Source organism: Theropithecus gelada, chromosome 2, assembly GCF_003255815.1.
Source record: "Theropithecus gelada isolate Dixy chromosome 2, Tgel_1.0, whole genome shotgun sequence".
NCBI lineage: Eukaryota > Metazoa > Chordata > Mammalia > Primates > Cercopithecidae > Theropithecus > Theropithecus gelada.
Genome location: NC_037669.1, coordinates 55,264,183 through 55,408,027, shown reverse-complemented (window position 1 = coordinate 55,408,027; position 143,845 = coordinate 55,264,183). Strand labels below are relative to the sequence as shown.

The following is a 143,845-nucleotide window of genomic DNA, read 5'->3' as shown; positions in this document are numbered from 1 at the left end:
TTTAGACAGAAAAAAAAAAACAATTACTAGTCATTTTGAGTCTTTTAATTCTAAGTTGAGTTATAAATTTTATGCTCAGAATTACTAGTTTAAAATTCCTCCAGTGATCCAGGTGGGAGCCGTAAGAATTAGAAAAAAAATATCATTTGGATTTTTAATCCCAGTGTCAAGAGCAGCTTCCCTACTGAAGACTTAATTGTAAATCAGGGTTTCTCAGTCTTGACACTGCTGACAGTTTGGACCAAATCTGTGTTGTGGAAGGGACTGTTCTGTGCTTTCAAGATGTGAACAGAATCCCTGGTGTCTACCCACTAGATGCCAGTAACACTCATACACTCAGTTGAGATTATCAAAAATGTCTTCAGATATTACCAAATGTCACCTGGGTGCAAAATTTCCCTCAATTGAGAACCACTGCTCTAAACCCAGCTGAGGTAGAGTCTGTAATGCCTTGAAGGATGGGACAGCAGAGTAAACACACAGTGAGATTAGTAAACAATGGCAAATACTGTGACAGAGGCTTCCAGAATACAGTACACTTACCAAGTCATAAGTTTAATGATTGCTACTTAAAGCTGGGAATATTGTTTGAACACTGCCAATCCCCCAGTCTGTAAGCTCCGTTAAGCCTAAGGTTTTGCACTATTCTTTTGCATAACTGCTACTGATGTCAAGCAGGTAATACTCTGATTGTCAGTATGTTGGCCTTACGTGTTTCTTTAGATCCCTCTGTTTATTTTTCAGTCTTTTGGACTCTAGTAAGAAATGTGGAAATAATAGTGTTGATTTTTTTTTTCTTCCATACTCCTGTTCCTTGCAGAAAGGATAGTAGACAATAATCAGTCAGCAACAGTGATGCAAAAGTGGCAAAAGAAAGTGTGATGATAAGCATCCGTGTTTTCTGTGCCATTCATGGAAAGTATATTTAATTTTGTTGTGCCTGTTTGCAAGTTTAATGTGGACATGGATTTTCAAGTAGCTTTGGTACTACAGTGTCTTTTCCTTCTAATCATCACTAGCATGATATCATTACTGTCAGTGTTTGTTTTGTTTTCTGATGGCACTTAAGTCTTGAACACCATGGAGGAGAGCATGTATTGGGCTTAAGCTTTGTCTTTGTAGCTCAGGCACTGTCTGCCTAGGAAGCTGTTCCTGAGTTGTAATCTTTTCTCAATACTGTCACCATAGAGGGCAATGGTTTTCCTAGAGGAGTATAGCAAAGTACCTCTTAGACATTTTCTGTATTCTCCCTACCTACTCCTCTCCCCTCACTTCACCTCTTCAGATTATTTAGAATGTGGTAATTTAAAATGTTGAAAATAGGGTGTTAGAAAGATATACTCAAATAATAACTTTTTATATGGGCAGTAAGATTATGATTGGATTGATGAGATTGACTGATTAAGGTCACATGTAGGTTTAGAAAGAACATGAATTATGAAAATAATAAGTGACACAAAAACATTCATTCTCCTGGAGAATAGTCAAAAAACCAGTTTGGGCTAACACCAACACAGAGTGAGTATGAAAAATTTAAGCAGTGGTAAATGTGAGGTCTCTACTGTTCATTTTTATGAAGATTTTCTTATGAACTTGATGTCAGTCTTTTGGTAAGAAAATTGATTTTTATGACTTTAAAATGGTCATAAAATCACAGTGATGGGGTAAAACTATGATTCCAATTAATTTCTTACTTTATAAATGGAGAAACTGAGCTTCCCCGTTTAAAGAAGTCGTTCAAGGTCTCACCTCTCATTGGTAACAAAAGCATGATAGAAACCAGATCCTCTGACTCCCAGTCCATTACTCTTTTATGCCACATCAGTTGCCAAGTGATAGATTTTCTCTGGAACCCCAACTTGTCCCACCCCCATTCCCAACCCCCTATTTATGCATGGACTTTACTAACCTCCCTGAATTTGTTTTCTACAGAATTCTCCCTCTGAAGCACAGAATTTAGATGAGAATACAACTGAGGGCTGGGAAAATCGGATAAGACTATGGACTGACCAGTATGAAGAAGCTTTCACTAATCAGTACAGTGCAGATGTACAGAACGCCCTTGAACAACACCTACATTCTAGCAAGGAATTTGTGGGCAAACCTACTATTTTAGACACTATTAATAAGACTGAATTGGCCTGTAATAACACAGTTATTGGTTCCCAAATGCAGGTAAGCACCAAAGGGTTGAAGACTCTCTTAAGTATCTGAAATTTTAAGAACCCAGAAAGAGGGTAATGGATTGGAATTACTGTTCCTTCCAAATGTACAAGGCCATAGAATAACAGATTAGACAGGTGTTGATCATATGTAACCAAAAGTAAGTTATATTAACTGGAAACTATCTGGATACATATTTTTAAACTACCTTTATTTATAAAAAATAGATGAATTGAGGCTGTGTGCAGTGGCTCACTCCTAGAATACAACACTTTGGCAAGAAGCCAAGGTGGGAGGATTGCTTGAGGCCAGCAGTTCAAGACCAGCCTGTACAACATAGTGAGACCCTCTCTTTACAAAAAAAATTAAAAGTTAGCCATTGTGATGGTACACACCTGTAAGTCCCAGCTACTGGGGAGGCTGAGGTGGAAGGATCACTTGAATGAATTTGAGGTTATAGTAAGTTATGATTGTTGCACCACTGCACTCCAGCCTGGGTGACAAAGTGAGACCCTGTCTCTTTAAAAAAAAAAAAAAAAAAAGATGACTTAGTATGGGAAATTTTGTATAACCTAGGTAGGAATTATCTAAGATTTATAGGAAGTTAAGCATGTTCTTTCCCAACTTTATTAGAGATAGAGTCACTGAAATTTTAATCATGGTTTTTTGTGTTTTTGTGTTGTTTTGTTTTTGTTTGTTTTTTGGGTTTTTTTATGTTGCCTTTTCTGGGGAGGCAGTTTCACTAGATGTAGCATGTCTCTTAGAAAAATTGAGCTTTTGTCACATTTTAAAATTTCTCATCATTGATCTAAATAACATACAGATAAAACCTGAAAATGTTAGCATGTTTTCCTTAATTATGAAATAATTTGAGTGTCTACTAAGGTGTTCTTGCTGTTGTTTAATGTTACTGCTCTGGTTTTATTCAGTTACAGCTGGGAAGAGTCACTCGTGTTCAAAAGCACCGGAAGATCCTGAGGGCTGCAAGAGATTTGGCTTTGGACACTCTTATAATAGAGTATCGTGGGAAAGTCATGTTACGACAGCAATTTGAGGTCAATGGGCATTTCTTCAAAAAGTAAGAACATCATTCATTGAGCAGTGAGGGCTAAGGTAGACCTGGTTGACCAGTGTTGTAAAAATCATTCTGTTTGATAGGATGCTCTTGGGAGAAAAAAAATCACAACTCAGATAAGCTCACGCCTGTCTGCTATTTGTAGAGAAGTACAAGTAAATCTGCAAATTGTTTAATGTATAAAGTGACAACTTCTTTCCAAGCCAAGCATTCCTTGCTTTGTGCTTGTTCTTTAATCAAAAGCAGACAAGCATGTGATGTTTTCCAAGTTTAGGCATTGTAAAAGACTGCTGCTGCTTCTCTCAGCATATGCTTCATATTTGGAGTCATGGGGTGGCCTTCTTTTTTGTGTTGAGAATTACAGGAATTTTAATTATATCCCTAGACCATACCCCTTTGTGCTCTTCTACTCAAAATTCAATGGTGTAGAGATGTGTGTGGATGCCCGTACTTTCGGTAATGATGCTCGGTTCATCAGAAGATCATGTACGCCAAATGCAGAGGTAAGATATCTGTAGCAACTTCCCTTTGACTGGAACCATCAAATGACAAGCTTACTGAAGAAACAGTGTGAAAACTTCACTCAGATAAAGGTCTGTAGATAATAGTCGTGATATTTCATTGTGAGAGGTGAAAAACAAAAGTAATGGTGCTTTTATACTGAGAAAATGGGAGCAAGGAAAGAATTTTCTTTAGAGAAGGCAGAAATAGAAAAGAGCAAGTTAGCATTTGCTAAGGAGAAAGCTAGACTGAATAAGAAAATCAAGTGTAGTTGTATTAAAGAAATTGCCATACGGTGTAAGTAGATGTCATCAGGCCTAACTAAGTTATTTGGTTGTAGCTTCTTTAGATTTTAGTAAGTAGTGTTCTATGAGAGGATCTAGGCATTTCTAGAATTCATTACTCAGAGCAGCCACATCAAATAAAGCAAGAAAATCCACAGAGCTTTACTTACTGGCTAAGGAATTTTAATTCTCTGGTGGAGCTAGAAACAGCTATAAGATGTGAAAGCGGCTGGGCGCGGTGGCTCATGCCTGTAATCCCAGCACTTTGGAAGGCTGAGGCGGGCAGATCACAAGGTCAGGAGTTCGAGACCAGCCTGGCCAACATGGTGAAACCCCGTCTCTACTAAAAAAATATATATATATAAAAATCAACTGGGCATGGTGGCATGTGCCTGTATTCCCAGCTACTCAAGACGCTGACACAGGAGAATTGCTTGAACCCGGGAGGCAGAGGTTGAGGTGAGCCAAGATCGTGCCTCTCCACTCCAGCCTGAGCAATAGAGCAAGACTTCATCTCCAAAAAAAAAAAAAAAAGATGTGAAAGTAGAGATTTTTACCCTGATTTCTAACATCTCAAGGTTTCTCCACGTATTTCAAGAAGTATCATAAATTTTCAAGCCAGTACAGTATAATAGTTTCAGATAAAAAGATTGAGTTAAATAAAGATTACCATAACTCTAAAATGGAGAGAAAGTATGGTTTTTTTCTGTTACGGAAAGTTCATGGTCTTTGTGAAAAATCCAACCAGATGCCTTTTCACACAGGTGCGACACATGATTGCAGATGGGATGATTCACCTGTGCATCTATGCTGTGTCTGCCATCACCAAGGATGCTGAGGTCACCATAGCATTTGATTATGAGTATAGTAACTGGTAAGATCTCAAAAACCTTTCCTAACATGAATGTCCTTGTCTTATATATTAAGCTGTTCACTCTAGTCTGCTTTGTTTCTTGCCTTTTCCTTTGTTTACTTAATCTTTCCATGACTAATGAGTTTTCTGCCTAGAAATTGTAAAGGAAAAGACAAGATTTTTTTTTTTTAGAGATATGGATACCTTACATGATACTGCTCACAAGTTTCCTGACAAAAGTGTTTTCACTTATGCCTTTTTAGCAAGAATAGCAAAATGGATATATATGTATGAGACACTCCTGGAAATTATAATAGCATCCTGTTGTTATGCACTGAGTACTTATGTCAGAGACCATATAAAGTGGGAATTTAGGCCAGGCACAGCGGCTCATGCCTGTAATCCCAGCACTTTGGAAGGCTGAGGTGGGCGGATCACGAGGTCAGGAGATCAAGACCTTCCTGGCCAACAGTGAAACCTTGTCTCTACTAAAACTACAAAAATTAGCCAGGCGTGGTAGCACGTGCCTGTAGTCCCAGCCACTCGAGAGGCTGAGGCAGGAGAATCACTTGAACCTGGGAGACAGAGGCTGTAGTGAGCCAAGATCGCGCCACTGCACTCCAACCTGGCAACAGAGGGAGAGTCCATTTAAAAAAAAATACAGAATTTAATGTGTTATCTCTACTTTAAATTTGTCAATTATACCCTTATAAAGCTAGGAGTGGGATTTAAAGATCCACCCTATCCACAGAAACCATGTTATCTAGCTGTATATGACAGTGCAGAAAACCATAAATGGCAATTCATACATGAATATGTGGTGGATTTTATAAAGTATATGCTTTTTGTTCCTTGGTCATTTGGGGCAAAATAGAGGTTATGTGGTAATGTGATGTTTGGCCCAGGTATAAGAAAAAAGATGTTCTGCTTAATTCATCAAGGAAAATGAAAAGAAAAGGTTTTAAGAAGTAGGGAATTAGTAGGTAAAAGTGAGGACATGTAATGGTGGGCACAAGATGAGTATGGCCACATCAGCCTTTATCCTTGATTCATTGCCTACTAAATAGCTAATAAACCACTGGGGGGATTGGATTTAGGGAGGGTTTTCTTTTTTTTCCCACTGACCATGGAGTAGAATTGGGGTTACACAGAGAAAGACAGAATATTGAAAGTGTTACATCAGGCGCGGTGACTTACACCTGTAATGCCAGCACTTTGGGAGGCTAAGGCTCAAGGATCACTTGAGCCCAGGAGTTCGAGACCAGCCTCGACAAAAAGGCAAAACCCCATCTCTGCCAAAAATAAAAAAAATTAGCTGGGCACGTAGTTCCAGCTACTCGGGAGGCTGAGGTAATAGGATCACTTGAGCCCAGGAAGCAGAGGTTACAGTGAGCTGTGATGCACCACTGCACTCCAGCCTGGATGACAAAGTGAGACTCCATCTTCGATAAAAAGAAAAACAAAAGTATAGGACTCTCTAATTTCTCTGTTTAACTTATTCAGAGATCGTATCAGAGGAAATTACTGTGCTGATATTTTGAGAGGGTAAATGGATAATGTAACTGAATTTCAAGGGTACTGAGACAGGCATTTTGGTTGTTTCTTTGGAGCAGTAATTATAAAGTGGACTGTGCCTGTCACAAGGGAAACCGGAATTGTCCTATACAAAAAAGGAATCCTAATGCTACAGAACTGCCACTCCCACCACCTCCTCCAAGCCTACCCACCATTGGAGCAGAGACTAGACGTAGAAAAGCACGACGGAAAGAGCTAGAGATGGAGCAGCAGAATGAGGCTCCAGAGGAGAATAATGACCAGCAATCACAAGAAGTTCCAGAAAAAGTAACTGTATCCAGTGATCATGAGGTAATCGCCCCTGGTCAAATGATGATGCTATGTCATCAATCCTCTGAAGGAAGAGGAACCTGAGTTGCCACATGGTTTAAGTAGGGGAGCTATAGTAACACTTAATGCCCTTTATATCAATGTGGGTGTATTGTGTTCATTCATTTCTTTCTGTTTTACAAAGTCAAAAACATCCTTTGCTGGTTTTGTACCAGAGAATAGGGGTTATCATTTATGTTTACTATGTGGCCTCACATGAGTTAACACTTGAAAGCATTAGAGATTGTTATAGAGAGTTTTAAGCTACCAGAATAAAACAGACTGATTTTTTCTCAGAGCTTGAGTACAGCTGAATATTGCCTCTATCTTAAAGGAAGTAGACAATCCAGAAGAAAAACCAGAAGAAGAGAAAGAAGAGGTTATAGATGACCAGGAGAACCTAGCTCATAGCAGGAGGGTGAGTACTGTGACATTCCTTTGCTCCTTCTTATTCCTGCTACCTCCATCATGTTCTTCTGTTCTCTTACCTTTGTATCATCTCATTGATTTGACCTGGAGGTTATAATTTGGGCTTTTTCATAATAAAGATTTTATTATAATTCTTTGATTTATTTTTCTTTATACACACAGTAGTTTTCTAGTGATTATTATCTAGTGATGGTTTTAAGAGGTTTTTTTTATAACAGTCTGGTTTCCGAAAAATTGGCTAGTCAGAATCAAAATGTATTATAGTTGGTTTGCTCTGAATTAGGAGTTTTCTAGGTTTGTGTGAGTTTTGAATTTTTTTTAAACCCTTTTAGTCGTATGAACTAAAATTTTCTGCTTTTATGCTGAAACCAATCCTGTGTGTTTATGACCCTGATTTGATGAGTTTTTTGTTTTGTTTTGTTTTTTAAGACCGAGTCTTGCTTTTTCACCAGGCTGGAGTGCAGTGGCGCAATCTCAGCTCACCGCAACCCCTGCCTCCCAGGTTCAAGCGATTCCCTTGCCTCAGCCTCCCAAGTAGCTGGGATTGCAGGCATGTGCCACCGTACCTGGCTAATTTTTTGTATTGTAGTGGAGATGGAGTTTCACCATGTTGGCCAAGACGGTCTCAATCTCCTGACCTCGTGATCTTCCCACCTCGGGATTATAGACATGAGCCACCGCACCCATCCCAAAGTACTGGGATTATAGACATGAGCCACCGCACCCATCCTGTTTTCATAGTAAAAAGTTTCAAAATAATTGACCCTTTTTGAAAAGTTTATGTTTGACTTTGCCTTTATTTACAACTGTTCCCCACATTTAACATGAAATATTTTATTTTTAGTTTTTTCTTGTGTTTTCCAAGTTATATGTGTCATCTTACTGGTAGTTAAATGAATTTCTGTAAATTTCCGTTAAAAATACTTTTATAAAGGCTGTCCCCTCGTCCTCATTTGAAGCTTTCTTCTACACCAATACTATTTCTTTCTAGACCAGGGAAGATAGAAAAGTAGAAGCCATCATGCATGCTTTTGAAAACTTAGAGAAAAGAAAGAAGCGGCGAGATCAGCCTTTGGAACAGAGCAACTCTGATGTAGAGATTAATACAACCACTTCAGAGACTCCTGTTGGTGAAGAAACAAAAACTGAAGCCCCTGAATCTGAAGTTAGCAACTCTGCTTCAAATGTTACCATCCCAAGCACCCCCCAGAGTGTTGGTGTGAATACCCGGAGGTCTTCCCAAGCAGGGGTAAGAGTTGAAAAGACTTCAGAGCTTAGACATCCTTACCTTTGCTAATGTCAATTACCTAATTTTTGGAATTTTTAAAATCAGTTTTTTCACCTTCGCTCTATCACAATAAATAAGGCCATTAACTGTGTAACTGGAACCATTTCATTGGCCTATTTTATAAATGCTTATTAGAAATAGAAATAACCCAAACGTTTGTCCCTAGCCTCTTTAGCTCATTTAAGTGTATACATTTTTGCATTTAAGAATTACTTTCTTTTTTTTTTTTTTTTTTTTTTTTTTTTTGAGATGGAGTCTCGCACTGTCACCCAGGCTGGAGTGCAGTGGTGCGATCTCGGCTCACTGCAAGCTCCGCCTCCTGGGTTGACACCATTCTCCTGCCTCAGCCTCCCGAGTAGCTGGGACTACAGGCGCTCACCAGTATGCTTAGCTAATTTTTTTGTATTTTTAGTAGAGACGGAGTTTCACCGTGTTAGCCAGGATGGTCTCGATCTCCTGACCTTGTGATCCACCCGTCTCAGCCTCCCAAAGTGCTGGGATTACAGGCGTGAGCCACAGCGCCTGGCCAAGAATTACATTTTAAATTAGTGTTTCTAATCCTTATAGTTTTCATCAGTAGACATTCTGAATGCTTAACGTGAATAGGAAACTAGACTGTTTGCTGATAAAACATTTTTGGTAAACATCTGACCCTACTATTGCTACAGGATATTGCTGCAGAAAAACCAGTCCCCAAGCCACCTCCAGCAAAGCCTTCTAGGCCCCGGCCGAAGAGTCGAATTTCTCGGTACAGGACCAGTTCAGCCCAAAGACTAAAGCGTCAGAAACAGGCCAATGCACAGCAGGCAGAATTGTCACAAGCTGCCTTAGAAGAGGGAGGAAGTAACAGTTTAGTAACTCCTACTGAAGCTGGAAGTATAGACAGTTCAGGAGAAAACAGGCCATTAACAGGGTCTGACCCAACTGTGGTGTCAATTACTGGATCCCATGTCAACCGTGCTGCATCTAAATACCCCAAAACCAAAAAGGTGAGTCACAAATACATCTTTTATAAGTCCAGTCTGGCAAGGGCTGTCTTAGTGAAATGAGAGGACCTATAATCCCCAGAAGAAACTAATCTCAATATTATTAGATTGAAAGTTCTAAAATGCTTTGACACAAAGGCTGGAGCCATCCTGCTACCTGTTTCCTTATTTTTAGTCAGCTTAAATCATTGATAGGTGAAATTATTCCTCTCTTAGTGGACGTGGAGAGGGTGAAGGAAGATATCCTTGTGTTCTGGTTGCCCAATTCATACTGTAGCTGCTGCATCTCCCTCTGTCCTAGTTTCTAGATGACATTTGTCTTTATGAACTACACTGCTACCTGTTGATTTATAAATTAATGATCTCTTTTTTACGTTAGTATCTAGTTACAGAATGGTTGAATGACAAAGCAGAGAAGCAAGAGTGCCCTGTTGAGTGCCCTTTACGTATCACGACGGATCCAACTGTACTGGCAACGACCCTAAACATGTTACCAGGTCTTATCCATTCCCCATTAATTTGCACCACCCCCAAACACTACATTCGCTTTGGCTCACCCTTTATCCCTGAGAGACGTCGAAGGCCCCTTCTGCCTGATGGCACATTCAGCTCCTGTAAGAAGGTATGTCTGTGTTTTTGTGTGTGTGTTGTGTTTGTGTGTGTGCGCTTTTTTTTTTAAGCCTAAGATTCCTGTCATCATGACATAAATAACATGTTCTGTAATAGCCACTCTGCCCATGTGAGTTTATAATGAATTAGTTGTTCAGCCATAAATACTGATTCTTCAAGAGTCTGTGAGACTATGGTGGAATGAATATGCTGCATTTTTGGTGCTCAGATTTGTGACTGGTCACTGATGTCTCTTCTGAGAACCTTTGAGGTTCCTGAGGGAGAGCACACAGCAGTGGATGACTGGGTAGGGACGGATGTATTTTGTGTGTGCTCTTGTAGTATGGGTTAACATGTCCATTTATGATGATTGTGTAAGATTAGGCCCTGGGTCCTCTAGAACACTGTTGCATAAATGAAAAGTAATTAAATTGTGTTTTGAATCAATTGAACCACTATTATCCACTATCATCACTTGAAGTAAATTAGAGGAAAAATCCTATTGTAATTGGCATAATTCCTGTTCCTTGATCAAATGACAAGTCGGACTGTTTATTCCCAGAGAATATGGAATCTACCCTAAAAGACTGTCTCTCCCTCTCTGTTTCTGCCTCTTTCTCCTCTTTCTAGTTACTTACTGTTTTTGGATCTAGTGGCAGTAGCATTTGGTGGTGTTTTGGAATGCTCTTTCTTAATTCCCAGAAGCCCTGCATATTTTCCAAAGGTGTCTCTTAGGAATAGATCACTCCCTCAGATCTATGATGTTGTTTTCCGTGTTTCTAGAAGTATAGGACACCCTTTCATTTGGTCTTCCTTTGAGGTAGAGTCTGTTCCCTGGAACACCCTTTTCTCTTATCCTCAGATCTGGATTCAGGCTGCCTTCCTCAGTGTCTGCCATTGCCCTCCTCCACTGGCATCACGTACATGAGGATGCTGCATATAGATTATTTGATGTGATGAAGTCTCCAACTCCAGGCAGGTCTTCCCTGACTCCTCCAAACTTAAAGCTTTTCTCTTTCCCCAAAGAACAGAAATTATTTCTCGGGGGGAGAGGGGCATGAAAGATGAGCCAAAGTGGTGTGGGATATGGAGGGGAGGAGGGCAATAGGAATCTGCAAAAAGGAAGGACGCTACTGCTGAATGAGCAGCACATTGCAGAAAGTCTTTTCCTAACTGCACATCTTACCTAAGTATTGGAATCACTCATTGGTTTGTTCGGGGAAACCCTAGTAGAAGAATTCCTAAAGAGAAATTTGACCATTTCTAAGGATGTTAACTGTTGAAGCGCCTTACCAAGCCAGGTCATACAGTCTCCTATTTTAGTCCTTTTAGGAGTGTAGGTGATTATTTAGTACAGATTAGTAATGAAATCTGAGCTGCAAATAATATGAACTAGGCTCTTGAATTGAAATTCCTTCTTGATAATTCTAATGCTGGGTTGCAGTCTTTCTGTTTCCATCTTTTCCAACTAGCAGAGACTTATAAAAACCAAAAACATGTGTCTAGGACCGTAACTTCAAATCTGGTAGAAAATGCATTTCTTTAAGCTTTTTTAACCTGGTTCTGCTTTTATACTTCTATCTATAGCACATCCTTAAATTTCTACAGACAACAGATAGAAATTCCATTTAACACAAATCTGTGTTATATTCTCCAAATGTATCTGACTATCCTTAATCTCATTTATATAGGCTCTACTCAAGCACTTTTATCTATGTGTCATGGTTAGATAAGGTTCCTAAACTCTTTAGGAAGAGTTTAGGCTGCGTACACAGGATTATCATAACAAGACTATTTAAATAGGGTCTTTAAAAACTGTTTAAGTTTAAATCATTGCTTTATTGTGTGCTGTTCACATATAAAGAGTCTATTTTTTTAAATACAGCTTTTTATGAGGCAAAATACAATGAAATTGAATGTCTTAGCTAGAATTGAACTTGGCTTTATGGCAGTGAAGAAGAGTTCTTAGATTGGTTAAAGAGGTCTTATCTAATGCAGAACCTAAGAACATTTTCATTATTCAACAAAATTGTAATAAAATTCAGAAAATCCCTCAGAATATAAGTTAATCAGATAGGGGAGAAAAACAGCCCTCCATGGGATTATTTAGAACAATGTATATTTCTAGGGCCGGGCGCGGTGGCTCAAGCCTGTAATCCCAGCACTTTGGGAGGCCGAGACGGGCGGATCACAAGGTCAGGAGATCGAGACCATCCTGGCTAACCCGGTGAAACCCCGTCTCTACTAAAAAATACAAAAAACTAGCCGGGCGAGGTGGCGGGCGCCTGTAGTCCCAGCTACTCGGGAGGCTGAGGCAGGAGAATGGCGTGAACCCGGGAGGCGGAGCTTGCAGTGAGCTGAGATCCGGCCACTGCACTCCAGCCTGGGCGACAGCGAGACTCCGTCTCAAAAAAAAAAAAAAAAAAAAAAAAAAAAAAAAAAAAAAAAAAAAGAACAATGTATATTTCTAATAGGGTCATAGGCTCACTGTTTCATATCTCACTAAAGAGGTAAGGGCCTGGCCTCGTAAGTTAAAAACTTACCAGTGTAGGACAAATTAAAGTTGTATCTGTATAGTTGTACTCAGATTCTTATACTGTTTATTTTTATTTTTATCATTATTATTTTGCTACTTCTGAAAAGAGGAGGAATTCAAGTATTTGACAGACCATTTTATGATATCCCTGGAGTTTCTAAATTGAATCATAGTTTTTAAAAAGCATTTTATAGTATATCATTTTTTAGATCCTCAGCTGTTATTTTAAAAACATTTATAAGTGGCCAACAAGGCTTTCGGTAGTGTTTTACCTTGTTCTCTCTAAACTCCTCTTCTAAACACAATGTGTATAGGGCATTTGGTCTCCAGACTTCTTAGAAAAACCATTCTGACTGATAATGAAACACTGCTTTACATTCATATTAATATTTCATTTTATACACTGGAGCATTATCTGTAAATCTCCAAACATAACATTGAAATTTAGTTGAACCAGGACTCGTTGAAAACCTGCTGAGTGTTCAGTACTGTACTATAAGCTTTCTTCACGTATATTGTCTCACTTACTATTCATGAAATTGGAATCATTTTCCTAAATTTATATATCCAGAAGCTTTGTCTCAGAAATGTTTGGTAACTTGCCCAAAGTGAGGCAGCTAGTGACAAGAGCCAAATTTCTTTTGGTGGGGGGTAGTGAGGGCTCACAGGGTCTCACTGTTGTCCAGGCTGGAGTGCAGTAGCATCATCACAGACTCACTGCAGCCTTGACCTCCTGGGCTCAAGTGGTCCTCCTACTTCAGCCTCCCGTGTAGCTGGGACCACAGGCACACCCCTATGCCTGGCTAATATTCATATTTTTTGGAGCGACAGGGTTTTGCTATGTTGCCTAAGCTGGTCTCAAACTCTTGAGCTCAAGGAGTCTGCCCACCTTGTTCTCCCATTCTGCTGGGATTACAGATATGAGTCATTGAGCCCAGCCTTACAGCCAAGTGTCAAGCCAGGGCTTTCGGACTCCAAAACCTGTATTACTTCCGTGTTCTTTCCCCATAATAATGAGACTTTTAAAACATTTATCCATCTTTGAGCCTTCCAGAAAACTCTTTTGCAATATACTTTAATACAGAGTTTCAGAGAAGGGAGAAATGTTCTTTTGATTTTAACAACTTGCTGAGTAGCTGCATTTAAAATTAACTTATTATCCATGAGGTTAATTGTATCTTGTTAGATACAAACAAATGTCCATGTTCCTTTTTTATATAAGTCCTGAAATATTGTAAAATTATACAACAGAACCTGGAGAAGTAGGTTTGATCGTATTTGCTGTGTCTCATAGCTAACCATGGTAGCATCTTTCTTCTAGAATACTCCTGGTTTTATGTTCCCTTTTTGTAGTCATCAGATCCAGAATGTAAATTCTTTTATGAGTACATCTACTAGACCCTGAAATATTAAAAAATTAGTCATATAGGAAAGCTCAGTGACCCCAAATGAGTCTGTTTTCTGCTTTGAAAAGAAAAACTTAAAGGTGGCTATAACAAAAGATTTTTCACTCCTGAGCCTAATTTTTCCATTTATAAAATGAGTGCTTTGGACAAGATGACTTCTAAGTTCTCTTCTAAGCTTTAAGGCTTATATGTGTGGTTCTGACAATTCATCTTTACATCAATATTCTGTATCTAAGAGAGTTCGTTCTTGGGGGTTTTTGATTTTGTTTTTGTGTTTGCTTTTCAGAGACCTGGTTGTATCCTAAAATGTTTATGTGATGAATTCAAATTACCATTGAGAGCTCTTTTTTATACACTTGTTCATTCTTCCTTCCAAATGTTTACAGTATTAGTTTTGCTTTCATTTGGCCAGCCACAATGACATTTGTATGGCGTAAGTTTTTTGTTTTTTGGTTTTTTTTTTGGTAAAATTTTTGTGGATTATTTCCTAGGTTTCTAAGAGGGAAAATCTATAAGAATTGCTCTCTTTGGTGAAGAGAATATTTACTTACCTGTAATACATGTTCTCTAAAGGTATAAATTATAATAATTCACCTTTGCTCTTCCTGTTGGGGGAGGGTCTTACTCAGAAATTGATGTTTATCAAAATTCGATCTGTCTTATGTCAGGGCAGGAGAGCCACAGAGTGGTGAGCAACCTACAACTGTATATCTTAAGAGAACACAATTACAGGTAAGAAATTTTCTGTCTTCCACAGGATGCATAATCTTACTATCCTAATCTTTGCAGGCTTACTATCTCGCCTAAATTTATTTCTCGTCAATTTATTATTCTAATCTTTACTACCAAAAACTTGTGACTGATAGGTCTTCTTTTTGACTTTCTCCCTTTTTTTTATGTCTACAGAAGTTCATTTTGTGATTTGCATTACTCATGCATAATTTAACCAAACTACTTGTTGGAGGGGAGATCCCATAGGTTATTTCATTTGAGATAAACCTTTTGGTACCTGTAGTGAAGAGCTGTTAATTCTCATCCAAAGTCTTCCTATGAATCTTTTTTATTACCTCTTCACTTGTCTCCAGCACAGGGCAGACAACTTTTAAGAGATCTTTATCTTCCTTCTAGGCACTTATTTTATGTGTTAGTTTTATTCTATACGATCAGAGTCTCTCCTAAATAAATGTTAAGATTTCTTCCTAAGTCTTGCCGTTTTACACCATCCCAAACAGTATGAAAAGATGTAATCATTTTTTATTGGTTTTTGTCTTTTGATGGGATCTCATTATATGTAATCCAGTTTTCCTCAATTCTGTCAGTTAAAAGGAATTGATAGGACAATGTTCCAATATGCTGAGACACAAGACAATAAAATGCTTGACTGTGTAACTGAATTAGTGTGTTGAATTGTATCACTCACCAGTTGATGTACATTTAAAACAGGTTTACTAAATGGTTTTAAATAATTATTGATAATTCTCTGGTTCTTTTCCAATTATAGCGCTGGATAAAACAAGCCTTAGAAGAAGGAATGACTCAAACATCATCTGTACCCCAAGAGACTAGAACTCAGCACCTATACCAAAGTAATGAGAATAGTAGCTCTTCCAGTATCTGCAAAGACAACGCAGGTACGTATATAAAACCTTTCTGAATATATGACCAATGATTGTTTCAGGTCTGCATAAAAAATTTCAGTATGAGTACTTCTGATAACAAAAAGAAATGGCGTGTTTTCTAAATAGTTACTTTACATCTGTCTTTACAGAGGAAGAGAGAGATCTCAAGTCAGGGATCAGTTTTCCCAGGACGACAAAGAAGGACTAGACAGTGTACAGATAACAGCAGAAATGGTTATAAAAAAGGTTAGATACATTTAAAGTAGTAAGTTTAGGAAATTTATATTCATATTTATAAGATGGGGAAAGGGCAAGAAAGTGGTGGAACACTAATGTTCAGGAAAGAATTAAAATTCTAAGTGATTAAGTTGGGTGGGACATGGTTGAGGGAGCAGGGGATGAATGAAATAATTGAGAAATTATTATCAATTGATTGTTTTCAAAGGGGCTTATATAATTAGCATACAATTTTTAAAAGAACAGCTGGGCGCTGTGGCTCGCACCTGTAATCCCAGCACTTTGGGAGGCCAAGATGGGAGGCTCCCTTGAGGTCAGCAGTTTGAGACCAACCTGGCCAACATGGTGAAACCCCGTCTCTACCAAAAATACAAAAATTAGCTGGGTGTGGTGGCAGGTGCCTGTAATCCCTCCCTAAAGCTACTCGGGAGGCTGAGGCAGTGGAGAATTGCTTGAACCCAGGAGGTGGAGGTTACAGTGAGCCGATATCATGCCACTGCACTCCACCCTGGGCGACTAGAACAAAACTCCGTCTCAAAAACAAAAAAAATTTCAGACAGCTTTAAATCTAAAGTCCTTGTGCATTTTTAAACTAGATGTCAATGAAAAATCATCTGGTCCATTGGTTTTCACAGTGACTTGCAAAGGATCTAATTGAAAGCACTTGTGATATCTTAATGTATTTTGTGACAATCTTTTTACCACAGTTTCTCCTGCAACTATCAGCTTAATTGAAAAGTTCTTTGTGATTTTCATAACTTTGTCTCTAAATCAGTTTTTTAAATATTAGACAGTCAAAATACCAAAGTAAATTAGATGCTAAAGCAACCTTTCAGGTTGCAACAAACAGAATATTTCAGATTTTCATAAAAAAACCACCTCATTGTTCCTGTTTACCAACATGCTGAATAAATGTAATGAACTTGAATTTAATTAGATAATTTTTTAATAGCAGATATTGCAACTAAAATCAGAACTTTTATTAAAGTTCTTATTTCATTTGGATTTTACTTCTTTTTAGGTTTTATTTCGGAAAATGTGAATTGCCTTTTTTTTTTTTTTTTTTTTTTTGAGATGGAGAATCAAGCAATTCTCCCTGCCTCAGCCTCCCAAGTAACTGGGATTACAGGCACCCGCCTGCTCACCCGGCAAATTTTTGTATTTTGAGTAGGGACGGGTTTCACCATGTTGGCCAGGCTAGTCTTGAACTCCTGACGTCAGGTGATCCGCCCACCTCGGCTTCCCAAAGTGCTGGGATTACAGGCATGAGCCACCACGCCCGGCTGTGAATTGCCGGTTTTTAAATTATGGATTTGGTTTATTCTTCTGTCTCTAGATTAGATTATACCTCATAAGTTACCACCTGTGTATCAGGATAATAAAATTCCATTTATCTGAAAGATAAATTATACTGTTTATTTAAAATATTTTCTTCTGGTATTCACCAAAGATTAGGGAGATTTAGTCAAATAAGATACTATAAAGAAATCTTGGTACCAGATTTCCATTTATATTATTTCTTTTTTAACAGCTTTTAAGGTGTAGTAAGAGTATAACTTAGCTGAAATAGACTATCATATTTGTGTATCTTTATGGTGTGTATGTTAATGCATGTGTATAGTTAAGGAGATTGTATAGCAGTTCACATCCTGACTAGCAAAGGATTATAGGAAAAGTGTCTTTGTTATTACATGTCCTGGATAGAAGGAAATGAGGATTCCTAGTCACCAGCCTTTTTTGTTGTTGTTGAGCTTCTGCCCTAGTCTAACAGTGAGAAACATTCACAGGACACACCTTGCCCTTAAAGAGCAACATAGGAAAATATTTGATTTTAAAAATCAAGCAGCTGTCAAATGCGCAAGTTACATTGCTACAAAATTAGCATAAATTCTGAGGAATTATTTTTATTTGTTGGCTCTTTTTTTTTTTTTTTTTCAAGAATACCAAAGAGATATTAAGAAAGGAGAAAGGATTTCTATAATAGAGAGAATCAAACAGACCTTTATTTGAAAACCAGCTGTTCCCTTTACTAACTATATCATGTTACTAAAAGTCTCTGAGGCCAGGCGTGGTGGCTTACATCTGTAATCCTAGCACTTTGGGAGGCCAAAGCAGGCGGATCATCTGAGGTCAGGAGTTCGAGAGCAGCCTGGCCAACATGGTAAAACTCTGTTTCTACTAAAAATACAAAAATTAGCTGGGCCTGGTCACGCACCTGTAATCCCAGCTATTCGGGAGGCTGAGGCAGGAGAATTGCTTGAACCCAGGAGGCAGAGGTTGCAGTGAGACGAGATTGCGCCACTGCACTCCAGCCTGGGCGACAGAGGGAGATTCTGTCTTTAGAAAAAAAAAAAAGTCTCTGAGCCTCATCTGTAAAATGGGAATAGCGATACCTGCTTTATAGGACTAACATTAGAATGAATAATGTATATAAAGTTCTCAGTTTAGTATCAGGCCCGTAAGAATAATTATTATACGGTCATTATTCTAAACAGAATACTCTCTCGTAGAGTATTTGTGTATTAATAAATACATTAAAGATTCTGGCCGGGCATGGAGGCTCACGCCTGTAATCCCAGCACTTTGGGAGGCTGAGGCAGGCAGATCACGAGGTCAAAAAATTGAGACCATCCTGGCCAACATGGTGAAACCTCGTATCTACTAAAAATACAAAAAAATTAGCTGGGTGTGGTGGCGTGCACCTGCAGTCCCAGCTACTCAGGAGATTGAGGCAGGAGTATCGCTTGAACCTGGGAGGCAGAAGTTGCAGTGAGCCAAGATCATGCCACTGCACTCCAGCCTGGCAGTAGAGTGAGACTCCATCTCAAAAATAAATAAATAAATAAATACATTAAAGATTCTAAGTTCCTAAAAGCTGAAACTTTATAGAAATAAAAGTTATTATCAAAGTAGGGCAGGGGCATGATGTTCGTTATTTGTAAATGATGTGGGTGTATTCCTAGAAGAGCCTAAATAATCATCTGAAAAACTTAGAATTAATAGTAAGAGTTTAGGCCAGGCGTGGTGGCTCACACCTGTAATCCCAGCACTTTGGGAGGCCGAGACGGGTGGATCACGAGGTCAGGAGATCAAGACCATCCTGGCTAACACGGTGAAACCCCGTCTCTACTAAAAATACAAAAAATTAGCTCTGCGTGGTAGCGGGTACCTGTAGTCCCAGCTACTCGAGAGGCTGAGGCAGGAGAATAGTGTGAACCCAGGAGGTGGAGGTTGCAGTGAGCCGAGATCATGCCACTGCACTTCCGCTTGGGTGACAGAGCAAGACTCTGTCTCAAAAAAAAAAAAATTTATAATAATGAGTTTATTAATATTACTGGATAGAAGAGTAAATGTATAAATGTATTTTTTAAAATCATTTATATACTAAGAAAGTAAATGAATACCAATTTTTTTGTTACCAAATTTAACAAAACTAAGAAACTGCCTAGGAATAACCTTAGTTGGATATATGGAGTAAATTGTTACTGAGAAATATTTTTAAAGTCTGAGGAAATTGAAATTTCTTTTTTACTTTTTCTTTTTTTCATGAAACATATGTGAACCTTTGATAAATTTCATGTTCATTATGGAAAGATTATATATTTGTGTATATATATATTTCTTTCTCTCTCTCTCTTAGTTCCCATGAAACAGCCTTGTTTTTGGAGTTTGATTAAAAGATTCTGAAGTCTACCTTTTAAAAAATAAGAAAAAATTGAAAAAATAATAATGAAGTACTTTCTCTTGAGGTGTAAGACTAGCTTCTAGTATGAAGCTAATAGTTAAATTTAGTATAATATTGATGCAAGAATGGATGTATATATGGAACAAAATAGTCAGAACAGGCCTAAATATAAATGTAAAAGTTGGTAAGTTGTCATGGAATTTTTACTTAGGAGATTGAAAAAGAATTAGATTCTAGCTAGACTGTCAGTGGCACATGCCTATGACTCTCAACTACTTTGGAGACTGAGGTAGGAGGATCACTCAAGCCCAGGAGTCAGGTTAGGCCTGGGCCACACAGCAGGACCCTGTCTTTAAAAGAACAAGGTCCTTTGCCAAAGAAAGTTCTAGGCACATTCAAATATATATATATATATATATTTTTTTTTTTTTTTTTTTTTTTTTTTTGAGACTGAGTCTGGCTCTGTCGCCCAGGCTGGAGTGCGGTGGCCGGATCTCAGCTCACTGCAAGCTCCGCCTCCCGGGTTCACGCCATTCTCCTGCTTCAGCCTCCCGAGTAGCTGGGACCACAGGCGCCCGCCACTTCGCCCGGCTAGTTTTTGTATTTTTTAGTAGAGACGGGGTTTCACCGTGTTAGCCAGGATGGTCTCGATCTCCTGACCTCGTGATCCGCCCGTCTCGGCCTCCCAAAGTGCTGGGATTACAGGCTTGAGCCACCGCGCCCGGCCATATATATATATTTTTTAATTCAAACTTGGGCCTGGCATGGTGACTCTCACCTGCAATTTCCAGCTGTTTGGGATGCCTAGACACAAGGTTCACTTGAAACCAGGAATTTGAGACCAGCCTGGGCAACAGAGAGAGACCCACATCTCTACAAAAAATAAAAATTAGCCAGGCATGATGGTGTGTTGCCTGTAGCCTTAGAGAGGCTGAGGTAGGAGGGTGGCTTGAGCCCAGGAATTTGAGGCTGCAGTGAGGTTGATAATGCCACTGCATTCCAGCCTGAATGACAGCAAGACATCTATCTCTAAAAATAATAAATAATTCAATCTGTATTAACCATGTTTTTGTGTCTGTCCTGCCTCTGAATTAATAGAGGCTTAATACATTGGGGAAAGGATTTGCAGTAAAACTGACAGGAGAGCCCTGCTAGCAATTTGATAAGATTTATCGTGTACATTAAAAATATTCATAATCCTTAACCTAGTAGTCATTCATTTGTTCTGCTTGGTATGTTTCCTACAGAAATAGACACAGAAACCAAAATTTATATATAAGGTTGGTGCAAAAGTAATTGCGGTTTTGGACTATTAATTTTAAATCACTTTAACTAGGCTCAGGCACATCTTTATTAATCAAAATAGGAACCACTGCAATCAACACATTTTTGCCAATGAGAAATAAGTTTGTTTATTCCTGTAGCATAAAAATCCATGCTTAAGGATTCGACAAACTCTTGGAAAATATTTTCTGCATCCTGCTGGTTGTGGAAACACCTGCGCTGCAAAAAATTGTCAGATGCTTGAAGTGGTACTTAGTTGGCGAGAGGTCAGGTGAACCTGGTGGGTGAGACAAAACTTTGTAGTCAGATTTGTTCAACAGCTTCAAAAGTTGAATGAATTGGTTGTTAGAATAACTAATTCTTAGTTATTAACAATTGCAAAAGCTATAGGTTAAAAATAATCTGAATTCCAACCCCAGGAATGGTAGAATTTGTAATTTTATCTGCTTGTGCACATACGTGTAATGGAGTATCATATAGTATTTATTGAAATTTTTATTTTTGATTCATTTTATCAAATTAACTCCCTCTGCCCTCCAAAACAGCATAGTACCACTTTTGAATTAGATTTGTGATCTTAACTAGCACCTTGAATTTGTAAGAATATTAAAAGAATAATATATGATAACTAAGGTCCTTCTAGGAATGTAAGGATAAGTTAATATTTGAAAATTTAATGACATTCATTTGTTAGCAGGTCAAATGAGGGAGGAGAAGTCATAACACAGTGACTGTTACCAATTTAATGATAAAATAACATACTTACGATTTTTTAACATGTAGCTGAAAAAGTTGCCAGTTGTCATGCATCATGAAAACTAAACATCAAAATAGGCTATCAAATTATCCCACTATTACCATTATTATTTAATATAGTCTGTAATTGTTAGCCAAAGTAATTATACCTCCCTCCCCCCGCAAAAAAAAAAAAATCAACATAAGAGATGTAAGTACTGGTAAAGAGTACTAATGTGTTATCATGTAGAAATACTATTATCTACCTAGAGAATTAATTGAAAAACTGGTAGAGATTAATATGGTAACTGGATAAAAAATAAGTATGTAAACTTTTTAAATGTTAATAACATTTAGATAACAAAGGGGGAGATATGTTTTTTTCATAGTAGTAAAAAAAAAAACTAAAGAATGCTGAAGAGTAGACTTAATTAGACATGTGGTACATCTAGATGAAGAGGGACGTAAATCAATATGTGAATAACAAAGATTGTGCCATGTTCCTGAGTAAGAATGCTTCTCAGATTACTCCTGAATTTCATGTAACACCAATCAGAATCCTAACCTTTTAAAAATAGTATGAGTATGGTCATTGAATGACTTCTATAGTTAGTTCATTGCTAAAATAGCTAAAACATTTTGGAGAACTAGAATAGAATAACTGGAATTGCCCAAACAATTTTAATAAAAAGTATGCTGGTGTTGAAGATAAACCCAGCATATGTAAGAATCTAATAAGATAAATATGATATTTCAAATTAATGGGAAAATTATAGTTATTCTACAATTACAGAAGATTTTGGAAGAAGGTGCTAGCTATTTGCTATAGGAAGAGAACAGATTAATTGCTACCGCATACTTAAGTATGTTCTTTTTTCCTTTTTTTTTTTAATGGCAGTTTGTCAGTGTGAAATAAAATATGTTCTTTTTAAATTAAGATCTAAATTAAAAATTAAACATGGAGATAAAAGGAAAATAGGCTGGCATTTTTACAATGTCAGGGTGGGTTAGCAAAGATGTGATATCAGAAGCAGAAAATAAAGTGGTCCATTTGACTAATATAAATAAATAGAAATAAAACATATAGCAGAGACTTGTAAATAAAATTGAAAAGCAATCAGTAAACTGGGAAAATACATTTGTAATTTTATTGACAAGGGGTCAACATTCTTACTATTTAAAGAGCCCTTACAGATGAAGAAGAAGACCCCAACACCCCAGTAGAATGCAGGCTAAAGAACAGGAGCCAGCAGTTCTCACAGGACTAAAAATAAAGTTACTGCACATGTGTAGATATTTTTTTGATTTAATAATCCTACATGTAGCCATTTGTTCTTATAGCAAAAAATGAAAAATACTTGAATTGGTTAAATTTTGATAATACTAATGTTGTGCAGCCATTAAACCTGAACTGTAGATTTCTATTCATTATCATAAAAAAAATGTTGACCATGTATTTCTGAGTGAAAATAGTTATTGAGAGTGTAGGTAAGGCAAGAGTCAGTGAAGCAGTGTCTGGATAAAAATTTACCAGGATATTAGCATGCGTTTATTTGTGGATATGATTTTCAGGTTGTGTGTGTGTTTATATAACCTTGGTAATTTTTTGAGTAAAGGTTAAAAAATAAATAAAAGATGGATAGATTTGACCATATAAAATTTGAAAACTATGTATGCAGGAAAAAGAGAAAAAGTAGGCAAATTATTTGGCCTTCTTTGGCCTGTAAACTTCTTTTTTTTTTTTTTTTTTTTTTTTTTTTTTTTTTTTTTTTTTTTTTTGAGACGGAGTCTCGCGCTGTGTCACCCAGGCTGGAGTGCAGTGGCGCGATCTCGGCTCACTGCAAGCTCCGCCTCCCAGGTTCACGCCATTCTCCTGCCTCAGCCTCCGAGTAGCTGGGACTACAGGCGCCCGCCACCACGCCCGGCTAGTTTTTTGTATTTTTAGTAGAGACGGGGTTTCACCATGTTAGCCAGGATGGTCTCGATCTCCTGACCTCGTGATCCACCCGCCTCGGCCTCCCAAAGTGCTGGGATTACAGGCTTGAGCCACCGCGCCCGGCCGGCCTGTAAACTTCTTAAGGGCAGACATCAGGTCTCCTGTTGAATACAGTATCATAATAAGTACTCAGTAAATATATGTTGAATGAATGCCATGTACGTTGATTTGCACATGGCAGATTTCACCTGTATCTTCTAACTTTTTTCTACAACTAACTTCATCACTTAACATAATTGACTTTAGTAGTTATAGGGTTGGACCTAGCAGTACAGAGATCTTCTGAAAGATTCCGTTGTTTAAGACCCTTGAAATATTAAATATGTAAAAGTTATTCCGAATATAAGCCATGAATTACATGTTTGTTTCTGTTTTATACCTAGGCACTTTTTAAAAGAAGGAAAGAAAATTTAGTGTCTGGAACAAAAGGAAAATGTGAATATACTTCCAGTCTAGGAATATTAAAAATTCTGAGATACCAGAAAGGAAAAATATGCATCTTCAATAATTTTTTGCATTTATTTTTCCCTCTTCATCTAAACATCTCCTACCCTGGTTTAGTGCCTCATAACTCTTTGCTAACTACTGTATTAACTCCAGATGATTTCCCAGTTACTAGTCTCATACTGACCATTGCTTCCAGATAATCTTCCTGACCCAAAAATTTTCCTTGAAGGCCTGGAATAAATGTCACTCCTTCCATCCACCAAGCCTTGGGGATATACTTTATTGATTAAGAATATAGAAAGATGGGGCCAGGCGTGGTGGCTCATGCCTGTAATCCCAACACTTTGGGAGGCTCAGGTGGGTGTATCACTTGAGGTCAGGAATTCCAGACCAGCCTGGCCAACATGGCAAAATCCCGTCTCTACTAAAAATACAAAAATTAAGAATGTAGATAGATGGGAGCAAGAATACCTGTTTTGTCTCTCTCCACACATCAAGTTTCTCACCTTTAATATGGGGATGTTAATAATAGTGCTTGTTAAAGAGTTGTTAAAATTAGATATTTCACAATAAAGCACATGGCATAGTCCGTAGTATATAATAATCATTTAGAATACAGCTTTTTTTTTTTTTTAAACTAATGCATAGCAATATGATCACCTTTCTTGATCTTACTAATATGTTCTCTTTTTGTTTTTTGCTTTTGGTTTTTTTGTTTTGTTTTGTCTTTTTGAGACAGTCTCCTCGCTCTGTCACCCAGGCTAGAGTACAGTGGTGCAGTCTCAACTCACTGCAACCTCTGCCTCCTGGGTTCAGGTGATTCTTGTGCCTCCACCTCCTGAGTAACTGGGGCTACAGGAGTCCACCACCACATCTGCCTAATCTTTTTTGTGTATTTAGTAGAAACAGGGTTTTGCTATATTGGCCAGGCTGGTCTCAAACTCCTGGTTTCAAGTGATCTGCCTGCCTCAGCCTCCCAAAATGCTGGGATTATAGGCGTGAGTCACCACACCTGGCCTTCCTTCTATTTCTTACAAATTTTAAGCCTCTTGAAAATAGACTGTATGATGACCATTTTTCCCTCCATACCTAGTTCAGTAATCTGTAGGTATTAAATAAATACATATCTTTTTAACTATAAATGAATAAAACTGTATTTTTATTCCGAGAATCAAGTGAGAAAGGTGCTTTGGCCTAAATGGTTACTAAAATATTTAAGTGTGGTAACTTGCTTTTTAAGTGGATCTAAGAAATATAGAAAACAGGATTATTCTAGTCAAAAAAAAAACGAATATAAACCTAATTTTTTAATGGTTGAGAGAAGTTTCTGTAGAAATCATTTCACGCTTTTTAGGTAGAAAAGGGGCTAGACATGGATCAGGAAATCATATAAGAACATTATAGAAAGAGCTTCTGAAAAGGGACACAATATATGAGAGATGGTGAAAGGAATTTGGATTTAGCATCCCAGTACCTTTAGTTGGTGATATAGCAGTTTAGTAGAGGGTAACTTTAACACAGTAACAAAGACTTTTCAGAAACTCAATGTAAAAGAAAGAAATTTAGCAGTGGCTCAGGCCTGTAATCCTAACACTTGGGGAGTCCAAGGCGGGCAGATACCTGAAGTCAGGAGTTCAAGACCAGCCTGGCAAACATGGTGAAACCCCATCTCTACTAAAAATACAAAAATTAGCCGGGTGTGGTGGTGCGTGCCTGTAATCCCAGCTACTCAGGAGGCTGAGGCAGTGAATTGCTTGAACCCGGAAGATGGAGGTTGCAGTGAGCCAAGATAACGCCATTGCACTGCAGCCTTAGCAACACAGCAAGACTCCGTCTCATAAATACATACATAAATGAATAAATGAAATAATTTTATATTTTGCACTGGTAGAAATTAAATTAGAGATCAGTCACATTCGATTTACCGGGAGTTTGGGAGATAGAATGTTTTCAGAATTATTTTAAGTGTGGTAATTAAAGAGTTTCTTTGGGATTTTGGCTTGATTGGAGGAGATAACTTAATGGGATGAGGCAGAAGACAGTTAAGAGCCATTGTAGATTACAGATTAATGGCTTTACTGTAGAGCCTTAAATTAATCTGTGATTTCAAACTCTCATCCAAGCTTTGTGTTTCACAGACTTGTTGAGCCCGTTAAAGAAATGGAAGTCTCGCTATCTGATGGAGCAGAATGTCACCAAGTTACTTCGGCCTCTGTCTCCAGTCACACCACCCCCTCCCAATTCAGGCTCAAAGAGCCCCCAGCTGGCCACGCCTGGCTCATCTCACCCAGGAGAAGAGGAGTGTCGAAATGGATACAGCCTCATGTTTTCACCAGTCACATCTCTTACTACTGCTAGTCGCTGCAACACTCCTCTGCAGTTTGAGGTGATTTGGGTTTGGTTGCCGGGAGTTCTGGATATGAAAATCACCATTTGTACCTTCTCATTTCAAATATAATACCATTCCAAATATTTCTTTACTATCTTCCTTCCCCATCTCAGTAAGAGAATGGGAAACCTCAGGGTCATTGTGGCCTATTACCTGGTCACCTCTCATCTTGGCAGCCCCTATACTTCCCAAAATAAGCATAGTGCTACCACAGATCCCATTCGTGTATCTTTTGCATGCAGTCCATCAGTCTCCATATGTTTAGGTAGTAAGCATGCTAGATCTCCATTGTTATCTTTACTGTAAACTTTGGTCAAAATAGGCCTCTAGCTGCCTGTAGTATCTGTTAGTAACACCAGCCTGAGAGCACAGATGATATTGATTGATTGTGTCTTCGTTTCTAGGCCTTTAAATAAGTGAAGTGTCTTTCCCAGGTTGTTTGGTATTTTCATTGTGGCCTTAGTGAACAGAGATTTAGAAAACACTGGGGTATGGCTTATGGCGAATGCAGGTTTCTTCCACTCCAGGTTACTTTCCCTCTTTGTTATAATGTCTTAGGAATGAGAATAGACAGGAGACTAGCAACATGTATTCATGAGACAAATTTATTACCTTCACTGTGGGATTAAGTTAGAAATGTCTGCCTCAGCTGTTTCAAAAAGTGATTTTGAATCACTTTAGTGTTCAGGTTCGGGTGACAGCAGGTTTCAATAGAATCCATGTATACTTTTTTAAAACACTTCATCTATTGCATGTTACTTTGATTTGTAATTAAAATGGACACTGTCTCTTCCTTCCTTCTCAGAAAAATTTGTTCTGACCACTAAACACACTCTGCTGCTCTGCCCTGTTGCTTGCACTTCTCCAGATGTGTTTTTTGAGAAAGGTGAACGTCCTAACCAATCTTACGTTTCCTATTCAGCTTTTCCAAGTATGAGGATTCAGAATACTTGGATTTTTATATGAGTAACTAAGAGGTAGCTAGCAACATTGAAAGTAGAACTATATTATGTCTTACCCTAGATCTCTACTTTTGGAGCAGACCTCTTTCTGGGTGAGGGAAAAAACCTCCTGGTTACATATGAGTTACCTAGGGAAATTACTCTTTACCAGATTCTTTATGGAATTCTTTCAGCCAGATAATACAGCAGCTGATTCAAGCCTTTCTAACTTTGTCTACTTGCAGTTGACTTTGCAGTTGGCACCTAGAGCTTTACAGTAAGGCATCATGAGAGGAATTCTCCCGGGAGGGCCTAGGATTATAGGAATAGAGTTTCATACTTTATCAATACAGACTTTATTATAAATGTGGGATTATGAAAATTAGAAGGAGGCCGGGCATGGTGGCTCATGCCTGTAATCCCAGCACTTTGGGAGGCTGAGGCGGGCAGATCACGGGGTCAGGAGATCAAGACCATCCTGACTAACACAGTGAAACCCCATCTCTACTAATAATACAAAAAATTAGCCAGGTGTGGTGGCAAGCACCTGTAGTCCAGCTACTTGGGAGGCTGAGGCAGGAGAATGGCGTGAACCTGGGAAGTGGAGGTTGCAGTGAGCCGAGATCGTGCCATTGCACTCCAGCCTGGGCAACAGAGCAAGGCTCCGTCTCATTAAAAAAAAAAAAAAGAAAATTGGAAGGTAAGTCACTTTCCAAAACAAGCAGGTTCAGCACACAGCGTGTTCCTTATCCCTTGTAGCATTTGGGATAACTATTAAACACTGCAAATATAAAGTGGTTTTGGTTTTCTTTTTTTTTAATTGCTGGTCATTTTAATAATACAGTCCAACCTTAATGTTAGAATACCAGGAGGGAAGGAAAATACTAAATAGTAAAAGGTCCAAGGCATGGTTTCACTTGCAATTTAAGGAAAATTTACCTTTCTCATCAATAATAGAACAGATTTCACCACCCTGAACCATTCTAATCACCATTTTAATAGCCATACTCTTTGCTGTGTTCTAGTACAGAGAGGTGGGGAGGCTTTTTTGTATCAAAGGCTGTGACACATTGTGAAATATCAAAAAGGTTTCGCATGTAAAGACCAGCTTAGGCTGGGCATGGTGGCTCACAGCTGTAATCTCAGTGCTTTGGGAGGCTGAGGCAGGAGGATTGCTTGAGGCCAGGAGTTTGAGACCAGCCTGGATAACATAGTGAGACCACATTTCTCCAAAAATAAAATACAAAACTTAGCCAGGTGTGGTGGCACACACCTATAGTCCCAGCTACTTGGGAGGCTGAAGCAGGAAGATCACTTAAGACCAAGAGTTTAAGGCTGCAGTGAGCTGTTATTGTGCCACTACATGCCAACCTGGGCAGCAGTGAGATCCCATCTCTAAAAATAATTAATTAAAAGACCAGCTTAGGCCAGGTACAGTGGCACACACCTATAATCCCAGCTACTCGAGGGGCTAAGGCACAGGAATTGCTTGAGCCTGAGAGGTTGCAGTGAGCCAAGATTGTGCCATTGCATTCCAGCCTGGGCAACAGAAGGAGACTCTGTCTCATAATTTAAAAAAAAAAAAAAAAAACACTTTAGCATATTAGTTTGGGGACAGATATTTTTGAAAAGGAAAAAAGCATTCAGGAAAATGGTGAGAAGCCTTAAGTGCTAAGGGAAGAAGGTAAGAAGATAAACAGTAGAAGAGAACAGAACAAGATTTTCAGGAGGGGAAAGCATCTAGAAAAAACAGTGGAAGCAACATTGGGAGGGCAAGCTTAGTTAGCCTCTCCTTTCTACCAGAATAAGCCTCCCCTCCTTTTCTTGCCCTAAAAGCCATATTCCAGTCACCATTTCACACATAGATGTATACCACCCACTCACTCTCCATGCCAAGTAAAATTCACAGCCAAAACCCTGCTTTGCTGAAGCAGCCTCATTTCCCCTACCTCAGCATATGCCTGCCACCTAGGCCACAGTTATTCAGAGTCTACATTAGGCACCCTCTCCTTACCTCAGCCCTAGCACCCCTGAATTACTATCACACTACTACCATCACTCTCTTCACGTGTTCCCATTTACATCTTTCCATTAAGCACTCACTGCTCAGTCTCTGTTTGTTATGAGAGTGCTGCCTCACCTGAAAGTCCCAAGGTGAAATCCTACCCTCTATAGGAGGCAGGGACTTAAGTATACACATACATGCTTTTTCTGCTCTGTTGCCAAAAGTACAATGGATTTTACAAAATAACATTAATAGGGGTGGCTCAGGTCTAATTAGATTATGCTTAGAACCACCTCTAGCCTGTGAGCTAGAGATTCCATCAGTCACATTTCCTGTAACTCATTCAAGAAGAACTGGCAATCTCCCTAACCAGGTCAGCCCCCAGAACACTAACGTCTCCCCCTGGCTAGCAGTGGGAGGACCTGAGGCATATAAGAGAATAAAGAAATGTGACAAGCAGAAGAGGCATTGGGTGAAGGAACAAGGTCCATCTAAGGAAGAATAAGGGGTAGGATGCCCCTCAGTAACAAATACTATAGGTTGCTAAACTCTCATCTAAAATACAAAGACGTATAACACTAAAATTTCACCAGTCTAACTCTTTCCTTATATGTGCTTGAGATGTTTACTTACAGCATGAAACATTATAACCAATTTATCCTTAAATGCTTTCAAAGATACCAGGAAGCATTTTAACAAGTCATTCTGTCCATCGAGATGAGTTCTGCAGTAAAATATTTCCCCTATGCATTCTTATTCAATTTCTCCGCCCCCCAAAAAAGTTGTGGCTAACATCTATGCTTGCTTTTATTTTTTGTTTGTTTTGTTTTGCTTCTTGACTTCGAGTAGATGAATAATAACAAGATGCTTTTCCCTCCTCTAGAACATATCCTCCCCTGAGAGTTCCCCTGCGCATAGGCCCGAGTCCCTGTCACCCGAGGTAGTTATCACACCATCTCAATCACACTTGGAGGCTGAGAGTGAGTGTTCATGAATGTGTTCCTGAGTGTGTGGGGAGGGCTGGGGATCTGAGTGAGTGGGGTGATGGGCTGGAGGGCGGCCACTCAGTCACAGTAAGTTAAAGGAGCCTTCCTGTGTGACTGTGACTACACAGGCCTGTCAGTGTAGATGGAGGAAAATGAAGTAGGGGTATGTGTGAGTGTGTGGTGTGTGTATGTTTGGTGGGGTTGGTTTTTGTTGTTTGGGGGAGGGGGTGGCTGGAGTTCTATTAAAGAATAGAATCTAGAAGTCAAGATGCTGATATGTGGTAGGAGCCTTGTTAAAGAAAGGCTAATAAATAAGGAAAATTGAGTCAAAAGTTGGTAAGAGCTGTTTTTTGAGTTGGGTGGTGACTTATGCTTTGTTCTAGGGTTAATCTAACAGCTCTGTAAACCAGATGTTTTGGCCTTTGGTTGATAGATTGAGCAGTTTCTTCAGGAAGGGAAAGTCATTCTGTCTTTCAGCTTTCCTACATTTTCTCTGTAGCTCCTTACTGGGTGCACAAGGAAACCAAGTGAGTCCCTGGCTTTGTGTCATAGGCCACCATTCTGCAATGGTTAGGATATGGTTGCTATACAAGTGTTATCTCTTAGGATATGAGTAGAGTGGTTTTCTCACAAACCCTTCTGCTGTGGATATGTCAAACTCAGATTTTAGTGCTAGAGTTTCTATTATAAGCTTTCAGATGTAATAACAATGAACTCTGAATCTGTTAATACATGGGACCTTTTTTCTCTTGAAGAGAAAGTTAGAGTCTCTCAGAAATATTCAACTGAACTTTAACCCCACCCCCTTCCAATAAAAAATTAGGGCATAATTCAGTGACAGTCTAGTAAGTTCTGAATCAGTAGTAGTTGATAGGTTAATGTGAAACTGAAAAAGGTTGTATTCCACTAGTATATTAGAGATTTTCTTGGTGTTTTGACTCTAGCTTGTTAGGAAAGTAAAGCTCTCTCTCCTCAGTTGTTAAAAGGTTCTAAGATAGCATAATTTGAAGACTGATATGGTATGGTATCTGGTTTTCTGGTACCATTCTTCGTAGGTGGTTAGCTGTAGTTGACCTAGTGTTGGAAGTTTGGAGGTTATGATAACCAAATAGTAGGTGGGGTTTATTTTTGGTACATTTCAGCATTTCAGAATCTGCAGTGATGAGCATTAGTGGTCTTGTGGTATGTTGACATACATTAGAGGATAAAGAAAGAAGAACTGAGTGGCCAGAAAGTTGTATGAGAAACACACCTTCTTTAACAGTGAAAGTGAGTGAAGAACTGGTTGGTTGATGTCTTTAATGCCATCCTCCTTTACTGAACCAGTAACTTAAATACTTGCCTTTCCGTCTACTTTCTTCTTCCTCCACCTTTTTCCCTCCCCCCCACCTTGCATCACTATTAATTTAGAAATTGATAACCCCAGAAGCCAGTTATCTTAAGACACCAGTCTCACCTTTGTAGTGTGCATGGGGCTAAGGTAAATTCCTTATTATACCACTTGTCCCTTAGTGTAGTACAAGGTGACTCAGCAACCTGATGAAAGGCTAAGCAGGCAAAATAGTCACATTTAGCCAATTACCTAACTTTCCCAGTATTTCCCATCCAGAAAGACTTGAAAGCAATTTGGGAAAGGCCGGGATTCTTTAGTACTCTGGCCTATATACACTGTTGCTACGTGGGACTTTTACAGAATATAATGGCTTTATCTGCTCTACTTCCATCCCTCTTATCTTTCCCTGTTCACCTGTGTCCCTCTCCCCTCCTTTCTGCCCTTTGACTTTTTCCTTTCTCCCCTACCCCATGTCTCCGTTGATTTTTATTCTTTCAGCTTTGTCACCGAAAAGACCTGGATTTGGCAAAAGTAGGATACCTTGACTCCAACACTAACAGCTGTGCTGATAGACCTTCCCTACTCAACTCTGGTCATTCTGACCTGGCTCCTCATCCCTCCATCGGACCCACTTCTGAGACTGGTTTCCCAAGCAGAAGTGGAGATGGACATCAGACCCTCGTGAGAAACTCAGACCAGGCATTTCGGACAGAGTTCAACTTGATGTATGCCTACTCCCCTTTGAACGCTATGCCTCGAGCAGATGGACTGTATCGAGGTTCTCCTCTAGTGGGGGATAGGAAGCCTTTACATTTGGATGGGGGATATTGTTCGCCTGCAGAAGGATTTTCCAGCAGATATGAACATGGCTTAATGAAAGACCTCTCTCGTGGATCCTTGTCACCTGGTGGGGAAAGGGCCTGTGAAGGAGTCCCATCTGCCCCCCAGAACCCACCACAGAGGAAAAAAGTAAGTGTTTCATGTTATATCGGTGAACTTTTCAAGAATGTTAACCAAGTAATTCAGTAGATATTCGTAAGTTTCTGCTATGTGTTCTGCACTACTCTCAAACAAGTGAGACATAGTCTCTGCCATATCCAGTGAAAGACAGGCTGTTTTAATACAACTTGGTGAGTGTTGTAAATATTCAGCAAATGTAAATGCCTGTATGTGCCATACACTTGCTAGACAATTGAGAGGTTAGAACAGTGAAAAAGAAATTTTACCTATTATTTAGTGTGTCCCAAGTTCTAGCACTGTTAAGCTCTTTAAATGTGTTTTATCCTTACAGTAAGCCTGTAAGATAGGCAGTTTTCCATTTTGCACACGAGGAAACTAAGGCAAGTTGAGTGACTTTCCCATGGTCACACAGCTAGTAAATGGAAGGACCAGGATACTGCCCAGTTTCAGAGATAAGGCTAGAGAGAGAGGTGGCAGGTTACTGATTTAGCTGAATCTCAAACAATAAGTAGGAGTCAGCCAACCAACAAATGAGGGTGAGGCATGTTACAGTAGAGGGAGTAGAACAGGTAATTACGTGGCACTCCATTGGGCGGGCAGCAGGCATGCAGTGTGGTGCAAACAGTTGGATGTTGTTGTATCAGGTGGAAGGCTGGGAGAGCCAGGAGGAAAGTGCAGAGAGTGCTGGGCTGGGCCAGGCCATAGAGAGCTTGCTAATGGGTGGGGACTCCACTTCTAAGTAATGCCTGATCTAGAAGTCACAAAGCCAAAAATGTGCTTTTGTATAAATGGTTCTCAACTAGGGGTGTTTGGGAATGTGTTGGAGTGTTTTGAATTGTCCCAGTGACTTGCATTTATTGAGCAGGGCCAGGGATGCTGAATGTCCTGTGTAGGGGACAGTACCACGTAATGGCCAAACATCTGTAGTATCCTCATTGAAATGAAACTTAGTGGTTTTTTTATATTTTCGTGATGATAATATTCATTACCAGAATTTATTAACTTCTTTCCAAAATTGTATATAGAAAATGCATATGCAAAACTGTCTATATTTGTTACATTTGCACAGAAAAATGAGAACCCTAAGGGGATAGAAGGAGGAGGAAACATTGGCAGATAATTTGGATTAGGATAGTAATTGATTTCAAAGATTGTTGCATGAACAGCATTGACTACCAGAAACAAAGATGAAAACAATCTTTAGATTTCTGGTTTTATAATATTTACTATGTGCAAAAGTCATAGAAATCATAATATGTTATTTCAGAAACACTTCTGAAATTTATTGGGCACATTTAAGCATAAATTTAAGCATATTCAAATTCTGTGCTGGATGTTTAAGATAAAAAGCCCTCCTAGAACTTAGAGTTTAGTCAGGGAGCAATCAAGACACGGTAGAAAGTTCTACGGCCTGTGTAAGTAGTGTGCCAGAACAACAAAGAGGAGGTGTACTAGGCAGGGCAGGGATTATGGTCAGCAGGGTGGGGTGGGGGGTCTGCTGTCAGAAAAGAATGAGCAAGTGTTAGAGAGATGAAGGGGAAGTTGGGGAGAAGTTACCAAGTTGTTTTCTAGAGCTAGCTTGCTAAAAGTATAAACTGGAAATAATAATTTCCTCTCTTTTTACATTAATTACATCTATGTCTAACAAACAATAATAAATTCCTATTTATTTCTTGAAAAATTGAGCATATTTAAGTACTCTGGAGCATTGGTTTTTTCTTTTTTTTTTTTTTCCTTCCCTCTCTCTCTCTTTCTCTCCCTCCCTGTCGTCCATCTCCTTCTTCTCTTCTCCCTGCTTCTGTCTCTCTCTCATGCTCTCAAACAGCTAATTCTAGGGGCTTCCAAGGAGTGCAGAAGAGCCATCAGAGTCACCTGGGAGGCTTTTTAAACTATACAAGCTTCCAATTCTCCCTTCTCTGGGTACTCCCATTGTTGCAAATAACTATGATAGCACACTTCTGTTACTGTGTAACGGTAACCTCACAAGTTTTTCTGAAGACAGAAAAAAGCATGGTGGTCTAATTGGCAAACATTCTTTAGAAACTTACCTCCTAGTTTATTATCTTCCTCTTACCAATTTCCAGCTGTCTTAAATATGTAGCTGTGCTCAGATCTCTTTCACACCCCCCAAAAAAAGTTGTCAGGGTTGGTATCTGCTTTGTTGGCGTGGCTTGGCTAGTGGTTTACTACGGTACCATCTTTCCTTCTTTCCCTGTTGCTAGTGATCCACTAATGATATCCAGCTAGAGTACCGTTTTTTGTTTGTTTGTTTGTTTTTTCCTTTCTAGGTATCCCTGCTGGAGTACCGAAAACGGAAACAAGAAGCTAAGGAAAATTCTGCTGGTGGGGGAGGTGACTCTGCCCAGAGCAAAAGCAAGTCTGCAGGAGCTGGGCAAGGCAGCAGTAACTCCGTTTCTGACACTGGTGCCCATGGTGTGCAGGGATCCTCAGCCCGAACCCCATCTTCCCCTCACAAAAAATTCTCCCCATCTCATTCCTCTATGTCCCATTTGGAGGCGGTAAGCCCATCAGATTCCAGAGGCACTTCTTCATCTCACTGCAGACCTCAAGAGAATATCAGCAGTAGGTGGTAAGTTTATATCTGATGTTTTATAGTTAAATTGGGGATGGGGGGAGTATATATCTAGGATCATTCCCAGTTTTACCTAAAATCTATGGGAACACTTGATGGGAACATCTGAGACAGCCAGCCAACAGTACCATCTGTCCTGTTCAGCTGATTTAATAGTGTCAGCTGCAACCCCCCAGCTTTGCAGAATTAAGAATTACCAACATGCCTGTGGAGCAGCGCTTTGGATGACATGTAGTTATGGATGCAGATGAGCTCTTTTATTTGGTGGGCACTAACACTGCCTCTTCTATTTCTCATTTCACATGAAAGGTGAGTCAAGAATCCAGCCAAGTTCCACATGAATTAACAACAAATGTCTCTCTTCCACACAGTTAGCATATACAGAGCAAAAAGACATTCTGAAAGGACTTGTCTGGTTTAGGGGAGACCGCAAATTTAAAAATGAATAATACTGGTGGCAAATACTGAGGATCAAATGTGTGAAATAGAGAATGAAGCACAGGAGTTCAGGGATCTTGAACTGAAAAAATAAGTCCGAGAAAGAAGAGTCCTGGCTCATATGTTTAATGTTCATTAATCTATGAAACCTTTATTAAACCACTACTATGTATCAGGCACATGATTTCCCAAAGGAGAAATTTTAACATTTTTAAATGGGGGTTCGGGGAAGTTGACATCTTTAATCCACTTTTTCCTTGATTTCTTTTTCTTTAAAAGTGATTGTTGTTGTTGTTGTTGTTAAAAGTGGTTGTTGTGGTGGTGGTTGTTGTTAAAAGTGGTGGTGGTGGTTGTTGTTGTGGTGGTTGTTGATGATGATGATGATGATGTTTCTCTTTTGTGCCTGACATAGTTGGAGGCAGAGGAAATACCTTGTTTTAAATTGGTTCTGAAGAAAGTGTTGTTTAAGAGGATGTTTTAAGAAAATACACTGTGCACCTTGGTTAGGGCTTCATTTGTTTTGGTTAAGTCCTGTGGCTTGAACTTGCACCCTGTTGCCTTTACAGGATGGTTCCCACATCAGTAGAACGACTTCGAGAAGGAGGAAGCATCCCCAAAGTCCTCCGAAGCAGTGTGAGGGTGGCCCAAAAGGGAGAGCCCTCTCCCACGTGGGAGAGTAACATCACAGAGAAAGACTCAGGTGAGCCCATGGCCTTCTACTGCCACCACATTCAGGGACACATGAGCCAAGTCCTGTACAGTTCATGCCGAGTTCTGAGTTGAGGTGAGTCAGTTTCTGAAGCAGTTGGGCTCTGCCGTATGCTAGGTTCTAGCCCACTTGTGCTCATTTTGGCTACAACATTTGTAAGATCTAGCGTTGCTTGCTCTCTGTCTGCTCTTTTTTCCCCAAGGAATACCTTTCTGTAACTCTCATCTCTCCAAAGTCCTGGAAATCTACCTCGATGAAGGATGAAGAGAAAGAAGGAGACGGGAATCAGATCAGGCATTTAGAACATAGCCCATAATTAACCACTCCTTTTGCCCTTCTGGCATGCTGCACTCACCCAATTTGTCACAAAGAGAGCAGCATGGGTTGGTGATGGCATTGGTGATTTGAATGAACAATGGCTGTTTCTTACTTATTCTAAGAAGCCAAGTTGATTTTTTTTTATGTGTTACCTTCCAGACCCTGCAGATGGAGAAGGTCCAGAGACATTGAGCTCAGCACTCTCTAAAGGAGCAACTGTTTACAGCCCTTCCAGATACAGCTACCAGGTGAGATGAGAAATTGTTGATATCTAGATATAGGAGTGTGTTCTGGGTTCCAAATTGTCCTGGCCATCCTTTGCCATTGAGATGCTGTCTTTGCATATAGTGTCAGCAACTTTGGAAATAAGTCATCATCTGCTTGCCCTCAGGTAATAAATTATGCCAGAAAATGAATAAGGTGATCAAAGACAGACATTTTACTGCCTTTGGTTTCCTAAAAAGAATACATGGTTAAAAGATGAAGAAAAAAAAACATAGGGTATTATAAATGTTTACCATTTGTATTAAAAGTCAGCCATTTAAGGGACTTGTTCACCTCCTTATTCTTTTCCTCCCAACTTTGCTAGCTCCTGCAGTGTGATAGTCCTCGGACAGAATCACAAAGCCTCCTTCAGCAGAGTTCCTCCCCCTTCAGAGGACATCCTACACAATCTCCAGGATACAGTTATCGAACTACTGCACTGAGACCTGGAAACCCGCCCTCTCACGGTTCTTCAGAATCATCCCTCTCTTCTACGTCCTATTCCAGCCCCGCCCACCCTGCGTCCACAGACTCGTTGGCCCCATTTACGGGGACACCAGGGTATTTTAGCAGCCAGCCACATTCTGGAAACAGCACTGGCAGCAATCTTCCAAGGAGGAGCTGCCCTTCTAGTGCTGCTAGCCCTACCCTGCAGGGACCCTCAGACTCGCCAACCTCAGACTCGGTTTCTCAGTCCAGCACAGGAACTCTGAGTTCCACCTCCTTTCCTCAGAACTCTAGGTCATCATTGCCATCAGACTTACGGACTATCAGTCTGCCCAGTGCTGGGCAGTCAGCTGTCTACCAGGCCTCCAGGGTATCTGCGGTTTCCAATTCACAGCACTACCCACACCGTGGGAGTGGGGGTGTGCACCAGTACCGACTCCAGCCACTGCAAGGGTCAGGAGTCAAGACTCAGACAGGACTTTCCTAGGGCTTCTGGATTTGGGCAAACAGAACTGAATGAGCCCATAGCTGCTTCCTTCCAGCTGCCTCTGGAACCTAGGCCGAGCATATTGCTGGGGAAGGGGGGGTACAAGGTGCCAGAGGATTGGGTCTGGTGGACAAGAAACAAGACTTGTGGTCACAATTGGCCTCTGGCCTTGGAGAAAGATGTAAATCTTGTCTGAAGCAGAGACTATAAAGAAGTTTCTCCCTGCTGTCAAGGGTACATTGTTGACAAGCAAATGGTGTTTCAGTTAGTAACGGTTCTAAGTGCAATGAGTTGTGTTGAAGCCTCCGTCTCCCATCCTTGCCTGTAGCCTGTAGTCACTTGTGCAGTGAGGACATCTTTTTAAATTTAAAAAAAAAAAAAAAAAAAAAAAAGTTTTCAAAGGAAAAAAAGTGAAAAGAGCCAATCTCAAAAGCCCCAAGCCATCTGAGTACTGTTAGGGTTTTATGCACTTAAGAAAAAAGGTAGGTATATGAATGTTCATCCTAAGACAACCATTCCAAAAGCAGGTATCTGGCCAATGTGTGTCCACCAAGAATACTGCCTATCTTTGTCTTAAGATCACCAAGAAATAGGCAAGGATAGTAAAGCTTGGAACCTGCACCGACTGGAGGGTGCCTGGCTCTTTGAAGAAACGCTCATGGTCAGCTCTTGATTATTCGGGAGCAGATTATCTGAGTAGATTGAGCCTCCAACTGTTGCTATCCTACTCCCCCTTCCCAAGCTATTTCACAGCTCAGTAACCCATGAAGTAAGTAGACAAGGAAAAGAGGAATGAGACAGGATATAGGCCAATTGCATTGCTACTTACCAGCTTTTGGCAATAAATTTGATTAGGAAGGATACCGAGTGGTTTGGGAATGCTTCGAATTTTATTTTTTCTACTCCCAATTAATCAGGAGTTGATGATCCCACGAGCAGGACCGCCTCCATGATTGGGGAGCATGCACTTGTGACTGCAGGGTAAGAGTGGGAAGATAGGTTTGTGGAGTGGCACCGACAGGACTGTGATTGTGTGTGGGCCTGCCCCACATTTCTTTGGGGGATGCTTATGTGAGAGTGGGCCCAGTGAAAGAGTTACCAAGCCACCCACACCCCTAACACTGTTCTGGATGAGAGATGAGAGCAGACCGGCTTCTCCCCATCAGTGCATTGTGCCTGTTGTACACCCCTGGAGGAGCCCTGGAGCCAGCCCAGGTGGGGTACACAATCTTTTTAAATTCCATATGGTTGCCAGCTTATTTCTTTCACTTGTTTACTGTAATATCTGGCGTGTTTTTATTTATCTAATTTTGTATTCAGTTATAACCATGGTAGGGGTAGTGAATATATGACAGGTGTAATCCCTGGTGCTGCAGTGGACCTTCTTTTCTTTTGGACAAGATAATACTGTGAGTTTCCCTCCTTCCTTCCCTCTAATTTGTTTTCCTTTTCTCCCCCAGCCTCTTGCATCCCCTTCTTTTCTACCCTGTCCTACAACTATCATATGCACAGTCTTCTCTCTTTGTGTGTGACTGTTACAAAATTTCACTTTTCAAAATCGAAATCAGGTGTTTGCTCAAATGAGGGGAGATTTTTTGTTTTTGTTTTTGTTTTTTTTTTAAATGCTGAGACCTCAGCAGAGTACTTTTCTTTTTGTTGTTTCCCCCACAAACCCATCAGTCTGGGAGAGCATTGGGAGTGGAAATCATGTTGCCTGGGATGCTGGTTTCTTTGTATATTATATAAAACGTATGTAAATGTCTCTCCATTTGGGCTGGGGTTTGCATTCTCCCCTTGGCTATTAACCGAGGGGAGAGGCCAGCGGGCAGGCGGCCCTCACCCTGCCTGGCACGTGCAGAGACCCCAGCCACTCTGTGTGGGCAGGGTGCTGTCAAGACCAGACCTCTTGGGGGGGGGGGGGGGGGGGGGGGGGGGGAACTCTTGGAAGGGAAGAAGTATCACTTCTTTCTCAAGTGGAGTGTTTACACCTTGCTGTAACATTTGAACTTTCACAAGAGATGTAATAATTTTGATAATAAAATTCTTAACCATAATAATCAAAAAGTTGAGAACTTCTTTGTCCAATTTTGTGGCCCTGCCTTACCTAGTTAATGCCATTTTTATCTGAGGAGAATGTGCTGTTGGTGGAGTTGTTTGCCCCATCATAATGGGGCCAGGAATACTGTCTGACCTTCCTTTGCTTTTTATGATTGCAGTCAGGACAGTGTGAAGGCAGACCCTGCAACAGGGCAAGTGAGCATTAAAAACTGCCTTGAACTTGAGTGGTGTTCCTCATCTTGGAGCAACTATTCATTGGTCTTTTTCTTTTTCATTCAAAAACAATGCCAGACATTGTTTTTGGTGCTGGGCTTATGGTGATTAGAATGCTGGTTGAGGGTGGGCAAAGTAAGGTCTCTTCTTTCATGGAGTTTACATTCTAATGGAGGAGAGACCTAAACTAGTATATAATTTTAAATAGTCATTGCCATGTTAACAGTTAATTGTTTCATAGCAGATATGAAGGAGCCACTCTAGATTGGTTGGTCAAGAAAAGTCTTTGAGGAGTTGACATTTAAACTGAGACTTCAGTGACAAGGAGGCAGTCCTGGGACGATGTGAGTGAAGTTTGTTCTTGAACATTGCAGACTCTGTGGTAGAAAAAGCTTGGTTAAGATGTAGTAAATGGGTGTGGCCGGGCAAGAGGATAGAATATTCTGTAAGAGGGAGATAGGGGTCATATCATGTAGAGCAGTGGTCGGCAAACTCACTCTATAAAGGACCGGATAGTAAATATTTAGACTTTGCAAGCCATATATGGTGTCTGTCATAACTATTCAGCCCTTTGGCTGGGTGCAAATCATGCCTGTAATCCCAACACTGGGAGGCCGAGGCGGGCAGATCACTGGAGGTCAGAAGTTCAAGACCAGCCTGGCCAACATGGCAAAACCCTGTCTCTACTAAAAATACAAAAATTAACCAGGCGTGGTGGTGCCATCTGTAATCCCAGCTACTCAGGAGGCTGAAGCAGGAAAATTGTTTGAACCTGGGAGGTGGAGGTTACAGTGAACGGAGGTCACACCACAGCACTCCAGCCTGGGTGATGGAGCAAGACTGTCTCAAAAAAAAAAACAAAAAAAAAAACTATTCAGCTGTTCCATTGGAGTGCAAAAGTAGGCATAGACAATATGTGGCTATGTTCCAATAAAACTTTATTTACAGGAAACAAGTGGCAAGTTGGACTTGGTTTGCAGGCTGTAGTTTGCTGGTCTCTAATGTAGAACCTTGTAGGTATAATTTAAATAAACTGCATTCAGTAAGTACAGTGGAGGAGTCATTGCAGTATTTTAAGGAGAGAAGTGACATTGTCTAATTTATATTTGGTTGATTTTTTAAAATTACTCTGATTGTTTTGATCCTGTTGGTAAAGAGATGAATAGGAGCTGAGAAACTGGTTTGGAAGGTAGAGCGGTTGTTCAGGCAAGCAACAATACGATGGTGGCTTCTATTAAGACGGTAATGATGGGGACAAAAAGTGATTGGAATCAGGATATGTTTTGCAAGTACACAGCAGAACTTGCCAATGGATTGAATTGGCAGTATTGTGTTCTAACATTTGTTTGACAAATGTTTACTGAGTAACTAAGGTAGACTGCATTTTGCGAAGCACGTAAGGATTTCAAAGATGAAGATGCTATTTATTAGTTGAAGGAGGTTAGAAAATAATTGGAAGACTGGATGCAGTGGCTCACACCTGTAATCCCAGTACTTTGGGAGGCCAAGGCAGGCAGATCACGAGGTCAGGAGTTCGAGACCAGCCTGACTAACATGGTGAAACCCGATCTCTACTAAAAATACAAAAATTAGCCAGGCGTGGTAGCGCATGCCTGTAATCCCAGCTCCTTGGGAGGCTGGGGCAGGAGATCGCTTGAACCCAGGAGGCAGAGGTTGCACCACTACACTCCAGCCTGGGCGACAGTGAGACTCCATCTCAAAAAAAAAAGGAATTAAGTGGAAACATAACAAAACTGCTTATTTTCTTAGAAGACCCCTCCAAAATGACCTAGGAGTACCTAGGCGACCTATCACTAACCACAACCTAATTCCGCCTGGGGTAGGATGAGAATAGTGTGCATGGTCTTTAGAAAGTGTTTCCATATACAGTGTCTTACTTCGACTCATAATTGTGTGAAGAAAGCAAGCCAAATGCCAGAAGTTAAAGATGAGAAATTGAGACCTAGTACAGTGTTTCAGCTATACCACAGGGCTTCTGATAATGAATAAAACTAACTGATTTCTGCCATAATTGGAAGATTCTGTTCCATGACCATTGGCGGAACACCTACTATGTGCTAGGCTATATCTGAGGTGCTGAGAATATCAAGGTAAGACAGTCAACTGCCCATTGAGAGTTAACCTATTTGCTATTCTTTTCAAGTACCTACTGTATTGCTAGGTACTTTGCTTTTGATATGGTGTAAATCAGAGGTGTCCAATCTTTTTGGCTTCCCGAGGCCACACTGGAAGAATTATTCAACACATAAAATACACTAACAATAGCTAATGAGAAGAAAAAAAAAACAATATTTTAAGGAAGTTTATGATTGTGTGAGGCCGAATTCAAAGCCATCCTGGGCCACGTGCAGCCCGTGACCTGTGAGTTGGACAAGCTTGCTGTAAATAGAAGCTAGACAATATTAATTAAAGAAGTAAGCCAGTGCAACAGTGGCACCTTCTATGTCACTTTACATTTTCCTGGACTCTTAAGTCATCAGCTACCTCATTTACATGTAACAATGTGTAAGGTAGGTATAAGTTCAGAAGATACAACTTACCCAAGATTTCTCTCTTTTAAGTGGCAGACCTAAACCAACAGTTTTGGAAATTTTGCAGTTAACCCAGAAAACAAATAGAAACAGCTAGAGATACTGTGACACTATGACCAGAAACCACTTACCTAACTGAAAAAGTATATGATACCCTTTACTATCTTAAAAACAGCAGTCTGGCCCTTTTGCCCCCCAGGCATCAGTTTGACAGTGTAGGGTTCTCTCTTTAGCAGAGGTTACCCTGAAGGAAAAAAAAAAAAAATGCAGTTGTCCAAATGAAGCAGGCCCTTTGCTTTTAAACTGCACTGATGACAACCTCCATATTCTGCTGTGAATCTCAGAGAGAAAGTTTACTGAGGGTTCGTTCTTTTTTTCTTTTAAGAGACAGGGTCTCACTCTGTCACCCAGGCCGGAACGCAGTGGCATAATCGTAGCTCAGTGCAACCTTAACCCTCCTGGGCTCAAGCAATTCTCCTGCACCATCACGCCCAGCTAATTATTTTTTTGTAAAGACAGGCTCTTGCCATATTGCCCAGGCTGGTCTCAACCTCCTGGGCTCAACGATCCTCCTGCCTCAGCCTCCTGAAGTGCTGGGATTACAGACATGAGCCGCCATACCCGGCCTGCCTAGGGTTCTAGGTCTAAAGATAAATGATGGAAACAGTTTGGAGAAAAGCATACTCATTGAAGGAGATGGTGCTCTTGTAACTTTTACCTGCTCCTGCATTAAAAAATTAACTGGCAGGGATTCTGAAATTATAGTTTTTACTATTTCTGAAATTACCCATTAAAGCACCACAAAGCAGTCATGATAGGAAACCTGGAAACCTTGGACAACTTGACAGCAAAACTAGGTATCCCCAGAAACCCCCAAACAAAAAACAGGTAGAGAGAAACCACTAATAGCCACAAGACCGGCATGGTATCACTATCTGTTCTAGTGGAAGCAATGGCACTTCTGATGAATCTCAGAACTTCAAAATAACAAGTACTCACTTGACGCCGGGAGCGGTGACTCACGCCTGTAATCCCAGCGCTTTGGGCGGCCGAGGCAGGCAGATCACAAGGTCAGGAGATTGAGACCATCCTGGCTAACATGGTGAAACCCCATCTCTACTAAAAATACAAAAAATTAGCCGGGCGTGGTGGCGGGTGCCTGTAGTCCCAGCTACTCAGGAGGCTAAGGCAGGAGAATGGCGTGAACTCAGGAGGTGGAGCTTGCACTGAGCTGAGATCGAGCCACCGCACTCCAGCCTGGGTGACAGCGAGACTCCATCTAAAAAAAAAGTACTCACTTGAAAGCTCACCAAGCCAATTTGAGAACAGCAGCTGAAACTAGGTGGCATTTCCAGTGAGTACAAAGGATGCTTGATTAGGCCTGAAAGGACTGGAATGGTCTGGACCTAAGAAACTTAATTCAAAGCCCTTACAGGACAATGCCCCACACCAAAATTCCTTGTTAGAATCCAAACTGAACAGGACATGCAAAACAATGGGAGGGGGTGTAGAGCGATTAAATTCATTAGATTAAATGAAGTATTTTGAAAAATAAAATTATGATTATCCCATAAAATTCAGAATGTACTATCCTTACAGAAATAATACAAGGATATTAAATAACTTGTTCTTTTAACTCCTGAGAGAAACAATTGTTCATAAAGTTGCAAGCATATTGTGTTGAATTGTTGATTTAAATAGCTATGGTTCACACAGTCCATATTTCAATATTTCACATACACACCAAAAATGAGAATACAGCCATGAAATGAAAAACTATCATAAGTCATACCTGCTTTTTAAAAGTGCGGAATCACTAATTCCATATAAAAATTGATTAAAAAAAAACTCAAGTCTTAAAAACCTACAGGTAAAAATGAGCAGAATAACATCTATAGAGACAATAAAAGTATGCCAAAGACATGCAGATAAAACATTAAAAAGTAACAAATGGCAGGGCATGGTGGCTCACACCCATAATCCCAGCACTTTGGGAGGCCAAGGTGGTTGGATCATTTGAGGTCAGTAGTTTGAGACCAGCTTGGCCAACATGGTGAAACCCCATCTCTACTAAAAATACAAAAATTAGCCCGGCGTGGTATCAGCCAGGCATGGTGGTGCACGCCTGTAATCGCACCTTTTCGGGAGGCTGGGGCATGAACATCGTTTGAACCTGGGGAGTAGAGGTTGCAGACCCATCTCAAAAAAAAAAAAAAAAATTCTTAATTTTAAAAAGTGACAAATATCTCAGGAAACCAGAAGTAGAGTGGAACTTACTCAATTTAATGAGAACATTTACAAAAACCTAGATGCTTTCTTGATAAGGTCAGGAACAAGACAAGGATGTCCCCTCTTACCGCTCCTTTTTCATATTGTACTGGAAGTCCTAACCAGTGCAACAGGACAAGAAAAGGAACTAAAAGGGCTATATATTGAGAAGGAAGAAATAAAACTTCATATTCACAGATGACGTGATTGTTGATGTAGAAAATCCAGAAGAATCCTAAATAGCCCTCCAAGACCTCTGGAACTAATTAAGCAATTATAGTAAGACTATAGGATACAAGATTGTTGTGCAGAAGTTAATCACATTTCTGTATATTTGCAATGAAAAATGGAATCTGAAATTTAAAACAAAGCCAGGCATGGGAGTGCACACCTGTAGTCCCAGCTACTTGGAAGGCTGAGGCGGGAGGATCATTTGAGCCCAGGAGTTCAAGGCTGCAGTAAGCCATGATCATACCACTGCATTCCAGCCTGGATGACAGAGTAAGATTCTGATACTAAAAAATAAACACAATAGGCCGGGCGCGGTGGCTCACGCCTGTAATCCCAGCACTTTGGGAGGCCGAGGCGGGCGGATCACAAGGTCAGGAGATCGAGACCACAGTGAAACCCCGTCTCTACTAAAAATACAAAAAATTAGCCGGGCGCGGTGGTGGGCGCCTGTAGTCCCAGCTACTCAGGAGGCTGAGGCAGGAGAATGGCGTGAACCCGGGAGGCGGAGCTTGCAGTGAGCCGAGATCGCGCCACTGCACTCCAGCCTGGGCGACAGCGCGAGACTCCGTCTCAAAAAAAAAAAAAAATAAAATAAAAAAAATAAACACAATACCATTTAAATTAGTGCCCAAAGGCCGGGCGTGGTGGCTTATGCCTGTAATCCCAGCACTTTGAGAGGCTGAGGCGGGCAGATCACCTGAGGTCAGAAGTTCGAGACCAGCCTGGCCAACATGGTGAAACTCTGTACTAAAAATACAAAAATTAGCCGGGCATGGTGGAGGGCGCCTGTAATCCTAACTACTCGGGAGGCCGAGGCAGGAGAATTGCTTGAACCCAGGAGGCAGAGATTGCAGTGAGCTGAGATCACACCAGTACACTCCAGCCTGGGCAACAGAGCAAGACTCCGTCTCAAAAATAAATAAATAAATAAAATTAAAATAAATTAGTACCCAAAAATGAAATACTTAGGTGTAATTCCAACAAGATACATATAAGACCTGCATGACGAAAACTATAATGAAAATAATCAAAGAACTGAATAAATTGAGAGATGTTCATGAATAGGAAGACTAATATTGTGAAGATATCAGTTCTTCTAAACCTGATCTATAAATTCAATGCAATCCCAACCAAAATACCAGCTAGTTATTTTGTAGATATCAACAAGCTGATTCTAAAGGGGGTTTGTCTGTTTTGTTTTTTAAGGCAGGGTCTTGTTCTGTTGCATAGGCTGGAGTGCAGTGGCATGATCTTAGCTCACTGCAACCTCTACCTCCCAGGTTCAAGTGATTCTCCTGCCTCAGCCTTCTGAGTAGCTGGGATTACAGGTGTGCACCCCTATGCCCAGCTAATTTTTGTATTTTTAGTAGGGGCGGTCTCACCACGTTGACTAGGCTGGTCTCAAACTCCTGACCTCAAGTGATCTGCCCGACTCAGCCTCCCAAAGTGCTGGAATTACAGGCATGAGCCCACCGTGCCTGGCTGATTTTAAAGTTTTAAACTAACACTACCTCACTTACTGTAAAGCTGCAGTAATCAAGACAGTGTGATATTAGCAAAAGATAAGGCAAATAGATTACTGGAACACAATAAACAGTCCAGAAGTAGACCCACACAAATAGAATCATCTGATCTTTGGCAAAGAAGCAAAAGCAAAACAATAGAGTCTGCAATAGATGGTGCTGGAACATCCACGTGCTATATGTGTGTGTGTCTATATATTATATATGTGTATATGAATCTATACACAGATCTTACATCCTTCATAAAAATTAAAATAGAACGTAGACCTACATGTGTAACTCTTAAATTCCTAAAATAATGAACATTGGAGAAAATCCAGATAACCTTGGATTTGACTGACTTTAGGTACAGCACCAAAAGGATCCATGAAAAAAGCAATTGGTAAGCTGGGCTTCGTTAAAGTTAAAACATCTGCTCAGCAAAAGACACTGTCAAGAGATTGAGAAGACAAGCCACAGAGTAGGAGAAAATATTTGCAAAAAACATATCTGATAAAGGACTGTTCAATACAAAGAACTCTGAAAACTCAACAAAAGAAAAATAAAAACCCAATTTAAAAATGGGCAAAATATCTAAACAGACACCTCATATATAGATGACAAGTAATCATAAGATTCCCAACATCATAAATCATTTAGTAATTGCAGATTAGTACTACAATGAGATACCACCATACACCTACTAGAATGGTCAAATCTAAAACACTAACAAAACCAAATGCTGACAAGGATGTGTGACAGGTACTCTTCATTTGTTGTTGGTGGGAATGCAACATGGTACAGTCACTTTGGAATACACTTTAGCAGTTTCTTTAAAAAGTAAACGTACAATTTGGCTGTTGCACTCTTGGGTATTTCCCCAGAATTGAAAACAGATCCACATAAAAACCTGCATGTGAACATTTATTGCAGCTTTATTCATAATTGCAAAAACTTGGAAGCAACCGAGATGTCCTTCAGTAAGTGAATGGCTAAGTAAACGGTGATACGTCCAATGAATATTATTCAGTGTTAAAAAGAAATGGGCTATCTTATACTATAATGGTGTATAAATCACTTAATATAAACTCTAGTATGAAGGTTAAAAGACAAATATTTATACTACAATGATCTGTTAACAGATATACAGTATAAAAATATATGTCATTACTTCAAAGATATAAATGGGAGAAAGTAAAAGTATACAGTTTTTGTATGGAAGTGAAGTTATTAGCTTAAAATAGATGACTGTTATAAGATGTTTTATGTAAGCCTCATGGTAACCACAGGGCAGAAGTCTATACTAGATACACAAAGGGTAAGGAATCAAACCATTCCACTGTAAAAAATCATCACATCACAAAGGAACACAGCAAAAGGGGAAGAAAGGAACAAAAAATTTACAAAAACAGAAAACACTCAACAAAATGACAGTAGTAAGTCCTTGCCTATCAATAATTACCTTGAATGTAAACGGACTGAATTCTCCAATCAGAGGACAGAGCAGCTAAATGGATAAAAAACAAATCCCAGCCGGGCTAGGTGGCTCACGCCTGTAATCCCAGCACTTTGGGAGGCGGAGGCGGGCGGATCACGAGGTCAGGAGATCGAGACCATCCTGGCTAACGTGGTGAAACCCTGTCTCTACTAAAAATACAGAAAAATAGCTGGGTGTGGTGGCGGGCACCTGTAGTACCAGCTACTCGGGAGACTGAGGCAGGAGAATGGCGTGAACCCGAGAGGCAGAGCTTGCAGTGAGCCGAGACAGCGCCACTGCATTCCAGCCTGGGCAACAGTGCATGACACCGTCTCAAAAAAAGAAAAAAAAAAAAAAATCCCAACTATAGGCTATCTCACTATCTCAATGAGCCATCTACCATTTTCATTGCAGTATTATTCACAGTAGTCAAGATATGAAAACAACCTGACTGTCCCTCAATGGATGAATGGATAAAGAAAATGTTGGAGGCCGGGCGCGGTGGCTCAAGCCTGTAATCCCAGCACTTTGGGAGGCCGAGGCGGGTGGATCACGAGGTCAGGAGATCGAGACCATCCCTGGCTAACATGGTGAAACCCCGTCTCTACTAAAAATACAAAAAACTAGCCGGGCGTGGTGGCGGGCGCCTGTAGTCCCAGCTACTCGGAGGCTGAGGCAGGAGAATGGCGTGAACCCAGGAGGCGGAGCTTGCAGTGAGCCGAGATTGCGCCACTGCACCCCAGCCTGGGCGACACAGCGAGACTCCGTCTCAAAAAAAAAAAAAAAAAAAAGAAAAGAAAATGTTGGAGATGCAGTATATATACAAAAATGTAAAGGTGCTCACCATCACTATCACTAATTATCAGGGAATGCAAGCCAAAAACCACAATGAGATATCACCTCATACCTGTTAGATATGTGTGTGCATATCTATCTATATATAGATATAGATGTGCCCACACATAGTACAATATTACTATATTCCACTGCATATATATATAGAGAGAGAGAGAGAGATGCACAACAGTAAAATATTATTTGGCCTTTAAAGAGGAAATCGTGCCATTTGCAACAACAACATGGATGAGCCTGAAGGACATTATGCTAAGTGAAACAAGCCAGACAGCGAAAGACAAATACTGCATCTCACTTATATGTGGAACCTAAAAAAGTCAGACTCATAGAAACAGCGTGGAAGAGTGATTACCATGGGTCAAGGAATGGGGATAAACAGGGATATGTTGGTCAAATGGTACAAGCTTACAGTTACGGGTGCATTCTGGAGAACCGATGTGCAGTATGGTAATTGTAGTTAATAAAATATGTTGTATACTTGAAATTTGCTAAGAGAATAGATCTTAAGTGTTCTCGGCTGACCATGATGGCTCACACCTGTAATCCCAGCATTCTGGGAGGCCAAAGTGGGCAGATCACTTGAGCTCAGGAGTTCAAGACCAGCATGGGCAACATGGCAAAATCCCCTCTACAAAAAATACGAAACAATTAGCTGGGCATGGTGGTATGTGCCTGTAGTCCCAGCTACTTGGGGGATTGAGGCGGGAGGATTTCTTGAGCCAGAGAGGTGAGGCTGCAGTGAGCTGTGATCATGCCACTGCACTCCAGCCTGTACAACAGAGCAAGAGCCTGTCTCAAAAAATTAAAAAATAAAAAGCATTCTCACCAGAAAAGAAGAAGGTAACAGTGTTAGGTGACGAATATGTAAACTTAACTGTAATCATTTCACAACTGTAATCGTTTCACAATGTGTGTGTGTATATATATATATCAAACCATCATACTGTACACCTTGATGATATACCATTTTTTGTTGTCAACTGTACCTCAAAGCTGGAGTGGGGTGGAGAAATGAGCTATCAAGCCGTGAAAAAAAAACATGGAGGAACCTAACATGCATATACTATGTGAAAGAAGCCAATCTGAAAAGGCTACATACCATATGATTTCAACTATATGATATTATGGAAAAGGCAAAAATAAGGATGCAGCAAAAAGATCAGTGTTTGCCTGATGTTAGGGGAGAGGGAAGGATGAACAGGTAGAGCACCAATGCATTTTAGGGCAGTGAAACTATTCGGTATGGTACTATAATGGTGGCTAAACATGCCATTATACATTTGTCAAAACATAGAATGTACACCAAGAGTGAACCCTAATGTAAATTATGGACTTTGAGTGATAATGATGTGCTAATGCAGGTTCATCAGTTGTAAAAATGTACCACTCTGGTGGGGAATGTTGATAGCGGGGAGGCTGTGGGTGTGTGAGAGGAAAGAGAGATATTGGGACTCTGTACTTTCCACTAAATTTTGCTGTTAACTTAAAACTGTTCTTGGACGGGAGCCGTGGCTCACACCTGTAGTCCCAGCACTTTGGGAGGCCAAGGCGGGTAGATCACCTGAGGTCTCCTGACCTTAGGTTCGAGACCAGACTGACCAACATAGTGAAACCCTGCCTCTACTAAAAATACAAAATTACCGGTGTGTGGTGGTGCATGCCTGTAATCGCAGCTACTTGGGAGGCTGAGGCAGGAGAATCACTTGAACCCAAGAGGCGGAGGTTGCAGTGAACCAAGATGGCACCATTGCACTCCAGCCTGGGTGACAGAACAACGAGACTTCGTCTCAAAAAAAAAAAAAAAAAAAAAAAAAACTTCTGAAAACTAAAGTCTATTTAAGGCCAGGTGCAGTGGTTCACACCTGTAATCTCAAAACTTTGAAAGGCCAAGGCGGGAGGATCACTTGAGACCAAGAGTTCAAGACCAGCCTAGGCAACATGAGACCCTGTCTCTATTTTTTAAATTTTTAATTTAATGTTTTAAAAAGAAGGAAAAGTAAAGTCTAAAAAAAAGGGACAAACACAGAAGACAGGCAAAGAAGAGGCACCATATGTATAATAGGAGTTCCCAAAAAAGTAAAAGTAAGGTAACAGAACAAATATCAAAAGCTATAATTTGGCCAGGTGCAGTGGCTCATACCTGTAATCCCAGCACTTTGGAAGGCCAAGGCAGATATGGATCACTTGAGATCAGGAGTTCAAGACCAGCCTAGCCAACATGGTTGAACCCCATCTCTACCAAAAAATACAAAAATTAGTTAGGTGTAGTGGTGTGCACCTGTAGTCCCAGTCACTCGGGAGGCTGAAGTGGGAGAATCTATTGAACCCAGGAGGTGGAGGTTGCAGTGAGCCAAGTTTGCACCACTGCAGCCTGGGCAACAGAGCAAGACCCTGTCTCAAAGTAAAAATAAAAGCTATAATTTAAGGAAAGTTTCCTGAAATATATATATATATATATATATTTTTTTTTGAGATGGAGTCTTGCTCAGTCACCCAGGCTGGAGTGCGGTGGCGCGATCTCGGCTCACTGCAAGCTCCGCCTCCCGGGTTCTCGCCATTCTCCTGCCTCAGCCTCCCGAGTAGCTGGGACTACAGGCGCCCGCCACTAGGCCCGGCTAGTTTTTTGTAGTTTTAGTAGAGACGGGGTTTCACCGTGTTAGACAGGATGGTCTCGATCTCCCGACCTCGTGATCTGCCCGTCTCGGCCTCCCAAAGTGCTGGGATTACAGGCTTGAGCCACCGCGCCCGGCCTGAAATATTTTAAACTACAAATTGAAAAAGCATATTGCATACCTAGTAAATTCAATCCAGAATGATAAATAATGAGATATTAAAGTTGTTAGATTTTAAAAACAAAAAATCGTAGGCAAATACACACACACATACTTACACACACACACAAATCATGTCAATAGGAATACATTCTGGAAAATACATCTCTAGGTGATTTCATTGTTATATGAACATCATAGAGTGCACTTACACAAATCTTGATGGTGTAGCCTACTACACACCTAGGCTGTATGGCATAGCCTATTGCTCCCAGGCTACAAACCTGTACAGCATGTTACTGTACTGAATACTGTAGGCAATTGTAACACAATATAAGTATTTGTGTTTCTAAACATATCAAAACATGGAAGAGGTACAGTAAAAATACTGCATCTAATCTTATGGGACCACTATGCGGTCCATCGTGGAGAGAAGCATGCAGTACATGACGTGTGTGTGTGCACATGCGCACACGTGCGCATATTTACTTATAAGGGAAATAAAATTAGACTATATCAGACTTTTTGACAGCAACACTTAAATAGCAAAAGAGGCCAGGCGCAGTGGCTCACGCCTGTAATCCCAGCACTTTGGGAGGACGAGGTGGGTGGATCACGAGGCCAGGAGTTCAAGACCAGCCTGGCCAAGATGGTGAAACCCTGTCTCTACTAAAAATATAAAAAATTAGCCAGGCGCAGTGGCAAGCACCTGTAATCCCAACTACTCAGGAGGCTGAGGCAGGATAATCGCTTGAACCTGGAGGGCAGAGGTTGCAGTGAGCTGAGTTCACGCCACTGCACTCCAGCGTGGGCAACAGAGTGAGATTCTGTCTCAAAGAGGAAAAAAAAAAAAAAAGGCAAAAGCTAATGGGATAATTCAAGATAAGGAAAGAGACAAGCCAAGAATTTTGTACCAACTGAACTTACTTTCCAGGGTAGTAGCCACAAACTCATCATCATCATGCAAAAACTTTGGGAATTTTATTTTCATTAATTCTTCTTTAGGGATCTATTGGAAACTGAGTTTCAAGGCCGGGCACGGTGGCTCACTCCTGTAATCCCAGCACTTTGGGAGGCCGAGGCAGGTGGATCACGAGGTCAGGAGTTCAAGACCAGCCTGGCCAAGATGGTGAAACCCCATCTCTACTCAAAATTTAAAAATTAGAGAGCGTGGAGGCAGGCACCTGTAATTCCAGCTACTCGGGAGGCTGAGGCAGAGAATTGCTTGAACCTGGGAGACGGAGGTTGCCATGAGCCGAGATCACGCCACTACACTCCAGCCTGGGCGACAGAGCAAGAAGACTCCGTCTCAAAAAAAAAAAAAAAAAAAAAAAAAGGAAGAAAAACGAAACTGAGCTTCAAACAACAAAAAACCTGATAGTATTATTTGTATATACTTACATGCAGAATAGACTGAATGAGAGATATGAGAGTATATAGTATAAAATGGTTTATGTGACCTGCACAATGTAGATAGAGTACAACTTTAAATAAATAAATAAGCAGGAAAGAATGTTTTAAATAGTCATTCTGGCAGTAGTCTATCTGAGTGCTTTAACGTGTGATAAAATAAATGAATACAGTGTCCTTCAGAACCAATATTTCCCAGTGCTGGGGAAAAGGAGGTATAGCTGTTAAACTTGAAGAGTGAAGAGATTTAGCCAAAACCCTAAGTATTAATATTAACTCATGAGGCATTTTACCATAGGTACAAAGAGATCCCATATGTCTGTCTGTCTATCTCTGTCTCTATCTATCATCTGTCTCTCTATGTATTTATGTATGTATGTATGTATGTATCTATCTATCTATCTATGTATCATCTATCATATGTGTATCTTTGCCCTGCCAACTGGAAAGACAGGGCTTCTTAGAGAAATGACTGACTCCAGGTTTGGGGGAAGAAATGTATAAGATTAGCCTGGAACATCTTGTCATACCAGTCATCAAGAATACTATCAAAGATAATTAGGGTTAGCTTTAAAGAGAATTGTGTTGCGACTTAAAGAGAATTGTACCACTGAGTTGTACCACTGAGTAACTACATAGCAAATGATGGTAAGTTTCTGTTTATAGAAGTATTTCCACAAGTAAATAAAGAATGATAGAATTGGAGCATCACTATTTTGCGACTCCTAAAGAATTAAAGATGTAAGCATTGAGGATTAACAGCAACTAGCAACACAAAAAAACAACTCGATGTTAAGTGTCTCTTGACAAAAAAAAAAAAAAAAGTTATTAAAATGTGAGAACATACGCTCCTGAATCTGGTTAAGTATCTAGATCGAATTATCAATTTGCTGAAAATACAGAGAATAGAAGAACTTACTGAACTACCCCACAAGAATGAAGCCAGCAAAATTCCAACAGTGGAACACTACATAACAAATGGTCTGGTTTCTTCAGCAGTAAATTGCAAAGAAGAAAAAGAGATGAAGTGGGGAAAGCCATTAAGAAAAAAAAGTGGCAGCCCAGTGCAGTGGCATGAACCTGTAGTCCCAGCTTCTTGGGAGGCTGAGGCCAAAAGTTTGAGGTCAGCCTGCCTGGGCAACATAGCAAGACCTCACCTCTAAAAAAAAATACCTAGCCAGGCGCGGTGGCTCACGTCTGTAATCCAGCACTTTGGGAGGCTGAGGGGGGTGGATCACTTGAGGTCAGGAGTTAAGAGACCACCCTGGCTAACATGGTAAAAACCCAACTCTACTAAAAGAAAAAAAATAGCTGGGTGTGGTAGTGCATCCCTGTAATCCCAGCTACTTAGGAGGCTGAGGCAGGAGAATCACTTGAACCTGGGAGGTGGAGGTTGCAGTGAGCTGAGATCATGCCACTGCACTCCACCCTAAGGAGAAAGAGCAAGGCTCTGCCTCAAAAAAAAAAAAAAAATTAAAGTTAAACTATATTGTTTAGAGATGCTCACTTGGGTGAAAAAATATAAATAAAAGTTGGGGAATTACTACAGTTAAAAGATCATGGTTACTCTTAGGAGGGAGGGAGGAGATGGAGTTTATAGGAGTCGTGAAGAGCTCTGGAGTGGCTGGCAGGGTCCCATCTCCTTGGTAGCAGTTAGAAGGGTATGCTATAATTAAGCTGTACATTTGTTTTATTCTCTGTGTGTGTTATGTTTAAGAAAACAAATAGAATCTTATCTGGCCAATATAAACTGGCGAACAGCTCTGCTACTAAGAGGTAATTTGTTAAGCTCATGTCTGATTTATTTCTATATGTCTAGAGCCTAACAGTACCTGACCAGGGTAGGTATTCAATAAATGTTTTGTGGGGTGAGTACATGAGTTTGAAGAAGCCTCCAACCCACTCCCACACCCGTTTTGGCACCTCACGGAGCTTTCCAGTGCCGCTGGATGGATCTGTGTGGGCACCCCCAGCCTTTTGCTCTGCCTAAGTGGACTGGAAGGGAGTTTCAAACTAGGGCTCTGTTTGGAAGTGCGTCTGGTAAACTCCAGCAACCTCACCCTCTGTCCCCCATCCCTTTCAACAAGAGCATGTTCTGTGTCCTCTGGCCTCCTGACACTCTACTCCTACAAAGCAGTTCTGTTCTCCCTGTCCATGTTTCTCTCCCAAGCTCTCTGCTGTGTATTCGGGACACCTTCGTGTTTCCTTGGTAGAAAACACTACTTCCCTCCATCAAATCTCTTGGCCCTTGCTGAATTGTGGCCTTCCCTTAGGACACCGCCTACCATGCAACCCACTGAAGTGAAGGCTGCTGGATCTTTTATATCTTGTTGCACAGAGGTTCTCCCTACATTTGTCCAGACACATACATCTTGTCCCTCAGATTAAAAACTCCCCTACCAATGCTCCCAGCATCAGTGATTATATCTTTTTTTTTTTTTTTTTTTGAGATGGAGTCTCGCTCTGTTGCCCAGGCTGGAGTGCAATGGCACAATGTCACAACTTCTGCCTCCTGGGTTCCAGCAATTCTTCTGCCTCAGCCTCCTGAGTAGCTAGGATTACAGGCGTATGCCACCACGCCCAGCTAATTTTTATATTTTTAGTAGAGATGTGGTTGCCCCATTTGGCCAGGCTGGCCTTGAACCCCTGACCCCAAGTTATCCACCCACCTCAGCCTCCCAAAGTGCTGGGATTACAGGCGTGAGCCACCGCGTCCAGCCTATACCTCTTCATTGCTGTTGTCTTTTAATCTTCCAACCCCTCTCTGATTCTTAGATAACTTTGACTAGTCTGCCCCCTACCCTAATTTCTGACATTTTCCCCACTATTTGGGTGGACATCCTAACCAGGGTTCCTGTCATCTCAAAGTCTTCTTCAAGATCTCCTTGGAATATTCAAGTCAAACACTCAGCTCTCTACCCACAATCTCCTGTCCTCCCAGCTCTTTCACAGAAACTTCGGTCCCTTTGTCCTGATACATTCTCCACTTATTGACTCCATCCAGGGCTCCCCATGTTCAACACGCAGCCTAGATTTCATGGTGGATCTCAAACACTCAGGACACTCAACTCACCTTCCACCTATTTTCTACAGTCTACCTTCTCTGTGTGCACCCTTCTGTCTTCTGGTGCCACGACAGATTCATAATCATCTGTCATTCCTTTTATATAGCCTTAGCTCCTTTAGCAGCAGTTCCGAGCTTTCACCACTCTTCTCGAAATCCCTCTTGTTTTTTTTTTTTTTTTGGTTTTTTTTTTTTTTTTTTTTTTTGAGATGGAGTCTTGTTCTGTCACCCAGGCTGGAGCACAATGGTGTGATCTTGGCTCACTGCAGCCTCTGCCTCCCGGGCTCAAGCGATTCTCCTCCCTCAGCCTCCCAAGTAGCTGGGATTACAGGCACACGCCACCAGGCCCGGCTAATTTTTGTATTTTTTGTAGAGTTTCACCATGTTGGCCAGGCTGGTCCCAAACTCCTGACCTCAAGTGATCGGCCCGCTTCAGCCTCCCTGAGTGCTGAGATTACAGGCATGAGCCACTGCGCCTGGCCGAACCCCCTTTTCTCTTTCAGTAAGCAACCTTGTTTCCTGCTTCACTGAGAAGATGGGTGCTATCGGGTAAGAATGCATTGAACTTTGCCCTGCCCTCTACCCCTAAAGACACCTACGTCTTTTCATTCCCTCATCTCTTCTCCAGTGTTTCTGAATAGGATATCTCTTTTATCTTGAAGACCAACCTCTATACCCTGAGCTGCCTTGCATTCACCTCTCTGGGGACCCTGTTCCTTTAGTCATCCTCTCTTCTTTATCATTATCCTTTTACTTGCCATGACCAGTGAGCATTGGGAATGCCCCGTAATCAAAGAGAGATTCCACACCCACTCCAGGTAACGCTGCTCCTTGCCCACTGCTGGTTCATGGAGTGTAATTGTTCCTGCCTGAATGAATTCCAATCACTCATTTCCCCTTCTTATCCACACGTCTCCAAATAGTAATCTTCAACCCGTCACCTCCCACTCCCTCCCTGAACAGACCTCAGTTTGGCTCTCCCTGCACTCCTGAATGTGCTCTTATCAAGTTTCAGGGGTGGCCTCCTTGTTCCCAAATCCAGTGGACACCTTTTTCAGTCTCTTATACAGGGCCTCTCTGCTCTACCTGACCAGTTGACTTTCCCCTTGAACTCTACATCCTTGGTTTCTATAAAGCCACACTCATGATTCTCCTCTTGACCCTGACTCTTCCATTGTCCTCTCCTTTGCGGACATCTGTTCTTCTGACAGTGCTTTATCTAGCAGTGCTCTCCAGCATTCCAGAGCTCCGTGCTCACTCCACACCACACAGTCACCCAGAGCAGGCAGGCTCCTCTATGCTTCCAATTTCCACCACTACCTGGATACTGATGCTTCTGACCCAGATTTTTATCTTGAGCTTCCAAATCCATATGTCAGCTGACTGCTGGACAACTCCACTAAGGCATCTCACATGCATCTTTTTTTTTTTTTTTTTTTTTTTTTGAGACGGAGTCTCGCTCTGTCGCCCAGGCTGGAGTGCAGTGGCGCGATCTCCGCTCACTGCAAGCTCCGCCTCCCGGGTTCATGCCATTCTCCTGCCTCAGCCTACCGAGTAGCTGGGACTACAGGCGCCCGCCACCACACCCGGCTAATTTTTTTTTGTATTTTTAGTAGAGACGGGGTTTCACCGTGTTAGCCAGTATGGTCTCGATCTCCTGACCTCGTGATCCGCCCACCTCCACCTCCCAAAGTGCTGGGATTACAGGCCTGAGCCACCGCGCCTGGCCTGCATCTTAAACTTAGCACATCTCAGACTGAACTGATCATCTTGCTCCCCTGCCATACTGGCAGATCTTTCTAGTCCCCAAGCAAAAACTTTAACCCTCTTTTTGCCAGCCTGTACGTTATTCCCACAGTCAGTCGGTTCCCTTTTACTTCCTGAAGATGGAACTTCTTACTTCTCTTAGACCCACTGTGACCTCCTTGTTTCAGGCCAGGCTTCTGATTTCTCTTTCACTGAAGTGGTCTCTGATATGGTTTGGCTGTTTGTCCCCGCCGAACCTTATGTTGAAATGTCATCCCCAGTGTTGGAGGTGGGGCCTGTGGGAGGTGATTGGATCATGGGGGTGGATCCCTCATGAATGGTTTAGCGTCATCCCCTTGGTGATGAGTGAGTTCTTGCACAGTTAATTCACACACATGAGATCGGGCTGTTTAAGAGCCTGGGACTGCCCTCTTCTCTCTGTCTTGCTCCTGCCCTTGCTGTGTGACACACTGGCTTACCTTAACCTTGCACCATGATCGTAAGCTTCCTGAGGCCTCACTACAAGCAAATGCCAGCAACATGCTTCCGTACAGCTTGCAGGGTCATGCGCCAAAATAAGTCTCTTTTCTTTATAAATTGCCCAATTTGGCCAGGTGCAGTGGCTCATGCCTGCAATCCCAGCACTTTGGGAGGCTTGAGACAGGAGGATCACTTGAGCCCGGAGGATCGCTTGAGCCCAGGAGTTTGAGACCAGCCTGGGTAACATAGCGAGACCCCGTTTCTATAAAAAATAATAATAATAAGGCCAGGAGTGGTGGCTCACGCCTATAATCCCAGCACTTTGGGAGGTCAAGGCGGGTGGATCACTAGGTCAAGGGATGGAGACCATTTTGGCCAACATGGCAAAACCCCATATCTACTAAAAATACAAAAATTAGCTGGACGTGGTGGCGCAGCCTGTAGTCCCAGCTACTTGGGAGACTGAGGCAGGAGAATTGCTTGAACCCGGGAGACAAAGGTTGCAGTGAGCCGAGATCATGCCACCCACTGCACTCCAGCCTGGCAACAGAGTGAGACTCCATCTAAAAAAAAAAAAAAAAAAAAAAAGATAGCCAGGCATGGTGGTGCCTATGGTCCCAGCTGCCTGGGAGGATGAGGTGGGAGGATTGCTTGAGCCTGGGAGTTGAGGCTACAGTGAACTGTGATCTCACCACTGCACTCCAGCCTGGGTGGCAGAGCAAGACCCTGTCTCAAAAAAATAAAAATAAATTATGCAGGCCGGGTGCAGTGGTTCATGCCTGTAATCCCAGCACTTTGGGAGGCTGAGGCAGGTGGATCACTTGAGACCAGGAGTTTGAGACCAGCCTGGCCAACATGGTGAAATCCCGTCTCTACTAAAAATACAAAAATTAGGCCGGGCGCAGTGGCTCAAGCCTGTAATCCCAGCACTTTGGGAGGCCGAGACGGGCAGATCACGAGGTCAGGAGATGGAGACCATCCTGGCTAACACGGTGAAACCCCGTCTCTACTAAAAAATACAAAAAACTAGCCGGGCAAGGTGGCGGGTGCCTGTAGTCCCAGCTACTCGGGACGCTGAGGCAGAATGGCATGAACTCGGGAGGCGGAGCTTGCAGTGAGCCGAGATCGCGCCACTGCACTCCAGCCTGGGCGACAGAGCGGGACTCCGTCTCAAAACAAACAAACAAACAAAATACAAAAATTAGCCGGGTGTGGTGGTGCACGCCTGTAATCTCAGCTACTCAGGAGGCTGAGGCAGGAGAATCCTTTGAACCAGGGAGGCAGAGGTTGCAGTGAGCCAAGATTGCGCCACTGCACTGCAGCCTGGGTGACAGAGGGAGACTCCATTTCAAAATAAATAAATAAATAAAATAAATTATGCAGTCTCAGGTATGGCTTTATAACAATGCAAAAATGGGCTAACAGTCTACCCCTAATCCAGCCCCCTAATGCTACCACCAGAGTGCTCTTTCTAAAATGCAAATTGAGTCATTTTTCCTTCTGCTTTCAATCCTTCAGTGGTTCCCCATTGCTCTTAAGTCCAAACTCCTGTCCATGGCCCCCAAGCTTTCTCATGGTCTGGCCCTGGCCTGTCTCTCTAGACTCATCTCTGACTCCTCCCTGCCTCATACTTCACGCTTCAAACTAAGTTGCTTTCCGTCCTCCATACACAGTTCTGCTGCCTACCTCAGTCTTTTTCCTCAAGCTGCCTTCTCTTTGAATGGCCTTCCTGACCCCTCCTGCCTAACTTCTCGTACTACAGCAAGACCTACTCCTACACTGCCCACGTCACCAAAAGCCATTTAAGGTGTCCCTGCCTAGGACACCCACAATACCCTGCACGTAGCAAGTCATGTGTTATTTTCACATGTTCATCTCCCCAGCCAGAATTATGCTTAAGACAGCATCTCTGTTTTGCTCATTTTTTTTTCTAGCTTAAGTGCTTAGCATACACTAAGTGCTTAAAATGTGTTGAAAGAGGACTCCATCTCCAAGTCTTCAATGTAGCTACCTGGTACTGGGCACATTACAGCATGCCAGACACTCTGCAGAGCGATGTACACACATTCCCTGGTGTGTTGCTTACAGCTTCCCTTGCGGGGAGTCACTATTGTTCTCTCTATTCAGTGGGGCTTTAGAGAGAGGCAAAGTGACTGGACTGAGCACTCTGGCTAGAGCAAACGAGGCTCCACTCTTTTCTGCCTGTGTGGACTTGGACAAGTCAAACCTGTGCTGTCAGAAGTGTGCAGAGATGACTGTATCACTCCCTCTATTCACTTCTTTCTCCTTGGTAACAGAACCGTATTTTTTTCTTTTTTTTTTTTGAGATGGAGTCTTGCTCTGTTGCCCAGGCTGGAGTGCAATGGCACCATCCCACCTCACTGCAACCTCCGCCTCCAGGATTCAAACAATTCCACCTCAGCCTCCCGAGTATCTGGGATTACAGGCACGCACCACCATGCCTGGCTAATTTTTGTATTTTTAGTAGAGACGGGGTTTTGCCATGTTGACCAGGCTGGTCTCAAACTCCTGACCTCAGGTGATCCACCCACCTCAGCCTCCGAAAATGCTGGGATTACAGGCATGAGCCACCGTGCCTAGCCAAGAACCCCTGTTTTATTTGGGCTGGCAATGTGCCGAGATAACAGACCACATGTTTTCAGCCTCCTTTACAGTTAATGTGGCCCGTGTGACACAGTCCTATGGAATTTCCAGAAGTCTTCAGATGAAACGTGGCCCAGGTGACTGGAGCTCCAGCAGCCACGCTAGGCCATGAGGTGTTCTTGAGGATGTAGCCAGGATTGAAAATGGCAGTGCAGGCTGGGCGCGGTGGCTCAAGCCTGTAATCCCCGCAATTCGGGAGGCCGAGGCGGGCGGATCACAAGGTCAGGAAATCGAGAGACCATCCTGGCCAACATGATGAAACCCCTTCTCTACTAAAAATACAAAAACTTAGCGGGGCTTGGTGGCAGGTGCCTGTAGTCACAGCTACTCAGGGGAGGCTGAGGCAGGAGAATGGCATGAACCGGGGAGGCGGAGCTTGCAGTGAGCTGAGATTGCTCCACTGCACTCCAGCCTGGGTGACAGGGCAAGACTCCATCTCAAAAAAAAAAAAAAAAAAAAAGAAAATGGCAGTGCAGAAAGATAGGAGCCTAAGTTCTGGATAACACTGAAAGCCATATCAGCCATGATCTACCCACCTCCAGGCCTTTTTTTTTTTTTTTTTTTTTTTTAATGTGTTGGTAAAATAAACTATCTTGTTAAGCCACAGTAGTAGGGCTCTGTTAATACCAGCCAAACCTGATCCACGGGGTCGGAATCTTACCCCTCTTGATCCCAGTGACTCAGAGAAGTGGCAGCCAGCATGGGTGATAGAAAGTGTTTCTTTATTTGAATGTCATTCCACCTGCACTGAAGCTCAAACCCAGCAGCAGCAGAAGGGGTCAGGACCAAAATAAATGTTACCAAATTAGACAATGAACAGCGAGGACACACTCAGACAGAACTTACTAATGGGGTGTAGACAACACCAAGCTATCCTAACAGCACACAGCACAGGCCCTCGGAGGCCTGCCTGTCAGAGCTCTGCGGAAGGCTCCCTTGTTCCCTGTTCAGGAAACTCCAGTCCCACCCAAAGGTTAGCCGTGAGCCAGGCAGGGGCCTGCAGAAGTTTCTGGTGCTGGGAAGATCCCAGCTTCTCCAAAGGCAGGATTTCCCTTTCTCAGTTCACACTGGAAGCTGGAGAAGGGTTATTCCCCGCATGCCCAAGCAGGACGCTCAAAAGGCCAGGGACTCTCCCCACAGCCTTATCTAAAAGTTCTCATCATCTTGGCTATCGCAGGCCTTGAAAAGGATCTTGATTCTTTGGTCCTCACCCCCTCAGGAACGTTTTCCTCCATGGGTACCCTGTCCTCAAAGCCAAAAATTTTCATAGCCCCAGTTCCCAGAAGGACTCAGCTGACCAGCGCTGTGGGCCAGGGACTGAACCACCCCTAGGCTGTGGCTGCCGTGGCCTCTCCTGAGTCCCCAGATCAGGCAGAGAAAATCGGGCAGTGGTAGACCCCTGATCCAGTCACAGTTAGGGGGGGTACTTCTCTTGGGAGCTGAAGCCAGAAGGCTCTAGGTTGGAGCCCAAAAAGGCCCTCCTGGGGTCAGAAACAGGCACTGATCTCCTCTGCTTATCTCCTCCTGAAGGCTAAGGCCAGATTGCCTGACGATAGCAGAGGCAAACCACAAAGCCCCCTTCCCATGATGTCTTTATTGCCCCAGGAGAGCCATCAGGGCCTCACCTGGGACCCCCCACTGGAGCACCTGCCACCCACCCCATCCACACCTCTGCAGAACCCAGGGCCCCGGTCTATGGTTTGGTCCCCACTCTGACTTCTACCCCTTGCCTGTGTCACCCTGGGGTTCCCGCAGACTTCAGCCCACACAACTCTGCCTTCCTGACCCCAGACTCCCTGGTGCATCTCCCCCTGGCTCTGCCAAGATGGCAGCTGGCCAGGTGCGGTGGCATGGGAATGTTGCCAGGCTACCCCACCAGGGAACTGGCCTCCCTCTTCTCCACCCAGCGCTGACCCCCTCCTAAGTCAGCTGGACCCCCTCTGCCCTCTGAAGTGGCTTCCCTCACTCCAGGCCTCCCCAAAAGGATGTGGCCTTGGCTGCCTGTGCCCCGGGCCTCCAGCCTCTGAGGGGTCAGTTCTAACCCCCTCACCAGGGCACAGGTTTGCTGGGTGTCCTTGGGGAACAAGGTGTAGCAAGGACACCTGGTAGCAGGCGTCCTTGAGGGAATAAGATCTCCCCTCACCCAGTGCCCAGACAGAAACACCCTCCTCACTGCCCCACATCCTGACTCCTTCATCCTCCTCTCCCTCCTCTGCATCCCATTCTTGCCCCCTAACCCACATCTCCATTTACCTCTTCCCCGCTCCTGAGTCCTTTTTCCGCCTTTCTGTCCATTTCCCCTCCCCGACCCCAAGCTCTCCCGCAGCCTCTCAGCTGGTCTCTCATCTCTCTGCCTCTGCCCCTGTCTCTCTCGATCTCTTCTCCTCGAGCTATCTCTCTCTGTGCCTCTCCGTCCCCCTCGCTCCTTCTCCAATCGTCTCTCATCTCCCTGTCTCTGCACCCCTCCTCTCCGCACCCCAGTGTCTTCCCCCATTCCCAGTTGCTTGCTTGGCCCCTCCCCTCACTCTCTCCTAGCTCTGCTCTTCCCCTCCAATGCTGGGCTTTGGTTTGCATATTTGAGGGACTCCCTCCTACCCCCACTCCTTCCCACGGGGCTCCCACACCTTCCCGCATTTAACCCGGACCCTCTGTCCCGCAGCACCCCTATCCCAGGCCGACTGGACTGCCCAGGAAGGCTCTGCGGGGGAAGGGGAGCCCAGCGCTGGGACCAGAGCGCTGCGGGGAGGCGTTTGCCCAGGAGGAGTAAGTGGAGGAGTGGGTTTGGGACTTGGTACGTTACACGTGGCAGGAACCCCCCAGGCCCCAGCATCTGATTCCAGCTGGGTCCAGAGTGGGGAGGCAGGGAACTTCTAGGGTCTTTCTTGGAAACCCTCTCAGGTCCAAGTCTTGTGGAAATGAACACAAGGTTGGCAAACACATGGCGCTCAAGCGACCTTCTCCCCTCCTCCGAGGTCCAAGGCAGCTTCCCCCAGCATCCTGCAGGGCACTGCCCCTTCCCTGCGGTTCCAGGCCACGAGGAGGGGGCGCTGGACGAAGCTAGTCTGCACCAGCAACTAGTGCTGAGGGGAGCTGTCCAGGCCCCAGGGCAGGGAGGCTCCCCGGGCGAGATGGTTCTGCTGCCAGACCCATAGGGGAATGAGGGGTGTTCAAAACATACCAGGAGTCTCCCTCACCTGCTCCCTGCCAAGGGGAAGGGAGTCGCTCCCACAGTGGGAGGAGGGGGGATAAACTTCTCACCTGCCCCCCTAACACACACACACTCTCACACGCGCACACACGCACACACATTTCACTCATACACATACACTCATGCCTCGGCTCCAAGCACTGCCCACAGGTGCAGACCCTGGGCATATCGCAAGGCGAGAGGTGGGCCAGGAGGACAAAGAGGCTGGGACAGGATAACAAGGCCTAGGAGAGGGGACAGGGGTACCCTGTTCAGAGATGACCTGCAAGTTCAAGTTATGCAGAAAAGTATCAAAGAGACAAGACAGTCTCTGCCCTTGGTAGATGCCTGGGGTGTGGAGGGCATGAGAAGGGGCAGAAGGGGTAATGCATCCCCCAACTCCCCACCTCTGGGGTTCCCTCCATACCCCCCAACCCTGACAACAGGGCCAAGAAGTCTGTGCTGTACAAAACAGGCCAGGGTCAAGGGTCCAGTCATTGGTGAGACATCCCAGCAGAGAGGAGGCCTGGGCAAAACAGGCCAAGGCCAAGGGCTCAGTCGTCGGTGAGATGTTCCAGCAGAAAGGAAGAGGAGGCCAGGCCAGCCCGGGCTGAGCAGCTTCTAAGTTCCAACTGCCGAGGCCACTTGCCCCCTCCAGCTGCCTCCAGAGCCTGAAGGTCTTTTCTGACTCTGGGCTGATCAGGGAACCGGTCTGCAGCTGACAGCAAGGCCCTGTGCGGTCCCTCGGTGCAGCTCTCCCTCTTCGTGAGCTGGAAGCAGGCTGGAATGGGGCAGAGGAGGTCCCAGGGGAGACTGGTGGCACCTGGAGCTTTGTGGCAGATGTGGTGGAACCAACATCAGCCAAAAAAAAAAAAAAAGTAGGAAAGAGTCCAGCCCACCCTGGGGCAGTATCTAGAATAAATTTCTTGAGGAGGCAGGGACCAGAAGAGGTGTGGATACAGCCAGGCAGCAGCCCTCCAGACTGAGGGGGTCTGGGGAGCTGGAACTATAGCTCTGCTCTCCCTGGGGATCTGCAGGGACCTCCAGGCCAGTCTAGAGAGGAGAGGAGAAGCCCAAGGGCCTGGGTGGATGCAGGCTCCCTTAGGTCAAATTTAGGGAGGAGCAAGAATTAGACCCTCCCAAGGTCTGGAGGGCCTCTCCTCTCCCCCAGGCCACATCCAGGCTTTCCTCTCCTCAAAGCCTGGAGCTCGCAGGGTAGTCGGTGAGAAGTGAGTCTGAGATCAGGGTCTTCCCTCAGAGCTTGAATGGAGTGACGAGAGGGCAGGAGGCAGGACAAGCTGAGGTCAGGCCAATTCCTGGACTGTGATCCTGGCCTTTCAGGGTCCCTGTGAGTGAGCCACGGGGCAGGGAAGGACTCCCCATCCAGAGACATCACCCCCGGGCCGCAACACGGAGCTTACTGTAGAGCCCACAAAATCTAAGAGAGAGAGAGAGGGAGAGAGAATTAGAGAAATCAGAGGCTGCCTGGGCATTCGGGCTTTCCTGACACATTCCCCAGGGCAAAAGTGAGCAGAGGGGCCGGGCGCAGTGGTTCACGCCTGTAATCCCAGCACTTTGGGAGGCTGAGGTGGGTGGATCACTTGAGGTCAGGAGTTCAAGACCAGCCTGATCAACACGCAAAACCCTGTCTCTACCAAAAATAGAAAAAATTAGCCGGGCATAGTGGTGCATGCCTGTAATTCCAGCTACTAGGGAGGCTGAGGCAGGAGAATCGCTTGAACCCAGGAGGCAGAGATTGCAGTGAGCCAAAATTGCACCACTGCACTCCAGCTTGGGCAGAAAGTGTGAAACTCCATCTCAAAAACAAACAAACAAACAAACTAAAAAATGTCAGAGGGGCCAACTGTACAAGGGCTGAAATCCCAGCCTCACCTGACCAGCAGGATGGCCATGAGCAAGCCATTTAATGTCTCTGAGCCCCCATTTTCTCATCTGCAAAATGAGGATCATAGCTCACAGGGTAATTCCGAAGGGTCAAAAAGAGACAAATAATGACAGCCAAGGACTTGGCAGTGTTTGGTCATAGAATATGCTGGAAATGGAAGCTATTTATTTATTTATTTTTTCTTTGGTTCCAGAGGTCTTCTTTTAAAAAAAAAATTATATATTTCCTTTTAATAGAAACTGGGTTTTGTTACATCGCCCAGGCTGGGCTTGAACTTGTGGGCTCAAGCGATCCTCCTGCCTCAGCCTGTAGCTGGGAACACAGGTACGCGCCATGGCTCTTGGCTCGGAGGTCTTTGGGTTAAAACTAAAGTGGGAGGCTCACTCATCTTGAACTCCCAGTGAGGGATGGAGGTTCCCTGGACACTGAAGGGAGGAAAACTGGGGCTCCTTTACATCCATTTTTAACACTAAGTTGTTAAGGGGCTTTGGGAAGGGAGGAGAGGGACATTGAGGGGGCCCACTTCACGTCAGTCACATCCTCACACCCCTTCCTGATAAAGGCCAGATCTCAGTCTTAGTCTTGCATTTCTAGAAGCTGCCGCCAGAGGGCAGGCCTTGACTTCACACCAAGACCACAGAAATCCCGGGGTCTGAGGGACTACGTCAGTTATTTAGAACCTGCCTCTGAGTACAGGTTAGCAGGTCAGCTTCCCAGGAGAGCTCCCAAAGCCATGCAGGAAATCTCTGGCCTCACCAGGTTGAGACAGACAGCGTGACAAGGGGGAGAAGCTTGGGCTTTGGACTTGGACTTGGGTTCAGATTCTGCCTTCACCACTTAAGTGACTTTGGGCAAGTTACTGGAGCTCTGGAGTTCTCTAAACGTGGCCTTTTTTCTTTATTGTATTTTAATGCCACTTGATGTATATGAAAGTTTATATGCAATACACTAATTATAAAGCATACAATGTGCCAGGTAAGGTGGCTCACACCTGTAATCTCAGCACTTTGGGAGGCCAAGGCGGAAGGATTGCTTGAAGCCAGGAGTTCAAGACCAGCCTGGGCAACATGGGGAAACCTCGTCTCTACAAAAAATACAAAAATTAGTCAGGCGTGATGGCGCATGCCTGTAGTCCCAGCCACTCAGGAGGCTGAGGCAGGAGAATTGCTTAAGCCCAGGAGTTTGAGGCTACAGTGAACTATGATTACACCACTGCACTCCAGCCTGAGCAACAAAGTGAGACCCCCCTCCCCCAATCTCTTAAAAAAAATACAATAGTAAGCACTGATGAGCTCACCATTCAATAACTATAACTCAGCCAGGTGTGGTGGCTCATGCCTATAATCTCAACACTTTGGGAGGCTGAGGCAGGCAGATCACTTGAGGCCAGGAGTTCGAGACCAGCCTGGCCAACATGGTGAAACCCCATCTCTACTAAAAATACAACAGTTAGCCAGGTATGGTGGCACATGCCTGTAATCCCAGGTACTCAAGAGCAAGAGGCTGAGGCACGAGGATCACTTGAACCCGGGAGCTGGAGGTTGTAGCGAGCCCAAGACTCTGTCTCAAGACAAAAAAAAAAAAAAAAAAGAAAAAAAAAGGACTCTAACTCTACCAGTAATATGCATATACCTCCATGCTCCATCTCATATACTTCACTTCCTCCCCTTCCATCATAACCACAGATGACCGTCATCCTACCTTTCATATTTATTATTTCTTTGCTTTTTTAAGAAAAATACTGCCACAGCCGGGCGCGGTGGCTCACTCCTGTAATCCCAGCATTTTGCGAGGCTGAAGTGGGCAGATCATGAGGTCAGAAGATGGAGACCACCCTGGCTAACACGATGAAACCCCATCTCTACTAAAAATACAGAAAATTAGCCGGCCATGGTGGTGGGCGCCTGTAGTCCCAGCTACTCGGGAGGCTGAGGCAGGAGAATGGCGTGAACCTGGGAGGCAGAGCTTGCAGTGAGCTGAGATCGTGCCACTGCACTCCAGCCTGGGTGACAGAGTGAGACTTCGTCTCAAAAAAAAAAAAAAAAATACTGCCACAAGTACATGTGTGTTTAAACAATACATTGCTTAGTTTTGCTTAGTTTCGAGCTCAATAAATATATCACTCTGTCATCTTCTGGGACTTGTTTTTATTTCCCCTCTCTCAATATTATATTGCTGAGATACGTCCACTGTGGTACATATAACTGAAGTGTGACATTTTCACAGCTGTGAGCTGCTCTGTGATGTGAACATGCCACATGTATTTATCCGGCCTCCTGTCCATGGCCATTCGACTGTTTATAGTTGTTTGCTACAGTGAAGCTGCAGCCACCAGTGCCTTTGCATGCTTCTCATGGGTTTGTACCTGAGGTGGGTTTGCTGGGTCATAGGCAAATGATCAGATCTGAGGGAGAACATCAAATCATTTTAAAGGTGGTTGTACTGTCAGTCGGGTTTCTTTTTTTCTTTTCTTTCTTTCTTTCTTTTCTTTCTTTTTTTTTTTTTTCCGAGATAGCCTCTCTCCCTGTCATCCAGGCTGGAGTGCAGTGGCACAATCACAGCTCACTGCAGCCTCAACCTTCTCAGGCTCAGGTCATCCTCCCATCTCAGCCTCCTGAGTAGCTGGGACCACAGGTGCTCGCCACCACACCCAGCTAGTGTTTTGTATTTTTTTAGGGAGGGGATTTCACCATGTTGGCCAGGCTGCTCTTGAACTCCTGGGCTCAAGCGATCTACCTGCCTTGGCTTCCCGAAGTGCTGGGATTACAGGCGTGAGCCACCACGCCCAGCCAGGGTTTCCAATTCATGCAACCCTTTTACTCCTTTTATTTGAAATTATCCTGCCTCCCAGGAGCAGGCCTGGCTCCTGCCACTGCCCCCCAGCCCACAGCACACTTGCCTTTGTTCTCTGGCTTGAGCTCCTCCTGCAGCAGGTCTGTTTGCCGGTTGCCCAGCACAAAGGCGAGGAAGGAGAGGATGAGGGCGTTGAGGATGCCGATGATGGCCAGGATGTACGCCCAGCGCACTGAACAGTCCCCCAGGGAGTACTTCCCTGTCTTGGCCCCGCACATGTCCCGGATGGTCTCGGCGTCCCAGCCATCAGGAAAGATCATGCAGCCCAGGACGAGGCACAGAGCTGAGGGGCAGAGCACCGGGCCCACCACCACGGTCAGGAAGGAAGAGAAAAGATCATTACTCCCTAGTGTCCGCAGTCCGGGCCCCACCCTATTGCAGGCAAGTCAATCCAACCACGTGCTTGTTACCCACTTTCAGAGAGGGAGGAGGGCAGGGGCAGGGAAAAGAGAGAGAGAGAAAGAGGTCTAGGACGGGTAGCAGAAACTTTCTGGAACCTGCAACGCCCTCTCCCTGCCCCATCAGATCAACTCCAGGAAGCCTTCTGGGAATATGAGAACATAGCCACCCACAGCCACCTCCTTCAACTTCCCCTAGCATCGGGACCAACTCCCTCTCCCATCTCTCCCATCCTCATTATTATTTATTTATTTATTTTTTGAGGCGGAGTCTCGCTCTGTTGCCCAGGCTAGAGTGCAATGGCGCGATCTCTGCTTACTGTAACCTCCACCTCCCAGCTCAAGCAATTCTGCCTCAGCCTCCTAAGTAGCTGAAACTACAGGTGCCTCCCACCATGCCCGGCTCATTTTTATATTTTTAGTAGAGATGAGGTTTCACCATGTTGGCCAGTCTGGTCTCGAACTCCTGACCTCAAGTGATCTGCCACCTCAGCCTCCCAACGTGTTGGGATTATAGGAGTGAGCCACCATGCCCGCCCTCATTGTTATTTTTAAAATTCTTGTCCTTCACTCATCAAATGTTTATTGGGCACCGTTTTCCTTTTATTCACGATGCTGGAATACACTTTCATTCACGCAGTTGAGCACTTTGCTAAGAGCACAGACTATGAAGTGCCAATGATAGGACTTAGCCTAGTTCTTCCCCTAGCTTGGCTGTATGACCTTAGGGGATGCCACTGAACCTAGAACAGGCCTGTGTCAGTCAATACCACTGTACTTACCTCACAGGGTGATTAGGAGGATTAAATGAAGTAATGCATGTAAGACACTTAGCACAGTGCCAGGCACTCAGGTAGCATTTATCCAGGGCCTGCCATATGCCAGGCACTAGACCAGGCCTAGGGGGTAGGGAGACTTGGACTTTAGCTTCATGGAGCTTGCAACGTAGTGTGGGGAGAGGTACGTAATAGCAAAGCGATTAAGAAGGCTGGGTCTCAAATCCTGGCTCAGCTATTTTCTAGATGTGCCACATTGAGCAAGTTCCTTCACCTTTAAGCCTCAGTTTCCTCATATGTACAATGGGAATAATGATGGCACCCTCAAATGGTTGTAAAGATTATGAAAGGCAGCAAAATGTAAAGTATCTGGCACAGTAAGTTCTGGGTAAATCTTGGCTGTTATCAAAACCAGCTATGACGCCCAAAGTAATAATTACACAAATAAGAAAGTAATGTGGAGAGTTGGTTTCAGGTGAGGGGGACAAAGGCAAAGAGGAAGAGAAGGGGCAGGCTCAGAAGGGCCTTGGCAATGGTTCCCTAGCTAGCATCCACCTGCTTTGGATTTAGCAACCCACCTGTCCCAGTCCCAGCCCGGGTGGGCCCTTGGCCAGCACTTAGCCTAGTGGATGAGACCCACGCCTGAGCTAATGAGCACATTGAGTTCCTCTGTTAACACTGACTGGCTTGGAGAGTGGCAGCTGCTGCGTCACAGGGCAGTCAGAACCCCCGGATTCAGCAGGCCACTGTGAAGATGGGGTCTTCCCCTCCACCAGCTTTGTGTCACCAGCTTGATGGGGCCCTCGTACTGCCAGTCCTGCCAGCATTTGGGTTACTGTGTCTGAGACCCAAAGGTTCCATAGAGCTCTGTTTGGAACCGTGGGGACCCTGAGCCTGCACCAGGCCCACGGAATGCTTAGCCTGGGTTTTAGATGACAGCGATGCAAAGTGGGGGTAATGGTCAGCTCTGCCCACTGTCCACCTGGCCCATATAGTCCCCAGGGTGGGAAGGGGCCCTTGGCTGTGCCAGCTCCCTCCCACATCTGCTGTGGAGGGAATGCTCCCAGGCTCCAGCCTCTTCTGGCTTCCAACGGAGTGGGCCCTCCTCCCCATCGTGGCACTGCCAGATTCCAGCCAATCCTCCCCCTCTCCCCAACACGAGCTCCTCTTCCAAATGCAGGCTCCCCCCACAATACTGTGGTCGAACAGGCACTGCAGCAGGGCTCCTCCCCACACCAGTGCTCCTCCTCCAAATCAATTATCCAGTCCAGTGGAACTCATCACCTAAGGGCTGGGAAAAGAGTTCCAGCCAAGGGGAATGGCAAAAGCAAAGCCCTGTGATGGGAACAAGTTGGATGAGTTAACCAACTAGCAACTTTGAACAGGCCAGAGTTCAGGAGAAAGCCAGGGCTGGACATGCAAATTTGGGAACTGTGGGCACTTGTAGGTACTTAAATCCCGAGGACTGGACATGGTGGAAACCGAACAGAAGGCTTAGGACTGAGCCCTGGTGCTCCAGCATTAACAGGGCAGGAGGAGGAAGAGGGGCCTGTGGAGAAGGCCTGGCCATCATCTCTCCACATAGCGCTGCACTTTGCCAGACCCTCCGGGACCCTATCTGAAAGGAAAGGAGGGTCAAACACCAAGGAAGGGAATGGGGCAGGGCGAGGAGTGGTCTCAGCCCCAGTCCTTCCCCCGCCCTCGGAGTCCCCAGGGCCCTTTCCCAGGCTGGTGCGCTCCTGCCTCCCTATTCCCGGGCTCTAAATCGCCAGCAAGAGGCAGGAGTGGGAAAGAGTCAGAAGAGGTGGCAAACCCACACCGTCCCTTCGCCTCCTCTCTGACCGTCCACTCCCAAGGTGCCAGAGGCGCGGGTCCCGCAGCACTCGGTGGCTCCCGCCGGGAGCATCCTCGTCTCCATGGAAACCGCGTCTGCATCCTGGCGCTTCCAGCCGCGCCGCGCAGGCTCCTGCGGGCGGTCTTCCTCCCCTCCGCAACCTGAGCACTGAGGCCTCGGAGAGGTTTTCTTCCTTTTGCTTTGCGCCTGCACCTTCTTTCTGCCTGTCTCTCTCTTTCGTTCTGTGTCTCCATTCCTTTCTCTTCTCCGCCCTTTTCATCTTTCTTCGCATCTCTCTCTCTCTCTCTCTCTCTCTCTCTCTCTCTCTCTCTCTCTCTCTCTCTTTTCNTCTCTCTCTCTCTCTCTCTCTCTCTCTCTCTCTCTCTCTCTCTCTCTGGCTTGTCTGCTTTGAGCTCAAGTCTCAGTCTGGAGCCCCGCCCCGCCCGCTTTCCCCTTTATTTAGATCTCTCAGCATTTAACATTCATTGAACTCCCTCCTCCTCTCTATTTCTTTTCTCCCTTTTCTCCGTTCTCTATATCTATCCCCTCACCTTATCCTCTCTTTTTGCCTCTCGCCTCATAGATCCCACAAACACATTCCTGCATGCCCACTATGTGCCAAGCACTGTGCAGTGTGCCGGGGACAGCAGGCTTGGTGTCTGTCTTTAGGGTGGAGGCATGTGGGGAGGAATACAGCCAACAAGTCAACACACAAAAAGAAAAGTTACACATGTCAAGGTGTGCTTCAAAGGAAAAAGACTAGCAGCTGCCACCCACAATAACAGGGGTACTCAGAGATGGCTGGGGCACTCACACTGCAGGGTTTCAGATGGTGACTGTGGGGCCCCAGAGGCCACTCTGGGAATGCGAATATCAGCAGTCAAACAAATGAAAAGCCAATTAGATGGGTTTCCTTGCACCTGGGGGAAAGATAGAAAGGGACCAGTAGAGATAGCCTAGGCCAGAAAAGTGCCCAAGAAGGCCAACCATCAGGAGATAGAATGACTGCAGATAAGGCAGGGTTCAGCATTCCCATTTGCTGGATGAGGAAACTGAGGCCGAGGCTTTTGGATTCTAAGCTTAAGTCTCTTTTGGAATAATGAGCTGGCTGAAGAGCCAGCTGCTGCTAGGCACATACACAGGTGTAGGATGGCACAAGGTTTCTCAGCCTCAATACTTTTGACATTCAAGCTAGATGATTCTTCACGGTAGGGGCCAACCAACGCATTGTGGGATGCTTAGCTTCGTCCCTGGCCTCTGCCCACCAGATGCCAGGGGTACCACCAACCCCAGTCATACTGATTAAAAAATGTCAGTTGGGCATGGGTGGCTCATGCCTGTAGTCCAGCACTTTGGGGCAACATGGTGAAAATCTTTATCTACAAAAAAATACAAAAGTTAGCTGGGCATGGTGGCATGCACTTGTAGTCCCAACTCCTCAGGAGGCTGAGGTGGGAGCCGGAAGATCAAGGCTGCAGTGAGCCAAGATTGCACCACTGCACTACAGCCTAGGTAACAGAGTGAGACACGGTTTAAAAAAAAAAAAGTCCCCAGTGTAGGGGATTATCCCTGGCTCAAAACCACTGGTGTAGGGGCAGAGGCTCTAGGATGGGGTATCTCTATCCAGCTACCCCACAGTCCTACTGACTTTCTCTGCTCTGAGCAGCCAGGAGGTGTTATGACAAAATTAAGATGAACAATATTAATATTTGTAATATTGTGATAATATTGTTAAAAATAGTGTTGAGTGACCGGGCGTGATGGCTCATGCCTGTAATCCCAGCACTCTGGGAGGCCAAGGCAGGTAGATCACCTGAGGTCAGGAGTTCGAGACCAGCCTGGTCAACATGGTGAAACCCCATCTCTACTAAAAATACAAAAATTAGCTGGATGTGGTGGCGCATGCCTGTAATCCCAGCTACTCAGGAGGCTGAGGCAGGAGAATTGCTTGAATCCAGGAGGCGGAGGTTGCAGTGAGCCAAGATTGCACCACTGCACTCCAGCCTGGGTGACAGAGCAAGACTCCCTCTCAAAAATAAATAAATAAATAAATAAATAAATAAATAAATAAATAAATAAAGTGTTGAGTGCTTAACTACGTGCCAGGGTGCTAAGCTCCTGACATTCATTATCTCATTTAATCCTATTATTAATTTTAAAAATTCGGCCAGGCGTGGTGGCTCATGCCTGTAATTCCAGCACTTTGGGAGGCCGAGGTGGGCGGATCACGAGGTCAGGAGATCGAGACCATCCTGGCTAACACAGTGAAACCCCATCTCTACTAAAAATACAAAAAAATTAGCCAGGCATGGTGGTGGACGCCTGTAGTCCCAGCTACTCGGGAGGCTGAGGAAGGAGAATGCCGTGAACCCGGGAGGTGGAGCTTGCAGTGAGCCGAGATCGCACCACTGCACTCCAGCCTGGGCGACAGAGCAAGACTCTGTCTCAAAAAAAAAAAAATCCATGAGGTAGGAAAAAATACCACCCTCATTATACGTATGAGGAAACTGAGGCTCAGAGGCACCAACTGTCTTATCCAAGTGTCACATAGCTGATAAGTGACACCAAGTGTCACATAGCTGGTGAATGGGGGAATCTGTATTCAAGCACAGATAGTTCCTTACTGCATGTTTTTCTTTGAATAAACTCACTTTTTAACTTAGATACATTTACTTAAAAAGTAAATTTAAATTACTTTCAAAGAAAAGGAAACCAGGATCATTTGCCATAAATAGAAAAACACTGTAAATATAGGTGTAATGAAATCAAAACAATGTTCTTAGAATCTAGCTAGATACTTTTGCCTGCTGAGCGCTCTGAGCCTGAGGGCTGATTTCTCTTTGTTTAAAAGACCTATTAGTAAGTTTGAGAGGAGTTAAAGACACATTAGCTCCAAACTGAAACTTTCTCCTTAAAGTTATGGAAAAAATTGGAAATGGAACCATGTGCTTGCCACTGACTGCCCGGTGCATCTTGCATGTGTCCTGTGTTTGGGAAACACACCCGCTTTGTCCTGCCTCCACAGGAGGCTCGGCTCCATCCTTTACTTGGCGATTTTAGGCAGTCAGTTTCCCCCTCTGGGCCTCAGTTTCTTCCCCTATGGAATGAGGATCATGGCATTTGCCCAACCCATTTCAGAGCTTCTGTGAGAATCAAATGAGAGATGAGAAGTGGCGCGGCACTTTGGTAAGGGTGGAGTGTGAGCAGGTCGTGGTGACTCTTGGCAGAATGGGAAAAAAGTCCTGAACAAAGGGCTTTTTCTAGATATTCAAAAAATGTTAACAATGGCTGCCTCGGGAAGGAGGTAAGTTTATTTTTTTGCAATTTAACCATGACAGAAACAAATAGCTTGCTACAATTTCTATTCATCCCTTCTTCCTTAGTATTTAGAACCCTCAATTTTCAGCTAAGACCTTGACTGTGGAGAACAAACACTGCAATTTCCAACCTCCCTTTCAGCTAAATGTGACCATATAACTAAGTAAAATACATGTAGATGTGTTTTGTGGCATTAAGGAAACAACTTTATATAAACAGATTTATGAGGATGCTATCGGATACTCTTTGTCCCATTTTTCTTCATCCATCTCTCCATTCAGCTGCCTGGAATGCAGATGTGATGATCAGGAATCTAGCAGGCATTCTGACAATAAAGATAGGGGCCATACCCCAGGAGTGGTGAGCAGAAAGCAGAAAGTTGCTAATGACTTCAGGGGCTACCATACCAGCTCTGGAATGCCTCACTCAAGGGCATTTGTTTTATGTAAGATATAACCTTGGGTATTTTTTATTTTATTTTATTTTATTTTATTTTATTTTATTTTATTTTAGGGACAGGGTCTTGCTCTGTCACCAAGGCTGGAGTGCAGTGGTGGGATCATGGCTCACTGCACCCTTGAACTCCTGAGCTCAGGTGATCCTCCCACCTCAGCCCCACAAGTAGCTGGGACCACAGGCATTTCCCACCATGCCCAACTAATTAAAAAATTTTTTGGTAGAGACAGGGTCTTGCTATGTTGCCCAGGCTGGTCTCGAACTCCCAGCTTCAAATGATCCTTCCACCTTGGACTCCCAAAATGCCGGGATTACAGATGTGAATCACTGCACCCAGCCTTGGGTTATTAAATCGCAATTATTTTGGTTTTTCATTTCACATGCAGTCAAACCTAATCCTAACTGGCATAATGTTGTGTTCTTTTTGAATTTTGTATCAAGTGTATTTATTGGGAAAAATCATTTAACTGTGTGTCATTGGGCAAGTCCTGTCACCTCTTGGTGATACCTGCTTCTCAAGGCCACAAGGTAGACTGAGTGGTCACCATCATCGACTGTAATGGGAGGACATCTCCATTGGTTTTGGGGTGTGAGGGTGACACGTGCAATCTTGTAAATGTACTTACCCCTTGACTCAACTTTATCCTATGGCTATACCCTTGATTGTATACAAAGGATGAACACAAGGGTGTTCACCGCACCACCATCTATACCAAGGGACCAAAAACATGTCTACTAAGAGGCATCTGGCTATATAACTTATGGTGGTATCTATGCCATGGCATAGTATTAATCCCTTTGATTGAATGGGGTACAATTGTATATGTTGTCATGGAAAATCTTCTAAGATATATTAATAAATAAAAAGAAGGTCAGTAGCGGTGGCTCATGCCTGTAATCCCAGTACTTTGGGAGGCTGAGGTGGAAGGAGCACTTGAGCCCAGAAGTTCAAGACCAGCATAGCAAGAATCTTGTCTCCACAAAAGATTAAAAAATAAAGGCAGTCAAGGTACAGAAAACTGTATATAGTATAATACCATCAATTTTTAAATAGCCTTTTTTTAAGAGTATTTTTAAGTTCACAGCAAAATTGAGTAGAATATTCAAAGATTTCCCATCCAGTCCCTGACCCTACACATGCACAGCCTTCCTCACTATCGACATCCCCCACCAGGGTGGCATATTTGTTACAACAGATGAGCCAACATTGACACATTATTACCCAAAGATCATAGTTCACATTAAAGATTACTCCTGGTGTTGTACGTTCTATGGGTTTTGACAAATGTGTAATGACGTTTACGTACCATTATAGTATATCATACAGGGTATTTTCACTGCCCTAAAAAATCCTCTGTGCTCTGCCTATTCATCCCTTCCTCCTCCCAACCCTGGGCAACCACACTGATTGTTTCACTATCTCCATACTTTTGCCTTTTTCCAGAATGTCATGTAATTGTAATCATACAGTATGTAGGCTTTTCAGACTGGGACTCTTTCACTTAGTAATATGCATTTAAGGTCCCTCCGTATCTCCTCATGGCTTCATAGTTCATTTCTTTTCAGTGCTCAATAATATTCTATATTCTGGATGTGCCATAGTTTATTTATACATTCACCTACTGAAGAATATCTTGGTTGCTTCCAAATTTTGGCAATTATGAATAAAGCTAACGTACATATCTATGTAGAGGTTTTTGTGTAGACATGAGTTTTTTACGCCTTTGGGTAAATACCAAGGTGTATGATTGCTGGGTCATATGGTAAGAGTAAGTTTATTTTTAGAAGAAACTGCCAACCTGCCTTCCAAATGACTATACCATTTTGCATTCCCACCAGCAAGGAATGAGAGTTTCTGTTGCTCCACATCCTACCAGCATTTGGTGTCAGTGTTATGGATGTTGGCCATTCTAATAAGTATGTAGTATTATCTCATTGTTGTTTGAAATTGTATTTCCCAGATGCATATGATGTGGAACATCCTTTCATATGCTAACATGCCATCTGTATATCTTCCTTGGGGTGTCTGTTAAGGTCTTTTGCCCAATTTTTAATCAGGTTGTTTCTTTTCTCATTTTTGAGTTTTAAGAGTTCTTTTTAAATTTTTTTGAGATGGAGTCTTGCTCTGTTGCCCAGGCTGGATTTCATGGGTGCGACCTCAGCTAACTGCAACCTCTGCCTTCCAGGTTCAAGCAATTCTCCTGCCTAAGCCTCCCAAGTAACTGGGACTACAGACATGCTCCACCACACCTGGCTAATTTCTGTATTTTTAGTAGAGATGGGGTTTCACCCTGTTGGCCAGGCTGGTCTCGAACTTGACCACAGGTGATCTGACCGCTTTGGCCTCCCAAAGTGCTGGGATTACAGGCGTGAGTCACCACACTCAGCCTCAAGAGTTCTTTGTATATTTTAGATAACAGTCCTTTATCAGATATGTCTTTTTTTTTTTTTTTTTTTAAGAGGGAGTCTCCCTCTGTCACCCAGGCTGGAGTGCAGTGGGGAGATCTCGGCTCACTGCAACCTCTACCTCCTGGGTTCTAGCAGTTCTCTGCCTCAGCCTCCCACGTAACTGGGACTACAGGCACATGCCACCACGCCTGGCTAAGTTTTGTATTTTTAGTAAAGATGGGGTTTTGCCATGTTGGCCAGGCTAGTTTCAAACTCCTGGCCTCAAGTGATCCACCCACCTCAGCCTCCCAAAGTGCAAGGACTATAGGCGTGAGCCACGGCACCCGACCGATACGTCTTTTGCAAATATTTTCTCCCAGTATGTGACTTGTCTTTTCATTCTCTAGACTGTGTCTCTGACAACAGAACTTTTTAACTTTAATGAAGTCCAGCTTACCAACATTTTCTTTCATGAATTGGGCCTTCAGGGTTGTATCTAAAAAGTCATTGCCAAACCCAAGGTAATCTAGCTTTTTTCCCCCTATATTATTTTCTGTGAGTTTCATAGATTTCACATTAATGTCTGTGAAACATTTTGAAGAATGTAATGTCTATGTCCATATTATTATTATTATTATTATCATTTTGCATGTAGATATTCAGTTGTTCCAGCACCATTTGTTGAAGAGACTATCTCTTCTCCATTGTGTTGCCTTTGAAACTTTGTCAAAGATCAACTGACTATATTTATGTGGGTCTGTTTCTGGGCTCTCCATTCTGTCCTATCAATCAATTTGTCCGTTCTTTCACCAGTACCACACTGTCTTTTTTTTTTTTTTTTTTTCCCTTGAGATGGTGGAGTTTCGCTCTGTTGCCCAAGCTAGAGTACAGTGGTGCCCAGACTAGAGTACAGTGGCGCGATCTAGGCTCACTGCAACTCCTACCTCCCAGGTTCAAGTGATTCTCCTGCCTCAGTCTCCTGAGCAGTTGAGACTACAGGCACACACCACCAAGCCTGGCTAATTTTTGTAATTTTAGTAGAGAAGAGGTTTCACCATGTTGGCTAGGCTGGTCTCGAACTCCTGACCTCAGGTGATCCACCCACCTCGGCCTCTCAAAGTGCTGGGATTACAGGCGTGAGCCATTGCACCCAGCCACATACTGTCTTAATTACTGTAGCTTTATAGTAAGTCTTGAAGTGGGGGTAATATCAGTCCTCTGATTTTGTTCTCCTTGAATATTGTATGGCTATTCTGGGTCTTTTGCCTCTCCATACAAACTTTAAAATCAGTTTGCTGGCCGGGCGCGGTGGCTCAAGCCTGTAATCCCAGCACTTTGGGAGGCCGAGGCGGGTGGATCACAAGGTCAGGAGATCGAGACTATCCTGGCTAACATGGTGAAACCCCGTCTCTACTAAAAATACAAAAAAACCTAGCCGGGCGCGGTAGCGGGCGCCTGTAGTCCCAGCTACTCGGGAGGCTGAGGCGGGAGAATGGCGTGAACCCGGGGGGCGGAGCTTGCAGTGAGCCGAGCTCGCGCCACTGCACTCCAGCCTGGGAGGCACAGTGAGACTCCGTCTCAAAAAAAAAATAATAATAAAATAAAATCAGTTTGCTAATATGGACAGGATAACTTGCCAGGATTGTGATTGAGATTGCATTGAATCTAAAATCATGTTGGGAAGAACAAACATCCTGAAAATAATGAGTCTTCCTACCCATGAACATGGTATGTATTTCCCTTTATTTTAGCTCTCCTTCTATTTCTTTCATTAGAGTTTGATAATTTTTCTCATATAAATCTTGTACATATTTTATTAGATTTATACCTAAAGATTTCATTTTTGGGGTGGTAATTAGAATGATATTGTGTTTTTCATTTCATATCCACTTTGTCCAGTCTGAGAAACAGATAGAGACCCTGACTGTACAAAAAATGAAACAATTTAGCCAGGTGTAGTGACATGTTCCCAGCTACTCAGGAGGCTAAGGTGGGAAGATTGGTTGAGCCCAGGCCACAGTAAGCTATGATTGAGCCACTGAACTCCAGACTGGGCGACAGAGCTAGACTCTGTCTCAAAAAAGAAAAAAAAAAAAATCCACTTGTTCGTTTCTGGTACACAGGAATATGATTAACTTTTCTATATTGACCTTGTATTCTGCAATCTTGCTATAAGAGGTTGGGTTTTTTGTTGTTGTTGTTTGTTTGTTTTCTTTTGGTTGATTCTCTGGGATTTTCTACATAGATGATTATATCATCTACAAACAAAGATAGTTTTATGTCTTCCTTCCCAATCTGTATTCCTTTTATTTCCTTTTCTTGTCTTATTGAGTTAAGGACTTCCAGCACGATTTCAAAAAGCAGTGGTGAGGGGACACCCTTGCCTTCCTGCTGATCTTAGTGGGAAAACATCTAGTTTCTTACCATTAAATATAATGTCTGTTGTAGGTTTTTTTGTCAACTGGAGAAAGTTTCCCCCATTCCTAGTTCATTGAGAGTTTCTATTGTGAATAGGTGTTAAATTTCAACAAATGCTTTTTTTCTGTGACTACTGATAAAATCATGTGATTTTGCTTCCTTAGCCTGTTTATGTGATGGATTACATTAATTGTTTTTTAATGCTAAACCAGGTTGGCATACTTGGAATAAATACCAATTGGTCTAGGTGTACCATTCTTTTTATAGATTATTGATTTGACTTGCTAATATTTTGTTGATTATTTTGTATTTATGTTCATGAGAGATATTGGTCTACAGGTTTTTTTCCTTGTAATGTCTTTCTCTGGTTATAGTATTAGTGTAATGCTGGCCTCATAAAATGAGTTAGGAAGTTTTCTCTCTGTACCTATTTTCTGAAAGAGAATGTAGAGAATTCTTGTAATTTCTTCCTTTAATGTTTGGTAGAATTCACCAGTGAACCCATTAGGGCCTGGTGCTTTCTCTTTTGGAAGGTTATTGATTACTAATTCAATTTCTTCAATAGATATAGGTTTATTTATATTACCTATTTCTTCTTGTGTGAGTTTTAGAAGATTGTCTTTCTAGGAATTGGTCCATTTCATCTAGGTTATCAAATTTGTATTCATAGAGTTGTTTAAAAAAACATTTCTTTATTATCCTTTTTACGTCCACAAGATCTGTAGTGATATTTCTTTGTTCATTTCCCTTTTTTTTTTTTTTCTTTGAAACAGAGTCTCACTCTGTCACCTAGGCTGGAGTGCAATGGCTCACTGCAACCTCCACCTCTTGGGTTCAAGTGATTCTCATATCTCAGCCTCCCAAGTAGCTGGGATTACAGGCATGCACCACCACTTTGGTTAATTTTTGTTTGTTTGTTTATTTATTTATTTATAGACAGAGTCTCTTTCTCTGTTGCCCAAGCTGGAGTTCAGTGGCACAATGTCAGCTCACTACAACCTCTGCCTCTTGGGTTCAAGCAATTCTTGTGCCTTAGCCTCCTGAGTAGTTGGGATCACAGGTGCATGCCACCTTGCCCATCTAAATTTTTGTATTTTTAGTGGAGATGGGGCTTCTCCATGTTGCACAGGCTAGTCTTGAACTCCTGACCTCAGGCAATCCACCCGCCTCAGCCTCCCACAGTGCTGGGATTACAGGCGTGAGCCACTGTGCCCAACCTAATTTTTATATTTTTAGTAGAGATGAGGTTTCACCATATTGGCCAGGCTGATCTCCAACTCCTGACCTTAGGTGATTCACTCGCCTCAGCCTCCCAAAGTACTGGAATTACAGGCATGAGCCACCGTACCTGGCCTCTTTGTTCATTTCTGATATTACAAATTTGAGTTTCTCTCTCTTTCTCTCATAGTTAACCTGGGTAGAGGACTATTGCTTTTGTTGATCTTTTCAAAAAAGTAACTTTTGGTTTTGTCGATTTTCTTTATTGATTTCTTGTTTTCAATTCAACTGATGCTCTAACTTTTGTTTCTCTTCTTTCTCTCTCGTTCTTTCTCTCTTTTTTTGAGATAGAATCTTGCTTCATCAGCAGGTTGTAGTGCAGTGGCACAATCATGGCTTACTGCAGCTTCAGACTCCTGGGCTCAAGCAATCCTTCCACCTCATCCTTCTGAGCAGTTGGGACCACAGGCATGGGCCACCATGCCTGGCTAATTTTTTTCTTTAAAGATGAGGTCTCCCTATGGTGCCCAGGTTGGCCTCAATTCCTCAGCTCAAGGAATCCTTCTGCCTCAGCCTAAGTATAAGCTGGCTCACACTTGTAACCCCTGCACTTTGAGAGGCTGAGGCAGAAAGATCACTTGAGCCTAGGAGTTTGACACAAGCCTGGGCAACATAGTGTGACTCCGTCACTAATTTAAATAAATAAATAAATAAATAAAATATTTTAAACTTTATCTTGAGTTTTTGTTGTTGTTGTTGTTGTTGTTTTGTTTTTGGTTTGTTTGTTTGTTTTGAGATGAAGTCTTGCTCTGTCACCCAGGCTGGAGGGCAGTGGTGCAATCTCGGTTCGCTACAACCTCTGCTTCCCAAGTTCAAGCAATTCTCCTGTCTCAGCCTCCCAAGTAGCTGGGATTACAGGCATGTGCCACCACACCCAGCTAATTTTTGTATTTTTAGTAGAGGCGGGGTTTCACCACGTTAGCCAGACTTGTCTTGAACTCCTGATCCGCCTGCCTCGGCCTCTCAAAGTGCTGAAATTACAGGGGTGCGCCACCATGCCCGGCCTCTATCTTGAGACTTCTTATTTGATCCATGTGTTATTGAGAAGTGTGTTGTTTAATCTCCAAGTATTCTGGTATTTTCCAGCTATCTTTCTGTTATTGATTTATATTTTAACTCCAATGTGTTCGGAAAGCAGATATTGTAAAATTTCTGGTTCTTACATTTGTTAAGGTGTGTTTTTTGGTCCAGAATGTGATCTGTCTTGGTGAATGTCCCATGTGAACTCGAGAAGAATGTGTATCCTGCTGTTGTCAAATGAAGTAGTTTACAGATATCCATTATATGCATTTAATTAATGGTGTTGTTAAGTTCAACTATGTCCTTACTGATTTTTCTGCCTGGATTTTTCCATTTCTGATAAAGAGGTCTTGAAGTCTCCAACTACAAGAGTGGATGCATCTATTTCTCTTTGCATTTCTATCAGTTTGCCTCAAGTATTTTGGTGCTCTGTTGTTAGGCACATGCATGTTAAGGATCATTGTGTCTTATCTTTTGGTAGTGACTCTCTTTACCCTTGATAACTTTCTTTGCCATTAAGTTTGCTTTGTCTTAAATTAACATAGTTATTCTCACTTCCTTGTCCTTCTTCTTCTTCTTCTTCTTTTTTTTTTTTTTGACAGTCTTGCTCTGTTGCCCAGGCTGGAGTGCAGTGGCACGATCATAGCTCACTGCAGCCTTGACTTCCTGGGGTCAAGTGATCCTCCCACTTCAGCCTCCTGAGTAGCTGGGACTACAGGTGTACACCACCATGCTTGGCTAATTTTTTTTCCACTTCTTTTTTTTTTTTTTTTTTTAAGACAGAGTCTCGCTCTGTCACCCAGGCTAAAGTGCAGTGGCATGATCTCGGCTCACTGCAAGCTCCGCCTCCCAGGTTCACGCCATTCTCCAGCCTCAGCCTCCCAAGTAGCTGGGACCACAGGTGCCCGCCACCACGTCTGGCTAATTTTTTTGTATTTTTTGAGTAGAGACAGGTTTTCACCGTGTTAGCCAGGATGGTCTCGATGTCCTGACCTCGTGTGCTCAGGACCCACCTCGGTCTCCCAAAGTGCTGGGATTACAGGCGTGAGCCACCACGCCCAGCCTCCACTTTTTTTTAAAATTAGTATTAATATGGTATATCTTTCTCCATTTATTTACTTTTTTTTGTTTTTTTTTTTTTGTTTTTTTTTTTTTTGAGGCGGAGTCTTCACTGTCCCCCAGGCTGGAGTGCAGTGGCACCATCTCGGCTCACTGCAAGCTCCGCCTCCCGGGTTCGCGCCATTCTCCTGCCTCAGCCTCCCGAGTAGCTGGGACTACAGGCGCCGCCACCGCGCCCGGCTAATTTTTTGTATTTTAGTAGAGACAGGGTTTCACCTTGTTAGCCAGGATGGTCTCAATCTCCTGACCTCGTGATCCGCCCGCCTCGGCCTCCCAAAGTGCAGGGATTACAGGCGTGAGCCACCGCGCCCGGCCCATTTATTTACTTTTAATCAATATGTATCTTTATATTTAAATGGGTTTCTTAAGAGACAACATATAACTGAGTCTTTTAAAAAATCCATCCTGAGCCGGGCGCGGTGGCTCACGCCTGTAATCCCAGCACTTTGGGAGGCCGAGGCGGGCGGATCACAAGGTCAGGAGATCGAGACCACGGTGAAACCCCGTCGCTACTAAAAATACAAAAAAATTAGCCGGGCGCGGTGGCGGGCGCCTGTAGTCCCAGCTACTCAGGAGGCTGAGGCAGGAGAATGGCATGAACCCAAGAAGCGGAGCTTGCAGTGAGCCGAGATCGCACCACTGCACTCCAGCCTGGGCAACAGAGCGAGACTCCGTCTCAAAAAAAAAAAAAAAAATCCATCCTGATAATCTCTGTCTTAATTGGTGCATTTAGACCATTATATTCAAAATGATTATTGATATAGGTGGATTAACATCTACCATATTTGTTACTATTTTTATTTGTTGCCCTATCTCTTTTTTATTTTCTACTATTTTCCTGTCTTTTGTGGTTTCAATTGAACATTTTAAATGATTCCATTTTTCTCTCTTTTCTTAGAAAATCAGTTATACTTAAAATTTTTTTAAGTAATTGTCCTAAAGTTTGCAACATACATTTCCAACTAATGTAAGTTAATTTTCAAATAGACTATACCACTTCACAGGCAGTACAAGTACCTTATTATTATTATTATTATTTTAGTAGAGACAGGGTTTCACCATGTTGGCCAGGATGGTCTCAATCTCTTGACCTTGTGATCTGCCCTCCTCGGCCCCGCAAAGTGCTGGGATTACAGACAGCGGCTTGAGCCACCACGCCCGACCAACACATACCTTATAATAAGAGAATAATCCTATGTATGACTATTATCATTCATTCACTTTAAGCATAAATAAGCGTGTGTGTGTGTGTGTGTGTGTATAAGTGAAAACATTGTTGCTCTAATTAAACTGTTATCTGTTAGATCAATTATGCATAACAAAAACAAAAGTTTTTGACTGGGCGTGGTGGCTCATGCCTATAATCCCAGCACTTTGGGAGGCCAAGGTGGGCAGATCACCTAAGACCAGGAGTTCAAGACCAGCCTGGCCAACATGATGAAACCTTGTTTCTATCAAAAAACACAAAAATCAACCAGGTATGGTGATTTTTACAGGTGCCTGTAATCCCAGCTGCTCCGGAGACTGAGGCAGGACAATAGTTTGAACCCAGGAGGTGGAGACTGCAGTGAGCTGAGATAGTGCCATTGCACTCCAACCTGGGCAACAAGAGAGGAACTCTGTCTCAAAAAAGAAAAAGAAAAAGGCCAGGCGTGGTGGCTCACGCCTGTAATCCCAGCATTGTGGGAGGCCGAGGCGGGCGGATCATGAGGTCAGGAGATCGAGACCATCCTGGCCAACACAGTGAAACCCCGTCTCTACTAAAAATACAAAAAATTAGCCGGTGTGGTAGTGGGCACCTGTAGTCCCAGCTACTCGGGAGTCTGAGGCAGGAGAATGGCGTGAACCCGGGAGGCGGAGCTTGCAGTGAGCCGAGATCCCGCCACTGCACTCCAGCCTGGGCGACAAAGCAAGACTGTCTCAAAAGAAAAGAAAAGAAAAAGAGCCGGGCATGGTGGCTCATGTCTGTAATCCTAGCACCTTGGGAGGCCAAGGCAGGTGGATCACAAGGTCAGGAGTCTCTACTAAAAATACAAAAATTATCCAGGCATGGTGGTGCATGGCAGTAGTCCCAGCTACTTGGGAGGCTGAGGCAGGAGAATCGCTTGAACCGGAGAGACGGAGGTTGCAGTGAGCAGAGATCACGCCACTGGACTCTAGCTTGGGCGACAGAGCAAGACTTCGTCTCAAAAATAAAAAAAGAAAAAAAAGAAAGAAAAAGGGCCGAGCGCAGTGGCTCACTTTGGGAGGCTGAGGCGGGCGGATCACAAGGTCAGGAGATCAAGACCATCCTGGCTAACATGGTGAAACACCACCTCTACTAAAAATACAAAAAATTAGCCTGGCATGGTGGCGGGTGCCTGTAGTCCCAGCTACTTGGGGGGCTAAGGCAGGAGGAGAATCTCTTGAACCCAGGAGGCAGAGGTTGCAGTGAGCCAAGATCATGGGACTGCACTCTAGCCTGGGTGACAGAGCAAGACCCGTCTTGAAAAAAAATAAAAAAGAAAATGAAAATGAAAAGTTTTTATATTTATTTATTTATTTTTTTTGAGACAGAGTCTCACTCTGTGGGCCAGGCTGGAGTGCAGTGGCGTGATGTCGGCTCACTGCAACCTCTGCCTCCCTGGCTCGAGCAATTCTCCTGCTTCAGCTTCCCTAGTAGCTGGGATTACAGGCGTGTGCCACCACGCCCAGCTAATTTTTGTATTTTTAGTGTAGACGGGCTTTCAACATGTTGGCCAGGCTGGTCTCGAACTCCTGACCTCAGGTAATCTGCCCACCTCAGCCTCCCAAAGTGAGAAAGGTTTTATTTTACCTTAACTTATTCCTTCTTCAATACTCTTCCCTTACTTATATACATCTGAGCTTCTGATCTATACTGTTTCCCATTTTTTCTCTAAAGAACTTCTTTGAACACTTCTTGCAAAGCAAGTCTACTGGTAACAAATTCCCTCAACTGTTGTTTGTCTGAAAAAGTCTTTATTTCTCCTTCACTTTTGAAAGATAATTTCAGAGAGTACACAATTCTAGGCTAGTGTTTTTTCCCCCTCTCAACACTTTAAATATTCCACTCCACTCTCTTCTTGCTTGCACAGTTTTTGAGTCAGATGTAATTCTTACCTTTGCTTTTCTATAGGTAAGATGTTTGTTTTTTGTTGTTTTTAGTTGGTATGTTTCTTGTTTTCCTTCTGGCTTGTTTCAGAATTTTTTCATTATGTTTGATTTTCTCTAGTTTGAGTATATGTCTAGGTGTAGGGTTTTTTGTTTGTTTTCTTTTTCTTTTTTTTTTTGGCATATTCTGCATGGTGTTCTCTGAGCTTCCTGGATGTATGGTTTGGTGTCTAACAATAATTTGGGGAAATTTTCAGTTATTATTCAGATATTTCTTCTGTTCCTTTCTTTTTTCTCTGTTGTTCTAAATATGTAAATGTTACAACTTTTGTAGCCATCATATAGTTCTTGGATATTCAAGTTTGTTTGTTAGTTTGTTTTAGTCTTTTTCTCTTTGCTTTTTGTTTTTAGAGGTTTCTATTGACATATCTTTGAATTCAGAGATTCTTTCCTCAGCCATGTCCAGTCTACTAAAAGACCGTCAAAAGCATTCTTCCTTTCTATTACAGTGTTTTTGATCTCTAGCATTTATTTTTGGTCCTCTCTTAGTATTTCAATCTCTCTGCTTACACTGCCCATCTGTTCTTGCATGCTAATTTATTTGTTAGAGCCCTTGCATATTAATTATAGTTATATGTGTAAATTCCTGGTCTGATAATTCCAACATGCCTGCCATAATTGAGCCAGGTTCACATATTTGCTCTGTCTCTTCAAACTGTGTTTTTGCCTTTTAGTATCCCTTGTAATTTTTTTCTTGATAGCTGGAAATAATGTACTGAGTAAAAGAAACTGCTATAAGTAGGCTTTTAGTGATGTGGTGGTAAGATGTGGGGAGAGGGGAAGCATTCTATAGTCCTACAAAGAGGTCTCCGTCTTTTAGTGAGCCTTTGCCTTCGACTGTTAATTTCACAAATGCTTCTCAGTTGGTGCTGTTTTTTCTTGCCCTCCTTAGTGGGGACAGCATGGCTAGAGGCAGATGGAGTTTCCTTCCCCCCAGATCAGTTAGCCTCTCTCTGATAATCCTAGCAGGTTAGGCTCTGGTTACCTAGCTTCTCCTGAGGACAAGCCTGGCATACATCAGAATTGTTCCCTTTTCCCTCCTCTTCCCAGAACCATAGGGGATTTTCCTCCAGTATTCACCGTGAGAACTTGGTAGAGCTTCAGGAAGTAAAACTTACAAAAGTGTGGGAGCCCCCCAATGACTGGGTCCCCTGGGAGTTTTTAATGTCTCACACTTGTCCACACTGAGCCCCTAGCAATTTGTCAATTACAATTCAGTTTTCCCTTGCCTGGGCATTGGTTCCCGTAAAAGTTTCTGCTCATGGGTTCCTTCTGCTCCTGGAATTTGTGATTCTCTGCACCCACCTGTTTGTCTCTCCAATTTTGGGGGCACCAGTTTGCCCTGTGACCTTATGTCTCTCATGGATCTAGCAAGAGTGTTGATTTTTCAGTTTGTTTGGCTTTTTACTTGCTGTTAGGATAGAGTAGCAACTTCCAAGCTTTTTACATCCCTGACCAGAAACCAGAAGTCCACTCATCTATGTTTTTTATAAAATTGGATATGCATACTATGAAATGCATTGCAACAATGAGAAAGAATGGGTAGCACTTTAAGGATTGAAAGAGCAAAATTTCTTTGACACATCATCATCTGAAAAAAAAGCAATCATAATTTAAAAAAAAAAATCAAATGTGTTTCCACGTTTGAAAAAATGGGCCTTCCTTCTTCCATCCTGGCTAACACGGTGAAACCCCGTCTCTACTAAAAATAAAAAATAAAAAAAACTAGCCGGGCGAGGTGGCGGGCGCCTGTAGTCCCAGCTACTCGGGAGGCTGAGGCAGGAGAATGGCATAAACCTGGGAGACAGAGCTTGCAGTGAGCTGAGATCCGGCCACTGTACTCCAGCCTGGGTGACAGAGCGAGACTCCGTCTCAAAAAAAAAAAAAAAGAAAAAAGAAAAAATGGAAAATGTGCCAGACACTGTTTTAACTGCTTTATGTGTATTAATTCATTGTTACCTCATTTTTATATGTTGTGAAACAGGCACAGAAAGGTTAAATGATAAGTCTGACCTAGGCTTCCTGGGGCCTGAGTCCATGCTGTTAACTACTTCTCTTCTCTGACATATTGAGCAGGTAGAAAGACCATACATAGGCATGATCCTTCTAGTTTTTAAAAAGTAGGGGATGGGCCAGGCGCGGTGGCTCAAGCCTGTAATCCCAGCACTTTGGGAGGCCGAGACGGGCAGATCACGAGGTCAGGAGATCAAGACCATCCTGGCTAACACGGTGAAACCCCGTCTCTACTAAAAAATACAAAAACACTAGCCGGGTGAGGTGGCAGGCGCCTGTAGTCCCAGCCACTCGGGAGGCTGAGGCAGGAGAATGGTGTAAACCCGGGAGGCGGAGCTTGCAGTGAGCTGAGATCCAGTCACTGCACTCCAGCCTGGGTGACAGAGCGAGACTCCGTCTCAAAAAAAAAAAAAAAATTAAAAAAATTAAATAAAATAAAAAGTAGGGGATGGTATGTACATACAATGAAATATATTGAACCTTAAAAAGGGAGGAAATTCTGACACATGATACAACATGGAGGAATCCTGAAGACACTTCGCAAGGTATATAAATAAGCCAGTCATGAAAGGACAAATACTGTATGATTGATTTATATGAGCTACCTAGAGTAACCAAATTCATAGAGACAGAAGGTGAAATGGTGGTTGCCAGGGCTTGGGGGAGGGAGGAATGTGGAGCTAGTGTTTAATGGGCACAAAGTTTCAGTTTTGCAAGATTAAAAGAGTTCTGGAGATGGATGGTGGTAATGACTGAGCAATAATGTGAATGTACTTGATGCTACAGAATTGTGCACCAAAAGACAGTAAAAATGATAAATGTTATGTCATGTGTACTTTACCACAATAAGAAAATGGGGAAAAAAAGAATGTCCCCAGAAGAATCTGACAATAGTTTGAATAACTGTCTTTATTTTGCTCACAATTATAGTTGGCTGTGGTCTAACATCCCTCATATCATCTCCCTCCTTCAAGCATCTCTTAAAATGATGGTGAATATAATGAGTCTAATTGCATTCCCCCAAAAAGATATGTTCAAGTCCTAATATGTTCAAGTCCTAATCCCTGGTACCTGTGAATGTGCTCTCATTTGGAAACAGGGTGCCTGTAGATATAATTAAGATGCAAGACAAAATAAGGTCATTAGGCTGGGCTCTAAGTCCAATCACTGGTATCCTTATAGGAAGAGAAGAGAAACACACCCCCCCACACACACACACAAACACACACACACACGTGAAGACCAGAGATTGGAGTGATGTTGCTTTAAGTCAACAATGCCAAGGGGAGCTGACAGCCAACAGAAGGGAGACGAGATCAGGGAAGTTTCCCTCCCAGAGTCTGCAGGGGGCGTCAGGCCCTGCCCACACCTTGATATTGGACTTCTAGCCTCAGAACAAGAATAAATTTTTGTTGTTTTAAGAAAAAAAGAAAAAAAAAGGTTAAAATGGTAAATTTCATGTACATGTATTTCACTGAAAGGAAGGAAGGAAGAGAAGGAGGGAGGGAAGGAGACAGAAGGAAAGGGAAGGGAAGGGAGAAAGAAGTAAGTAGGGGCACATGGAAGATGACATGATATAGCTTCCTTATGGATATGTATGTAAATGTGCAGAAAAAGATCAGGGAAGATAGAAATGAAGTTTATAAGAGTGGTGGCCTCTGGGTGGGGCTCGGATGGGGACTTTAGTCTTTTTGTAATATTTCAGCTTTTTACAGAGTGTGTATATTCATATGCTACTTGTGAAATTTAAAAACATAATTTTGACCAGGCATCGTGGCTCATGCCTGTAATCCTAACACTTTGGGAGACCAAAGCAGGTGGATCACTTGAGCTCAGGAGTTTGAGATTAGCCTGGGCAACATGGCAAAACTCTGTCTCTACTAAAAAAATAATACAAAAAGTTAGTGAGCGTCATGGTGCATGCCTGTAGTCTCAGTTATTGGGAGTGGTGAAGTGGTGAGCTTGAGCCCAGGAGTCAAGATCAGCCTGGGCAACATGGTGAAACCCCATCTCTACAAAAAATTAGTCAGGCATGGTCCAAGCGCCTGTAGTCTCAGCTACTCGGGAGGCTGAAGTGGGAGGATTGCTTGAAGTCAGAAGGCAGAAGTTGCAGTGAGCCAATATCATGCCACTGCACTCTAGCCTGGGCAACAGAGCCAGATGCTGTCTCAGAAACAAAACCCATATACGGTAGACTAGTGTGATGGAATAATTTTTTTAAAAACCCAGAAAACCAATAATTGTAAAAATTAAGTTTTCAAATAACACACACACACACACCACACGCATGGGCATACCCTGGGGATATTGCAAGTTTGGTTCCAGACCACCATAATAAAGCAAATATTGCAATAAAGCAAGTCACACAAATTATCTGGTTTCCCAGTGCATATAAAGTCATGTTTACACTATACTCTAATAGTGTGCAATAGCATATGTCTTTTAAAAACCCAATGTATATACCTTATTTTTAAAATACTTTATTGCTAAATTATCATCTCAGCCAGCCTTCAGCAAGTTGTAATGAAGGTTTGAGTAGCTGTAGCAATTTCTGAAAATAAGATAACAATGAAGTTTGCCACGTCGATTGACTCTTCTTTCACAAAACTTTACTCAGTAGCATATGATACTGTTTGATAGCATTTTATCTACAGAACTTCTTTCAACAATGGAATCAATCCTCTTAAACCCTACTCCTGCTTTATCAACTAAGTTTATGTCATATTTTAAATCTTTTGTGGGCATTTCAACAGTGCTCACAGCATCTTCACCAGGAGTAGATTCCATCTCAAGAAAGCACTCTCTGCTCATCCATAAGAAGCAACTCCTCATCCATTCAAGTCTGATCATGAGATTGCAGCAATTCGGGCCCATCAGCAAGCTCCACTTCTAATGCTAGTTCTCTTGCTATTTTCACCACATCTTCAGTTACTTCCTGCACTGAAGTCTTAAGCCCCTCAAAGTCATCCATAAGGGTTGGAATTAACCTCTTTCAAACTCCTGTTCATGTTGATATTTTGACCTCCTCTCATGAAGCACCAATGTTCCATTTATTTTTATTATTATTATTATTATTATTATATATTTTTTGAGATGGAGTCTTGCTCTGTTGCCCAGGCTGCACTGCAGTGGCACAATCTCAGCTCACTGCAACCTCCATCTCGCGGGTTCAAACAATTCTCCTGCCTCCACCTCCCGAGTAGCTGGGATTACAGGTGTGTGCCACCACACTGGCTAATTTTTGTATTTTTGGTAGAGATGGGGTTTCACCATGTTAGCCAGGCTGGTCTTGAACTCCTGACCTCAGGTGATCTGCCCACCTTGACCTCCCAAAGTGCTGGGACTACAGGCATGAGCCACTGCACCCAGCCCCTGAACCTTTTTACTTTTTTTTGAAATGGAGTTGCACTCTGTGGCCCAGGCTGGAGTGCAGTGGCATGATCTTGGCTCACTGCAACCTCCACCTCCCGGGTTCAGGAAAATCACCAATTTTTTTTTTTTTTTTTAGATGGAGTCTCACTCTCTCACCCAGGCTGGAGTGCAGTGGCACGATCTCAGCTCACTGCAACCTCCACCTCCCAGGTTCAAGGGATTCTTCTGCCTCAGTCTCCTGAGTAGCTGGGACTACAGGTGCGCACCACTACACCCAGTTAATTTTTGTATTTTTAGTAGAGACGGAGTTTCACCATGTTGGCCAGGCTGGTCTTGAACTCCTGATCTTGTGATCTGCCCACCTTGGCCTCCCAAAGTGCTGGGATTACAGATGTGAGCCACTGCGCCCGGCCATGAATCACCAATGTTCTTAATGGCACATCTAGAGTGGTAAATTCTTTCCAGAAGGCTTTCAATTTGCTTTGCCCAGATCCAACAGAGGAACCACTTATCTATGGCAGCTATCGCCTTTCAAAATGTATTTCTTAAATAATAAGACTTGAAAGTCAAAATTACTCCTTGACCCATGGACTACAGAATGGATATTGTGTTAGCAGGCATGAAAATAGCATTAATCTCCTTGTACATCTTCCTGAGAGCGCTTGTGTGACCAGGTGCATTGTAAATGAGCACTAATATTTTGAAAGGAATATTTTTTTTTCTATCCTGAGCAATAGGTCTCAACAGTGGACTTAAAATAGTTAGTAAACCATGCTGTAAACACATGTGCTATCATTCAGGCTTTGTTGTTCCATTTATAGAGCACAGGCAGAATAGATTTAGCATAATTCTTAAGGGCCCTAGAATTTTCAAATGGTAAACGAGCACTGGCTTCAACTTAAAGTCACCAGCTGCATGGGTCCCTAACATGAGAGTCAGCCTGTCCTTTGAAGCTTTAAAGCCAGGCACTGACTTCTCCTCTCTAGCTATGAAAGACCTAGATGGCATCTTCTTCCAACAGAAGACTGTTTTATCTACACTGAAAATCTGTTGTTTAGTCTAGCCATCTTCATCAGTGATCTTAGCCAGATCTTCTAGTGACTTGCTGTAGCTTCTACATCAGCACCTGCTGCTTCACCTTGCACTTTTATGCTATGGAAATGGCTCATTTTATTAAACCACATGAACCAACCTCTGCTAGCTTCCAACATTTCTTCTGCAGCTTCCTCACCTCTCTCAATCTTCACAGAATGAAACAGAGTTAGGGTCTTGCTCTGGATTAGGCTTTGGCTTAAAGGAATGCTATGACTTGTTTGATCTTCTCTCCAGACTACTAAGGCTTTCTCTGTATCTGAAATAGCGCTGTTTTCTTTCTCATCATTCATGTGTTCACTGGAGTAGCACTTTATTTCATTCAAGAACTTTTCCTTTGCATTCACAACTTGGCCAACTGGCACAAGAGCCCTCACTTTTGGCTTATCTCAGTTTTGACATGCCTTCCTCACTACTCATCATTAACAGCTTTTGTTTTTTAATATTTATTTATTTACTTATTTTTTAGAGACAGTCTTACTATTTGCCCAGGATGGTCCTGAACTTCTGATCTCAAGAAATCCTCCTGCCTCAGCGTCCTGCAAAGTGCTGGGATAACAGGCGTGAGCCACCATGCCCAGCCCACATTTTAATCTTTTGACTTAACGTGAGAGATGTATGATTCTTCCTTTCACTTGAACACTTAGAGGCCATTGCAGGGTTACTAATTGGCCTAATTTCAAAACTGCTGTGTCTCAGGGAATAGGGAAGCCAAAGGAGGGAGAGAGACAGGGGAATAGCCAGCAGGTGGAGCAATCAAAATACATACATTTATTTATGAAGTTTTCTGTGTTATATGGGTGCAGTTCATGGTGCCCCAAAACAATTACAATAGTAACATCAAATATCACTGATCACAGATCACCATAAAAGGTATAATCATAATAGAAAAGTTTGAGATATTGTGAAAATTCCAAAAATGTGACACAGAGCCATGAAGTGGGCACCGACAGACTTGATCGACTCAGGGTTGCCACAAACCTTCAATTTATTAAAAATGCAATATCTGCAAAGCATAATAAAGCAAAGCACAATAAAACGAGCTATGCCTGCATATAAGCTTGCGTATCTATAAGCATTTCTGGAAGAATACAGAAGCAGCTTAATGATGGTTACCTCTGAAAAGTGGCATGGGGGAGACAGGGAAGGAGGCGGGGAAGGAGAGCTTTTAAGAACTAAGAAACTCTGCTGGGCATGGCGGCTCATGCCTGTAATCCCAGGATTTTGGGAGACCGAGGCAGGTGGATCATCTGAAATAACAATTCGAGACCAGCCTGGCCAACATGGTGAAACCCCGTCTCTACTAAAAATACAAACATTAGGCAGGCATGGTGATGTGCACCTGTAATCACAGCTACTTGGGAGGCTGAGGCGGGAGAATTGTTTGAACCTGGGAAGGGGAGGTTGCAGTGAGCCAAGATGGGCCACTGCACTCCAGCCTGGATAACAGAGCGAGAAAGAAAAGAAAGAAAGAAAAGAAAAAAGAAAAGAAGAGAAGAGAAGAGAAAAGAAAGACCAAAAAAAAAACAAAAAAAAAAACTAAAGGAGAGTTCAAAGGAAGAAGATTACTTGAGTTTAGGGAATAAAACTAGGATGAGTTGGGCCGGGCGCGGTAGCTCAAGCCTGTAATACCAGCACTTTGGGAGGCCGAGACGGGCGGATCACGAGTTCAGGAGATCGAGACCATCCTGGCTAACACGGTGAAACCCCGTCTCTACTAAAAAAAACTAGCCGGGCGAGGTGGCCGGCGCCTGTAGTCCCAGCTACTCGGGAGGCTGCGGCAGGAGAATGGCGTGAACCTGGAAGGCGGAGCTTGCAGCGAGCTGAGATCCCACCACTGCACTCCAGCCTGGGCTACAGAGCGAGACTCCGTCTCAAAAAAAAAAAAAAAAAAAGGTCAGGATTACCTTTGGAGGAGTGACTGGAAGGAGGAATGAGGTTTATGACCTGGGTGCTTTTTTCATAGTCATGTTCACTTTGTGATTTTCTTTGGGCTGTAGATGTATGACTTTAAAAAAAAAAAAAAAGGTTGCATAGGGTCGGGCACAGAGGCTCACACCTGTAATTCCAGCACTCTGGGAGGCTGAGGCAGATGGATCGCTTGAGCCCAGGGGTTTGAGACCAACCTGGGCAACATGGCAAACCCTGTCTCTACAAAAAATACCAAAAAATTAGCTGGGCATGGCGGTGCATGCCACCATGCAGTAGTCTCAGCTACTTGAGAGGCAGGAGAATCGTTTGAACCTGAGATGCAGAGGTTACAGTGAGCTGAGATTGTCCCATTGCACTCCAGCCTGGGTGACAGAGCAAGACTTTTCTTAAAAAAAAAAAAAAAAGGGATGCAAACCATGATGTGTAAGAAATAAACATTGGAAATAACTTAAATGCCCACCAATAGGTAACTGATTAGGTATAGTGCCCCTTTGTAGTAGCATTCAATAATATAATCAGTCATTAAAGAGAATGAGGAAGCTCCTTATGTGCTGATGTGGAATGATGTCCGGATACCCTGCTGAGAGAAAGGCAAGGCTCACAGTAACAAATACTGCACAACGCTCCCATTGCAATAGAGGCGGGAAATCATATGTATGTGGGGGTGTATTTTCTTGCAGGTACATAAAATATTTTCTTTTTTTTTTTTTTTTTTTTGAGACGGAGTCTGGCTCTGTCGCCCGGGCTGGAGTGCAGTGGCCAGATCTCAGCTCACTGCAAGCTCCGCCTCCCGGGTTTACGCCATTCTCCTGCCTCAGCCTCCCGAGTAGCTGGGACTACAGGCGCCCGCCGCCTCGCCCGGCTAGTTTTTTGTATTTTTTAGTAGAGACGGGGTTTCACCGTGTTCGCCAGGATGGTCTCGATCTCCTGACCTCGTGATCCGCCCGTCTCGGCCTCCCAAAGTGCTGGGATTACAGGCTTGAGCCACCGCGCCCGGCCAAATATTTTCAGATGTATTTATAAGACACTGACAACCCTGGCTCCTTCTAAAGAGAGGCATTGGGTAGCTGGAGGAGATGTTTCTCTGATAACCTGTTGCACCTTTTGAATTTGAAGCCAGGTAAATAAATTACTGACAGAAACCATAAAGTGGGTGGGGGTTGACTGCTAGTAAATGACTATTGCCAGAGATTTTCGTTCACTTGGAATGAAATCATTAAAGCAGCAAAGACAGGCAATGCAGAGGTCAAATGTAACTTATAGAAATCATGGATTAATCTCAAAAACAGAAAAATGAAACCTTTAAACCCCTTTTGACTGAGCTTGGCAATTTCCAGGAATTTATCATAAGAAAATGTTCACAGATGTCCTCTAAGATTTAACTATGAGGATGTTCATCACACTGCTGTTTATAAAAGAGGAAGAGCGAGGGGAAGAAGAAAAAGAGGAGGAGGAAGGGTATGAGAGCAAGGGGAGGAGAAATAATGAAGGAAGGGAGGAAAGACAAAAACCCCTACTATATCGATACGGGAATACAGCTCTTTCATATCACAGAGTGTTACTCAGCTACTAAAAGTATATTGAGGAAGGTTTAATCATATATAAGAAATACTCATGATGTGTTAGGTCTCAAAAGACTTTTTAAAATAACACATAACATAATTTCTTTTTGGGAAAAATGTTCACACAGTGACAGCAAATAATTATATAGAATTTACCATGCCAGGCACTATAAGTACTTTACACATGCTAGTTCATTTAATCCCTACAACTCTATGGCATAGATACTGTTATTATCTTCTTTTTACAGATGAGGACACTGAGGTGCAAGAGGTTTGAGGTTATCCAAGTTATCCAGGGTCACACAACTTGTAAGTTGCAGGATTTGGACCCAGACAGCCTGCTTCTAACCAGCACTCTATACTGTTACAAGCATAGACCATGCAGTTAAGAATGACTATTGCTGAGAGAGTAAGACTATGGGTGTAATTCTGCTCAAAATATATTCTCCAATTTTTCCACAAAGAACAATGATAATTTTTTAAAAGCAATAAAACTCTTAGAAAAGGTGAGATATACAAAGAATCAGTGTAGCACAAAATACACAGCCAGCTGCTTGTGTCCTCTGACAGTCTCTCCTTCAATTTAGGAAGGTTTTTCCAGAAGGACCTGGCTGGGTTTGGGACTGAGGGGAGTCCAGTGAATGATTTCTGTCCACACTGGGGCCACAACTTGCTTGCTTGCTTGCTTTCATTTATTTTTATTTTTATTTTTGAGATAGAGTCTCACTCTTATCGCCCAGGCTAGAGTGCAGTGGCGTGATCTTGGCTCACTGCAACCTCTGCCTACCAGGTTCAAGCGATTCTCCTGCCTCAGCTTCCTGAGTAGCTGGGACTACAGCCACACGCCACCACACTCAGCTAATTTTTGTATTTTTTTAGAGAGGGTGTTTCACCATGTTGCCCAGGCTGGTCTTGAACTCCTGACTTCAGGTGATCCGCCCACCTCACCCAAAGTGCTGGGATTACAGGCGTGAGCCACCAGGTCTGGCCAGGGGGGCCACAGCTTTCAAAGGGAATGGCTTCCCCAGGACACAAGGGGGCCGTGGTAACAATTGTCTCACAGGGAGATCCCCTAGGAGAAGGAAGTTCAGGAGGTGGGTTGGAGATGCCTGTCCACAGGCCCTCCCTACCAGGTCTGAGCACCCGGCTCTGTTCCTGCCCATCCAGGGCCAGAGGCTTATCTTACAAGGGAGACCGAGCTTCTCCTTTTAAAATCTGAGCCATCCAGGCCCAATCTTAATGCCCCTATCAGCTCCTATGAGGTGACTCCTGTCCCATCCAACAACCTAGATGCTGAGGCCAGCCTGGGAGGTATCCTAGACCCTCCCTTTCCCTCACCTCCCACACCCAATCCATTTGCAAGGCTGACTGGCTCAACCTCCAAAAAATGTCCAGCACCAGACCCCTTCTCTCCATTTCCACTGCCAGCTACCACCTGGCTCCAAGATCCATGACCTTCTTCCCTGATCACCACAGTCACCTTCACACTAGTTTCTCTGCTTCTACCCTTGCCCCACCGTCACCTGTTCCCCATTCAGCATCCAGAATGAACATTCAAAAACAAATGGTATCATGGCCAAGCACAGTGGCTCATGCCTGTAATCCCAGCACTTTGGAAGAGTGAAATGAGAGGATTGCTTGAGGCCAGGAATTTGAGATCACCCTGGGCAACATAATGAGACCCCATCTGTAAAATAAAATTTAGCAGGAGGCTGAGGCAGGAGAATGGCGTGAACCTGGGAGGCGGAGCTTGCAGTGAGCCGAGATCACGCCCCTGCATTCCAACCTGGGCAGCAGAGCCAGACTCCGCCTCAAAAAAAAAAAAAAAAGTTAGCCAGGTGTGGTAGTGTGAGCCTGTAATCCCAGCTACTCAGAAGGCTGAGATGCGAGGATCACTTGAGCCCAGGAATTTGAGGTTACAGTGAGCTATGATCGTGCCACTGTACTGCAGCCTGGGCAACAGAGCAAGACCCTGTCTCAAAGAGAAGAAAGAAACTAGCTCCCCTACTTAACTCTCTCTCTCCATGGCATTCAGAGTAAATTCCTGACAACAGCTGACAGTGGCTTCCAGGCCCCAGCCTCCCTCCATTTCCTCTGGTGCCATTCAGCCTCTCGCTTGCACTCTGGCTACACTGCCATCCTTTCTGTGCCTGAAAATGTGTCAAATTCACCCCTTCTCCCTGGGACACTCTTCCTCTAAGTCATTCAGTCTCAACTCATGGTTCCAGACCTTGAGGGGCTCACAGTTTTGGACGGGGGCACTGTTGGGAACACAAATAATGGCATCTGGCATCACAGATGACTTGTGGAGAGATGGAACCCCCATCACTTTGTGCGGTAATTATTTGGTAACAGCATTTACTCTCATCTGCCACCCTAGGCCCAGCCTGCACGGAGTCCACAGCCTGTTAATAACCTTGGCATCTGTCCCTCCTCGGGGTCACCCTATTGTCCTAGGCTGGCTCTGCCACATACACCTCTAGGATTTGGTGAAAACCCTCCCGCTGCTCTCCCCATCCCTTCCAAGTCCACCTTCTCCTGCAGACATGTGGCCTTCCTCGAGCCTATCTTCCTCAGGCCCTCAGTTGCTAATTTGCCTCCTCCTGCTCTGACTCCTGTCTCGCAGTTGGTTTTTCTGACTCCTCCTCCTCCACCTGCTCCTTAAGGTTGCTGTTCCCTAGGCTGTCTCTTCTCCCTCCATACATTCTCCTTGGGCAATTTTGTCTATGCTCAGATTCATACGATGATGCCTCAAATCTCCATCCACAGCTGAGACCTTCTCCTCATCCCCAGACCGCAGTAACACTCATTGGACCTTTCCTCTTGCATATCCCATAAGAACCTCAAAATCAGTGTTTCCCAAACAGACCTTCTCTTCCTCCACCCCAGGTCTGTTCTTCATCCTATGTCCTTTGTGAATGTCACTCCACAGACCCAATTATCCGTAAGAAACTTGGAGTCATTGTAAGAACTGCCTTGTCCTCGAACCCAACACACCCATTGGTCTTCTAAATAGGTCTCCAATCTTTCTCCTCCTCTCCCTCCACCATCCTTGGCATCTCTCACCTGGACCGCCTTCTTCCCGGGCTCCCTGCTTCCATCGAGCCTCCAACTGGTCCATTCTCCATAGCAGCCTCCCAAGTCATCCTTTTAAACCTACATCTGACCCTGGTCATTCCCATGCCTGAAAGTGATTGTTCATCATCTAGGAATAAGACCTGAACTCCAAAGCCACGGTCAAGGCCCTCCATAAGCCAGCTCTAACTACTTCTCCAGGCTCCTCTCCCAACTGTTCCCACTTTTCAACCCTTTCTCCCTTGTTCTAGCACAGGCCATGGAATATTGGAAAGTTGAAGCCAAAGTGATTTGATTCTGGTCACACAACAACAAATAATAATCGCTAAAATTAATAAATGTTTTGTTTCTGCCGTGGTGTGCACACAAATTCACAATCAATCCTTCAACAGCGCCATGAGGCAGTTATTATTATTGTCCCCATTTTACAGGTGAGTAAACTGAGACTCAGAAATCAGGTAATATTCCTGAGAACACTTAGTTGGTAACACCACAGTCAGAATTTAAATTCAGGTTTTCTTTCTTTCTTTTTTTTTTTTTAATGGAGTCTTGCTCTGTCACTCAGGCTGGAGTGCAATGGCACAATCTTGGCTCACTGCAACCTCCTCCTTCCCAGTTCAAGCGATTCTCCTGCCTCAGCCTCCTGAGTAGCTGGGATTACAGGCATATGCCACCATGCCCAACTAATTTTTGTATTTTTAGTAGACATAGGATTTCACCATGTTGGCCAGGCTGGTCTCGAACTCCTGACCTCAGGTGACCTGCCCACCTCGGCCTCTTAAAGTGCTGGGATTATAGATGTGAGCCACCACACCGAGCCCAAATTCAGGTTTTCTGACCACTAAACTGTGCTGCCTCCAAAGGAATGGGTGGCAGAGCTGAGACTTAAATCAGATATCATCATTCATTCATTCATTCAACAGACATTAATTAAGCACCTATGTGCCAGGTACTGATTACTGATCCAGGGCACTCATAATGCATTAAACTCCTCTGGGGCCGGGCGTGGTGGCTCACATCTGTAATCTAGCACTTTAGGAGGCTGAGGCGGGTGGATCACTTGAGGTCAGGAATTCCAGACCAGCCTGGCCAACATGGCAAAACCCCATCTCGACTAAAAAATATGAAAATTAGCTGGGTGTGGTGGTGGGCACCTGTAGTCCCAGCTACTTGGGAGGCTAAAGCAGAAGAATTGTTTGAACCCAGGAGGTGGAGGTTGCAGGGAGCCGAGATTGCGCCACTGCACTCCAGCCTGGGCAATAGAGTGAGACTTCATCTCGAAAAAAATAAAAAAAGAATAGTTCAACCCTTATCCTCCTGATACCTCCAATCCATCCTCTTCACCAGCAACCAGATCCAATCATGTTCCCCTCAGACTTGAAACACTTCAGAGCCTTTCTAGGTATAACACTAAACCCAGCAACCATAAAAGAGGGAATTGATGATTTGCTTATAGTAAAAAGAAAACAATTTCCCCATGGGGGAAAAATCCATAGACAAAGTCAAAAGATAAACTGAGAAGCAATATTTGTAACTCATCTCACACACAGAAGGCTACCTTTCTTAGTATATAAAGAGCTCTTACAAATCAAAGTGGAAAAATGCCATTACATTGATTTTCAAAATTTAAGAAATGACAGTTAAAAAAATATACATATATATAACAATTACATATATAAAAGAGGTATTCAATCTCATTCATAATAATAGAAAGGCAAATTACAACAATAAAAGAGTGTTTTCTATCAGGATGGAAAAAATGAAATATTTGATAACACACTCAGTTGGCAAAGACATGGAGAAACAGGTACAATCATACATTGCTTATGGGAGTGTGACTTTATGCAACCTCTGTGAAGGACACTGTTGATAGGTCTGTGAAATTGTAAATGTATATACCACTTAATCCAGCAATTCCCCTTCTAGGGCTTTATCCTTATACTTACATATGTATTAGATATTATAATTTACATATAACATTATTCACTGAAGCATTATAGCAAAATATTGTAAATAAATATTAATTAAATTATGATGCATCTATAGAAAAGTTTATTATGCAGTTGTTAAGAAAAAGGTGGCTCTTTATATACTGATATAGAACTATCTCCAAGATGTATTGTTGAGTAAAAAAGCAAGCCACGCTTCCACAGGAGGCCTACACGCGGCCGCTTGTGCTGCCGCCATGTCTCTAGTGATCCCTGAAAAGTTCAGCATATTTTGCGAGTACTCAACACCAACATCGATGGGCGGCGGAAAATAGCCTTTGCCATCACTGCCATTAAGGGTGTGGGCCGAAGATATGCTCATGTGGTGTTGAGGAAAGCAGACATTGACCTCACCAAGAGGGCGGGAGAACTCACTGAGGATGAGGTGGAACGTGTGATCACCATTATGCAGAATCCACGCCAGTACAAGATCCCAGACTGGTTCTTGAACAGACAGAAGGATGTAAAGGATGGAAAATATAGCCAGGTCCTAGCCAATGGTCTGGACAACAAGCTCCCTGAAGACCTGGAGCGACTGAAGAAGATTCGGGCCCATAGAGGGCTGCGCCACTTCTGGGGCCTTCGTGTCCAAGGCCAGCACACCAAGACCACTGGCCGCCGTGGCCGCACCATGGTGTGTCCAAGAAGAAATAAGTCTGTAGGCCTTGTCTGTTAATAAATAGTTTATATACAAAAAAAAAAAAAAAGCAAGCCACAGAACCAAGTGTTTAGTATATTACCATTAGCAGTGGCTTGAAAATATGTCCACAAATTCTTTGACATTCCTCCCTTCAAGAGAAGGATCCTAATTCTCCTCCTCTAGAATGTGGGCTGGATTTAGGAACTTATTTCTTGTAATAGAGTGTGGCAGAAGTGATGGTGTGTGATGTCTGCTATCAGGACATAAAAGGCAGTGTGATAACCAGAACAACCTTGAAAATGAAGAACGAAGTTGGAGGACTCACACTTTCTGATTTCAAACTGACTAGAAAGTGACAGTAATCAAGACTGTGCCCGGTAAAATAAAATTTTTTAGGCCGGGCGCGGTGGCTCAAGCCTGTAATCCCAGCACTTTGGGAGGCCGAGACGGGCGGATCACGAGGTCAGGAGATCGAGACCATCCTGGCTAACACAGTGAAACCCCGTCTCTACTAAAAAATACAAAAAAAACTTAGCCGGGCGAGGTGGCAGGCGCCTGTAGTCCCAGCTACTCGGGAGGCTGAGGCGGGAGAATGGCGTGAACCCGGGAGGCGGAGCTTGCAGTGAGCTGAGATCCGGCCACTGCACTCCAGCCTGGGTGACAGAGCGAGACTCCGTCTCAAAAAAAAAAAAAAAAAAAAAAAAAAATTTTTTAAAAGACAGTCTGTTCTGGCATAAGGATAGATATATAGATATACAGATCAATTGAATAGAATTGAGAGTCTAGAAAGCAATCTATGTATCTATGGTCAATTAACATTTGACAAGGATACCAGAACAATTCAACAGAAAAAGAACAATCTTGGTGCTAGGAAACTGAATAGCCACATGCAAAAGAATGATGTTGGACCCCGTATCTCACACCATATACAAAAATTAACTCAAAGTGGATCAAAGGCCAGGCAGTGTGGCTCACACCTGTAATTCCAGCAATTTGGGAGGCCAAGGCAGGTGGATCACCTGAGGTCAGGAGTTTGAGACCAGCCTGGCCAACATGGTGAAAACCTGTCTCTACTAATAATACAGAAATTAGCCAGGTGTGGTGGCATGTGCCTGTAATCCCAGCTAATAGGGAGGCTGAGGCAACAGAATCGCTTGAACCTGGAGGGCAGAGGTTGCAGTGAGTTGAGATTGCACCACTGCACTCCAACCTGGGTGACAGAGCAAAACTTCGCCTCAAAGGAAAAAAAAAAAGGTAGATCAAAGACCTAAATGTAAGAGCCAAAACTACAAAACCTTTAGAAGAAAACATAGGGGTAAATCTTTGTGATCTTGGATTTGGCAAGCCACTTTGGGAAAATCTGTCAGTTTCTCAAAATTTTAAATACAGAGTTCCCATTTGTCCAGGCAATTCTACTTCTAGGTATGTACCCAAGAGAAATGAAGGCATGTATCTACCTAGAAACTTATACACAAGGCCAGGCATGGTGGCTCATGCCGGTAATCCCAGCACTTTGGGAGGCCAAGGTGGGAGGATCACCTGAGGTCGAGAGATCGAGACCAGCCTGGCCAACATGGTGAAACCCCATCTCTACTAAAACTGCAAAAATTAGCCAAGCGTGGTGGCGTGTGCCTGTAATCCCAGCTACTTGGGAGGCTAAGGCACAAGAATCACTTGAATTCAGGTGGTGCAGGTTGCAGTGAGCTAAGATCGCACCACTGCACTTCAGCCTGGGCAACAGAGTGATACTCTGTCTCAAAAAGAAAAAAAAAAAAAAAACTTGTATACAAATGTTTATAGCATTCTTCATAATAGCCAAAAGGTGGAACAACCCAAATGTCCATCAGCTGATGAACGGATAAACAAAACATAGTATGTCCATTCAAGGGGATATTATTCAGCCATAAAAAGAAATAAAATATTGATATGTGCTCTAACATGAATGAACCTTGAAAGTGCTATACTAAGTGAAAAAAGTCAGTCACAAAAGACTATATAGTACCCCGGTGTGGTGGCTTTGGGAGATCGAGGCAGAAGAATTGCTTGAGTTCAAGAGTTCAAGACCAGCCTGGGCAACACAGAGAGACCTTGTTTCTACTAAAAATTTAAAAAATTAGCCGGGCATGGTGACACATGCCAGTAGTCCCAGTTACTTGAGAGGCTGAGGTGGAAGGATTGCTTGAGCCCAAGAGAGTGAGGCTGCAGTGAGCTATGAGTGCAACACTATACTCTAGCCTGGGTAACAGAGCAAGGCCCTATCTCAAAAAAAAAAAAAAAAAAGTCACATGTTATATGACCCCATTTATATGAAGTGTCTAGAATAAGCTAATACATAGAGACAGAAAGTAAATTACTGGTTGCTTAGGGCTGAGGAAAATGGGGGATCAGGGGTTAAGGGATGATAGCTAAAGTATATAAGGTTTCTTCTTGAGGTAATGAAAAATATCCTAAAACTGGTTGTGGTCATGGTTGCATAACCCCGTGAATGTACTAAAAACCATGTAACAGTTCACTTGATATGGGTGAATTATATGACATACGAATTATATCTCAATACAATTGATACCACAAAAAGGGGGTGGGCAGTGTGGCTTCTTCCTTTTTCTCTCTCGGAGCACTCATTCTCAGGTCTCCTGCCAGCACCCACATGAATGAACTTAAAAGTGGGTCCTCTAACCCAGTTATCCTTAGGATAACTGTAGCCCCAGCTGAGGTCTTGGTTGCAACATCATCAGAGACCCTGAGTCACAGCTACCTGCCCATCTAAGCTGCTCCCAAAGTACTGTGACTTTATAGAAACAAAGATCATAAATGCTTGTTGATTCAGGCGACTACATTTTGAGGTGATTTGTTTGTTTTTGTTTTTGGGTTTTTTTGTTTTTTTTTTAGAGAACATCTCACTCTATCACCCAGGCTGGAGTGCAGGGGCACAATCACAGCTCAATGCAGCCTTGACCTTTCTGGGCTCAGGTGATGCTCCCATCTCAGCCTACTGAGTAGCTGGGATTACAGGCGTGTGCCACCATGCCTAGCTAGTTTTTGTAGAGATGGAGTTTCACCATGTTGCCCAGGCTGGTCTCAAACTCCTGGTCTCAAGTGATCAGCCCACCTTAGCCTCCCAAAGTGCCAGGATTACAGATGAGCGCCCGTGTGCCCAGCTTGGGGTAATTTGTTATACAGCTATAGATAAATAATACACTAATTATGTAAAAACACTATTTGCATTTGCTTGTATATTTAAGAAATTTCTTGGAAAGGGTACTCAAGAAACTGGTAATGGGGGTTGTCTCTGAGAGAAACAAGTGGGAGTGAGGATGGAAAGGAGACTTATGTCTGCCTGTGTACCCTTTTTACTTTCCAAATTTTGTCTTGTGTGCTTGTATTACTTTTCCAAAAAGTCAAAAGTCTGGAAATAATTAAAATAAAAATTGTTTTAAAACCCTTCAACAATGAACTGCTGTCTACAAATAAAAGTCTAGGTTCAGGCATGGTGGCTCATGCCTGTAATCCCAGTACTTTGGGAGACCGAGGTAGGTGGATTACCCAAGGTCAGGAGTTCAAGACCAGCCTGGCCAACACGGTGAAACCCTGTCTCTACTAAAAATACAAAAATTAGCTAGGCATGGTGGTGGGCATCTATAGTCCCAGCTACTTGGGAGGCTGAAGCAGGAGATAGAGGTTGAACCCGGGAGGTAGAGGTTGCAGTGAGACGAGATCACACCACTGCACTCCAGACCGGGCCATAGAGTGAGACTGTGTCTCAAAACAAGCAAAAACAAAAACAAACAAAAAAAACACCCAAATAAAGCCTAAACTCCTTACCATGACTTAGAAGGTCTCTATAGTCCAGCTCTGGCCCACTTCCCCAGTCTCAACTCTTACCTTTCCTGGCCTAGTTGCTTAGAGTCCCCAGACACAGCAGCTATTCCCACCTCCATGCCTTTGATCATCCTGTTCCTCTTTCCTACTCATCCTTTAAGACTCAGCTCAAATGTTACCCTTTTGGGAAGACTTCCCTGGCTCTCTTTAACTGTGTTCGAAGTCCCCTCCCTGCCCTGAGAATATCCTGTGCATGAATCTCCCGTTTCATGTATTGTACCATATTGTGACGATCTGTTTTTGTTCCTGCCTCTCCCATCAGACTATGAGCTCCCTGGGAGCAAGGATTCTTACTCAGGATTTCTAGAGGCTAGCACAGTGTCTGACACACACACAACACCGTCAGTAAAGGTTGATGTGAGAAAGAAAAGAAGAGGGGCGGGGAGAGGGAAGTGAGGCAAAAGTAAAGGGAGGAAAGGAAAGGAGAACAGAAGAGAGGAAAGAAGGTAAAACAGCAACTCAAAAGTACTAAAAAGAGAGAGAGAGGTCGGGCACGGTGGCTCAAGCCTGTAATCCCAGCACTTTGGGAGGCCGAGGCGGGCAGATCACAAAGTCAGGAGTTCGAGACCAGCCTGGCCAATATGGTGAAACCCCGTCTCTACTAAAAACACAAAAATTAGCCGGGAGTGGTGGCGGACACCTGTAGTCCCAGCTACTCGGGAGGCTGAGGCAGGAGAATCACTTGAACCTGGGAGGTGGAGGTTGTAGTGAGCCGAGATCAGGCCACTGCACTCCAGCCTGGGAGACAGAGCAAGACTCTGTCTCAAAAAAAAAAAAAGAGAGAGGAAGGAAGGAAGGGAGGGTTGGGGGAGGAAGAAAGAAATGAGAGAGGAACAGAGGAAAGAGGGAGAGGAGGAGGGAAAGAGGAAAGAAATTCTCTCAATGTGTTTATCAGTATCATGCACATACAACAAAGACAGTGGAAGAATAAAATCCCAAATCAAATCTGAAACAAGGCCCAGGGCAATGTGCTGGGAGCGGTGGCTCAGGCTGTAATTCAGCACTTTGGGAGGCTGAGGTGGGAGGATCACTTGAGACCAAGAGTTGAATAGTCTGGGAAACATAGTGAGACCCTGTCTCTACAAAAAATAGAATAGGCCGGGCGCGGTGGCTCAAGCCTGTAATCCCAGCACTTTGGGAGGCCGAGACGGGCGTATCACAAGGTCAGGAGATCGAGACCATCCTGGCTAACACGGTGAAACCCCATCTCTACTAAAAAATACAAAAAACTAGCCAGGCGAGGTGAAGGGCGCCTGTAGTCCCACCTATTCGGGAGGCTGAGGCAAGAGAATGGAGTAAATCCGGGAGGCGGAGCTTGCAGTGAGCTGAGATCCGGCCACTGCACTCCAGCCTGGGTGACAGAGCGAGACTCCATCTAAAAAAAAAAAAAATAGAATAAAGGCTGAGGCGAGCAGATCACTTGAGTGCTCTGGAGTTCAAGATCACAGGAGTTCAAGACCAGCCTGGCCAACATGGTGAAACCCCATCTCTACTAAAAAATACAAAAATTAGCTAGAAATTGCTTGAACCCAGGAGGTTGAGGTTGCAGTGAGCCAAGATCATGCCACTGCACTCCAGCCTGGACAACAGAGCGAGACTCTGTCTCAAAAATAATAAAATAAAATAATTAACAAGGCATGGTGGTGTGTGCCTGTAGTTCTAGCTACTGAGGGGGCTGAGGTGGGAGGATTGCTTAAGCCCAGGAGCCCAAGGTTACAGTGAGCCATGATTGCACCACTGCATCCCAGCCTGGGTGACAGAGCCAGGCACAGTTTCAAATAAAAGAAAAGAAAGAAAGAAATGGAAAGAAATGTAGATGAATATTCGATGCCACAGTGATCGGAGTTCCTGGTTGAGGTTCCTAGTCCGGAGACCCTGATAATTAAGAACACACATCTGGGCCAGGTGCAGAGGCTCATGCCTGTAATCCCAGCACTTTGGGAGGCCGAGGCCAGTGGATCACTTGACGTCAGGAGTTTGAGACCTAACATGTTGTGGCCAACGTGGTGAAACCCCGTCTCTACTGAAAATACAAAAAATTAGCCAGGTGTGGTGGCATGTGCCTGTAATCCCAGCTACTCAGTAGGCTGAGGCAGGAGAATCACTTGAACCTGGGAGACAGAGATTGCAGTGAGCTGAGATCGCACCACTGCACTCCAGCCTGGGTGACAGAGGGAGACTCGGTCTCAAAAAAAAAAAAAAAAAAGAAAAAGAAAAAAAAGAACACACATCTGGAAGGCTGAAAGGTACTCAGTTGTAGGTCCCCCAAACCCCACTTCCTGCCACCTCCCACCTCCAGGGTCCACCAGCTTCCATTCCATTCTACACATTTTATTCTCTGCTGTGGTCCAGGCACCAGAGCACTTAGTATTGAATGAATGTGGTCAGAATCACCTCCCTTCCATGGAATGAGGAGAGGTCTGGGTACAAGTCTCACTGTGTCACCATGAACTTGTCCCTTCTCTCTGAGACTCAGACCCAGTCCTTACATCTTTAAAATGAGAGAGCTGGGGAAGTGGGTTGATAAGACTCTTTCCAGCTGACAGTTTATGCCTTCTTAAGCCCTTTGGTCATCCTGGCAAGTCCAAACTCTAAGTATCAAGGATCCCTCATAAACTGCTCTTCCCTCAGACTATGTCACAAGAGTAACAGCAACTATTTATCGAATGCTTCTCATACACCAGGACCACACTCAGCATTTTTACCCCCTTCATTTCCAAAGCAAGTGCAATGATAATCTCTGTTTTTACAGATGAAGAAACTGAGATTCAGAGAGGCAAACCCATTTCTCCAAGGCCCACAGTTTGGAAGTGGCAGAGCAGGGATTCTAAGTCCTTTATTCTTTGTTCGTTTTGTTTTATTTTTGAGACACAGTCTGGCTCTGTTGCCCAGGCTAGAGTGCCGTGGCGTGACCATGGCTCACTGCAGCCTCAACCTCTCGAGCTCAAGCAATCCTCCCACCTCAGCCTCCAGAGTAGCTGGGACCACAGGTGAGTGCCACCACATCTGGCTAATTTTTAAATTATTTGTAGAGATGGGGTCTCACTATGTTGCCCAGGCTGGTCTCGAACTCCTAGCCTCAAGCAACCCTTCTGCCTCAGCCTTTGAAAATGCTGGGATTATAAGCCAGAGCCACTGTGCCTGGCCATAATCCTGTGATCTTACGCGACTAGCACATACTTATCCTGGCACCCCGACCCTTAACCATACTTCAGCTTGAATCTCTAACCCAGTTGAGAGTGTTCCCTGGCTAACTACACCGGGCCCACAGGTAACATTTAGTCTATGGAGCTTATAGTTCTGTGATTTGTGTATTCACTTCTTAGGTTCCAGTTCAGTGATACAAACAGGTTCTAGATCTGTATTAGACTTGTGTTGAGTTTTAGTTCCACCTTTTATTAAATGTGTGACCTTGGAGCAAGTTATTTTAACAGATGAGGATTAAACGACAATGAGTGTGAAAATGTCTAGCATAGAAGCTGGCACATTGGATATTCTTAGTAAATGGGAACAACCAGGTAAAAAACGTAGCAGAGATATCCTGCCTCTGTACTTAGTTAGCAGTTGACTCTTCTGGCAAAAACATGTCACTATCCCCACCATTAATCCTCCTTTAACCAAGATCTCAGGAATTTTTGTTCTTTGTTTTGTTTTGTTTCGTTTTTTTGAGACAGGGTCTCGCTCTGTTGTGCAGACTGGAGTGCAGTGGTATGATCATGGCTCACTACAACCTCCACCTCCCAGGCTCAAGCAATCCTCCCGCCTTAGCCTCCTGAGTAGCTGGGACTACAGGCACATGCCATCACGCCTGGCTAATTTTTGTATTTTTTGTAGAGACAGGGTTTCACCATGTTGCCCAGGCTTGTCTTGAACTCCTGGGCTCAAGTGATCTGCCTGCCTCAACCTCTCAAAATTCTGGGATTACAGACATGAGCCACCAAGCCTGGCTGATCTCAGGTTTTAGAGTCAGACATATGAAGTTACAATTCAGGCTCCACCACTTACCAACTGTATGACCTTGGACAAATGACTTTTTCCTCTTTGAGGCTCAGCTTTCTCACCTATAAAATATGAATAATGGTACCTACTCCACAAGATTGTTGTGAGGATCAAATTATATAATGCATGTAAAATGTTAGCTATTTTTCTTTAATAATAATAAGTCATAGTAGCATCCAACTGCTGCTGATTAAAGTTGAAATTCTTTGACCCAGCATACTGTGGCCCCCATAATTCCTTCCTCGCCTCTCCTCATGCTGCTCCCCTATGTGGATGCCACACTCAAGCCAGATGTGTCTTTCTCACTGCTATGTCTTTGCCCACGATCTTCCTCTCCATTCAGGATGCTCGCTCATACCTCCCACCTGGTAACACCCCACCCAGCTCAAGCCTCACTTCCCAACTAAGCTGGCAGCCCCCTCTGCTGCTCTGGGTTTCCACAGCATTTCCAGCCCGCACACATTAGTGCTCAGACTGCCCAGAGGAAAACTTCTGTTGGCACTTGTCTTGCCCATGCTACCCCTCTTCCGGTGCTCACACTTGATTTATCTTTGAGGGAACTGATTTTTCTCCACTATCAGTCCATGTGCGGTTCCGAGGATAAGTATGCGCTCAGGCCTTAGACAAAGTCACCATGATTAATTAAGAGGTGGACACTTGACCAAGCGGGGCCAATCTGGCTCAGCCCTGGAACGTTTGCTCGAATTATTCTTTTTCCACAGGCACCACTAAGCTGAAACAATGTAAATTAGATCTACTAGTAGCCTTATTTGTCACCTTGAAGACAGAAATGGATTTAAAATGAGTGAACACAGAGGAACCAAGAAATGGAGAGAGACAGATTCTTCATGGCATGATGTGAGCATCTGGATCTGTCCATGCCCAAAGCCAAATACTCCTGACTTTCAAATTAAGTGAGCCGATAAACTCTAGCTTGTTTATTTTTTTCTAATTTATTTAAGCCAGCTCGAGTTGGGTTTCTGTCATTCGCCACTGAAAGACTGCTGACTAATATAGTGACTTAACCAGACAGTATGCTCCCTGAGAGCAGGAATTGCATTTTATAGACCTAAGATCCTTGGAGACAGGGATGACATCTTACGCATATCAGTATTACAGGACTAAGCATAGGGATGGTTACAGAGCAGGTGAAGAACAAACAAAAGAATACATATCTTTTTGTATTTTCCCAATGCCCCCATGCTCTGCACTCAGAGGACCCCAAAATACTTGAATAAAAGTTAACAGGAACAGGCCAGGCGCGGTGGCTCACACCTGTAATCCCAGCACTTTGGGAGGCCGAGGCGGGTGGATCACCTGAGATCAGGAGTTTGAGACCAGCCTGGCCAACATGGTGAAAACCTATCTCTACTAAAAATACAAAAAATTAGCCAGGCATTGTGGCAGGCGCCTGTAATTCCAGCTACTCGGGAGGCTGAGTTAGGAGAATCACTTGAACCCGGGAGGTGGAGGTTGCAGTGAGCCGAGATGGTGCCATTGCACTCCAGCCTGGGCAACAAGAGTGAAACTCCGTCTCAAAATTAAAAAAAAAAAAAAAAAAAGTTAACAGGTACAAAATCATATGATAAGCACTTTAATTCTTATGTGACACAAACAGAACCCTTTGATTCTCCACAGTTCCTCTGAGGATGACTGATTTATCACTTTCTGAATGGAATGATCTTGATGAAAGAGTTGTCCCAGGATCCCCACAGGGCTGAAAGAGATACTTTATTTTTTATTTATTTTATGTTATTTTTTGCAGAGACAGGGTCTCGCTATGTTGGCCAGGCTAGTCTCCAACTCCTAGCCTCAAGCAATCTTCCCACCTCAACCTCCCAAAGTGCTGGGATTATAGGTGTGAGCCACCATGCCTGGCCAAGAGATACTTTAAATCACCTTATCTACCTGCTCCCAGTCCCCTATTGTACAAATGGGAAATTGAGATTTAAACTAAAAGGCTTACTTAACAATGCATGGTGAGTCACAGACCCAAGTCAGCCAAGACCCCCCACCCCCAAGACTTGTAGTCCAGTGCTCTGGCCTCTGGCCTGGTGTCGCTTTATTAAGCAAAGTGAATCAGTCACTCACCCAAAGAACTCAGAAATCTCTGAACAAAGTGGAATAAACTGCCCAACTCTGCCAACTGCCCCCTCAGCCCACATGGGTAGGGCAGTAATGCAAGGAAAAGTGCCCTGGGCCAGAAGTCAAGAACCCCTGGCTATAGAACTAGCTTCCTCCCTTACCAGCTATGTGATCTCAAGTAAGCCCTTCCTGTCTCTATACTCAGTTTCCTCTCTCTAAAACAGGGGGAGGGGAAGGTGGGATTTGAAGGAGCTGATCTCTAAGGTGCCTGAAATTCTATTATTATATGGGGGTTGTTGGACAATTCATCAAATCCCCAAGATTAAATCCACACAGATTACAGAGAATTTGAATGCCAAGAGGTCAGCAACTCATCTGCAGACTCCAGATTAAGGTTGATGAATTGAGGGTTCCAGCTTGCCTTTGCAGGAGAAATAGAACGGAAATACATAATATCACCTCCACGGGTACCACAGAGAAGTATGGAGCCATATCCCTCACATCCTATAGTTCACCTTTCTCATCCTCTTCAAAGATCCACATCTAAATTGAGTTGAGTGAGATGAATTTGAAACAAGCCCATTAGGATGTCCACATCTGCCTTCTTCAAAGTAGTCCTTTTAGGAGTTTGGGCAATTCTTCCAATGAGGCAGTAATTCCTCCCTGCATTTGTAAAAGTCCTCTTGTGGAAACAGACCAGCCTCATGACTTTGTCCTCACACCGTGGCTGTCATTTCAAGTGACAATTATCAATTTGATGACCCATTGTATTCTCTATACTTGACCTGGAGTGACTTCCAGCCATTTCCAAAAGTTACAGTCCTCATTTAAAAGATAGAGGTCTCTCCTCAATGATGATATTCAAGTGATTACACTCCATGTTCCAAAGTTAATTCCCTGCAATGCTCTGAGCAATGGAATCATCAGAAGGTGATATAATGCCTCCTCCAGGGGGTCTCTTTTGGAATGGCAGTCACTTGTTGAATGTCCTGAGGTGCTTATTTTAGAAAACCATCTCTGCAGCATGACAATCACATTTCCCCCTTCTCTTTCTCATCCCTGGAAGACTCCAAACTTTTCCCTTCACCAGCTCTCCTCCCCCACTCCTCCCATCCCCTGGCCCCACTTTCCTCAGCCCAACTCTCTTCCCTGCCAGCAATTAGGCAAAAGCCTAAGTTGCTGAGTCTTCAAGATCTATCTCTGATCGAAAGGTGGGTGGAAGTGGGGGACTCTAATGGGTCCTGAAAAATTGTCTCAGCATTTCTCATTCCCAAAAGGCCCTTCTCTGGTTCTTAGGGTAAGATGACTGCCTTGGTCAAACATTTTGGAGGGTCCCAGGGACTCACTCCCATTGGGCATGGCACCAGAACTTTCCTGCATGGTGCAGGGGCGGGAGGTGGGGATGGAGACCTGCCCTCCAGAGACCCATGTCACCCAATGCTTTTGACCACTTACATCTCAAAACATTGGATAAGCACAATAGACAGCCTCTCGCCCTTATCACGGCATTTTAAAGGTTACAAAACACTCTTTCATTTGTCCTTTTGGCACCTTCTCCACTGTTTTACAGATGAGGAAACCGAGCCTCAGAGAAGTAAAGTGAAACACCCAAGTTGATAGTGTCAGCAAGTTAAAAGTCCAAGCCAGATCTCTTGATTCACCTTTTATGCTTTTTTTCAACATAACAGAAATCGATCAAACCTACAGTAACCCCTCATTCAGATAAATATTTCCCCAAGACAGCCAACAGAGACCCTTGGAGACACTAACTTAATGCTAGCCCAGCAATAAATGCAGTCTACCCATATCCAAGCATACAGACCCACCTATCTAGTCCCAAGGCTCTGTCCCCTGCCCTAAGGTGTCTTTATCCAGCGCACCCCCTCCCCAGTACCCACTGAGGGTCCGTCAGCCAAGGAGGTGAGTGTCTTAACACAGAGAAGCAAAATCTACCTGACTCCTTCAGGAAGGGGACCTGGCAGGAAGGAGACCCGTCCCCGGCGCTCGTTCTGGGGGTTCCGCCCACCCCCTCCCCTACCTGCCAAGAGCTGCATCCAGGCGCAGATCTTGTAGACCGTAGCTGTGTTGCAGAAGAAGAAAAGCGCAAAGCAGGTGATGCAGCCGAGGATCAGCACCATGGAGAGCAGCACGAAGAAGGCGGCCGCCTTGAAGGCGCTGGACGGGATGGTGCTGAAGTCGGTGAAGGAGCCCCGGCAGGTGAGCTCGCGACCCGCCAGCCCGCTGCCCACGCAGTAGTGGAAGAGGCCGAAGTAGCCAGGCTTGGGGGTGCTCACGCTGTCGCCCACCCAGTAGGGCTGGATGAAGACCACCACGTTGATGATGGCGAAGCAGATGGTGAAGATGGCCCACAGCACGCCGATGGCCCGCGAGTTCCGCATGTAGTGCTCGTGGTAGAGCTTGGAGGCCTCCTGCGAGGGCAGCATGGTGCCCGGAGGCGGGGCCGGCGGCGGCGGCGCCTGGCGGGGGCCGCCGGCCCGGGACGGAGCGCCGGGCTGTCGGGCGGGAGCTGGGGACGCACGCGAGAAGCGGCCCTGAGTCAAGGAACCCGCGAGGGCGGGGCCTGGGGCAGAGCTGGGGGCGTCTGGGAGCTGATAAGGGGAGAGAGGAAGGGGTCATGAGAGTGTTGAGGCGGTGTCTAGGGGGACTGGCAAAGGTCTCCTATTGGGGGCCTAGGAAGGGGCCATGAGAAAGTTGGGGGGAGCCTGGGATGGGGATATGAGACCTGGAGGGGGTAGGGGAAGGTGCTTGAAAGTGGCCATGGGGGAGTTGAGGAGGGGATTTGGGAGCTGGTATTAGGGGAGTAGGAGGGGACAGGGGGAGGTGGAATGGAGGCTGGAGACTGGTATTGGAGGACTAGCAGAGGGGCTGAATTTAGGGAGCTCGGAAGGGAATTTGGGGACTGGTATTAAGGGGTAGAAGGAGGTCTGGTATTGGGTGTCTAGGAAGGGACTATGAGGCGGTGGTGGGCGCTTCTAGGATGGGGGAAGAAGCAATTTAAGAGGCTGGGACTGGGTGGTTGGGAAGGTGATATGGGGGCTGGGACGGGGAATGGGGGCTGGTATGAGGGTCTAAGAGGGCAAAGTGGCAGAATTAGGATACAACTAGAGGGGGGTCGGGGGCTGGGACTGCTGGACACTGGGCGAGGAGGGGGGGCTGTCTTCAGAAGCCAGGGCTGGAGGTAGGCTGGAGGGAGCCTAGGATTGGCGGGCCAGGTTTGGGGAGAGGGGGTTTCCAGGCCAAAGGACCGAAAGACCGGGGCTGGTGGGCAGCGGGGCCCGCGAGGAGCAGGCGGTGGGCAGGGGCTGTCCCCGGGGGGCTGGGGAGCAGCCGGGCCCGAGTAGGGCCGGGGTTGGGGGGGCGGCTGCCCCGCGCCCAGGCCGGACGCGCGCGAGGCTGCGGCCGCGGGGAAAGGGTGCGGGGAGACCAACCTGGGCACGGTCGAGGGTAGCGGATCCGGGACTGGCACGGCCTAGGCGCCGCGGCTCGGCGCTCCCAGCAGCGGCTGCCTCGGCCCAGGCGGCGGCCTCTGCGCGGCCTCCATCTTGCTCGGGTTCTCCCCGGGGCGCGCTCCCGCGCCGAGGCGCGCGCTCTCGTGCACCGGCGCGGCCCGGCGGAGGCGCGCTCCCGCGCGGGCGTGCGGGACGGGGCGGGGCGGAACCAGGAAAGGGTGCTCCTGGTTCTGGCAGTTGGGGGGAAGGGTGGCCACGATCCCTGGGGTCCCCCAGCCGGGGCAGCAAGCACCCCTCCACAGTAGGGCCCCCTGGTGTAGGGGACTCCCTTCTTCCAGCCTGAGCTGAGGGGCTGTGAGGCCCCACAAAGCCTATGGGAGTGGGGGGAGGGGCTGGAGGGGGTATTATTTGATAGGATTTGAACTGGATCTCTTACTCCCAATTACCTCCCCTAGAACCTATCACAGTGCCTGAAGTTACACCATTACGCTTTCAGTCCTTTAGGTCTTGGAGGCGTTGAAGGTTCCCAGAGTCTCCTAGGAAACTGCCAACACCCCTGGGAGAGGGAAGCCCCTAAACTGGTAGCAGCCCACGCCTGCGATGGGGATTCGTTGGCTGCTAGGGCAAGGAGGGAGGCCTGGGGAACGGGACCCAGAGTGAGTACTAGGGGACAGGAGAGAAAGGGGCTGGGACATTTTTGGTTTCCCTCCCTACACTCTCCCCTGCCCCCAGCCCAGCGCCTGGTGTGAAGTAGGCACACCATAAAGATGTGTTAAAGAACAAAGGCACACCATAAAGATGTGTTAAGGAAAAAGCATCAAAGACCAGGCACAGGGTTAGGTCACAGAACACCCCAGGGGCACCTCAAGGGAGCCCGTGTGGGTCATTTCTTTCCCTGTTGGAAAAGAGCCTTGGCTTAGGATTTATCAAGATGATGTGGGTTTGAACCCAGACAAACTGAGTCTAAAACTCTCTGTGACCTTGCAATACCAGTCTCCCTAAATCTGTTTCCTCATCTGTAAAGTGGGTGGATTAAGTCTCACTTCACAGGTATGTAAGTGGGGTGGGGTGGCAAAAAGTAATCCATGCTAGTAGGTCTCAAATACTGGACCCCATACATGGGTCAGTCTCAAAATGTATATCTGGAGCTGGGCACAGTGTCTTGTGCCTGTCATCCCAGCTACTTACATCCCAGCTACTTACCCTCCCTTACATCCCAGGGAGGGTAAGGTGGGGGAACCATTTGAGGCCAGGAGTTCAAGGCTGCTGTGGGCTATGATCGTGCCACTGTACTCCAGCCTGGGCTACAGAGACAAGAAATGCATTTTTATCTGCAAAAAAAAAAAAAAAATCATGTAAGATTGCCAATTGTCTTTTTTCCAGTGGGGAAGTGGGACTGCTCTTTTATTTTGAGATTGTGTATTTCCTACTTGCTTAGTGTAAAAAAAAAAAAAAACCCACTTCTTTTAAGAAATAGTGGTGATAGTTAATGGGAGGTTTTTAAAATGTCTTTATTTGCCAAAATAAAAAATAGGTAGCCTATTTCAATCCCAAATTTTATTAAAGTTATGGATCCATAAAATCCCACAATTTGGAGACCTGGGAACCATGTGAATTAGTCTCATTAAGCACCTGAACATGAAGTGCCCAATAAATTTGACTTCCCCTTCCATTTGGTTTCTTGAGAGGCAACCTGGCTGTTTCCTGAGAACCCTGCGATCCTGGAATCATGAGCTGCAGGGTCTGTGGAGAGCGTTTCTTTCTATATCTTCTCCCACTTTACAGATGAGGAACAGAGGTCAAAGAAGGGGGTTGACTTATCCAGAGAGGTAGGTAGATCCTGCCAGTCAGACTGATCAACCTGGTTCATTAATTTATTCAATCATCCAATAAATGTGTGAGGCCCCTGTGATGTGCCAGGCACAGTTACCCTCAGGCTAAGCACTGGGGAGAAGATGGTCAGTAAAACAGACATGGTCCCTGCCAGAGCTCACAGCTTCACAGGGAGATGGAAGGTGCTGGGGGCAGGGAGCAGGGAGGTGGCCACCATCAAAGAGCATCTCAGAGTCCCCTCTGGGGCTGCTCCTGGTTTGGGTCCTGTCCTGAACATACCAGGTTATTCATTACTCTTTACTCCTTACTTTGCTTGAATTATTGCCTTATTGTCTAGCCTACTGAGCCAGGTTAAGCAGTCCTGGGAAAAAATCATAAAAGTCCACTTATTACTCTTCCTCAAGGCAAGAAGTGAGAGTTCTTGCTAAGATGGACCCCCAGTTCCTCTGTGGTTGCTCTGCAGAGCAAAGACACCCTGTAGAGATCCGCCTACCACCCACTCACTCCTGACAACAGTGCTTTTTTTTTGTTTTGTTTTTGGTTTTTTTTTTTTTTTTGAGACGGAGTCTTGCTCTGTCGCCCAGGCTGGAGTGCAGTGGCGCAATCTCGGCTCACTGCAAGCTCCGCCTCCCGGGTTCACGCCATTCTCCTGCCTCAGCCTCCGAGTAGCTGGGACTACAGGCGCCCGCCACTGCGCCCGGCTAATTTTTTCTATTTTTAGTAGAGACGGGGTTCACCTTATTTGAAGAATCTTCTTTCTCCTCACTTGATCCCTTAGTGGGTCTCTCTCTCTCTCTCTCTTTTTCTCTCTCTCTGTCTCTCTCTCACACACACACACCACCACACACACACACACACACACACACACACACACCATACTCCACTCCAGAGGGGTCAAATGATCAGGCCTGGACAATGAGAATACTCCATTGTCCTGGACACAGTGACTGGTTCATAAGTGGGCCCATAACCCAGGTCAAAGAGTTGAGAATGATATCCAGCTCATGCGTTGCAGTTTATAGAAAAGAAGTGTTCTCTTTCTGTTGAGTGTGTTGAGCTGAGGGAATTGTGAGCTGAAGCTAGTGGAGACAGAGCTTCAGCAGAGAGCTTGTCTAAGAATAAGATCGACACAAAGGGAAGCTACGACACAAATGGAAGCTATGAAATGGAGAGGAAGGCCAGGCACAGTGGCTCACACCTGTAATCCCAGCATTTCGAGAGGCCGAGGCGGGCAGATCACTTGAGGTCAGGAGTTTGAGACCAGCCTGGCCAACATGGCATAACCCCATCTCTACTAAAAATACAAAAATTAGCCGGGCATGGTAGCAGGCACCTGTAATCCCAGCTACTCGGGAGGCTGAGGCTGGAGAATCACTTCAACCCAGGAGGCAGAGGTTGCAGTGAGCCGAGATCCCGCCTCTGCACTCCAGCCTGGGCAACAGAGTGAGGAGACTTCTCTCAAAAAGAGAAAGAAAGAAAGAAAGAGAGAAAGGGAGAAAGAGAGAGAAAGAGAGAGAGAGAGACAGAGAGAAATAAATAAAGGAAGGAAGGAAGGGAGAAAGAAAGAAAGAACATACATTCTGGTGACATAGTTTGAGCATCTGGATCCATCTGTGTCTGAAAATATACTTCCAAAAATTTTTTTTAAAGTTACCCAATACAAGTTTTGCTTAAGCCAGTTTGAGTTAGTTTTTAATCACTTCCAATCAAAATAACTAACCTCAACAACTTACCTACATTCCTCCAAAAGAGAGAGAGCAGGGGCATTATTTATCCAGTGTACTACTTTTATAGAAAAGTACCTGGGCCAAGCATGGTGGCTCACACCTGTAATCCTAGCACTTTGGGAAGCCGAGGCGGGTGGATCACCTGAGGTCAGGAGTTCAAGACCAGCCTGGCCAACATGGCAAAACCCCATCTCTACTAAAAATACAAAAATCAGCTGGGTGTGGTGGCATGTGCCTGTATTCCCAGGTGCTCAGGAGGCTGAGGCAGGAGAATTGGTTGAACCTGGGGGTGGAGGTTTCGGTGAGCCGAGATTGCACCATTGCACTCCAGCCTGGGCAAAAACAGTGAAACTCTGAGAAAGAAAGAAAGAAAGAGAGAAAGAGAGAGACAGAAAGAAAGAAGGAAAGAAGGAAAGAAGGAAAGAAAAGAAAAAAGAAAAATGCCTGGATGGGTGAGCTACTCCTGATAGATTGAAAGTAAAAGACCAGAATTTGAAGCCCATCTCTGCCACATGTTAATTGTGTAACCTGGGATGACAATGCTACTCTTCAGAGCCTTGTTTTCTTCATCTGTCAAATAGAGAAGAACGTAATTCCTTCCCACAGATGTTGTAAGGATTAAAGGAGGTAATGGATAGGAAAAGAGCTTTGTAAACTGAAAGAGGCTATAAATGTAAGTGATTATCATTAAAGTTTAATAATAAGTGACTTGTCCAAAGAGTTTAAATAGCAGTAGTATTAGAAATGCACTTGCTGAGCCGTAAGGAGTTGGGACAGGATGTGTTCTCATTTTAAAGACTAAACTTGGAGCAGTTACAGAAAGAAAATCTGAGAGCTCTCTACGAGAAGAACATCTTATCGACCCCAGGGAGGGGCCAGACCAGAATGGAAGACTTGTGTGGTTCAAATGGGGACTGTCAATCTTAAGCAAGTATGATGCCGGATTGCATTTGGATGAGAAGAGAGGCCCTGGGTACTTCCAGCCAATATCCTGCTGAGGAATGATTTGCAACTTGCTGGTAGCTCTTACTGCATTCTAGGTCCCCTGTTCATTGCCTTACATGTATCGTCTCATTTAATCTTCACAATAACTCTATGAGGTAGTGTTATGGCTGAATTGTATCCCCTACAAAATTCATATGTTAAAGTCCAATTGCCCAGTACCTTAGATTGTGACTGTATTTTGAGACAGGGCCTTTAAAGCGATAATGAAGATAAGAAGAGGACATACTGGTGGCCCTAATCCAAAATGCCTGGAATCTTTATAAAAAGAGATTAAGACACAGACAACACAGAAACCAAGGGATAACTGTGCAAGGACATGGCAAGAAGGCAGTCATTTATTTATTTATTTATTTTTTTTTTTTTTTGAGACGGAGTCTCGCTCTGTCGCCCAGGCTGGAGTGCAGTGGCGCGATCTCGGCTCACTGCAAGCTCCGCCTCCCGGGTTCCCGCCATTCTCCTGCCTCAGCCTCCCGAGTAGCTGGGACTACAGGCGCCCGCCACCTCGCCCGGCTAGTTTTTTTTTGTATTTTTAGTAGAGACGGGGTTTCACCATGTTAGCCAGGATAGTCTCGATCTCCTGACCTCGTGATCCACCCGCCTCGGCCTCCCAAAGTGCTGGGATTACAGGCTTGAGCCACCGCGCCCGGCCGAAGGCAGTCATTTATAAGCCAAGGAAAGAAGCCTCAGAAGAAACATTTACCAACGTTTAGACTTCTAGCCTCCAAAACTGTGAGAAAATTAATTCATGTTGTTCAAACCACACAGTCTGTAATATTTTGTTATGGCAGCCCTAGCAAACTAATGCAGGTAGGTACTACTGTATGTCCATTTTACAGATGAGGACAGTGAGGTTCTTTGATTTACCCAAATTCACACCTCTAGCAAGTAGAAGAGCTGGGGTTTGTCCCCAAGCAATCTGCTCCAAAACCCACATTCTTAATTGCCGTGTCAAATAAACCATTTTCAAGAGTGGATTTAATTTTTTTTTTTTTTTTTTTTTTTTTTGAAACAGTGTCTTGCTCTGTCACCCAGGCTGGAGTGCAATGGCGCGATCTTGGCTCACTGCAACCTCTGCCTCCCAGGTTCAAGCATTTCTCCTGCCTCAGCCTCCCAAGTAGCTGGGATTACAGGTGCATGCTACCACGACTAATTTTTGTATTTGTAGTGGAGATGGGGTTTTCACCGTGTTGGCCAAGCTGGTCTCGAATTCCTGGCCCCAAGTGATCCACTTGCCTCAGCCTCCCAAAGTGTTGGGATTACAGGCGTGAACCACCATGCCCGCCTGGCCTATGATTCAGTTCTTTACAACTGCTCGTTTCCTTTTTATATCCATATCGTTTGGTTACAAACACAAGCACAGGCATCAGACCATCTGAGTTCAAGCGTCATTTCTGTACCTTATCAACTGTGTCAGTTTCCTCATCTTTAAAGTGGGAATAACAGTAGTAGTGTCTTATTCCAAAAGTTTTCAAGAAGATTGAATGAGATACTGTGCACACAAAGTGCTGAGCACTTGGAAAACATTCAAAAGCTATTTGCCATTAATATTGTACAGCTAGAAAGTGGGAGTTCCAGGAATGAAACCTGTATGTGTGTTTTCAACTACACCTCATGCATGCATCCCTTACATTAAACTTTCCAAAGTTCCTGGGCCCCCAAGGATAGGAATCAGAGTTGTAAAGTCAAATAAATAGATATTTGTATTCTAACCCTGATACCTAAGAGTTTGTGTGAGTTTGACTTGTTGTTGTTGTTGTTCTTTTTTAAAAAACTAAAATTATAAGTTTATGGAGTACAGGCCAGGTATGGTGGCTCACACCTGTAATCCCAGAACTTTGGGTTGCCAAGGTAGGTGGATCAATTGAGGTCACGAGTTCAAGACCAGCCTGACTGACATGGTGAAATTCCGTCTGTACTAAAAAATTCAAAAAAAAAAAAAATTACCCAGGCATGGTGGTGTGCACCTGTAGTCCTAGCTACTCGGGAGGCTGAGGCACAAGAATCGCTTGAACCTGGAAGGCAGAGGTTGTGGTAAGCTGAGATCACACCACTGTAGTCCAGCCTGGGCAAGGCAGCGAGACTCTGCCTCAAAAAAAAAAAAATTAAATGTATGGAGTACAAGTGCAATTTTGTTTCATGCATAGATTGTGTTGTGGTAAAGTCAGAATTTTTAGGGTACTCCTCACCCAAATAATGTACATTGTACCCATTAAGTAATTTCTCATCATCATCCTCCTCCCAACCCCTCACCTTTCTGACTCTTCATTGTCTATCATTCCTCTTGTATGAGTTTACGTAAATTATCTGAACCTCATTTTTCTTACTTACAAAATTGAACCTACAACTGCTTAACCTCACATGGTAAAATACATGAGGAGCTGGCCACACAGTAGATGGTCTAGTTAACATTAGCACAGAGGATTTTATCTTCTGTGTGAGGTTAGGTCCTAAAGACAAATATAGTTGGGGAGGTGTACGGTATAAATTATCCTTGAAAAATTCCTTAATTGCCCATAAAATACAATAACTAAGGTTTCATGTATATTATCCCATCCCGTACTTCATAGGTACTAAAGTTGAAGAAAACTGAGAGAGACTAAAGAAAGAAACAAGAAAGTCTGTTTGCAGATGTGAAAACATTCAACCATTCTGCCTTTAAAAAATCATTATTCCTCTGAAAATGTGGGAGAGATGGAAAATTCTAAAACGATTCATATTTACCTATAGAATTTGCTCTTTATAGGTTCTTTATGAAGTCTACAAAGCATTAATATATAAAATAGATAAATTTGTGCTTGTGAAGATAAACAGGATAGTCATATCTTAAGGTTATTAGTCTTTAAATTAAATGTGTGTATGAAGCCATCAGTATATGCTGAAACGGAAAACCTGTAGGATTTGTCTATTGTTATTATTATTTTAAATAGAGACTGGGCCTCGCTAAGAGGCTTCCTGCCTCAGCTTCCCAAAGAGTTGGGATTACAGGCATGAGTCACCACGCCTGGCTGGATTTCTTCTACCCAGTACTCTCTCCTTTATTTCTGATAATAGCCCCTCCTGCCCTCTTGGGGTCATAGCAGTAGATGTGTGTTCCAGTTCAGCTAATCATACTGCCCTGCCCACCTGGCTTTAATGCTTTGGCCTCAGGATGGACAACTGAGCCCATCCTAATCAATCAGCATCTTCCCTGGGGGAAGGGGAAAGACAGAGAGAGAGAACAGAGAGAGAGAGAGAGACAGAGACAGACAGAGAGAGAGAGAGAGAGAGAGATGGGCTCAGTTTTTCATTCCTTGAATCATAAATTGTAAAGATGCTGACTTTAGGTTGCAGATGGTCATGTCCACAATTCCGTGGCAGAGCCTGAGAAAATAAGGTCAACATAGTCTCAGAAGGTGGATTGACAGATGGAAGATTTTTTTTTAATTTTTGAGAAGGGGTATTGCTGTGTTGCCCAGGCTGGTCTTGGACTCCCGGGCTCAAGCAATCCTCCCACCTCAGCCTCCTGAACAGTTGGAACTAGAGGTGCAAGCCACTGTGCCCAGCTGATGGAGAGATTCTTAATGCTGTTTGAGATACTATGATCAAAACTGTCTCTGGCTTTCCAAAATTATACCTGGCTTTCAATGATTTGCTTAGATCTCTCTTTTTAATTTGAAATCGCCATTTCAAATAATGGTTTGAATTAGTTTTCTGGGTCATGTTCCTGGCAGTCCTAGCTAGTGCTGTATTTTGCTCTTTCCTCTCTCAATCCCACACATTATCTCTTGCTCTTTGACTTAGGGAGCGAGTCATTTATTCCTTCAATCACAAGCCAAGGAGAGAAGCCTCAGAAGAAACACAATTTGCCAACACTTGAACTTCTAGCCTCCAGAACGGTGAGAAAATTAATTTCTGGCCAGGTGCAGTGGCTTATGCCTGTAATTCCAGCACTTTGGGAGGCTGAGGCAGGCGGATCACTTGAGATCAGGAGTTCGAGACCAGCCTGGCCAACACGGTGAAACCCTGCCTCTACTAAAAATACAAAAATTAGCCAGGCGTGGTGGCAGGTGCCTGTAGTCCCAGCTACTCGGGAGGCTGAGGCAGGAGAATGGCATGAACCCAGGAGGCAGAGCTTGCAGTGAACCAAGATCTCACCACTGCACTCCAGCCTGGGTGACAGAGCCAGACTCCATCTCAAAAAAAGAAAATAAAAAAGAAAAGAAAATTAGTTCTGCTGTGTAAAGCCACATGGTCTGTAGTTATGGCAGCCCTAGCAAACTAATACAGGTAGGCACAATTTTATGCCTATGTCAACAAATGTCAGTGCTATAACAGGCCCTTTGCCAGGCACTGGGGACACAAAGATGAATAAGACCTAGTCCATGCCTTTGAGGAGCACACTGTATAATAGAAGAACAAGGGAACAGATGGAGCATAGTTAGAATGTCAGAGGGTCACTCCGAGATTTTGAGAACCATTTGAATGGGCCAACTGGAGCTGAGATCTTGAATGAATCACCTAAACTTACTTTCTGAATCTCAATTGCTTCATCTGCAAAGAGGCTATTGCAAAAAATACTATTTTATGGATGATTAAATAAAATAATGTGCTTTATATCTTTTTTAATTAAAAAAATTTTTTGTAAAGACAGGGTGCTTTATTTTCTCTTTCTTTCCTTTTGAGACAAGGTCTCGTTCTGTTGCCCAGGCTGGAGTGCAGTGGTGCAATCTTGGCTCACTGCAATCTCTGCCTCCTTGGCTCAAGTGATCCTCCCACATCAGCCTCCTGAGTAGCTGGGACCATAGGTGCACACCACCATGCCGAGTTAAGTGTTTTATACTTTAAGAAAAAGGAAAATGTCAGGAATTAGTCATACACTAGCGAGATGCCTGCACAACTGTGCCATGTCTTTACTTGTAAGCATCTGCCTCATTTAGGACTCTTGGGGTGCAGGTGACACAGACCCGATGAAAACTGACATCAGCAGGAATATGTTCCTGAAGGATCCAGCTGCTCATGTGACAGGGTTGTGAAATTATTCCCTTCCCATGGATCCTGCTTTCCTGTCCATGGTTCTCTGCATGCTCAGGCAACATCTTCCCAAGCCATGGCAATAGGGCTTTGCCAGCATCGTGGTCAGAGAATGTGGGCTGTGTGATATTAATATTTCAGAATTTGTGAGTATCCCTTTGAGGCCTAGTATATGGTCTATCCTCATAAACGTTATTTGTGTGCTTCAAAATAATGTGAGCCAGGCCCAGTGGCTCACATCTACAATCTTAACATTTTGGGAGGCCAAGGCTGGAGCATCACTTGAGGCCAGGAGTTTGAGACCAGCCTGAGCAACATAGCAAGACCTCATCTCTACCAAAGAAAAAAAATGATTTGGGCACAGTGGCTCCCACCTGCAGTCCCAGCTACTTGGGAGGCTGAGACATGAGGATCACTTGAGCCCAGAAGTTCGAGGCTGCAATGAGCTGCGATCGAGCCAATTACACTCTAACCCAGGTGACAGAGTGAGACCCTATCTAAATAAATAAATATATAAATAAATACATAAAAGTAAAATAAAACAAAATAATGTGCATTCTCTGTTAATGGAAGAAAGTTTTTTATATGTCTATTAGCTCAAGCCTGTTAATTTGTTGTTCACATTTTGTAGATCATTACTAATTTATTTGTCTGTTTGATCCATCAATTTCTAAGAAAGATGTATTAAGATCTCCCATTATGATTGACTGGACAATAGAGAATTGATATGAAGGAATTTTATGGGGTTATGGTAATGTCCTATATCTTAACAAGGATTTAGGTTGTGTGGGTATATACATTTGTCAAACCTTAGCAAGTATGTATATAATATTTGTGCATTTCACTTTCTACAAAATTTATTTCAAAAGAAAAAATTGCAATCAGATATTCAACTTTGTTAGTGAAGCCTAAAGGAGAAGAGTTCTGATTCTTCAATTTACTTTGAAATGTGTGAAAAATAAAATGAACTAATAAATAGATAGAAAGATGGAGAGATGAAGAGATATGTGATAAAGACATGGCAAAATGTTATTGGTAGAATTTAGGCAATGAGTATATGGCTGTACACTGTAAGATTCTTTCTTATTTAACTTATTTTTTCTTTTTATTTTTTTCACTTTTTCTTTTACACTATAAAATTATTTCAACTTCTGATATGTTTGAAATCTTTCATTTTAAAATGTTGGGGAAAGAAATCTCCCATTGTGATTGCTGATTTTCCAGTTTCTCCAGTGAGTCTGTCAAGTTTTGCTACATATATTTAGACTAAGTTGTTAGCTTCAAAATAGGATTCTTTTGGCTAGTATTTCTCTGGTGTATATTCCTTTACCTTTAACCTTTTTGTGTCATATGTTTTTGACATGCCTTTTGTAAAAATGAAATAGAGAAATCCAATATAAAAGTCTCTCTCTTATAATAGGTGAAATTAATCTGTTTACATTTATTGTGATTATTGATCAATTCAAATTTGTTTCTACCATCTAATTTTGTGTTTTACATTTACTATGTTTTTTTCTATGCATTTTCCCCACCTATTCAGCCTTCATTTCATTGTTCAAATTTTCTTTATTCTTGGTTTTCCATCTGCTTGTTTGGGAATCTGTAATTTATACCTTGTGAGACTTTCCCCATTTAGCATTTTTCTCCTGGTTTTCAAGACTAGAGCTTTACACAAACTGCCTATCTTTCAACTTAACGTTTTTTGACCAATATTTGTGTGACAAAATTTTATAATTTTGTCCCCAAAAAACTCAGTAAAACATTTTAAACAAAACAAAACTCAGTGCATGAAATATCTTTTTTTTCTTTTTTTTTTTTTTGAGATGGAGTCTTGCTCTGTCGCCCGGGCTGGGGTGCAGTGGCACGATCGTGGCTCACTGCAAGCTCCACCTGTCTGGTTCACGCCATTCTCCTGCCTCAGCCTCCTGAGTAGCTGGGACTACAGGCGCCCGCCACCACGCCCGGCTAATTTTTTTTTTGTATTTTTAGTAGAGATGGGGTTTCACCGTGTTAACCAGGATGGTCTCAATCTCCTGACCTCATGATCTGCCCGCCTCGGCCTCCCAAAGTGCTGGGATTACAGGCGTGAGCCACCACTCATGCCAAAATATCTTAAGGTACATTCCAACTACTATTGGTAGAATATCAGAATCAAGTATTCTTTGAAAAGGGTTCCCTGGCCAGGCAACGTGACTCATACCTGTAATCCCAGCATTTTGGGAGGCCAAGGCAGGAGAGTCACTTGAGTCCAGGAGTTCAATATTGCAATGAGCTATGATTGAGCCACTGCACTCCAGCCTGAGTGACAGAGGGAGACTGTCTCTCTACAAAAAATTTTTTTAAAAAGCATTCTCCCAAGTCAACAAAGAGGGTATGAACCTCAGTCATTGTTGATACTAAGAGAGTCACCTCAATATCATGTTATTGCATATAAAGCAATTGTTCGCGAACAGCTGTATTATTCATTTGGGATTGGGAAACAATGATTTTTGATTTTGATTTGCGTGTGTATGGTAAAAGATACATAACATAAAATTTACCCTTTTAACCATTATTAAGTATACAATTCATTGGCATTAAGTACATTCACAATGTTTCGTGACCATCACCACTTTTCATTTCCAAAATGTTTTTATCCTAAGCAGAGACTGTGTACTCATTAAAAAATAACTTCCTATTTCCCTCTCCCTCAGCCCCAGATAATCTCTATTCTACTTTCTCTTTATGAATTTGCCTATTCCAAGCACCTCATGTAAGTGGAATCATAGAGTATTTGTCCTTTTGTATCTGGTTTATTCACTTAGCGTAATTTCTTCAGGGTTCATCCATTGTAGCAAGTATTAGAATTTCATTCTTGTTAAGGCGGGATGATATTCTATTGTATGTATATACCACATTTTGTATATCCTCATCCATTGATGGACATTTGTGTTGTTTCCACCTTTTAGCTATTGTGAATAACACTGATATGAACACTGGTGTACAAATATTTGTTTGAGTTCCTGCTTTCAATTATTTTAGGTATATACCTAGAAATTAAATGCTGGATTATATGGTAATTTTATGTTTAACTTTTTGCAAAACTGCAAAATTATTTTCCACAGTGTCTGCAGCATTTTACATTCCTACCAGCAATGTACAAGTTTCTCTGTGTCTTTGGCAACACTTGTTATTTTTCAGTTTTTTACTTGTTTGTTTTTTATAATAGGCATCAATTTGGTATGAAGTGGTATTTCACTGTGGTTTTGATTTTCCTAATGACTAGAGATGTACATCTTTTCATGTGTTTTTTGACCATTTGTATGCCTTCTTTGGAGAAATGTCTGTTGTCAGCCAGACTTGGTGGCTCACGCCCGTAATCCCAACATTTTGGGAGGCCAAGGTGGGTGGATCACTTGAGGTCAGGAGTTCGAGGCCAGCATGGCCAACATGGCGAAACCCTATCTCTACTAAAATTACAAAAATTAGCCAGGCATGGTGACAGGTGCCTGTAATCCCAGCTAATTGGGAGGCTGAGGCAGGAGAACCTGGGAGACAGAGGTTGCGGTGAGCTGAGGTTGTACCCAGCCTGGGTGACAGAGGGAGACTCCATTTCAAAAAAAAAAAGTCTAAGAAATGTCTATTCTCATTCTTTTCCCTTCACTCTCTCAATAGTGTCCTTTGATACACAAATATTTTTAATTTTCAATGAAGTATAATTTATCTGCTTTTTCTTTTGTTGTCTGTGCTTTTGGTGTTGTATCCAAGAAATCATTGCCAAATCCAGTTGTTATAATGCTTTTCCCCTTATCTTTTCTTGTAAGAGTTTTATACGTTTAGCTCTTACACTTAAATCTGAGATCCATATAAGTTAATTTTTGTACATAGTATAAAGTAAGTGTCCAACTTCATTCTTTTCCAAATGGATATCCAGGTTTCCCAGCACCATGAATGAAAAGACTGTCATTTCCTTATTGAATGGCCTTGGTTTTCTTGTCAGAAATCAACTGACCATATCTGTGAGGGTTTATTTCTGGAATCTACCTTTTTTCTTTTTTGGATGGAATCTCATTCTGTTACCCAGGCTGGAGTGCGGTGGTGCAATCTCGGCTCACTGCAACCTCCGCCTCCCAGGTTCAAGCAATTCTCGTGCCTTGGCCTCCCAAGTAGCTGGGACCACAGGTGCTGCCACCACACCCAGCTAATTTAAAATAATGGGAACTAGGCTTCTGCCCATTGTATGTTTTCACACAAAACTTTTGATTTCTAACACAGATTACTGATGTTAAGCAAGAGATATCTGTATTTTATTTCTACACCTTATTAGTTAGCCTTACATTTTACTTATTTTACTTTTTAAAAAATTCTTTATAGAGACCAAGTCTTGCCTTTGTTGCCCAGGCTAATCTTAAATTCCTCAAGAGATCCTCCCACCTCAGCCTTCCAAAGCATTGGGATTACAGTGTGAGCCACTGTGCCTGGCCTTTACCCTTACCCTTATTTACTTTACCCTTAAAGTAAATCAAGGTCTCTATACGCCTCCTACACAGAAATGGATCTTAGAATATTTTAACTTAGAATCGTACTCTTCTATTTTCATTGCTATTGTTACCTACGCGTTTTTAGTTCCATCTTCTATTTAAAGCCCCCCAAAGTGTAACTTTTTAAAATCAGGTTTATTGAGGTATAATTTATGCACAGAAAAATTCACCCTTTTCAGTATTGACAAGCTAAACCGGCACCAACTGGCTCAGTATTACCACCAGTATTAACCACTACCAAAATTAAGATAGAGAAGAGATCCATCATCTCCCAAATTTCCTGCTGTCCCTTTGATGTTGGCTACTCAGCCTACCTAAAGGCCTGGGCAACTATTTGCTTCTTTTCTATCCCCATGGGTTTTGTCTTTTCAACAATGACACATAAATAGAATCATAAAACATGTACCCTAGTGAATCTGGCTTCTTTCACTTGGCATAACATGTTTGTAATTCTACCATGTTGTTGGTGTCAGTAGTTGGTCTCTTTTAATTGCTGATTAGTAATTCATTGTATGGATGAACCACAGTTTTCTTGTCCATTCACCATCTGAGGGACACTTGGGGGTATTTGGGTTGTTTCCAGCTTTTAACAAGTATAAATAAAGCTACTGTAAACCTTCCCCTAAAGTTTTTTGTAAAAACGTAAGTTGTCATTTCTCTGGGGTAAATACCTAGGCGTGAGATTGCTGAGTCCTGTGGTAAGCATATATTTAACTTCAGGAGAAACTGCCAAATAGTTGTCCAGAGTGGCTGTGCCATTTTGTATTCCCACCAGCAATGCGTAAGCGTTCCCGTTGCTCCACATCCTCACTGGGACTCAGTATTGTCTTTAAAAAAAAATAAAATAAACTAGAGTCATTTGAATGGGTCTCTCCCTGAGGTTTTAATTTGCATTTCCCTGATGACTAATGATGCTGAGCCTCTTTTCATGTGTTTGTTTGCTTCGTTGGTGAAGTGTCTGTTCAAATTTTTTGCCCATTTCATATTAGTTTCTTAGTTATCTTATTGTGAAGTTTTAAGAGTTCTTTGTATATTAGAGACACACATCCTTTATCAGATATGTGCATAGGAGCAAAGGGCAAACTCTTCATTCTCCGAAGGTTCATTGAAGATCAGCTGACAAAAGACAGATTAATAGGAGGAAAGACATACACATTTATTAACGTGCAGGGGGTTAAGGAGAATCCCAGTTTTGGTGCTGTGAGCAGGTTACCAAAGCCACTCTGCTCTTCTGGGAGTCATAGTCAAGGGAACCTAGGACCTAACAAGCCAGCAGAAGGGTAAGAAATTCTTTTTTTTCTTTTCTTTTTCTTTTTTTTTTTTTTTTTTGAGACAGAATCTTGCTCTGTTACCCAGGCTGGAGTGCAGCAGCATGATCTCGGCTCCCTGCAGCCTCTGCCTCCTGGGTTCACGCAATTCTTGTGCCTCAGCCTCCCAAGTAGCTGGGATTCCAGGCATGTGCCACCACGCCCAGCTAATTTTTGTATTTTTAGTAGAGATGGGGTTTCACCATGTTGTCCAGGTTGGTCTTGAACTCCTGACCTCAAATGATACACCTGCCTTGGTCTCCCAAAGTGGGAAGGGATTACAGGCGTGAGCCACCGCTCCTGGCCTCAAATGCCATTCTTAACTGTCAGTGGCAACAACAGTGTTCCGGTATCTTAGCCTATTCCCGAGAGTAAATTTCTTGGGGGTCATGGAGAACGCTTCTTCTCTCCCCTCTCCAGGAACATCTCTTGCTTAATGGTAAAAACTTATTCTAAACCTGGAAAGTTATCTCCTGGGCTTTCCATGAAGAGGCTTATTGGATCAAGCTGCTATTGGACCAAGTGTAGTATTGGAAGTTTTAATTGTCAGTATCTAAAAGATACGTCATTTAACTTAAAAAGGCTCTTATATTTGAAAAGGATTTTAGGGTCTCTCATTCTAAACAATTGCCCGATTTTTACTTATGGAAAGGTCTATTAAAAAAAAAAAAAAGACATAATAGTGTCATAGCTAGCCTTAGAAATTCTCTTGACAAAATTAAAGTTAAAATCTTTTAAATGCTCAAATAACTCTTTTGGATTCCCCTACAGGACTTTTTTTTTTTTTTTTTTTTTTTTTAGTGCTTCATCCTGTAGTCTAGTGATTAGGATTCTATGCTTTCACCACTGCAATCTGTAATCAGTTCCTGGTTAGGAAAACAATTCTTTGGAAATGTAAGTTATTTAACTCAGGAGAAGCAACATTTATTAAAAAATTGGTTTGATATGTGTGTGACTTTTGACTTTGGGGGATATTCATTTGTTATTGATACTTTTCCCTTCCATAGACGGCTTTGGATTTCCCGTCTTCTCTCGGTTCGCACATGGGGCTTTTGGGTCCTTATGTGTACGTGGTCAGATGAGAAGCTGAGACCCTTGGAAATATGGCTGGATAAAAATATGGGTGATACCCGGTGGCTCACGCCTGTAATCCCAGCACTTTGGGAGGCTGAGGCAGATGGATCACAAGGTCAGGAGATTGAGACCATCTGGCTAACACAGTGAAACCCCGTCTCTACTAAAAATACAAAAAATTAGCCTGGCATGGTGGCGGGCCCCTGTAGTCCCAGCTACTCGGGAGGCTGAGGCAGGAGAATGGCCTGAACCCAGGAGGTGGAGCCTGCAGTGAGCCGAGACTGCACTGCACTCCAGCCTGGGCAACAGAGCGAGACTCTGTCTCAAAATTAAAAAAAAAATAAAGAAAAATAAAAAATAAAAATATGGTGGTACCCCATTTGCAGGTAGTGAAACTTTCTTTTCCTTGAGCTGTTTTTTGAGGTGATTCTGGAATTTGTGAGGACTGCTTTGCACCTCTTAGGAGATGCCTTATGTGTCCTTGATTAAGTCATAACCTTGGTTAAAGCTTATTGGTTTTGGTGAGTCATATGGAAAATACCTTTGGATTGAGAAAAAAGTTCAGAAGCCAGGAATATTGACTGTTTGTCCTGGCTGAAATCTGATAATATGAGATTTGAAAGGGTTTTTAAAGAGCTCTACAGTCAGAAGTCAGCTGAATTAAAAGCTGATATTCTTGGCCGGGCATGGTGGCTCACACCTGTAATCCCAGCACTTTGGGAGGATGAGGTGGGTGGATCATGAGGTCAGGAGTTCAAGACCAGCCTGGCCAAGATGGTGAAACCCCTTCTCTACTAAAAATACAAAAAAAAATTACCCAGGCATGGTGGCAGGCACCTGTAATCCCAGTTTCTTGAAAGGCTGAGACAGAGAATTGCTTGAACCCGGGAGGCAGAGGTTGCAGTGAGCCGACATGGTGCCGCTGAACTCCAGCCTGGGTGATGGAGCAAGATTCCATCTCAAAAAAAAAAAAAAAAAAAAAAAAAAGCTGATATTCAGCCCACAATTTTGTGTGGGGAAAGACCTTTCTGCTTTTTCTCCTGTGGATCTTGTTTGTGGGACTTTTTTCCAGTTGACTGAAACCTCTTTTTAATTACAGGTTTTATCTCTCTGTTTGCTTCCTTTCTTCTTGGCATGATTTTTGCTGAGAAAATTGTAAAATTTCATCGGCCTTTTGGAAAGCTAAACATATCTCCAAACTGGATCCTTTAAGACTTATTCTTCCATTCCTATTCACTTCTACTCCACCTTCCTTTTTTTTTTTTTTTTTTTTTTTTTTGAGACGGAGTCTGGCTGTGTCGCCCCAGCTGGAGTGCAGTGGCTGGATCTCAGCTCACTGCAAGTTCCGCCTCCCGGATTCACGCCATTCTCCTGCCTCAGCCTCCCGAGTAGCTGGGACTACAGGCGCCCACCACCTCGCCCGGCTAGTTTTTTTTTTTTGTATTTTTTAGTAGAGACGGGGTTTCACCGGGTTAGCCAGGATGGTCTCGATCTCCTGACCTCATGATCCGCCCGTCTCGGCCTCCCAAAGTGCTGGGATTACAGGCTTGAGCCACCGCACCCGGCCTCCACCTTCCTTTTTACCACCTTAGATTCCACAGAAAGATATCTAGAGGCGACTTCTAGCAACTCTAAGACCCCTTGAGGAATATAATCAAGGTGTCACTGACCTCTTTTCGGGTGCCCTGTTTCCTCACGGAGCCCCAAGAGTCATGGGCAGATTCCTCCCAGGTCTAAAGCTCTGCTGTCTTTTGCATTGAGTACCGTTATTATAGGCAACAGGTTCCTAAGCCCACTGCGCAGTAACAGACCAATTACATAGAGACAGCAGGGTCCGCAGCAGAGAAAGAGTTTAATGATCATGAGGCATTGAACAAGGAGATAGAAAGAAATCCTCAAATCCATCTCCCCAAGGTGGTCTGGGCTGAAATTTTTAAGGGGATTGTGGAGGATGAGGGGCTAGAAAATTGGAATCATTGATTGGTCAGAACAAGGAGGATGAAATCATGAGGATGTGGAAACTGAATTCTTTGGTGAGTCAGCTCCTCATAGGGTCCTTCAGATGTGCTGGCATTAGTGGGGTCCTTCAGACCAGCTGAGTCAGTAGTTTCATCAGCATGCAGGACCTGAAGGAATATCTCAAAGGGAAAACTTAATGTTTCATGATGTTCAAGTTGTTATCTATAGAAGAGTTAGGGGGAACCATAATCTAGGGTCTATGTGATGCTGGGACAATAGGCACCAAACACCTATGAGGAAGCAGGTCAGAGAGCAAGCTGACCTCACGATTAATGCTGAGAGTGCTGTGAGCCTGGTTTAGTTTCATTCCCCTCCCCGCTCTTCTTCCCCGATTAATTTTATAAAGCTTATAGGGACAGTTTCAGTCCCCCTGGGCTTGATCAACTCTGAATCCTGAGGTGACAGCTAATATGGCGATATCAGTCAAAGATCACTCCAGCTTCTTCCTGTTGGCAAAAGGTGTAGCTAGGGTAAGAGTCAGAATTAGAGGAATGAAACTGCCTGACAGTAACCCCTAAGTATTTACAAGTTTCAGGTCAGGAATTTCAAGGGAGCAGCGTGTACACATTAGTGCACCTGTCTACCATCTTGGCATAACATTTAATGGCACACCAGACATAAGATAAATTATAAGTCTTCTTGTCAGAAATGCAAGCCCAAATTTCAAAAGTCCTTATAAAATAGACTGAAAACCTTGAAGTGTCCATGTGAAAAGCTCAGAGAACCAGTCAGACGTAGCGTCTGTAGTAGGAGCACGTTGTAGCCAGATAGCTTGTTGGATGATCTTTTCTATTCAAGTCTCTGTTTCACCAAAAGTATCCATATAGCTGCAACAAGTAGCTCTAAGCACAGACCCCTCCCTGTTTAGCCAAAAGGAAATAAAGCACAGCCCAACTATCAAGAACTACCTGAGCAAGGGAACTTTGAGATTTGTGTTGTGTTTTAAGGTTTTTAGTGGTCTCTTTTGTAATGGTCTGTATGGTAGCAGATAAGTTTTTAATCATATCCCTGTTAGCATAGACTCCATAATTAGAAATGATGACACCCAAAAGACTGCCATCAGGAGCCCTGATATCTACCCAGCAAATTTTTTGTTTTGTTTTGTTTTTTGTTTTTTTGAGCCAGAGTCTCACTCCATTGCCCAGGCTGGAGAGCAGTGGCATGATCATAGCTCACTGCAACTTCGACTTCCTGGGGCCAAGCAATCCTTCCATCTCAGCCTCCCAAGTAGCTGGGACTACAGGTTCATGGCACCATGCCCGGCTAATTTTTAAATTTTTTTTAGAGATGGGGTCTTCCTATGTTGCCCAGGCTGGTCTCAACCCTCTGGGTTCAAGTGATCTTTCCTCCTCAGCCTCCCAAAGTGCTGGGATTACAGGTGTTAGCGACCACACCCAGCCTCTCTTTAACTTATGGGATAAAGGACAGAATCTTTCATAGGTAGGATGGATTGAAAAGGGAGTCACCAAATGTCCTAGCAAATAGGAGCCTTTGATATGTAAGCTATCAAGATATCAGTGGGCCCATCCCAACAGTGGAGGGTCTAATCCTATGCCACAAACAAATATATACCCTGGGTGCACATAAGTGACCCCCCCAAGGATGCATTCATTGATGGACTTATTTATGGGGAGCATTGACTAGATGGAATTGAGCCATGGTTCTTTTTTTTTTTACAAGCTCCCCAGAATCCATTTATGTAATACCCAGCTATAGATTTTGCTGGCCTAGCAGAGACAGGTTTTTAACTTTATTTCTCATGTATTGGCTACATTTATCTACTCAGTAAGTCATGGACCTGGGAGGACCTGTGCTGTAAAATGATTTTTTAATTATGATAGGCTGAGACAAGTTGTAAAAAGGGGTAGGAATTTCCTGGTGTACAATCAACTGGACCCAGAAGGTGAACATGGACAGTGGTTGGTCCAGATATGTAGTAGCATTTGGGACATCTGAAAAGTCAGTGACAGGTATCACTAATGAAAAATGTTTACCTTGACCGGTCTTGGGGTCCAACAATCTGATAGGTTTCCTCCATTAGCAACACCCCGAGACAGTTTAACTACAGTATTGTGTCATCCTAAAAATTGCAATAACGAAAATAGGAACAAAAGGATGATTGGAGTTTAAAAAGTAAGGGAGGGCATTTTGCAAATTCAGGGCTGTCTAAATAAAAGGGTCACAAGGAGCTACTTTAATGTGGCACCGGATTTTGAAAATACATGTAATTCTGGGCCGGGCGCGGTGGCTCAAGCCTGTAATCCCAGCACTTTGGGAGGCCAAGACGGGCGGATCACGAGGTCAGGAGATCGAGACCATCCTGGCTAACACGGTGAAACCTCGTCTCTACTAAAAAAATACAAAAAAACTAGCCGGGCATGGTGGCGGACGCCTGTAGTCCCAGCTACTCGGGAGGCTGAGGCAGGAGAATGGCGTGAACCCGGGAGGCGGAGCTTGCAGTGAGCTGAGATCCGGCCACTGCACTCCAGCCTGGGTGACAGAGCAAGACTCTGTCTCAAAAAAAAAAAAAAAAAAAAAAAAAAGAAAATACACGTAATTCTGGCCAGGCACAGTGGCTCATGCCTGTAATCCCAGAACTTTGGGAGGCCAAGGTGGGTGGATCACCTGAGGTCAGGAGTTCGAGACCAGCCTGACCAATATGGCAAAACCCCATCTCTACTAAAAATACAAAATGTAGCTTGGTGTGGTGGCGAGCACCTGTAATCCCAGCTAGTTGGGAGGCTGAAGCAGGAGAATCGCTTGAACTTGGGAGGCAGAGGTTGCAGTGAGCCAAGATCATGCCACTGTACTCCAGCCTGGCGACAGAACAAGACTCTGTCTCCAAAAAAAGAAAAAAGAAAGAAAAAAGAAAATACATATAATTCCAGCAATAGCAGTGACCAAAGCAACTATGAACCCCATGGGCTCAAGTAATTCTTCCTCCTCCTTAACATGAATTAAGCATTTAATAAGGTAGAAAAGAGTAGGAGGGACCGGGCACTGTGGCTCATCCCTGTAATCCCAGCACTTTAGGAGGCTGAGGCAGGTAGAACACCTGAGGTCAGGAATTCGAGACCAGCCTGGCCAACATGGAGAAACTCCATCTCTACTAAAAATACAAAACTTAGCCGGATGTCGTAGCCCATGCCTGTAATCCCAGCTACTCAAGAGGCTGAGGCATGAGAATCTATTGAACCCAGGAGGCAGAGTTTGCAGTGAGTAGAGATCACACCACTGCATTCCAGCCTGGGTGACAGAGCAAGACTCTGTCTCAAAAGAAAAGAAAAGAAAAGAAAAGAAAAGAAAACAGTAGGAGGATATCCCACCTTTTTACATAAAGCAACAGCAATAATGAATTATGGTCAAAAGGACACGAATTTTTATTTAATTCTGTTAAAACAGGTTACTTATCTAGTTTTTTCTTAAAGAGGTATTTAAGGTTGCTAAAAGACTCACTCATCCATTCAGGCGGGATCAAGACAGGCTCTGGAGTTGAAATGGCTTCCTGATGTTTTTTGCTAGGCTAAGAGTCTGGTAGGGCTGGTTTTACATGACTATGGAGAAACCAAGACCTTGTTCCTGAAAGTCTAATAGAAGAAGGGTCATAGAAGAAGGGTACTTTATATGGCCCCTTCCATTGGGGTTTCAGCTGGTCATTAGGATGCTGATTATTTTGGGTTTGGATGCTGATTCTTTTGGGTTTGGAACAATCTCCAAGTCAAATGCAATGTAAAGGAATGTCTGTTGGAAACCACAACCTGCTGGAAGTAAACTCATGAATAGTAGTTAAAGCCAGATCTAAAGATTGTACATATTTAATAATATCTAATTCTTGGCCAGGCATGGTGGCTGACTCCTGTAATGCCAGCACTTTGGGAGGACAAGGTGGGTAGATTGCTTGAGTCCAAGAGTTCAGGACCAGCCTGAGCAGCATAGGATGACCCCCTATCTCTACAGAAAATACAAAAAGTTGGCTGGGAGTGGTGGCACACGCCTGTAGTCCCAGCTACTAGGGTGACTGAGGTGGAAGGATCACTTGAGCCTGGGAGGTCAAGGCTACAGTGAGCCATGATCGTGCCACTGCACTCCAGCCTGGGTGACAGAGTGAGACCCTGTCTCAGATAAATAAATAAATAGAATATCTAATTTTTTTTTTTTTTTTTTTGAAACAGAGTCTCGCTCTGTCGCCCAGGCTAGAGTGCAGTGGCGTGATCTCGGCTCACTGCAAGCTCTGCCTCCCGGGTTCACACCATTCTCCTGCCTCAGCCTCCTGAGTAGCTGGGACTACAGGCGCCCACCACCACGCCTGGCTAATTTTCTGTACTTTTAGTAGAGACAGAGTTTCACCATGTTAGCCAGGATGGTCTCAATCTCCTGACCTTGTGATCCACCCACCTCGGCCTCCCAAAGTGATGGGATTACAGGCATGAGCCACCATGCCCAGCCTTTTTCTTTTTTTTATATGAATATAATGGGGATCTTTTAGTTTAAAAGGCAGGCAGAGAATTGGTCTCCTATATAAGATTTCAAAAGTCCTTGACTTAAGCCCACTTCTACAGGCTACTTTTACTGTGCGTAAGGCAATAGGCAAAGCTTTATCCCATGTCAGGTTAGTTTCCTGACAAATTTTAGCTAATGTTCTTTTTATAGTATGGTTTTTTGTTGTTGTTTTTGTTTTGTTTTGTTTTGTTTTGAGACGGAGTCTCGCTCTGTCGCCCAAGCTGGAGTGCAATGGCACGATCTCAGCTCACTGTAACCTCCGCCTACTGGGTTCAAGCAATTCTCCTGCCTCAACCTTCTGAGTATCTGGGATTACAGGTGTGCACCACGCCTGGCTAGTTTTTGTATTTTTAGTAGAGACAGGGTTTCACCATGTTTGTCAGGCTGGTCTCGAACTCCTGACCTCGTGATCCACCTGCCTCGGTCTCCCAAAGTGCTGGGATTACAGGTGTGAGCCACCCTGCTGGGCCAAGTATGGTTCCTTTTATAGTATTTATCTTTTCAGTTTTTTCCAATAGACTGTGTTCTACAGGCCATATGGAGATTCCAGGTTATGTCAAGGGCCTGGGACACATCCTCTGTAACTTGGCTGCACCATTGTCACTCTGAACGCAGACAGGCAATCTGAACCGAAGGATGATTTCCTTTAACAGAGCCTTAACAACTTTAGATGCCCATTTGGTCTTGCCGTAATATGCTTCAACCCATCCTGAAAAAGTACTTATGAAAACAAGCAAATATTTAAAATGTCTTGCTGCCCTCAGCATCATGGTGAAGTCAGTTTCCTAGTCTTCCATTGGCCCTTCACCTCTTGCTTGAACCCCTAATAGTGCAGGGTGAAGGACCAGTCCTAGGATCGTTTTTGGTGCAGAGAAGGCATTTTTCTATTACATTTTTCTTTTTTAAAAAAATTTGTGGGCCGGGTGCGGTGGCTCAAGCCTGTAATCCCAGCACTTTGGGAGGCCAAGACGAGCAGATCACGAGGTCAAGAGTTTGAGACCAGCCTGGCCAACATGGTGAAACCCCATCTCTACTAAAAATACAAAAAATTAGCCAGGCCTGGTGGCACATGCCTGTAATCCAGCTACTCGGGAGGCTGAGGCATGAGAATCGCTTGAACCCCAGAGGCAGAGGTTGCAGTGAGCAGAGATTGCGCCATTGCACTCCGGCACAGGTGACAGAGCAAGACTCCGTCTGAAAAAAAAAAAAAGTGTTCGTTATCACCAAGTAGCAATCTATTACCTTTTGGATAGTCCTCTTTAAGGCCCAAAGATGTAATTTTGGATTCACTGGAGAGTGACATCTCTGCCATAGTGTGTGGTGTCATGTACATGTTTGATAACATCTATCATAAGATGTTTAAGTGCCAGGACTTTTTTTCTTATTTATTACAGATTCATCTGTCCTGGGTTTTTTGATTGAGGTCAAAACCCCAATTAAGTGTTATTTTTAAATCTTCTGACTATTTTAAGGGTTCTATGATGAGGTCTGTTTCAGATACTAATGGCATTAGCCGAACTTTTGGGGTCTTTTTTTAATGCCTTTTCCCTAGCAGCCTGGTCTGCTCAAATATTACCTTTTACCAAGTGTGGTGGCTCATGCCTATAATCGCAGCACTGTGGGAGGCCAAGATGGGAGGAACGCTTGAGCTCAGGAGTTTGAGACCAGCCTGGGCAACATAAAAAGACCTTATTTCTACAAAAAAAATTTTAATTAGTTGGGCATGGTGGCACATGCCTGTGGTCCCAGCTACTCAGGAGGCTGAGAGAGGAGGATCACTTGGGGCCAGGAAGTTGAGGATGCAGTAAGCTATGACTGCACCACTGCACTCCAGCCTGGACAAGAGAGTGAGATTCTGTCTCAGAAAAAAAAATTACCTTTTGCCTCCAAGTTATCTGTCCACTGGTGTCCAGGGCAATGTATTATAACTATTTCTTTGGGCTCTAAGACCAATGTTATTAATAGTAAGGCTAGGATTTCTCTAGAATATTTAATTTGTTCATTACCAGAGGTTAAGAGCCCCCCTTTCTCTCCAGATGGCCCTGTAGGTGTGAACAAAAGAAAAGGAAAATCTGGAATCTGTATAAATGGTCATCCAGGAGTCTTTACCTAGTTGGAATGTCCCAGATAGGGCTATGAGTTCTGCCTTTTGTGCCAATGTACCAGAAGGGAGTGCCTCTGCTTCCAGAATCTGTCGGAGTGTTACCACGGCAGGCCCAGCCTTCCATTGTCCTTGATCTATAAAGCTGCTCCCCTCAGTGAACACTTTTAAGTCTGGATCTGCCATGGGGGTATTAGCCAAGCCTGGTCAGCTAGAGTAAACTTGTTCAATAACTTGTAAGCATTCGTGTACAGGGTCAGCTGTGCTTTGAGGAAGCAAGGTGGCAGGTTTTAGAGTGGAGACTGCTCTCAAAGCTACATTTGCGTAATCTGGGAGGATGTCCTGATGTCTACCCAACCTTTCAGAGGTCAATCAGTACCCCCTTTTCTGTTCTAATAGAGAGAGCACACAGTGAGGGGTGTGCACTGTGGTAGGTTGTCCCAAAGTGAACTTTTCTGCCTCCTGGAGAAGGCCGCAGGTGGCAGCAACTGCTTGGAGGCAAAAGGGCCAACCCCTTGTGACAATGTCTAGCTGTTTTAAAAAGTAGGCTGCAGGTGCTGGGTTAGCACTTCTTGAGCCATCCCTTGTCTCCCATGCAGGAACAAACTGAATAGCTTTCTTATATCTGGGAGTCCCAAGGCTGGAGCTGTTAATAATCTTTCTTTAATGGTCAGAAAGGCTTTTTGACAATCCCCTGTCCATTTTAGGGGCTTGATGTCTATTCATTTTAAAGCTTTATATAGAAGTTTGGCTGTAAGTCCAAAATTAGGAATCTAAATGCAGCAAAACCCAGCCAAACCCAAAAACCCTTGCAGCTTCTGCTGTGTGGTGGGTCTGGACACCCTGGCAAGAGCTTCCCTCTGGTTCAGGAGCATATTTATTTGACTGAGGGCTGTGAGATCTATGCCTCTTTCCTGGATACACTGCATCCCTATTCTGCCAGGAAATTTGAAGTCAGTATAGCGTTCCAGTCAGAGTCTGTCATAGTGGTACTGGTTACTAATATGCCACTGATATATTATAACAAAGTCTTGCCTTTTAGTTGGAGGTCCTGGTGGTCTTTGGCAAGTATTTCCCTAAAGATAGCTGGAGAGTATTTGAAACCTTGAGGGAGCACTATCCAACAGTACTGTAGTTGGACTTTGGTATCCAGGTCTTCCCATTCAAAATAGTAAACATGATGTTTATTAGTAAAAGTGCTCCAGATATTTGGAAAAAGCTGCAAAAGGTAGATGGGCCTTTAGGAATGTCTTCAGCCTGGGTGACAGAGCGAGACTCTGTCTAAAAAAAAAAGAAAGAGAGAAGGAAGGAAGGAAGGAGAGAGAGAGAGAGAAAGAAAGAAAGAAAGAAAGAAAGAAAGAAAGAAAGAAAGAAAGAAAGAAAGAAAGAAAGAAAGAAAGAAAGAAAGAAAGAAAGAAAGAAAGGAAGAAAGTCTCTACAAATTGAGACAAAGGCATTAAATTGTGTGAGGCTTCTGAATTCATCATGTTCATGTACTGTCTGAAGGCCTAGAAAATCCATTCTAAGAACTCTGAGGGGATCTCATTAGGTTTCTGTCTAACTTCCTAGACCTTATTGAGGCTTCTTTGCTTGGACACTCCCCTGCAGAGACCAGTCAAAGTGCAGTCCTGGTAGTGTTCAAGCTTATGTCTATCTCTAGTGTTTACATTTCATCCTGGGTCAATGGTGGGCACTGCAACTTGGGGCACTGCTCTTATGGGTTGCCAGAAGAGTCTGCATGCATTTGATCAGCTTTCTCCTTGCCTTTATTTAAAATCATTCTCCACTTCTCTGAAATTAATACAGTACTGAGCAAATTTTGAACATCTGCCCAGATGGGGTTGTAGGTGGCTAACATAGAGGAGAACAGATTTTCCATCCACTTTGGATCTTCCTAATAGGTGGGCTTATTCTTCCAGTAAAACAAGTCAGAGATGGAAAATGGGGAGTGGGCCCAGCAAATCCCATAGGTTGGCCTGTGGCAGCATTAACACTTCCTCTGGGTAGTTGGCATAAGAGCAATTGCCCTCCCAGAGCCAAATGGCACCATAACGAATTGAGTTGCCTGTCAGGTATGAGAAGGAGAGACCATTCCTGTTGCCCCTGACTCCTTACTTCTCAGGGTAAGAACTCCAGTAGGGGAGCCATAGGCTCACTTAGTGGAACCACCAAAACATCAACATCTTTTTGTTGGGGGTCAGTCAAAACAGGCCTTTTCCCTTGTCGAACCATGATTTTGCATTTCTTTTGCATTGGTGTGTTTTGCCAAAGCTGCATACAACATTACACATAAGGGATCTCATCTCATTTCACTTCCTGTTTCAGAACAACTCTAGCTGTAG

General features: G+C 43.6%; 3 protein-coding genes and 1 pseudogene across 7 annotated transcripts in view; 2 read left to right on the top strand and 2 right to left on the bottom strand.

Annotated features, from left to right (window-relative positions):
* The window catches only part of SETD5 (SET domain containing 5), an 83,521-nt gene extending 43,562 nt beyond the window's left edge, over window positions 1–39,959 (top strand). For 2 of the 4 annotated variants that reach the window (XM_025375493.1, XM_025375494.1), the window contains 16 exons: window positions 1,933–2,175; window positions 3,093–3,241; window positions 3,624–3,741; window positions 4,788–4,897; window positions 6,490–6,742; window positions 7,095–7,178; window positions 8,181–8,438; window positions 9,146–9,466; window positions 9,843–10,085; window positions 15,516–15,645; window positions 26,156–26,403; window positions 32,170–32,640; window positions 34,920–35,221; window positions 36,229–36,362; window positions 36,849–36,937; window positions 37,279–39,959. In XM_025375493.1, the coding sequence (XP_025231278.1) occupies window positions 1,933–2,175; window positions 3,093–3,241; window positions 3,624–3,741; window positions 4,788–4,897; window positions 6,490–6,742; window positions 7,095–7,178; window positions 8,181–8,438; window positions 9,146–9,466; window positions 9,843–10,085; window positions 15,516–15,645; window positions 26,156–26,403; window positions 32,170–32,640; window positions 34,920–35,221; window positions 36,229–36,362; window positions 36,849–36,937; window positions 37,279–37,887 (3,762 nt within the window). In that variant the 3' untranslated portion in view covers window positions 37,888–39,959. The remainder of the gene's footprint in view (window positions 1–1,932; window positions 2,176–3,092; window positions 3,242–3,623; window positions 3,742–4,787; window positions 4,898–6,489; window positions 6,743–7,094; window positions 7,179–8,180; window positions 8,439–9,145; window positions 9,467–9,842; window positions 10,086–15,515; window positions 15,646–26,155; window positions 26,404–32,169; window positions 32,641–34,919; window positions 35,222–36,228; window positions 36,363–36,848; window positions 36,938–37,278) is intronic. The other 2 variants (XM_025375495.1, XM_025375492.1) reach the window with 2 other exon arrangements.
* Window positions 39,960–61,879: 21,920 nt separating this feature from the next.
* Window positions 61,880–63,782, bottom strand: LOC112619227. The gene has a single exon (XM_025377200.1). The coding sequence runs from the start codon at window positions 63,670–63,672 to the stop codon at window positions 63,046–63,048; it is 627 nt and encodes a 208-aa protein (XP_025232985.1). The 5' UTR covers window positions 63,673–63,782; the 3' UTR covers window positions 61,880–63,045.
* A 1,495-nt stretch (window positions 63,783–65,277) lies between these two features.
* On the bottom strand, window positions 65,278–116,498 carry LHFPL4 (LHFPL tetraspan subfamily member 4). Its single transcript, XM_025375887.1, has 4 exons — window positions 116,387–116,498; window positions 114,976–115,549; window positions 69,171–69,407; window positions 65,278–65,803 (listed from the first exon to the last, which is right to left on the bottom strand). Exons 2-4 carry the CDS (start codon window positions 115,379–115,381, stop codon window positions 65,703–65,705), a joined length of 744 nt encoding a protein of 247 aa, XP_025231672.1. The 5' UTR covers window positions 115,382–115,549; window positions 116,387–116,498; the 3' UTR covers window positions 65,278–65,702.
* On the top strand, window positions 102,532–103,026 carry LOC112618623 (annotated as a pseudogene). The gene has a single exon (XR_003118106.1). The product of XR_003118106.1 is annotated as a 40S ribosomal protein S18 pseudogene (transcript).
* Window positions 116,499–143,845: the final 27,347 nt, after the last annotated feature.

What these genes read in the sequence shown, in the direction of transcription:
- LHFPL4 (XM_025375887.1), bottom strand. Translation starts at nt 115,381, where the DNA reads ATGCTGCCCTCGCAGGAGGCCTCCAAGCTCTACCACGAGCACTACATG. An exon ending in CTGGATGCAGCTCTTGGCAG is followed by an intron (nt 69,408 to 114,975) that starts GTAGGGGAGGGG and finishes TCTGCCCCTCAG; the next exon opens with CTCTGTGCCTCGTCCTGGGC. An exon ending in GCTCAAGCCAGAGAACAAAG is followed by an intron (nt 65,804 to 69,170) that starts GCAAGTGTGCTG and finishes TCTCTCTCTTAG; the next exon opens with ATTTTGTGGGCTCTACAGTA.
- LOC112619227 (XM_025377200.1), bottom strand. Translation starts at nt 63,672, where the DNA reads ATGGGGGAAGACACTGGGGTGCGGAGAGGAGGGGTGCAGAGACAGGGA.